This window comes from Diuraphis noxia, unplaced genomic scaffold (genome assembly GCF_037042655.1).
Source record: "Diuraphis noxia isolate RWA-SAM2 unplaced genomic scaffold, SU_Dnox_SAM2 contig0005, whole genome shotgun sequence".
NCBI classification, from domain to species: Eukaryota; Metazoa; Arthropoda; class Insecta; order Hemiptera; family Aphididae; genus Diuraphis; species Diuraphis noxia.
The window spans coordinates 46182844-46327022 of record NW_028301715.1 but is presented as its reverse complement, the minus strand read 5'-3'; the positions used below and the strand labels follow the sequence as shown (position 1 = coordinate 46327022).

General features: G+C 31.4%; 2 protein-coding genes and 1 long non-coding RNA gene across 4 annotated transcripts; 1 reads left to right on the top strand and 2 right to left on the bottom strand.

Annotated features, from left to right (window-relative positions):
- Positions 1-39734: 39734 nt before the first annotated feature.
- Positions 39735-44141, bottom strand: LOC107167592 (uncharacterized). 2 transcript variants are annotated; one of them, XM_089228992.1, is made up of 8 exons: positions 43724-44141; positions 43417-43553; positions 43224-43340; positions 42144-42236; positions 41924-42060; positions 41766-41866; positions 40115-40151; positions 39735-40041 (listed from the first exon to the last, which is right to left on the bottom strand). In XM_089228992.1, exons 1-7 carry the CDS (start codon positions 43984-43986, stop codon positions 40115-40117), a joined length of 885 nt encoding a protein of 294 aa, XP_089085118.1. In that variant the 5' UTR covers positions 43987-44141; the 3' UTR covers positions 39735-40041. The 2 variants fall into 2 exon arrangements, with proteins under 2 accessions (XP_089085118.1, XP_089085117.1); XM_089228991.1 differs by lacking the exons at positions 39735-40041; positions 40115-40151 and adding an exon at positions 40813-41069.
- Positions 44142-58293: 14152 nt separating this feature from the next.
- On the top strand, positions 58294-97023 carry LOC149055413 (uncharacterized). Its single transcript, XR_016192180.1, has 2 exons — positions 58294-58500; positions 96494-97023. It is a non-coding gene; the product is annotated as an uncharacterized LOC149055413 (long non-coding RNA).
- Positions 97024-139724: 42701 nt separating this feature from the next.
- On the bottom strand, positions 139725-141790 carry LOC107166269 (phosphoglycerate mutase 2-like). Its single transcript, XM_015514859.2, has 4 exons — positions 141697-141790; positions 140667-140899; positions 140291-140555; positions 139725-139891 (listed from the first exon to the last, which is right to left on the bottom strand). Exons 1-4 carry the CDS (start codon positions 141773-141775, stop codon positions 139725-139727), a joined length of 744 nt encoding a protein of 247 aa, XP_015370345.1. The 5' UTR covers positions 141776-141790.
- Between the last annotated feature and the right edge of the window lie 2389 nt (positions 141791-144179).

Here is a 144179-nt window from a genome sequence, read left to right as displayed (position 1 = left end):
ATCGAAACATTAATATGAATATTATTATTTGTTTTTTATTTAATTAGATTGTACACTGATACACTGAACCCCATGCACTATGCACAATGCACATAAATAATAGGTATAGCTGATACTTTAAATAATTGAAAAATAAATCTGTTTGTGTCCCGTGTATACATTCTATACCTACCTACATAATTTATTTTTCTTTTCTTTTTTTAATTGTTAACATTTTAATGATATTATATATAATTACCTGCAGCACTCCCAGTGTGTACGAGTATATCGGTCGTATATATGTTATATAAATTCTCGAACACGTAAATATTATGTATAGGTAGTGCGTTTAACTGAATAAAGCGCATAAGATATTATTATTGTTGCCAGTGTTGCCACAGTAGTTTTCAAAGATGTTACTCTTAATTTCGTCCAAGTTATGGGCTTACGTGACTTACGTTCATTATTTAAATACGACGTGCTCCAGCAGAAGGTAATAAGTCAACATATTCGCATACGGTACGACATAATATAATAATAATAATAATATGATTGTATTGTTTATTTAACATATAATAAACTTCAGACATACAAGAATATTGTATGTAATTACAATATTTATGACCGTATGTTATATCATTATTTATTATACATATATAAGCACACGATTTACGTATGCAATAATTATTATGATTGCTATACAGTGGCGTTCTCTGGAATTTGTAATAAGGTGAGAGGGTGGAGATTTTTGTATAATATACGTATTTATTATATTATAATATTTTGAAAACAAACCACAAGGGCTACGTCTCCGTGCCCCTACATTTCACCCACGACTCCAATATGACTGTACATAAATAAAATAAGTCGTCATTAAATTAAATCAAATGTATTTTGTCTACAATCGCAATACCATGTCTATTATTCTTGCCCTATACGTGGCATACTATCAAGAAATTTTCAGTGCAGAAATAGGTCATCATTCAATCGTTTATCTAAATTATATATTTTTACTATATGTATAATAGTTGGCAATGAAGCTTTTTTCATCTGTATAGTTATTGACATAAATTTTTATGTAAAATATTTTTTAATATTTTTCTGTTTATTCATTGTTATTCATTGTTATTACTTCAAAATGCTACCCACAACTAAACGAATAACGATACAATATATTCCATGAAAACGAATTCATAATTCAGTAACATTTTAGATGAATTATTTAAGGTATTGAGTTTAAGAGAATACGAAATGATCAAATAAATAATATACAATAAATATACCAGTATACAATATAGTAGGTATATAATATTATCAAAGTATATTAATATGTTTATATGTATAATTAAAACAAAGTCCACGGATCCATAGAACAATAACAGTCTGCATGCAGGTTATTGATTTCATAGTCCATAAATTACCTCCTGCACAATTTATATTTGTCGGAAGTAAGCCGTGACTGCTTGAAATAATAAATGGTAGATAAATAATATTCAATATGTGATTGAGAAAAATAGAAAAAATTTCCCACTAAAATACGTCCAAGAAACATCACAATACAAATATTAAGCAATTAAGCAATATATACAATCGAAACGTTAAACCTATTCAAGACAACTAAAGTACGCATGTGTACAGTCGAACGAATCACACAGTGACGTTTTATTGTATTATATTATAATCGAATGTGATTTATATAATATTATAATATTTATTTTTATTTTATATTATCAACGTCACGGTATTCGAAATCAATCAGATTTGTGATTTTATTACATAAAAAAAAAAATACTCGAGTAAAACTTTAGATTTCTACTCACGAATGCACCTTCAGAAAATATTACCTATATCATATTATTTTTGTCGTATTTAATGCATACACGAACGAAACGTAATATTTTCTCTCTGTAAAGATTGGTGTAAAAATCAAATAACGATCACTGTGCGGTTTAGAATTTCAGAGAGACCATCGAATATCGAGCACAATACACACGATATTATTATGATAGTTATTTATATATATTATATAGGTACACCATTCCCGTGTACGCATTATTTGTTCGTACAATAAATATGTCGTTAATCTAGAATTTGTCGGATATCACGCTTCTGCAGCAGTGAAAATGCTTCCTCGGAACATTTAAAATGTCATTAAACATATCGTAAACTTTATATCGTATTTAGAGCATACCAGATACACGTGAATAAGAGACTCGTTATCTGATAATAATTTAAAACTTTTCGATTGTTCAACATAACAATATAGTATACTTATATATATGTGTGTGTGTACATAGTACATATTATATGTATATATAGGTAGTTGCCTCTCGTACATATATTATACATTCTTTCTACAAGTTTTTAAACATCAAGCACGTAATACATATTTTATTATTGACTCTCAAAATTATATTTTAAAATAATGTATGTTATGCACTAGTTTGTACGAGTACAATGTTTCTTGGAGGAATTCAAGTTTATTCTCATTTTCGAATTTTCAGTTTAACATTAAAACAACATGTTTGGTATAAACCTAGATATATATTATAAATTATTTATCATTGTTTTCGTTGCATATATGTATTTAATATTTCTGGAATGTTTTTTTCTTTTCCGTTACGATATCAATATACATTATTTACATTATTATGAAATTCTGATATTTTAACGTTGTTTATTTTGATCATAAATAATATTTAAAGTATTCAAACAAATTAGACATTCCTGTCCATATTGAATAATTTAAGTGTTTGTAGAATTATCCAGTAAAACACAAATAATGTTTTAAAATTGTTAAAAACTCAGCATCAACATTTACATCTATATGGTCGGCATAGTAATTACAAATCATATACGTAGTAAAGATATATTTATTATTATAACAGCTACTGTGTACATTTTACAGTTATATTATATGCCACAATGTCACACAATAAAAATATATTGATCATAAGATTTTGGAGCAGATACCTAGCCATATCTATACTTGTTTTGAATTTAATGTTGGAAATTGCGATTTCCTGAAAAAGATTACAATAAAACAGTAATTTGTAGGTAGGCAATGCTATATTATCCTAAATTATTATTTATTGGAATTATGTCCCAAGCACCTTTAGGCTTTAAGCCACAAATAATATTTTATGTGACATAAATAATGACATAACACAAACATAGTTTTACGGGTGTCCCAAATAATATATTGTTTGCGATTAAAGGAACTTAATGTAAAGTGGTTTATACGACCTTTGAACGTGTCCGTGTGACACGTAGAAACATTATATTGTGGAAATACTGTGGAAATATTTCTATTAAAATATTTGATTAGGATTGTCGAGATATTTTTATATCAAAATATTTAAGAAATATTGTTTGGCAGGCAACATGAATACGACAGAAAAATACGAAAGAATCAAACGGGTAAGGAATTACTGTCTTCAGACAACCATGTCGCGAGTGTGTTGAAATATATTTCATTATATCTATATTATGGTGGAAATATACGATTCTACGACAGGCCTACGCGTCTCCCAGCTTCAACGACTATACGGTATCGACACACATATATATATATATATATACATATTATATTACTATTATACCAATCTAAACTCTAAGCGAGAGACCCGTAATATAATACTCACGCAGTTTTAATGACTAAAAGGTATTCAAAATAAATAATAATAATAAATAATTTTTGCACTCGGAACGATTATTGCGCAATAACGATTGCGTTTTGAGGCCTCGCACGTTTTTACGGTACGTCGAGCGAATGATTTGCAAAATCAAAAGTAAAATGTAAAAAATAATAATAAATGCGTATTTAATTGATTGAAATTAGCGCTGTGTACTCACGCATGTATATATATATATATATATACTCACACATGCGCGTAAATTGCGAACACAATCGGTCGGTACAGCTGAATTCGTCATATTATTATACTTTAGTTGATACGTACATATACATATATAACAATATAAGATGTTTTATGGGATGTGGGTCACGTTCGCAGGGCAATAAAAAAATAATTTCCGAACAAAATTTTTCGCGCACGATTGAATCCGCGATATACTTTTTATTTCATTTAATTGTCTCTTATCTCTCTCTCTCTCTCTTCCTCTCACTTGTTCTAGAAGCAATATGTATAGTTGCCCCACCAAAATATAATATATATCGAGAGTGACGAATAAAATGTAAAGAAAATATATACATAATATAAAGTATAGGTATATCTATACAACATTTAAACATCAAGAAACCCCACGACCGTTATATTATTATTATTAATATTTTCAATATCGTAATAGGTGCGGTCCATGATTCGTACTGTGCAGCTTAACCGCGCCAAACAAAAATTTTATACATCATATATGTGATGTAATGATATACAATATGTTATAATTACATTAGGCATAGTAATGGATAGTATAATTATGGATCACAGGTGTAAACAGTATTTATCTCGATAGTTTTTATTTATCTAATACTTTTTCTAGACAAAAATAAACCCATCAGCAATCTAAAAAAATCACCTTTAAACATTACACAAAGTATGAAATTAAATTTGATATATTATGTAGTATATACATATATATTATTATATGACCCAAGACACCATTCGAGCGACGGTCAAGCAGATAAATATAATATTATCTTAAAAAATAGTATATAGTTTATACTTTATACTATGTTATGACGTCGCATACGGTATACATAGGACCTCCTTTAGATACCTTTTGGTTCTCCAAACATTTTCGATTATGGAGATGAAACACGCGCACTATAATATGCATGACCGAGCGAGTGATATGATAATTTTATCATAATATAAAAATGTTTATATATTATTTATAATTAATGTCACAACTATTGAGTGTGCACTCATCATTCAAACGATCTCTTTACTAGTTGTTCCGATGTTTGCATCCGAACCAAATACGCGTCTCATGCGTCCGTCCGGGTCGATTGCTCGCGCTGCATTCGGATAATAAAACTAATAATAGTAATATCGCGATCGAGTAGTGACATAATAACAAACGCATGTCAATAAACGATACGGTCTATATACATATTATACCTAAGAGAAGAGTTGAAGACTTGACGTATATAATGGCCGTAATAATTATTATTGCTGTGCGTATTGTTTTGTCACTCAACCGAAAGGGCACTCTCCGATAACGGAACCCTTGTCACCCGTTCGATTATATTATTCGTATAATATATACTCGTATACTATATATTATATTATATATTACATTACAACATATATGTATAGGGACCGAACCAAAAAGCTGCAGATATTATAATATACGTACATACATATATACGTGTGAATATCAGCAGTTTTTTGTACTTACCAGCAGCGTGAAAAAATTTAATTGAAAACAATAACTAGGCCACAGTTCGATTTATGGTCGTAGAAATAATTGCACAAACGTTCCGTAGAAATAATTGCTGAGCGTGTTCAAATCAAGAGAAATTAAAAAATATACCACTCGTATGCGTTTTTGCATCGCATTCAATTATGTTGTTTCTTTTTAAAATTTTTTTTGTTTACGTACCTATACATTGCTCCATATAAATCCATTTATACATTTTCTAATTATAATTATTTTCATTTTCCGTTTCGTGTCAGTACTACGCGCTCTGCTGTAGCATGCTACTATGTATAGGACTATTAATTTAGTTACTCGAGAGCAGATTTAACTAATTATTGTTCATTAAGACATTATAAAAAAACGTGTAGCTTGAGATACTGAGATTTTTTTCTATAATTTCCAGTAGACGCGTACATCAATCTATTCATGAAATGCGTGTCTCTATGATATTATTATGATATTGAGTGGAGTTTCAAGTTTTCAACTATTGAAGAATTACTCAAATTTATATCATCACTACAAAGTAATACATTATGTACACATTGGTTGGTAGGTACATCGTCCTAACATGTGCGGTCCAATAATCTCTAAAAACTAAAATTATTGATTTAAATTTACGATGGTTTTCAACATACCCGTACGCGTGTAAGTATAGGTACCTACCTATATTTAATTATATATTTCACGAGTAAATTGACTACGCCTTCTTTTTCGATGTATACCTACTCGCGAGTATTGACATCTCAAATGTATACGTACTAATGTAGAATGATAAGACGTTTTTGAATCCACGCATATATTTATATAATATTTATATACGAACAGAACTCACTCTATTAACTCACTTCGTTTTCCATTTACGCCTATCCTTAATAATCTTCTCATCTGCACCGATTACAACTAGTTCACCTCCCTAATGCCATGTCTAAAATAACTTATACTCGTATACGGGGCGTAGACATAAAATTATTTTCGATCGTGATAAAAAAAAAAAAAAAACCAAAATGATAATAATTAATTAGATGATTGCAGGCGGCATGCATTGGTACGAAAACATAACTTTGTACGGACCTTTACATTGAAATATTAATATCATCTTAAAATATCGACTAAAAAAATATTTATATGAGATTTTTTTCGCCAGCCGAGTCGCGTATAACTGTACTATATACGCCTACTATATAATACTCATAATTTTATTATATACGACCTCTGCGAACGTATCTAATTGACGCGATGTACAAATTATGTTATCAGATCGTACAGCCGTTTTAATGATCGCCAATTAGTAACAATATTTCGTTATAATTTCTTATAGATGGCGTATATAACACGTAAGACGTATTACTTAATATTATCTTGGCGGCGAGTTTGATATTTTTAATTAAATCCACAGTGAGTTGAATATCGTCATTAATTTAATCATATTGTAATACGTGAAACATACCGATGAGACGCCGTGGATACAAATCCGATGATTCATCTGCATAACGTACGGCTGCCACCTGATTATTCTTCGACGTCGGCGAGCCCTGATCTTTCCCATAATATTATTACTATCACGTAGAAGTGGGTTTTTTTTTTAACGAACGCGTATCGTCTCGTTAAATATTTATACGATTAGTTTGAATTCTCGTAACAATATTAGTGCTGTTCATTGTATATACAGTACTGCAACTATCTACCTAATACCTATATATCATAGGTATGGGCAAAGGTTCATAGACTATGCGCACACACACACACACACACACACTGAGACACACCGAACATTTTTCACTGGCGGCGTAATAATTATATTCCAAGGCAGGACACCAGGCACACAATATAAATTACACGAATAGATTACACGGGAGACGTTCGGAAGGCTTAATAGGTAAATTAGTTTCAGTTTTGATGGATACATTTATAAATAATACACGTGGCGGTTGAATATTATATGACGTTATGAACGTTTTTGGAAACCGTAAATCAAACGTCGAAACACATTGAATTTAGATTAATTAATATCCACGATGCAGATCATAATATATTGTATTATTATTTCACGGAGTCTACTGCAACGATGTGAACTATATCATTTTTATTATTCTTTCGGTAGTTTAAAAAAATATTTTAACGGATGTAAAATAAAGCATGTGTTCCGTTTTGAAAAATATATTAATATTTACTAACCGCATAGGACGTGAATAACGTAAATAATATAATCATAATAATGATCATATGTTTTGCGCACGTTATATTATTAACATAAAATATATATTACAATAATTGTATGGTCACACATACGTAAACTGTGTAAGACGTATTACATACATAAAATGTTATAATATGACCTTCAATCATGGCAATGTAATCGATCTAAAGATAATAATATTATCTTATGTGATATGTCGTGTAATTTTCGTTTGATATTAAAATCAACGTTCCTATTTATAATTATTAGAATATATTTGCAGGTAACAGATTTTTGCTTTCTGAAAACGTGTAACACAAATAAAATACAAATAATAATATTACGTGATTCACAATGTACGTCGTTTCTTGGGCCAATACTAAAGTTATATTTTTAATCATATAATATACGTTTTTTCGAGTGCACACACACGATAAACCTTTGCATGTGTGTATACCACTTTCATAATAATATTAAAACGTATTCGTCAAGTTCGATTTCGTTACGTATGGACGATTTCGGTCACTGCTATTTTAGTGCGAAATACAATACAGGGTGATTCGTTTATCAAACAACACTCATTATTTATAAAAGTATTGACTTTTTTCAAAATATTGTTTTACATAGTTTCAAGTTGTTAAAAAACCAACGCTTTTATTAAAAAATTATATTTTTAAATATTTTTTATCCTTATCATTTTTTAAGTTTTTTACTTTTTTGAATGGCAACATAGTTTTTTAATTTCATATTCCAAAGCAGAATATTTTTCTAAAAATTTTGATACATAAAAATCGAATTTAGGACTAGTAGTTTATGAGTTATAAGTATTTAATGTTTAGACAAGCGGAGTAGTGGACAAACATTTTGCGGGGTAACCCCGTACCACTCCACTCTGCCAATCTAAACTTTAAATACCTATAACTCATAAACTACTAGCGCTAAATTCAAAATTTTAACGTAATAATTAATTAAAAAAATAGCTTTATTAAATTATGAAATTTGAAGTATAGGTTACCATTTGAAAATCAAAAGTTGATGGTGGTGTATATAATAAATATAAGGGTGAAAAATATAAAAATAATAAACAATTCAAGAAGAGTGTAAATCTACAATTTTGAAAAAAAAATTGAAAAAGTCAATACTTTTTTAAATAATGAGTGTTGTTTGATAAAAGAATTGTATAATTTGAAATATCCATATCAAATATCAATATATTATACTTAAATCGGTATATAATTAGGGGATGCCGGATGCGTTTTAATCGTTTGACAAAAATAGGTTGATAAAATCAGCAACATAAAATATATTACAGTATCAATTAACAATCTTGCAGTTCAATAATGTACCGCAGCAGTACCGGATCTAAGGGGGGGGGGGGGGGCGATCCGGGGCCTATGCCCCGGGCGGCGCTTATCATAGAGGGGCGCAAGTTTCAAATTTTAAACTCATCATTTTTATGATTTGGTGACTTTTAGGGGCGCTAATATTATGTTGTGTCCCGGGTTGCATAATTTGTAGATCCGGTACTGTACCGCAGTGGAATGCTCTGCTGCAAAGGTCGGACGTAATAAGTTATATCCTCATTATAGAAGTTGTTATCTATTAGTTAGGTACTTTAATATTATAGAGTGAATCCGTGACCTGTTATCAAACTTAAAGGAAATATATTATTATATGACTATATAATATTATATGTAGATATTCATTTTTTGTTTACTTATATTTAAAAATTTACCGTATTCAACTATATCAACTGCAAGGGCTATTAGCCAACATTTTGTATAAGTATATTTCATATATAAATTTATTTATATATTTATGATACGTTGTAATATGTTGATGAAGGTTAAGCTTGATAAAATTTTGAAATTAATTCGATGATAATTGAAGCTTGTTTTTCGTTTGTTAGCGAGGGACACTAAGAATTGTTTGTATTGATTCGAATGAGGACAATTTGTTTTATGTGGTTTTTTTTAGAGACATTTAATATTTATGCAATTTAAAATGTTTATACTCGTGTAAAATATTACAACTTAAGATTTGCATTTCACCTACTCAACATAGAAAATCTAGGTACTAGGTTATCACTATGGCATCACCTATAATAAATTTCAGTTCTTGATATCGGATTAAATGTACTATTACTGTCGAAATCGTAGAGAATAATATCAAGCTCTGAATGTTTTTCACACATTTATATTAAATAGGTTGGTTATTAATTATATTAGTAGGTAAGCACTTTAATTAATCACATTTTCAAATTCATATAACTCAATGAAGTTAGAAAACAACACACTTAATATAATACGTGGATACAACGTCAACCTCGTCTTCATATCGTATCATATAAAATATACATCATCTGTTTCGAAGTTTTTAATTTCACGCGTATTGAAAAGTACGGAAACGCATCAAAATATTGCATATACAATGCTATATTATTGCATATTATTATGTACCTACGGTGCATATTATAGTCCAAGTACGTATCGTGTACCTCGAATACACCGAATCGCTGCACGGTGTGGGATAATATAATAGGTATTAAAATGTGTTTAAATACAATGCGCACGATCGGATAACGCGTCGCGGTGCCGTTCGCACATTTAACCATAATTCAGTGCACATTACATACGTACGCGATACCATATGATTACTATTATGCTGCAGCGTTATACAATACGCGTGATGTACCTACACATATTATAATGAGTGAGTATGATCGACGAGATTTAACGATCGACCGACACGCCGCCGCCGCATTCTCGCTGCATAGTAATATATAATAGCATCGCGCGCACGAACGGCATGACCGACGCGATGCAGTCATATAATGTGCACAGGATAATGTGCAATAGATTTTTTTTTAATTTTTAAGACCACAATTAGCTGGACCCATTTTAAATATTATTCAAAAGGCTTTAGGCGATATAAGGTAATTTTGTATTGATAGCGTGATAATTGTTTTTTTTTTACCGACAAGTTTATTCTAAGGTACACAACTTAAAGCTCTTAAAGTACGGTTTAAAATTATTCTCAATTGGAATCTTAAAATTTAAAACATTTATAACGGTTTTAATAAACATTGAGCAACGATCACGTGCAGTTAATGAAACAGAAAATCGAAATTATTGATGAAAAAAAGCTACATCATATAACTCTATTGTGAATTTTGGCAAATTCTTCTGATAGTGCACCCCTATAAAATAAATGGGTGTTTCGAAATAAGGTACGACACAGATTTTAAGAGTCTCTGCAAGCTATCGTTTAGTTTTGGCTGGTCGATAAGTCAGTCTACCAGGACAATATCTTCTTTTATATGCACATCACACATGTTTCTATAACAATAATAATAATATAATATACATGTGATGACTCCCCTCACGCGACGCAGCTATATCATCGTGCCCAGGCCCACGATGCATCCCCCCTCCCCCGTCACTACTTGCAGTCTTTTCAAATTTCGACTCAATATGCACTTGTGTCTATAGGTACAATATTATCTAGCTGCGACGAAAGCTTCGAGTGTCATATATTTTATTTGCCACTTGCATATAGGCGTACACCACGGGCCGCGCTTATATAACAGCATACGAAATGATATTAAAATAATAATAACATAATTATACCTATTAGAAATCATCTAAACGTTATTTCCGGATAGTATATTGTATGTCGTATCAACCGCGCTGATCGCACAAGTTATTGTAAACTTCGGGGTGTGTGTGTGTGTGTGTGCGCGTATCCACATTCACGGGTTGGTCACTAAATTTGCATAAAATTGTAATACGTACGGATTACGCACCGGTATTATCTGACTTCCTCTCGCCTCCGCGCACCATCACTGTTGCTATTACATTATATTATATACTACCTGTGTACCTCTGGCCCCCCTCCGACCCCGAAATCATGTACTCAATAATAATAATCCGATACAGTCGGTGGATCGTGACAACGCGAACTCGAGTTTTAAATATGATATATATCGGGCGGACGACGTGTGCATTACGAAATTGTATTGCCTCGTGCATAATATGCACTATTACATGTAGGTACTTACAATATACGAATATGCCTATTAATATGCAGTCCTGTAATATAGATGGCTGGACAAAATATTACAGTGTTCTCCTCTCCCCTCCCAGCTCTCTAAAACTGTGGTGAGGAGCATAATATCAACAAAACAAGTATGATTCACCTGCAAGCATTACCTATACTGCTACGCCCTCATTTTTTCCTTTAAGACAACGAATTTTTATTCAAATTCTGATGATTAGAATTTTTAAGTACATTTATACGTCATATAAGTAAGTGAATATTCTAAAATACATACTCCAATCTATCTGGGCGTTTAAGGAGTGTCCGTTACATTCTTTTTTCGAATTTAAAAACATCATTTACCCATACTATAAAATGCTAAGCGGATTATTATTTTTAAAATTGATGCGCATAAGAGTACGTAACACAAATCGTTATTCGAACGAGTCGTAGTTTTCGAATATTAACAAACTTTATGCACCTACTTACTATGAATAATAGTCCACACTCCACGATAAAAGGTTTAAAGATGACTTTGAGATTAAAAAATAGTAACTAATATTAATATACTTATTAGCATTTTATAATTGTAAAGATTAACTGAGCATAAAAATAAGAACCAACATTATAGTTAATATTAAAAATATTTTATACTTAACGTAAAACCGTTGTTAAGTATCAATAATTTTTACTAGGTACTAGGTCTTTACTAGTTTAATAACTCACCCATTCGAAATTTTATTTGATGCATGTAAATAAAAATATTTAAAAAATAATCTGGTATAGGTACTTATTTTAAAATTGCATTAGTCAAATCTTAAACGAATTCGCGTTTTAAAGGATAAAAGCCGGTTAAATTTGGTTAGGTTATGTTCGTTAGATCACTCTGTATATTATGTTCAGCACTGCATACTATATATTATTAGCACTTACAGACGCCAAGGTGCTGGACATGTGTTATAACATATATAATAATACATCGTTATTATAAATTATTGTTATAATTATTATTAACGCATCATTTATTTACTTTGGTCAAAATATACGATTCAGTTTTGCGTTTAAAACTCAACGAGTATCATATAGATGTATTTTTTTTATTTTTTTCCAATAAGATGTTATCGTCCGGACGACCGACGGGAACGTCGTCGTCGCGACGGCCGTAAAAGGGACGGAAAATTAGGAACGACGGAACGAGACAATATAGTGTATGCGACTGGCATGGCGGGTATAGATGTTTGATTAGCTCGAAATTTCGTACAGTCATTCTCGGGTAATTCATTTACGTTGGTCGAATACCAATGCGTTTTTACGGTTCAAAACGCTGATTATGGTTTATTGTCTGTGAGATAAAAACGATATGGATAGGCATGCGCATATTATATATAGGTACTTTCGTTTTAAGTAGTATAAATTCGAATCGTTCGGTATACAGAAAACACGATCGCCACCGTCACAAAAACAAACACAATAAATAAATTGTGGAGCGCCAACATTTAGTTACGTGTAATCACAGTTTACCGGACGATTACTGCTGCTGCAGAGGCGAAATACATGACAAACTTTATAGTTGTGTTTTTCAATTAAACTTTCTCTTTGCTAGCTAAATCGTATTCAGCGCGCAATATACTGCTGCACACTATATCACCGATTCATATTACGGTCGCGAATCCTATAACGTCTTACACGATGTACGAATATAATATGGAAATGTTTTAAATCCGTTATTAAATGCGATATTACGTTATATTTTTTCAATATATATTTAGGATGAAACATTATACTTGCATCGCTTTAACTGTAGGTACAACAATATGTGGATGAATGCAATTTAACGTGGCTGGTATATCGAATTCGTTCGTTATATTGTTATTATGAATTTTATTGTGTGCATTTACGCTGGACACTACTGCGAACGGAGGTGCGGCATGACGATTGCCGATTACTTTTCCAACACTTTCATTACCCCCTTCCCCCCACACAACACGATGGTCGGAGAGTATCATTTCAGCGATCCGTCGTTTACGCGTTTCACAACGGTTAATGGGAAAAATACAATTACGCACTGAACGCGTTTCAATGGCCGTTAACATCACATTTCCTTCAGGACCTTGGAATGACTGATGACTGCACCGCTGCGTTCGCACTAGAAGGTCCCGATAAGCATCGACCGACACGCGAAACTGATCTCGTGCACCCTAGATCAAGTATATAGACCACACCCGCAAAGTGAGAATTGCCAATGGAATTTAGATTGTCAAGGGCACGATAAATGTATCGGGCACCGAACCATTCGGTCATTTATGCTATATTAAATCAAGCCGCAATAAAACCTGGAAACCGTAATTGCATGCAGACGTGTTATGAAAAATGAACAATATTATAGTTATAATATTGTTGATTTTCAGTTTTGGTGTACGGTTTTTAGAAGAAAAAAAAAATGAAAATTTTTGTTTTAGACTCTGAAATATTAAAAAACTCGTTTCGGCTAATACTAATTGCAGCCAGTTCCATTATAGCTTATGAATTATTACTCGACAAAAAAAGGAATCATAACAAACCAAAACACATGGAATATTCCTTTAGTACTTTTTAATCGATTTCTGTTTCTAAATTATTTAAACGTGAGTTCTCGTGATATTCCGATTCAGCTAATTTCAATATTTTCAAACAGGGTTAATGACTTAATGCAGGGTCAATGTCGTCCCTTCAGTCTCTAAATTTAATTGATTGCTGGAAAAACGCATAGCTGAAACTAAAGAATATTGAGTTCATTTACCACCGTGTAACTACTATAATTAGAAAATGTATAGAAAAAATATTTGTAAAATTGCCATAAAAAAAGACAATAATATATCTATATTCTATTTTATTATTTGATCGACATTCACAGAGATAAATTATACAAAATAATGTAAGTGTACTCAATAGATTATTTTTATATTATGTTAGAGAACTGTTTAATATAATTTCCGAATGAAATAATTGAAAAATAACTAGTTAGCTGGTATAGGTAGCTTTATATTTTGAATCGAATTATTTACTTTGTGTTTGTGGGTTTTATTTTATAACATATAATTATAATTGGTTACAGTGAGGTGAAAAAAATTTTTTTTAACTTATTCAATCGTCGATAAGTTATTCCCACTCACATTTTTTAATACCTGTATTGGATAACAGATTAATATTAGAAATTTTATATGTATATGCAATAATATATATCTATACATATATATATATATATATATTTTTTTTTTTTTATGTAGAATTATACACATCATATACATTAATATAATTTTTATACATTCTAATGTTATTAGCATAATATATACTTTAATTATTTATAATCAACGTTTAGTTGTATATTAAAACCATAATAATAAGTATAAAATGACATATTATTAAATCATTGAATAAGTATATATATTTTATTATTTATATTATACTCAATAATACCTACCTAGTTATAGTCGATATTAAAATGCGATTCTATTATGCCTTAATCGTTTTGATGGTTATCCTTGTTCTATTAATTTTATACTAATAAGCTAATGCAATAATAATTCTCTATCCTCTTACCAGTATAATTAATTGAAATTTTAAATTCGTATAAAGTATGATTGTACCTACGTTTGTATTACAGAATAATAACTATCTATATATATAATACTTTATTTCAAGAGTTTTCTACACGATAATACGTTCGCGTATTTATTTAACGTTTTGATAAATTGTATTTATACATAATATTAGTATACAAGTAGGTACAATATCATAGTAGTTAAATAAAATATATGTCAAAATTTAGTCGGTACAAGTATGATGGACATGCGGCCAAGTGTTATGTAATATTTTATATATCTTTTAATTAAATCCCATTGGCATTTAAACAATAATTAATATTCTCAAGATGTAGGTACCTATGCAGTTTGAAAACTATATAATATCCGTTTATCTGAACTGGAAAGATTATACAAGGAACGAGATCACGAACAATGTGGACAATTAATCAACAAAGAATATTTTATTATATTATATTCGTTTGGAATCGGTATTGTTATTTTTCAATATCCGTTTCATTAATCATGACGCATCGATCGGATCTTGAAAAAAAAAACACAATGAACCGCAGAATTGAACGGCATTAAGCGGCTTGGCGTAGAAAAAAAAACAAAAACAAAAATAATGATGGTGATAAAAAATAAAAACGGGCTTGTCGATTTTCCGGTTAATTTTGGACGATTGAGCACGGGCGAATAATGACGAAATTGGTGCAGCGGCTGAATATTATTATATTATTTTAATATAATATAATATTATGTTCGTACCGGACGAGTTTCGTTCGGCTGCAACGAAAACGAACGACGACGATCATAGATCACAAGACGTGTGCGCTCGGACTCGACTCGCGAACTCGTGCGAGACAAAATGATAAACGATCGAGAGGTATCGCAGCAGACGCGCGTCCATTGTATTCTTATGGATGAAAATTATATATATTTATAATGCGGATCGGTCGTATACATAATATTATTGTCATTATTATCGAAAAGCCGGCGGATATCGGTCCGACTTGGACTTCGAATAATTCGACGACGACGGTACGAGATCGGGTCGGGGGATTAGAATAATCGTCGAAAATGCAAACAAAAAAAAAAAAACAACGAAACCGATCGCACCCCGACACGTCTTTACATTATTATACATTGTGCGTTGTAATATATTATTATTACAATATAAGACGAGCACGGATGACCACGACCGCTTCGACGGGTCGGCATCGGCGACATAAATATATTTGGCGGATTTTTCAAATACCGCGAGCCATTGTGTGCGTGCGATTTAAACGTATTCGCGTCACCGGTTTTTCGGTTGTTTTATTATTTTTTTTTTTTTGTTTTGATTTCGATTGTAATTTGGTGGAAACAAAAACAACGCCAGCGAAGGAGGAGAGGGTGGGCACGAAACGCGACGCTTTGAGAAGAATATCTGACCCGGGCGGCATCGGCAGTCAGACGGAAGCATAAATCTTTCGGATATCGTAGCACCGTTGTCGTCGTCGACGTCGTATAGTGGCAAACGTTTGACGCAGGTGAGAAACGGCACATTTCTCTCTATTGTTTACCGGTTCGCATAAAATTACACGTCCGCGACTATTATATGTATACACTATACCTCTGCGGACACACGAGAAATACCGCCGCCGCCGCCGCTGTTTCGCGAGCGGCTATTTTCGTTTTCTTTTTTTCCGTCTTGGTTTTTTCTCCCCTCCCCCCCCCACCACCACCACCACCTCCCCTGTCACGATTTCTTACCCCTTTTTTTCATACATTTTACCTTTATAAATAAAACGTCAAGTACCTATATAGGTACACGGCGGAGGCGATTATTGTACCGCGGGCAGGAGGTTCATAAAATATACAGGGCGAGCGGCTTCCGCGGGTTGATGCGGCGGAGTTGCCGCCTCCGACGGTGCACCGGATAAGTTATGTCCGCGCATTATCATCACCCGACCACATAATATTATAATAATAGTACGCGGAATCGAGTGCGAATAACATGTATAGTGTATAAAGTTATATATATAGGGAAGTGCCTATACATTATAATATTATATGCGCGTACAATAGCGGCGATCCGAGACGAAGACGAGCCGCGCACACCAGAAGCGGTCGGTCTGGGGAGCCGTCGTCGTCGTACACGGATAATAATAATAATATATCGTTATAAGCGGTCGGTGAGATAAAGAGAGCGAGCGAGTGAGAGATAAAGTGAGAGGAGAGTTGAACGCTTCGACGATAACTGCATGGAATGATCGAATGATGTGGAAAAAAGATTCGAGAGAATCGTATAAATGCGTCGTTGTCATCGTAGTCGTCGGAGGCGGTGGCGGCGGCGTCGTCGGCGAGACAATCGCGTGATGAAAGCGAATATCCGCGCGGCCGGCAATAAAATATTATTATACGACCGACCGATTAATTAGATTCTTAATGGCTCGCACGCGAGAACGGTTGCCGCCTCGGTACACACGCGGTCGAAGGTCTTCGCATAATAATTTATAATAATAAAAAAAATATTAATATAATATATGTGTATATTGGAACCTATTATATTTATACATATGAGCTTTACCTTATGATAACGGCCCCGTTAACGTGTAAACTGCAATAATAGTTGTCACAGGCCATGAGTCACTGCAGCTTGTATCGGTCGAGAGTTGACTGATGCGTTTTCATATTTTGAGTTAAGGTCGGAATACCGAAACTCCGTAGTGTCTCAATGGATGCAGGGCGTTGCGTGTAGTTACTCAATGTTTTTTTTTTTGTGCTAGGTAAAAAATAATTTTACCTGCTTGGAAAAATAATCCAATATTATATTAGCTTTGTAGCTACTCAAACCTAACGTTAGTGCTGGAAGTTATTACAAGATATCTAGATTTAAAATAAGTGTTGAACCCAGATAATATCGATTATTACGCAAAATAATTGTGTCGAAATGATAAGGCAGGTATGCTGTTCATTTATTAATTTTGCCAAGACGTAATGTATATATTATTATGAATCTCGAATCAATAATATACTAATTCGAAAATAATTATAGGATTTCGAAATTGTATTCAATAGCAACACGAAGTTTACCTTCCAACTTTAAAGTTTATTCAGAAATTTGTATCGTTCAATAATAACATTATATGTATCAATATTATAATATTAGAAATTTGTACCAACTAACTTCTGCATTTAAGCTATACGTTAAATTGGTAAATCACTTTATGAAATTAAAATCAAGCATTAAGTGTTCGCGGTATAACTCAATTAATAATGTTTTTCATAATTTAAATGAAATTCAATTATTTAAATGACGTAAATCAATTTTAAACGCTATTTATAGAATATAAACTTATCTACAAATTTATTGTTTAAATGGGTTTTTATTTGGCAAATAATTTTTACTAGACTATGGAGATTTAGAATTTAATTTAAAACTACGAATTATGGAACTATTTTTGAAGAAAAATCACGTAGGTACTGAGAATCTCGGAAGGTACCTCCTTATCCATAGGTTTTCATAGTGCGATCATTATCCAACAATTTGGTGAAATTCCAAGAATTACAGTTCAAGGAATCCTACATAAAGGTATCTCCCGTTCAACCGTTAATTAAGGAAATGCATCCGGATGCCAGGCTTTGATGTTTCAGCACGGCCGTCACGCAGCTCTTTGCCAAAAGGATTCCGGTACCTACTTCCGATTTACCGGTATTAATACCATCTAAATACCTCGTATAATGAACTAAACGACGCACATTTCGAGACCTAAGAATCCGTTATAATATGCCACTTGCATGTAAACATTGTAAACCTACATATTACATAATATGAAGTATAAAATGTGCATTTATATATAGATCACCACCACCCGCAATAGAATGCAACCGAGTTCGAATTGTATTAATATAGACTATCAAGATAATAACTACCTGAAAATAAATTTTTTTTTTTTTGAGAAGGGAAGGGATTCAATATTTCTCTAATTTAAGTAATAGACACTCAACATTTTTACGTTCAAAAGTTCAAAATTATTAAAAACTCTTTATTCTTGTTTTTACTGCAGCTTTATGAAAATATAAAGTATCTATAATATAAACAATATAAATTCATTGTTAAAATGTTTCTAATTTTAAAACAATTTAGTGAGGGAATTCAGACCCCTCGGCCCCCTCCCAGTTACATCTTCGCGGTATACGATATTATATACGTGTAATATTATTATTTATGGTTTTCCCGATGGTCTCCGGAAGCGCAGACAGGAATTCCTGGACGTTACACATGAACAGCGGCACGTATATATAGTGTCCATTAGGACCGGTGATAATCGTACACGGTGACGGGTGGGAGTTATTTTTAATGGGTTCTTTTTTTCCCCTTTCTGTTTATTTTCGCCAATACATTGGCACCCCTGGCAAGGGTGGCGTAAAATTCACTAGTCGCGTGCCGTCCAACGGATGAATGAAAATCGTCGGATTTGCGACAGAGGGACGTGGTGGTACTCATATTGTCATCATACTATATTACGGGACGCGTTTAATATTATATTCACTTAAAAATCATCTGTCATGATGCACCGAACATAACTTTTCTGAGCTGATCATTTATTTTTTCTTATAAAGCGATATAGTATATATTGTATAGTGTCTGCTGCAGTGTATAAAGCCAACGCGAAGGCTTACATTTTTGAACAAGCAATAACTATTGCCTTCTAAAATGTTGATCTTGGACTGAGATTGTGAAAAGAATTCGTTAACGACATTTTTGTCAAATATTATGTGCCCACCAAGGTATATAATGTTCCAACGATTGCGAAAGTTAAGACAGCTAAAAATCAGCGCCTTTTATTCACACGGATTTAGCTTAAACTAATTCAATACCTATTATTTTGTATGAGAGAATAGCTGAAAAGAACAACGTGTCTGTATCACTGTTTCAGATATAGGTACGTACGAAATTTATTGCCGGACGAGTATGTAAATTTTCAATTACCAATCGATAAAAAATAAAACGATATTTTTTTATCGTACGTGCGGTGTTCAAATTAATAATACTTAAAAAATATATATAGTAAATACTAAATGGCGATATATCTACCTATATCTAAATAATTTGTCTACTATATACACGCAGTGGAAGAAACACGTCTCGTGCAGAAATGCGTGACTCTCGTGTTTTGTTAAAACGCGAAAATGAAATCGAATCTAAAAAATATGACATTATAAATGTAGAACATTATACCGAATTCAAATAAAAAATAAAAATAAAAAATGAAATCTAGTGTGTTACGGAAGCCGTGGCTTGACCTTTTTTCGAAATAATTTCTTTAAACTATTCGTCTGTGTTCGTATATGATAAAGAATAAAGAACACGTTACGACAATTTGCGCTCTAAATGGTTAAAAAAATATAATTTTCTAAACGCATGCGTTTAAATATTACATAAAGATATAAAATAGTACAGGAAATTTCACTCAGCATACTCATCCGCCTTTACCCTTAAATAATAAATTCAATAAAATCTTGACTTTTTTTGTATTTTCAAGTGTGTTGCAGACCATGATTTTTAAAACTTACATTTCTTAAGTAATTCAAGAAGTATCCACTACACTAGTGTCAATGCAATTCTTATTTTTTTTTCTTAATAAAAATTACCACTGTTTTTACTGTAAACTAAAATTAATTTGACGTATCAATACATATATATTATATAATAATTATTATTGTTTGCCATATTATTATTATTGACTGCTATTATGTTAAGTACAAAAATAAGTTTGATAACTCGGAAAATAATGGTTCAAATTTCGAATAAGATAATTAAAAAATCATCTGATTAATAATTTACAATGAAAAATTGTTTTGGTTTTCATTTCATCATTAGAATAGTTTCGCCGCATCTATAACATTCTTTAAAAAATGGTATGAAAGACTTTATGTATTTGAAAATATGGCTGTATTGCTTTATAAGTAATTTAAAAATCTAAAAATCAAAATATGACAAAATACTTTATTAAGGGATACAAAGGGGTGAATATGAGTATTAAATCACCTCATAGTGTATATAAAATAAATATTTATTTTTGTAGAATTTGTAAAATTAAAAATAATGACACGTTTGCGGGTTATATTTTATTCTGTGCATACTAAGTTGTTGTGTATATGTATAGGTTCTAGTAAACATAATAATGGGCTTTAAGTACATCGATCATATTTTTCGTTAGAATACTGTAAAGTACATGTTATTGTTCCTCGAGGAGTTTGAACATGATATTATATAACATAACCTACAATATGATTATAACGTACCTACAATAGTTATTATTTTTCTAAAACAGAATTAATTTCGTTAATAATTAACACCGCCAACCGCCGTCGCCGTGGTATGTGCGTGCACGTGGAACAAGTGGTGGCCTCTCCCAAATATTACTCCTCTCCGATTGCTTTAATCAATAATTTATGTACCGGTGGATATCATAATAGTATTAAATAGTGCGTATTAATAAAAATATTAGTTAAATATTTGGTGTGATTTTTTTTTTTTTTTACTTGACGCAATACAACACTACGCGCAACGTGGGCGAACTAGATCTGGACCGTTCAGAACCAACGTGTTTAGTATTCACCTCGCGACAATCATGTAGGTATTTACAAAATTAGTTCACGTATTAAATTAAAACTCCACCAAAATAATAATAACACCCTTTGATGAGTGATGAAAGCTATATATGTCCAGGATACACCTGGAGGCGACAACGTATATGGATAACTTTGGGAAAAAATATACGTAAAACGTATTATAGACGTATACCTATGTGTATTTACAATATTAACTAATTAAACTAACAAAAATTGTTGAGATTATAATACGTATTACAATATTATGGCGTTTGACGGTCGGTATTTGTGGTACGAGATTATTTCAAGAATAAATAAACTTAATTACATTTTTTATGATATTAGGTATTATAATTATTATTATGTATATTTTCTAGCCTCATAGCTATAGGTAAAAATTTAAAATGAAAAAAAACTATCAAAGTTTTATGAGGCATCAGTTAATGACGGTTAAGCGATATGTATACATTAAAAATTAAAATATGGTCTGGATAATAAAATTGTATATTATCATTCCTTTTTTACTGATGAAAGAATTAAGTTGTAATTTTGGGTATGTGTGAATACATTATAAATAGTTTAACACTTGACGTTGATTTATGTAGAGTATGAAAACCATTAAAAAATGAAACCTAAAAAAAAAACAACTTAAATTGCAATTTGCTAGAATATTTTAATCTATATGGTTAAAGAAAAATATGTTTTTTTTTTTTTAAATTTAAATATAATATCTTTTTAAGTTATTTCATAGTATCGTACGTATTTTTCACATCAGTATAAAGTGTAAAAATATTATATGGTATAATTGTAACACTTAATATAGTGTTATGTCGTGGTTATAACATACAAACTAGTTTAACCAATAAATTCCAATTTAACAATAACAATAATGTTGAAACATTTTCATCGTGCGCGTCGGTTCAAATGTAACTTAAATCCTTATGATTTGTTTGCCAATCATTTCGAATTTCAAAGGTTTCTTTTAATTTTTTTTTTTTTTTTCGTTTAACAAAAAATAATAACCACGTGGCGTAAAGAACGGTTTTTTTTTTGCAATAAATCTTGCAGTTATAATAATATGTACCTACTTATTATTATTAATATTTAAAATACGATTCGGTCATGAGTTCATGATGATGGAGTTACTTAATCCATGGCAAATCCTCATACAGTTTCATAGTAGATACCTACGTTATACGTTATCGAATATTATTTATTGCTGACAGCACGTTTTACGTGTAAATCGTGTTAAATCGAATACGCGAGGTTTTGCAATAAACGATGTAAAATGCGACTCGTAGGTACGCTCAACATGCGCGTAACATCACGTGTGTCCATATCGGTATCGATGCGAGGCCATGGCGAACAGTTCAAATGTGGTTCCACTATCACGGTTAGGTTGAACGTTTAGGATGGTAATAATAATAATTAGGTATTATTGTTACACAAAGTTTAGAAATTATCGTAAACGATCATGATAGTCCCATCGATAGTTTTTAGAAAAACGTAATATTCTTATTGGATGCTTTGAGGTTGGTTGATTACCAGATTGTATGTTTTTTTTTTTTTTTTTTATGTTTCATTATTTAAGTCCTGCAGTGTAAACAATTTATTTATTATTTAAAAAATTGGCTCGGAGACTTGGACCATTGGTTTTATGAATTTTAGCTTGATTAAAATAATCAAAGAATAATTTTACAATATTATAATTTAGAAAAACAAAGTAAATAAAAAAATATATTAACATGAAGATAAATAGGTGCTTACAACGATGAATTGACAATACAATTATTGTAATTTTTTTGTAATATATAGCTCAGTGAGATTGGGAGGGGGGATAGAGTTTCAATTTCCAATATTATTTTATATTTCTGACTTTTTAGTTTTCGTATACTGGTGCCCTTATCTTGAAAACTGTTTTAAAGTTTTTAAAAATCATTGTTTTTTCATATAACTTAAATCCATTACAAAATACTATGTCATATTTAATGAGTAAATGTAACTATTTTTTTACTTATGGAATGACAACTCGAATGTTTAATTTCATATTCCAAAGAAAAAAATCGAATATCGAACGAACTGCTATAAGTTTATTTAAAGTTCTGATGAGTGGAGTAAGGTGCTATACTATAGGGTACACTATAAAATGTCAGAAACTTAAAACGCTTGTAAATAATAAAATACTCTTTAGAAATTTAATTTTGATGTATCAAAATTCTCAGAAAACGTTCTGCCGTTGAAGATTAAATTAAAAATGTATGAAATTACTCAAAAAGTAAAAACCTAAAAACAATAACGATAAAAATGGTGAGAAATTTTTTTTCTTCTCAAAAAAATGTTATTTTGTAATAAATATAATTATTTGGACAGGAATATTTTCAAAAACGTCGATCCTTTTTCATATAATGATGAGTGTTGAAAAAATCAACCGGTATATTATGTAGATATATTCGGTCTAATGCCACAGCACTGTTCACTTTAATAATAAGTAATAATACTGGAAACATAATGGCTTATGAAAATAACTATTAAGGATTCAAGAATTTTTTTGAAATTCAGATTTAGAAAAAAAAAAATAAGAATAGAATCTTTATCCCGTAGGTACCGCATATATTGTTGTTTTCAATGAAACCGTTTTCTCGGAATCCGGTTAATGATATTGAAAAGGTATTCCGAATCAAATTGGTATTCATGAAGTGAGTTTATATATTATTTTATATCAATACACAAGCTGCAGTATACTATATAAACGAAGGCAACGAATAGATTTAGGGTGAGTATATCAAAAGTGATTCACTGATGATGTTTGGGAATTTTATTATGGTCCCACAAAAAGGGGATGTTGCGTAAGAGCTTCCTTAATTCAGCTATTATTATTATTCTCTTGAACGTGAACCAAAAAGCATTATTATAATTCTCTGGGTCATTAGGCAAATAAGCGCTCGTAGAATACGGCAAAACCGTTCGATACCGTCTACTACCACAATGTAGAATTTTCAATCAAGGTCAGTAACATTATTTTAATTGTTATTAATCAAAATATTGAATTGCCACGTCATTTAAACATCATTTATCTAAATTCACGTTATTTAAAATCGTATGCTGTTATCGTATTATAATACATACAATTTTGTTTAAACGTTTTCGACCTAACACCAAAGTAGGTATGTTCAAAAGAATTCAAAACGATTAATTTTCAAATTGAAATAGTTTATTGGGGGTTTTTTTTTTTAAAACATTTTTTCGTTTGTTCACAGTTTCACACATCGGAATTGTTTATATTCCGGATGGACAAAAAATCTGATATTATTCAATCCAATACTATTTGGGTATTTAAATTTCAAATGAATAAACTCCTCGGTCCATAATAATATTATTGTATAGTGTATACTAATATTGCGTTAGTCGACGACGACGACGATTACTGGTGTGTTACGGAAGACAATGAAGATTCTCAAAACAGACATTAACGATATTAGCACTAAAATCAGGACGAAACACAATACGCGCGCGAAACAAACAAGACAAACAAGCAGACATCGTATAATACACTATATATACCTACATTTTATATTATTTATATTATAATAATATAATATGACACTGCGATTTACGAAATGTTATCGCATTTTTGTCTCGCTTGAATTCTCCTGTGCGGGACAATGCTGAAAGTTGGCTATAATACGTTTTTCACTCTTTAAACTGCCTGGTGGTGTCGCGATACAAATGCGATCCGATGAACGAAAAAAAAAATTAATTGATGGTCACCGCTGTGCGTGAGTGCGCGTCGTGTGTAGATACCTGCTGCCTACACGCATTTATTTGCGTACATAACATAATATAAGAAGCGTTTGCGGTACTTGACAACGAAATTCGACAAACGAGTGTGTTTGAAATTCAAAATTTCGCCGCCAGACAGACGGACGGGGCGCGGTGACTCAACCAATTACGTTTTCCAATTACACATCGATTTGAAAACCTTCAGCTCGCCACTAATTTATAGTGTTTATGCCGCGGCGGCGGTGGCGATATTGGACGAGATACTCGAGCTGATGGCAATATAAAATAGTCGGAAATTGAGTTTGCGCAGTGATAAAAACCAATTTTCTCAAAGTCAGCTGACGCGAAACGATTATTATTACATGGGTAGTTAAACGGACTTGTGTATTATTATGATTGTCTTCCGAGAACCGCTCCATCGTCCCGAAAGCGATCTCGGACGGACGATTCGATGGGTATGGGTTGTAAATTGCATAATGTTATTAATAATAACTTATTATTGTATGCGTATGTGTTATGTGTTATTTGCATTGTTCCACCACAGGTATATAGTGAGCGTTTGATGATTATTAACAATGTATGTATAACGTGAAAGACATCTGCAGCAGGCATCACGAGTCGTGTGCATAAACACACTATATTATGATATGTTATAATAATATCGATCTATTTATTTGTTTATTTGATATATTGAATATTTGAATCCATATATCATATTATTATTTGAAATTTCACGACTGTCGGCCGCGTTTCGTCTCGTTTATTCTATCGTACACGTCTATAGGCCAAGGCAGTATAATAATCTTATATTACTCTAGTAAATCATCATCATCGTCATCTATAACATAGATAATATATTTCATTACAAATGTCGTCATAATAGTATGATTTATAATCATATCACGGCGTAGTGTAGGACGTTTTTTCTCAGTGTTTAGAATATTATCTGCGGCTTTAGGTGATTTTATTATAACTGGATCGATATAGAATACAATACGTCATACTACCTTAAACTACTCTATAAGACAAGCAGCGTGAGAATATGGAAAGCGTCGAGACGTAGAGGGCGCTTTTTGTTTACTCGTTTACACACTTTTCATGGTAATGCGGGGTAATGCGGTAAGATCTGTGTATGTGTAGATCTGTAGATAACTGTATTTTTTCGATAAGATGATGGCGTAGTCTACATCACTGCGAGATGTTTTGACACCGCTCGTAAAATGTTGTTGTTCTGCTGCACAGTTCTTGTCTAGTAGGAAGTATAAGCTAGGTCTATGATATAATATTGTGTAAAATTTAAAAACATTTTTTTATATTTTGAAATTACCTGTAAACATGACGTAGGCACCTATTTACATAGGATGTATCGATAGGATTTCACGACGAATTGCTCATCTAGATTGTTATTCAAACTGTCAAAACCTTCAGTACGATATACATCGTGTAAACATAAGACATTTATTGCAATCCGTAGTTGTACCTACATACTTTCTCAACCTTAAATATGGTTCGCGTCATTAAAACTTGAACATTACTACACAACGTTAACGTCTGAATCGAACGAAATACAATCAAACTGTAATCATCCGACGGGCTCCAGACTACCTAGATGTATATACCTAACAATATTACGCCACGAGTGTTACATTCATTCGACCCCCGACTGTGGGTCATTACAGTAGCTCCAAACTTTTCATACCAGGCGCGAGCTACAGATTAATAATCCAGTTACACATACATTATTACGTTACGTACATTCGTAATCGTAATAATACTCGCATTTCGGACTGTTGGTGCACCGCGAAAGATTATACAAACATGTATACTTCGCAATGTCATAAGTCTGCAGGGCGGTCGGGTTTGTATGGAGCACAGTGCGGTAATATATATAGCATCATATTATTATTATATACGAATAATGGTATTATTATAATACGTTTGGTTATTAAATTTCCCAGTGTTTTATGAGCTTTCCGACAATAATAGTGCATCCTCGTTAGGATTTTCGAACCACAATATCGCCACCGTTTTTATCATTATTATTATTATTATTATGAATTTTATGTTGCCACGAGATATATGAGCGGTACACATAATACTGTTATACATGCATAGAATAATATTATAAATTATAATAATACACGTACGTGTACTTTATTTATGATTTTTTACATGTAAATACTAATTTAACGATTAAATGTCACAACTAACTTTTTTTAGATCGTTTTAACCATTACAAATTGTTATCTGTATATATAAGTCATGTAATATCAATTCTTTACATTAGTATAAACATTAAGTAGCTAGTATCTATAACTGAAATATGTGTTTAAGATCAAAAAACTAATGGCCATTTCGTTACGGAAACATAACCAAGGTAACTGAATAGTGATCGTTTTGAAATTTTCTGTTATTTATTTTGTTTACAGTCTCAACAGCAATGCATAGTAGGCTAAATATTTTTGAAGGTATCACAACAAATTTTTGATTTATAGCCGTATGGAATATCTATTATCTATATGACTTAATCTTAAAACTATCGTATTGTTTTCGAAACAATATCACATTTATGATTCTCAGCATAAATTTGCTGTCTCTTAATTTTTGAACACAAGATGTAATTAGTTTTATATAGGGATTTGATTTTGAGTTCAGAATTTATGGCAAACGTACGGTTTTGTATAAGTTTTATATTTTAACGATATTGCATATAAACTTGATTCATTTTAACTCGATTTTGACTGACATACATTTCTCAGTCGAAGTTTCTCTCGTTTTATTACATCAGATTTAATGTTTACCTTGATAAGTTTACCGATATCACTGGGGAATACAATTATTATAAGAGTGCCATTACTTTGATTATAATGTACACTGTACAAGTATATACTGTACATAATATAATATAGGCATTAAGTATAATATATAGGTGATGTTCTATACAATGCGTTCAATGTATTTAAAAAAGTCAATTTCGAGAAAATAATTCTGCTGTATAAAAAAAATTGTTTAGTCAAATCTTTTCCCTATATTGGACTGGACACCATGATATGGGAATCGCCCCATATCGAGGGAGGTGTCTTACTACACAGACGTTAATGCGCCAATGAATTTAGAAGTGTACGTTGTTGATAGGCTATCCCGTAATAATGTAATGCGGGCCCGTAAACAAAAGTTTCGATGTACTTTGATGATAACTTTTCACTACAAGAATTGATCACAATATACTCGCGGAGACGAACATGACGTGTTGGATTCTATACCTACGTCATATTATTATTTTCTAGTAATGAGCACGGCCTGAGCGTGAGCAAATTATGATTAACAGAACCTACTAACATGTAATATTTGCTATAGCTGGTAATAAATATTACCGAATCGGCATTTAAGTTTACTGATGCTCACCGGCTGATCGCAAATACAAATATTTGAAAATGTCTCTGCAGACTTGGCCAAAATATACTATAGACCCTTCACGATGGGCACACGTAATCGGATGAGCCTGCAGTGTACCGCTGCAGTGTTTTGTGTAGAGACATGTTGGTTTAAGTACGTGTGTGTGAGCTTTCCAAATCCTCTCTCTCGGAAATCGCGACATATTATTAGCTCTCACTTGTGACTTTCGGCGTTCGTTCGTGTCGGCATACCTCGCGAAAATCACATGCCTAACATATTATTATAATATCGGATATCGTCTATGAATGCATATATAACAATACGGATATATACATAGGTTCTGCAGGCTACAATCGTACACATCGTGACGGCGACTGTCTTCCTCGCGTATTATATAATGTACCTACCTACAGATATAGGCGTGGCGTCTTCGCGATAAATCAGCGTGCAGCGCGTACAATAATTTAACGCGACACCTTATTTTCGCTCTTCGGCGACGTCGGTGCGCAACGACGATATAGTAATACAACAATAGTAATAATACTGCGTCTGAGGAGTGCAAAAAAAAGAATAAATAGCGCATAACAATAATAATATTATCATATAGAGGTGTAAGGATCGCGAGGGGGGGGGGGGGAGGAGAAGGAAAAGAGAGTCGTGCGAGCTCTGTATAACAGCTTATTGACACATCAACGCGCCAACTCGAACCCGTGTAACCCAAAAGGTTATCTAACGGCTGCTGCTGCGGAGGCCAAGTCTCGGCGATAATGATATATAAACCGCTACCGCCGTTGCGGTATACGGAACGCGGTACGCGGTCGTCGCCCGAGTGCCATTGTGACCGGCTCGAGCGAGTGTGTGTGTGTGTGTGTGCGTGCGTGTAAAACTGCAGCATTATACACCGCCACCATATAATAACTCTTTCGGGCCACGACCGCGAGTTATGCTTTTACCTATATATTATACACATATTATATAGATACCTACATACAATCATAATATATAGATGCGAGTGTGTATATATTGTTTCGTACCGTCGACCGGGTATATATGGTATACATATAAATATATATATGTATGCACAGATATACGCAAATACGCGTGCGAGATAGCTATTACACGCGGGCCGCGGCCTGCACAGAGAAAACAATGCGAGGACGACGACGAGACATTATAGCACACATATAGGTACGCATATATCGTATTTTATGACAAAAACGGAGTCACGTTTTTTTGTATCGTATTTTTTCTTTCTTTCTTTTTCTAATGTAATCGCAGTCGAAACAAGCCAATCGTGGGACTCATCCATGACTTACCGCTCGCCGCCGCCGCCGCAGCCGCCACAACAGTCGCAGACCTGCAAGTCGCAACAGCAGCGGCAGCAACTGCAGCAGCTCACGGTCTGCCACTACAGCGTTGCAGTGAACCATAAAATATGCATGATTTTATTTTCTCTCTCTCTCTCTCTCTCTTTTACGCACAATATTTATTTTTATTTTTAAATGATTTCTTCTTTTATTCTCGTTTTCGACACACACCGCCCCCACCTTGCACCACGCCAGCGGCGGGTGCATTATTCTCGTTTTTTATTTTTCATTTTTTTTTCATTTCGATCTGATAACGATAAAAAAAAAAAAAAAAACGGCAAACAAACACCCGTGGTATAGAAACGACAACGACGTTTACTGTCTCCTCGTTCGATTCGTATATTATACCCGCGGCAGTACAAGAGACGTACCGAGAAGTTACCTACACGCACACACACATATACACATGTATATAAAGTTATACTATAGGTCGCTTGTGGTATACAAAAGTAAATAGTACCACGCTAATATAATATATACATGTGATATGTATAATATGTATTATGTGTGCGTTTAAGGCCGTCTCGTTGGACGTACATGTCCGTGTAGCGGCAGGGAGCGCGCAAGCCCAGTGGTGGTCTTTCAATTAAAATAGAAGAAAAAACCAGATAAATAAAACGCGATCGACCGCGCACGTTGACGGAAACATGTACCGCTTCCGTCTCGGCGACGACTGCTTTTGCCGTTTCTTCGGTATACTGAAACAAAATTTATTTTATTACTATAACATCGCCGTATTTAATATAATATACCTGGTGTCCTATATATTATTATATGTATATAACACGATTGCGTATAGGCAACTGCCACGCGTAGGTCTCGGGAGTTGGCCGCCATGTGTCTATAGGTAATATTATTATTATTATTTGTTATGAACCACACATATTATATGGCGGTGCTGTGAACGAAGATGTGTGCACGCCACACGTCATAGTAATATTATTATTATTATTATAATGTGTCACCGGATACCTACAATGAATAACAATAATATGATATAAAATCGTACGATAATTTTTCGTTTTATTATTGTAATTTCATAATATCATTCTCACGACGACGAATCATGGGTGAAATTTATAATGCACTAATGCAATATACTCTTTAGTCTATAATATATAAACCATGCAGGTTATAACGATATTACATTTTGAAAAACTATTACCAAATTTAGCCAGTGTGTACAAAAATATTATTTAAACAATTTTGAAACGCGCGAATCGTGCCCGTGCCAGTCTCGTCATCTCGGCACTTTGTTATGGGATAATATGTGTAGACATTATTTTAAATTAACAACGAATCTTATTTTTTTTTTTTTTAGAACAGAAATACATTACTATAGGTAGATAGAAACTATATAAACGATTATAAAAATAGCCACGTTCAAAGTGTTAAAAATGGCACATGATATACATATATACACGATGTAGACTTTAAAAAATACTATCACTACCGAAATTCATAAAACACATGTTTTGTGAACTGATTTGTGTTTTTTACGATTTTACGTCGTATAATGAACTTATTCAGTTTCTATTATTTACGTATGAACATCAAATCACTCGTATACAACAGCATGTGATCTATTAGAACAGTTTCAGATATTATATTGTATATATAATATGCGATAAATACATATTGATTTTAATATTATAACGTGTACATACTAAAAAAATTTACTCGTCATCATATGTCATCGCAACCGCTCCGCAAAAAAATAAAAAAATTACGCCACAATAATATGGTCACTATAGTTTTGTGTAATTGTGTGAACAAAACTAGGTTTAGGGACTAGACACTCGCATAAATAAAACTAGTGAACCTAGATTCTAGAACGCTACATATTGCGCTACTTTTTTTTAAATTAGAAAAGTTAATGCGCTCCGGTCAGAAAGGAAAATCTCAACAAAAAAAAAGCTGTTAAATTTGTCCATATATAAAAAACGTAATTTACATTTTTTTTTCAAACGCGTGTGATGTGTCATTTCAGTCGCTTAATATAAATATATTATTTTTATCTAGAATGCACCGGATTTGTTTTATCAGTGTTAAAAGCGCGTAAACGCTTGTAAAAAGTAACGCTCGATGAGCGTATCGAGATTTGTGCAATGCAAATTGAAAATTAATTGCAGTGGTGGTGACGCTGCTTTTGCTATAAACGCTTTGTTGCTATACAGTCGAAAATAACCGGTAGCTTCGGTAGGTACCCTATATCCGCATCGCTAAAAAATAAAAAGTAATGAGCTGCTATTATTATTATTATCTACGCATGATCTTATGTATACATATATATATAATATTTATATGTATAATACGATTTACAATTTGTATATATCAAACATGATAGGTGCCTATTACGGATCAACACGCTACTTGTATATTATATCTACCACCCGAAAATCGGAAATCCGTAATAAAAATGATGTTAAAAAGGATACACCACATGCATCGACGTCATTGCGAGTGCTCTGTACGTAATATATCCTCAGAAGTGCCTATGGTGTACAATCATCACTATACGGACGTGCTGTTTATCTGTCGTTTTTATTTTTTTTCAATTACAATTATTAGAAAAAAATAATAGGTACTAAGAACGAATCGTATTTGGTTATAATTTTAGTCGATAGTGTTAAATAAAAAAAATGAACTAGAAATGGCGAACGCTATATAGCAATAAGTAACACGTTCGAAATATAGCAACATTTGTGATATTTACAATGCAAAATTGCACGGTTTTTGGTATAAACACTATAAACGCTACAATTAAAACAAAGCGGCACCCACTTGTTGTATCGCTTCAAAAAATACAGTGCAGTGTTTCCAACCACTATGAATAATAATAGTATGTTAAATATTGTATAGTTCATCGCGTATTATCGTTTATTAATATTATTATTTTTTTTTTTATTAGGATTTATACTATTTTAATATACTCAATGTGATATAACATTATATAGGACATATTATATGTATTACGATACGTAATAGGTACATCTAACATGGTATCTGCTAAGCGCAACAACACGCCGCGACTTGTTTATCATACTATATTACCGCCCGAAACCAACGCGGCCGGCCATCCGAAATAATAAACGCATAATATTTTAAACGATAACGTAGTACGCCGCCGCCGAAGTTATTAATCGCTCTGTACATTTTTTTCAGTCGTACCCGCGAGAGTAGCATTTTATTGATATAATCACTGTAAAATAATGATAAAAAAAAAACAAAATCCTGCAAAGAAACCGACCGCTGCGTAGGTATTTAGTAGAACGTTAATTAATTAGAAACCTGTTGTGACTGTTACAAATGGCGTTTCTCCCCCTGAACCGAGCCGCCTTATAGTGCATGAATAATGGCTCACGTACGATAAACCTGCTACACACAATGCGTATATATCATACATAATATGCGTTTATAATATATTATTAGATATGTGGGTATAATATGTTGAACCACTGCAGTGTACGATTTAATAATAACATATTGTAATAGTTTTTTTGTGTAGTATAGCTTGGAACCTATATAGGTGCACTGCAAAATCGATGCGAAAAAATTACCCTGCAGTTAGTGGAAATAAGCACAACATCATTTCGGTATACCGACTATATATATGTGTTTTACTTGAAATCATATCTCGCTACTCGATATAATATTATTTCATCTACGAGGAACGTGTACGGAACTACGAACCATAACAAATATTATCATGTCAATAAGACGTGAACAAGACGACGAAACCCATACGGAAAATCGGTAAGAAACAAAATTAAAAGGGTTATCCAGCAATCCAAAAGCATAATATTTATGTTAAAAATTAAACGATCTCTCGCTCCTCGTCATCTATATACGGTCAACTGTCACACGAAGTCGAGAAACGAGTTACTATACCATACAGCGCGGTATACCTGATTATTGGTTAGGTTTTAGACTGTAAAATGACGTGTGGTAATTGATAATTAATATTTAACACTTTGTTGGATTACATTAGAATTTGTGTGCACGTGTAACGATAATTTTGAAATTTTTTTACGTGGATATAGCTACAGGATAATTTTACTTAATCGTACATTATTCGGATAGGTTAGGTTAGGTACGAGTATACCGTTCAGACTTCGTAATCGGAAATAATATTAATTTATCATGCTTTAAAACTTGTGTATATCTGTTTAAAATCTCAAAGAGTATCTATGTTTACTTCGGCCCGTGCACTCAGTATTATACACTGCTGCAGCTATATATATAGAGAGGAAGACATTTTATAATCTCTCGACTCCTCTACCTTATATAGGTATGATGTGTATACAATGAGGTACAGTTGTACACATACGTAGTCATCTTGCATGGATAATAATAATATATGCATAATATAATATTACTGTCACTGGAAAATAATAAGTGAATCGTATTATATAAATATACACACATACACATTACGCAGTAGGTACTATCGTTTAAATAATGCAATTTTATTCAAAAAATCAACATAATAATTGTAAAGACACGATATGTCCACATCGCGATAAGTCTGTGACAAGTGTGCAAACTATATGTATATACAAAATAAAACTAGGTTGATCATTTACATATTATATTATAATCATATTTTCTGTTATAGGAATATTATTCGTTTTATTCCGAAAACACGGAAAGACGAATGGCGCACTACAAAATTGTTATTCGATCATTGATGTTTGAGCGGTATAGGTACCCTGGTACCTATATATATATATATACCTACTTAACATGTATGTTTTATTCATCTTGACATACGCACGTACTCTGCACACTACAGTAAGGTACTCTTTTTTATCATACTCTTATTGCCAGTTCCATATTTCCTCTTAGAATCGAGTTTTTTTCGCGTGTTTTCCGACGCGCTCCGTTGACATTTATTACTAAGAGTTGTGTTTTTTTTAAAATTTTTTCGTCCATTTTTCGAGATTTCCTATAATATCATACAGGTACCTTCGACATAGCTGTGTATCTACTATCTATACACAATAATCTATAGATAATAGGATAAATAATATAAATATATAATAATATAAATAATATGGACTATAATCAATGGATAATAAGATAAAAATAACAAGCCGCAAAAGCACACAGATGCGAGCGTTGGCATAGGTGGCCGTTCTAAAATTAAACAAGTTTAATAAAGGGGTAAAAATAAATTTAAAAGTAAAATAGGCTGCGTACGAGTTGATTCCCGGGGTACCTGTTTACCTGCACCAATACCGTTGAGTTGATTCCCGGGTGATATAATATAATACAAAAAATTATTTTTTGTATTATGTTATATTTATTATTTATTAAAAACAATTTAGTAATTAGGTAAAAAAATACAAAAAAAATTAGTAATTGGGTACAAAAATATAAAAAAGTTTGTAATTTGGTAAAAATTTGTAACACATTGTTTTTATCAATTGCGGTATCTGGTATATTGAGATTATACAACAATAGGGAATAAACTCATACCTACCTCTTAATGACGCTGGAATCAACTAATACATAAAATAGGTCTCGGGAACCAACTCACCTAACGCGGTAAAAAAGGTCCACGAGCCTACAGGTTTTTTTCTTCCCCTTCGTATTTCCTCTCGGTTTATATAACGACCATCAGTGGCGTAAAAACCTGGTGGGCAAACGCTATATGGGCCGCAAACCTATGATATCCTTAGTCAGTCTAACCAAAATTATTACCGTTTTTTTTTTTTTTTTTTTAATGTTAGATTTAACAATAAAACAATAAAATAATAAGTATGAAAATAATATTATTTTAGTATTTGAAATAAATTTCAACTTTAAATAGTGAAGACTGAAGAGTTATCATATTTTGTTTATTTTTAAACATTTAAGAGGCCTCAGAAAATGTTATGCTACGGGCCCTAAAATCCTAGTTACGCCACTGACGACGACTAATGTTTTATAATACTTTATTATACGCGGGGTGCGAACCCGCAACGATTATATAATGTTCTATTTTCACACATCGCGACCGTCACGACAACGACGACATCTTCTGGTTCAGAGTGGTTCTGCTTGGGTATAAAACTGGAATAGTAAACAATATCTCGGCAGAGATAATAATATTATTATTATTATTCGTCTCGTAATACTTTGCAGCAGCAGTGGCCTCGGCGCTGCGCACACATAAAATTAATGTTATAATAATTATAACATCGATGCCGCGTATAATTTATTAGTTTTAATTCAGCATAATATGCAAAATAGGTGAAACGCCGCGCTCGATCCGTTGTTGTATTATCTACATACACACACACACACACACATATATATATTACATTTATTATTATTATATATTGTTCCGTTCGGCCGAATGATGTCTAGCGTATATATAGCAATTAATTCGCGTAAACGTATAATGTATGCGCGCTGTTGCAGCTCTCTTTCGATGTTATACTATATATATGTACTGTACGCAAGTGTATAATGTATACATTGATACACGTATTATACAGATAGGTACGCATTAGCCATATACATTTATAAATATATAGATGTATAATATTGTAGTGCTCACACACGTATGTGTACGGTACATTGAATGCGGTTTCCTCGTTTATTTTATTCTTTTTTGTTATTTGGTTTTTGTTCTAACGCGTGGGCTGGTCCCACGGGAAAACGACGATTCGGACGGAGAAAAAAAATTTTATGTATAAATAAAACGTCGAACGGCATCGATACGAACCGTTTTTGTTTTTTTATTGTCTGGCTATTCGTACAATATGACGTGATTACTACATTTGAATGTAATCGTAATAATGTCGTAAATGTCTACAAAGACGCCCCTTCCCTTCCACTCGATTTTTGGGATGTTGGCCGATCGACTCTAAAACAGAGTACGCGTGCACATCGCACACCGTATACCGTCAAATATTATTAATATTATTATCTATATACAAACGAGTTATCACAATATGAGTATTAAGTCTTATTATAGGTAGGTGTTAGGCAAAATCACGACAAATCTATCCAATAATAGTATGTTAAAACTTCTCTATTATATAATATAATATTATGGTTCAATTTAATTGAATAAACCAATCACAATTCACTGAATAATGTTTTAGCCTTTTGGGGACAAGCTCACTATTTTTCGTCAAATATTTAGTGATTGGCCATGCAACCAGGCAATACCATGTTATTACCTACCTTTATTAAATCAGCTTAGATGACTTGTCTCCTTAGCAGATAGACTGATAGACAATAATGTTATCAGCTTATTATTATTACGAAATTTGATCAATTAACACGATTGTATTTGATAAATGGTAATTATACATAATAATAATTTTTTTTTTTTACAAAATGTAAAGGTTATTGTTGAATTAGCTTGTTGTATAAATAACTATGTGTTTTGTGTCAAACTGCAATATTGGGCACTATATACCCGTCTATGAATAATAAATAAATAAATAATATCCGATAACAAATATAATCGTAAAAAATAATATGATTTTGACGTTTAGGTAAACCGCGTCTCGACGAAACGTAATAATTATTGTTGTCTAAAAAAACATAGGTTTCACATTATTTCATCTTTGCGTTTATTATAATATGAAATACTTTCCATGGAATATTCTGGTTTCGTGGTCAAACTGATATTTATAATATTATATATATTATATCTTTATTTGAAATCCGAATAAAACGTAACCGTGGATCTAGGAAACATATTATCATGTAATCCTATAAGCGTCATCGACGAGCTCGTGTGGTGCCTACATAAAGTACAAAATGTAATAAATAGTGTCTATTAATTTCGCATATTCCATATTATTTATATATATTTTTATACGGCACGCGAAACCAAATATGTATAGGTATGTCTAGTGTCTACGCCTCTACGGTTTTTGTATAAAACGTTATTAAATTTATTTACGATAGTTTAAAAAAATACATATAATTTATTAAATATCATCGTTTAAGATTTACCAAAATTTTGGCACGATTTCAATTTAAAAAAAAAAAATTAATATTGTAATATGTAGTTGGAATTTTATCAACTACGTTAGAATACAGTGAAAAACAAAATTGCTAAAAAATTATATTAAAAGCAACCATCATTCTCAACATTTTTACACGTTTAATAATTTTCTAGGTGTCATTTCGAAAAAAAAAGATGGACGAAACGTGAACACTTTAAGAAGAATTGAATTTATAATTCTTGGTACCTATATTAATTCATACACTCAAATAAAACGCGATGTGGAAGTTACATATTTTTTTAATATTCAAATGAGTTAGTTTGAAATATTGAGAAAATGAAATATTTAGAGTAAAAAAAAAATATATAGTTAATTTCCAAATGAATATTCGAGAAGTTTCAATAATAAATAATTCAAGTTTGGACTTTTAAGTTCCTAAGAAGAACATAAATCATCAAGAAAACGTATTAATTATTATAGTACCTACATATTAGGAAAACTTCTGAACAACGATGTTTACTCAAACCGTAACCTACCTATATGTATATTATAAGCTATTATTAAATCTAAAGGTAAATGTTGTCAATTCAGTGAGGACATGTCTAGGTTTGCATGCTATCGTTCCATCGAAATCTTAAATAATGATGATAATAATTAACATGTAAACGTTAAGACGTCGAGTAGTTAAAATAAATAGTAAAATTACACATTTTTTAATTCGTATTTATATAATCAATACCAGATGAGTATAACGTAGATTGGTTTTAACAAAATGTATAATATTATACGTATTATACAATTAATCGGCGCCAGTTGCAGTCATAGATTTTAATCTATGGCCATTTATAATATGACTATACAACATTTTATTTTAAATAGAATTGACTTGCCGACTACGGTCAACTGACGTGTAGTATGCAGTGGACACAATTCGTCTTGTCACTATTATTTGTTGTAATTCGTTACACGCAGGATTGTAAATTAATCATCAATCTATATATATATATATATATATATATATATATATAATATTATTTTAATAACGATTTATAATTAATTATTAATCTTTGCAAGATGATTGTTTTGTATTGTATTCCGCCCATGTAATTTACTGTAGGTAGGTAGTAATAGATAATTATTTTTAATTCTAATAATTAAATCATTAATTTTATTTTATTTGTACATAAAATATAAAACGATGTGTTAACTTTTTAGATCTTTTTCGGTGTTTAGAAGGGTGAATGAGAGGTTCATGAAATTCCTATTATTTCATAATAATTGTATGTAATAATTTTGATAATTTGGATAACATTTGGTGTCTTTTTCACTCTAATATTAAGCTTTATATTATAAGGTACCCATTTAATATAATATATATATAAATATATATATTATATTAAATATTTTGTTAATTTATATTCGATACCACAAATATTGGTCCTGGACACAAACCCGATCAAATAATTTTTACATCAATATTGTAGTTGATATTAGATTCAATTATGTAATTACAACAAAATTTAACTATTTGTTTGACTTACATAAAATAGCAGTCATAAATATAAATATATATATATATATATTTTTACATATCATATTTAATGTGATTGCAATCACTAAAATTATGAGTACTTGTATTTATCGGTTCTATATGATTTCCGTGGAAAAATCATCGATAAATTGCTCCGTATTCGATTTTTTGGATCTTTCTCATTTATTCAATACAAGAATAGTATTTGCATATTTCCCAGTACAACAATTGTTATCAAATGGTAACGCATGCAGATCAAAATCGTCACAATCGTCTATACGATTAAAAGACGGTTAAATATTGTTAATTATAATTTGAAAATTTTTTTTAAATTTAAAAATACCTACCTAGTTTAGTTGTATTATCTGATTGTCTTGAGTTTTGCTGCAAATTAAAACAAAGATTATTGCAATAAAATTTGTAATAATACAATTTATTTGGGTATAATAAAATAAATTAAAAACCTTTTGTTACTTGTACTCGTTTAGAAAAAAAACGTGTATTAAGCGATGTCATTGCAAAAATAAAAAGTTTGGAATAAAAATGTTCAAATGATAAATTTAGTCGAAAATAAATACTTTTTTTTTATTAGAATTAAGCCTCGGCAACTATGGCCATTGGCAACAATGGGTTTAAATCTAAATTATTTACAAGTTATATAATTTACATCTTAAATACTATTGATAACGTTGGACTTAGTAATAAAGGTTATTAAAATAAATAATATATTATCCTTAGACTTCACATTTTATAACTGAAAGAGAATACATTTTTACTTCTTTATTTGTTATGTAAAAATGCTATGTATTATCTTTATTGGAATACTTTTTTTTCGATCATTTTTAGGTTTTATACTTAGTAGCTTATTATTTTGTTTCGAAATTGGATTATGATTTAAAATAATTTATACATTTCACTCAGATTTGATGATGAATACAAAAATCAAATTCGTAACCAGACAAAGTATAAGCTATACTTGATGTATAATTAAGTAAGTAATGCAATGTTCAATTGACAATATTCAAAAATAATTATACAGTCACATTAATTATGATTAAATACTAAAATAATAATAATAAAGTATATATATAATACAATATATGTATTTCTGCACAGCGAATATAGCGTAAGACGCCTGATTTAAGGTTTGTTCATTTTGCTTATATTTTAAAAATGTGATTTTAAACGATTACTATTTTTAAACGTCTGTCAATTTGCAGGTCAATGTAGTTTCTTGCTTTCTTGTATTCCGTTACAGAAGCCAATGTATGACTTAAACTCAATGGTATATGTTCGACATTCCTGTAGGTGACAGTCTCATTAAACACTAGTAAAGGGTTTGTAAAAATAGAGTCGTGGGGAACTTTTCTATCAAGTTACTCTCGACGTAGTTCATGTCATTGGTTGAAATGACATACGTACAAAAGACTACATTAAATATAAATAATATTTGTTTGTGTGGTATCAGTTTCACCAACTAATTATAAATTTACTTTGGTGTTGTAAATATTAATTTATTTTCACCGAGAAGTATTATACACGAAACTTTAACGGTGTTCTTTATAAAACTTTTATACACAAAACAAATAGGTATTTTCAATAAAGCATCTAAAACTAATATTATTCATATTTTTTGATCTACCTCGTAAATTCAGATTTCTTCATTTTTTTTTTTATATGATTAGTTTACATAACGCCGTCAAAGTAAAGTTAGTATAAGCTGAAGTCAGGATAAAATAATTCAAAATTATTCAAAAAAAAGTCTATTTGAGTGGCCATTAAATTGATTGTGTGTTTGAAATTATAAATATTTCATTAATTTACCGTAGCAAAAAGAGTAGTTATATAGTTATATATTTGCTACCTTGACATTAACACTTGATTATGCAGGGGTGATTGTACATGTTAAAGTACAGTAGATGGTGATTACCATATATTAAAAATATTAATACATCGATAGTAAAAATATAAAAAATGTATTAGGTAATATTTATTTACCCGTTTGTTGACGTTGTGGTTGTGTTCGTTTCTTTGCAACTAGGATCATTTAATAATTTCCCGCCAGCTGGAATAACATGCCAAACCGGAAGCATTTGTGCCTGAGTACAATATAAGTGCACTTAATACTCAATTTTTCTCGATTTCCCTATACGTACCAAGTCGCTGTCGGGTTCAGTGGTTCTACGAATCGCGTGGTGTTTCTGCTCGAATGAATCCAATTTGTTTTTCCATTCGTTTGTGCGTTCCATATAATCCCGATACACCACATCAGTAATCTTGGCCTTATTTTTGTCTGATGAGAGAGGGTTGTGTGTCATATACTACGCGTACTAACAAGACATGTTAGAGACTACTGCCTCCAATATTAAAACTTACCCAAATTAGTTTTTGATAGTATTTTTTCAGAATGTGATAATCTGTCTGTCAATAGTAAATCTTCATCTGTTGTAAGAATTGAATTTTGTATTTCTAAACCATTTAACGTCGTTTATATTAGATAGATTAGGTAAACCTAACGTAGGGCAATAGTTGTAAATTTAAAAATTACGCTATATAGTTAAAATTCATTTTATCCTTAACTATCAAATAATAGATCAAACCCAACTTATATTTTTGTATTAATTTTTATTATTTGTTCAGACATTAACAAGCTAATATTAAAATTCAGATATAATGAACAAATTCTTCTTATAAGTATATTAAGTTATATCCAACTCTAATTAATAGTTATTATTAAACGAAAACCGAATTTTATGTTGGTATACGAAAATTGACTATTCCAAAGAAAATTGCATAACTTAATTATATATTATTGTTTTGTTCAAATATTTGAATTATTGTACTCCTAAAATAATATAGGTACAATTCTCAACAAATTAGTTTGAAATACAACTGCAACTGAAGTTTCGTTCCGTAAATGGAAGTAGGTAGTACCGTGAAATTATTCACTTTGTTCATTTCCATTTAACTAAATGCGTTGAACTGCATTTTCGACAAATATTTCTCTTAAGTCTATTATTAATGTTTTTTAGAAATTCATATTGACTTCACTCTTCCTTTTCTATCAAAAGTTATCCGTTTTAAAACATTTTATATTGAAAATGTGCTCTTCAAGTACAACCAGTTTAGTGGGTGACTTTAAATTTGGAAGCAATGATAAATTGACAATTATTAATAAATGATAAGAGAAAAATATAACTTATTTAATTCAACAAAAATTTTTTAATATTTCATAAAATTTTTCTATTCTCAAAGATGGATCTTAAAAATACACGATATATGCATGACCATTGTGTCAAATAGGGTTCCATAAATGATGATTGATAAATCAAAATGTGAAATATAGGAGAAACCCACATATTTCATTAGTAAATAGACCATTATTATTAAAAATCTTAACGAAAACATTTAAAATAAACAATAATTTTTAGAATATTAAAATACGCATATATTTACCAGTATTTTTTCCAATAACATTTCGTAAACTCAGTAAATTTCCATTTGACTTAATTAAGTGATCGAGGTAAACGCGAATTGCAGTCATGACACCGATTCCGCCCAACATCATGAGTTCTAAAATATAAACATTATTTTAGTTAGTACATCGTGATTTAAATAAATGTCGTGATTTTTAATTTAAGCAACGGACTGACAAAAATTGCTAGTTGAACGTGTATCGACAACCCGCCAAACCAATTGGAGTGGTCGTCCGTCGTCTGTTTCGATACGGTCAAATCCAATAAGGACCCGTTGTCTTCGGCCGGACACGTGTGAGAGGACCACCAACTATAATAATTATCGGAGAAAAAATAAATTATCTGAACTTCGAGTAAGGTCTCTCGAAACAGACCTACGCCACACGCACTCACAAAGTTGAGTCAACTTTGCGTTTGTATTATTAATACATTTATTTTTTTAATGAAATATCATGTATAACATAATAATATAATACTCACTCGCCAGTAATATACGGTGCAATGTCTCTGGTGTACGCCTTGTCGAATATTTTTCGCAAACTAAACAAAAACAACGGATCCTTGCAAGCGTCCAATATATTTCGGAGGAAATTTCTTTTTACATCGCAGATACTCGTTTTGTACCACTGTTGTAGATTGCGAAATCGAATCACATCGTTTCCGCTCATAGATTCTAAGTGCACATTTGTCTTGTCCTCCTCTTGCTGCAACAGCAGCAGACTGTCGCCATTTCGACTTGTCATAGTTAATTGAATAATTTCTGTGTGTTTCGTGCGAGTGGATATCTAAACGTACTTCAGCTTAAGAGCAACAACCATAATTCACTAGAATAAAGTACAGAAAAAAAAAAAATAGAAGGAAATAACAAAAAATAAAATCAACTACGACGAAGCGCATTTCACATAGAAACTGAATGTTTAATTTATATTAGTCTTGAAATTAATTTATATACAAAAATATCAGCGAACGCACGCGCACCGCGTCGTTCAATTACTTTTTGTTTGATGTGATTAATTCTCTTGGGTCTAATAAGCTATTTCAACTTAGTCAAACGGTTCAAGCATAAAAATAGGACTGACAAATTGCTTTCGTTGTGCGCACGAGTATCCCATGCACTTGTGTCTAATAACGTTGATTTGTAACTGTACAAAGCAGTGTGATATACACTAATTGACGTGTGTCCGAATACCAACGTGCGAGGGTGATCTTGAGATATTATTTCGAACAAAAAATATAAATCTTAATAACAGTCACTGATCCGAATACCACGAAATTATATAATGTTTGAAAGTTATTAATAACTCTAATAAATCTTCGTTCAAAAAATTATCACGTATAATGTAATAAGTCTATACCTATCATCCTACGTTCAAAATTGTACAAGTTAAATGTGTTAAAAAAATATTAATGTTATAAAATTTGTTTCACAGCGAAAACAAACAATCCGGAAAAAAGCACTATTTTCTTTAAAAAGTATAATTATGTTTAAATTACCAACAAATACGACGTAAACTCGCGTTTTATAAACACTAAGTTGCAGGTGTGATTTCATAGTTTAGAAACGCTAAGTACCCTACTATACATACTTACTTCAAAAAAAGTACAATGTGCTATCGGGATATGTAATAAGTATGTGTTTGCTTTTGTTCATGCAAATGGCATGTGCTTTTCTGGCACATTACATAATATTACTACATTGTTGTACATCTAACTATATTACCATATAATATGACCGGAAACGTTTTAACTAACGTTTTACTTAAGGTTCAAATCCGTGTAATTTAGGTGAATAGACTGCTGTTTGATGTGTTTTTTTTATTTTACACGTGTATATTATAATATTATAGAAGGCACTCTTTATATATACGCAATACATAATTATTACAAACATTTGTTGTCGTTGCTAAATTATCATAGTGTAATTATTTATACGTTAATTTTATATAATTTTAATCATTTATGTGCATATTATTTTGATGATATTGATATTAAAGTGTTTGCCAAGTTTCTTAAAATAAAATTATATTTTACCAGGACTAAATATTAAGTCATTTTGATGATTAAAAAAAAAAAAGCTTTTATAAGATACCTTCCTAATTACATCGTCATTATTATAAATTTTAAGCCGATTGTAAAAGTGAAATATATGTCTTGAAACAATTTTTAGCGTTCTATTATTTCCCGGAAAAGCAGCGTTATTAATGTGAGCATGATAAGTTTGTCTTGTAATTCTTAGTTTTGATACACAAAAAGAGAAAGAAAATTTATTTTGTTTTTACTTTTGTCTTTACGGATAAAACGAAAAAAAAATACAAACGGAACATAAATAATACAATAACTAACTGCAGCAATAACGTCATGTAACTTGAAATTTGTTGGGCGATAAATTATTTGAGATATTATCAAAATACGTTCGTAATATCCTTTTTAACAACAAACGAATCGAAAAATAAAATAACATATATATATATATATATATTTTTAAGTCCTCATTGGTTTGTTTAAGTTTTTTTTTCTTTTTTCTCTGTGAGCAGTGGTGATCCGATTTCTCAACGAATTATTAATGTACGGAATAACGAAGTCTCTGTGGTCACATTATCATATTATTATGTCTCACTAAGATGCACGTGGATGTCGTCTCAAACAACATGACCTAAACAAACACGACATTAACAATAACAATAACAACAACAACAACAAAGACTATATGTCAAGGATATCCGTCACAGCACCCTCCATCGGTGGGTTGGGCAGAAGGGAAGAAGGGGGTGAAGAACATTAACATTTGGTACGGCATCGACTATTGAAAACACCGCAAAGTCGCCGTGATTCGCGAGTGGGTGGTTAACGGTTTCCTATTAGTTAAACCTTGCAGTAGAGGTAGTGAACACGTCAAGAAACTTATGGCGGTAATCGAATAATGCGGTGGCACTCAAAACGGAACGTTCGGCGACGATTAAGACCTATATAATCCACCGGAATAACGCCGACCCGCACACACCCGCCTCATAGCCCATACGCACGACCCACAGCTGCTGCAGCTTCGCCTTGGGAGTTTCTTCGCGTTCACTTTATTATTAAACGCTGTTCGAGACGAACGCGAAACTTTTCCGGAGTATGTGTCAATTTACGGCGCTGCGCTGTTGGTACCATCACCGCACCCGCCACCCATCACCCACCGCCGCGCCCTTAACGCGTGCTAAACAATAATACATATGTTTTCGTCAGTGACGGGACCCATTAGGCTAATGGAACCTCCTCGTCGTCATCGTCGTCGTCGTAGTCGTCGTCGTGTATACCTTTTTCGTTTAATGTAACTCGGGTGTATTTTTAAACGGTTTACTGTGCAGCGCGGAATGCACCGCCGCCGTGTTAAGTGCAAAGTTTCTGGGAGACTTGACGTCCCCCCCACGTCGTACTACGGGTTAGGTATACCTATATTATTATATCGCTGTAGCCCAGCAGATAGTGACGCGCGCGCGTATTTAGTTTGAAATAGAAACAAATCGTATCAATTCCATCTGCTTTCGACGTCCGATCGTCACACGGTATACCTATACGCATATATATTTAAATATAATGTTCGTCCAACAGAGCGGCGAGCCAAACAAAAAGAACTCCGCCGAGAGTATAATAATTTAAAAATATTTATACCTACTCGATAATTTAAATATTTTGATTGAAATTATCGAATTATTATTCTATTACAGTCGTGTATACGGTAATTTATCGAAAAAACATCGAATGAATAATGCAATGTTAAATTGTTGTCTAACTTGTTTAGAAACTAAATTTTGTTTAAAAAACAAATTATGTTCGAAATATGCAAATCGTACGCAATAGGTACGTACTCAATTTAATTTAAAAACGCATAAACTATATTACCTGCCTATATACTGTATCTAAATAGGCGATCCAAAGAAACAAATGTCGTACGAAATCTTTAAACAACAATAATGCTTACTCTACACATGAACGCAGTGACGGGAGTATAATTTTTTCTACGACACTGTCTCGACAAAATTCGTTTTATCTTCACGTAACCAACATTATGTTACTTTGTGTGCAGTCCAAAAATCATTAATCCAAGGATTACTGTGAAATGAATGTATTATGCACAGGACTGTTGCCAGATATGATTATATATGTATAAAAATATATATATATATTTAGCCGGTACCTACGTTAGATAATAAGAGCGAAATAACTATAATTAATATGAGCTATTATAGTAAATTAGTAATTATTTATGCGCAGTGACAGTTTTCGTAAATAATAATATAATAATAGATATGACATAAGAAGGAATCGTTAAAATGTAAAATATAATAAAATAATATTATTGTGTCCCAATTATTAAATTTCAATCAAATTTGAGATTTCATGTCTCAAACACCGGATCCTGGAACTGGTATTATTTCGAACATTTTATGCTCGCCGATTGTTCGAGAGATATAACCGTTTGGTCCTTTGCCGGACTTTAAATTGGTCGTTCCCTGAAATAGCCCCGCGCATTGACGACTAAAACTGTTCAAACACAAAGGCAACAAGATTAGGTGGGTAACAATAAAATAACCCCATCCCATTTGCGAGATTCCGACGTCGTAAAGGAGCTGAAGGGTCGTCGTTTCCAGGCACGTATAAACATTATTTGGTTATAGTTCCATTATACGTTTGATACACTACAAATTGGTAAATATTATTTTGTTAATTTTCCATAAAGAAAATAAACGATTGGCGTTATCGTTGCAGAACGACGTTTGGCCAACTACAGCTGCGGTCGTCGAGAAACGCTGCAAAAACAGTATTTACGACATAGCTAGGTGTACTTATATGTATACATATATATATATATATATATATATATATATAAGTATATAATATAACAAATAAAGTATCTATAAAACTGAAACACAATAATACTTTACGTAATACGTAGTACGAGTTGTTTGCAGTCTTTAGAGCACACACGAGGATAATGTTCCTATTTTTTTTTTTTTTATCGAAATAGAATTTATCTCGATGTATTTTATATTAAAACGCCGTTATTCAACGAACGACGACTATAATATAAGTTGTAATTATTATTCAATACTATTTGAATAGTAATAGTTAATGTCGAAGAAAAAGCATTATTTATATTTCATAATTTTACAAAATAATTATTTTTTTCAAGGATTAGTCTACTTTTTGTATTATCGTCTTACTCTCCAGACTCATGAAAAATGATGCAATTTTTTTTTTAAATTCTGTTCACCTAATTTTTCATTAGTTGCATGCAATTTAGTGACAAATCGAACGATGACAATATAACGGTATCATAGTATTTTAATAGCTTATTTCAATATTATATTCCTTTACAAAGTTGGTACAGTGATTATGATATGAAACCTGCGGTGATTGGCTGATCTTACCTCGAAGTCGTTCGAAACGAAACAAAAAATACACAAGATCTAAATAACACTAAATAATATACTACAACCATTGAGATGTATACTGTCAGTATAATAATAACAACATCATTGTCTTATTTTCAGCGGATTTCGGAGACGGTCTTGAAAAACCACTTGAGAAATTTTAGAAGGACTTCGTCCTCGTTATCTGAAGCCGGTAGTCGCTATGAGCGCCTATATCACCATCGCATATAGAGTACCTACCCATGTATATACAGAGAGAGTGAGGGAGAGGGGGTACAAAACCCGGTCGCCAACTTACTACAGACCAACGTATAGGTATATAAAATATTGTATACATATATATTATACAACGAGTTTGTTTGCTCATAGGTATATATAGATACGTAGTATATAGTTGCGGATAATGAAACCCCTATATCAATGTCACCGGGGCCCTCATATATATATATATATTATATTGTCCTATATATACCACCGCAATCGCCGCCGCTGCCTCCATCGGTTACCCGACACTCGTACGCACGATATTTACTCTATACGAAATTAAAAACCCCAATGCCAAAACTCGTTGTGTTGCCCCCCCGTTCGAGTACTTTACTTTACGCGACTTATTGTTTCCGCGTGTATAGGCGGATCGACAACAAAAAAAAGACCTATATACTCTTTTGATAAATCGTTTCCAAACCGGAATTCAACGCCCCTTCGGCGGAAGGGTGCACTGCACACATGCACAATGTTCAGGTCGATAATGACGTCAAAAAAATAAAAATATATGTATAATAACACAAGTGGATTGTAAGCCCTAGCGTTAAGCGCCCGAGATTTAATGTTCAAAGACTTAAAATTTTAAACACGAATAATTAACGAGACAAATTGTTAGTAATAAGCAGCGTTTTGTTTAATGAAATGTCGGTCATGTGTAGGTATTATAAGTACGTCGTACGAGTAGTATGCTAGTAGATAATTATTTTCCTCTGAATGGAAAATATAGTATCATAGATATGTTTTTGGGTACAGCGTGCAGTGGAAAAATATCTAGTAGCATACTAAAGTTTGATAGGAATTATTTCTGTTTTTGTTCTTAGTGCTGATTTGCATTTCTATGGTAAATAATAAACAAAAGAGCTACGACGACTGGTTATGAAAAAAGTTATATTTTTTAAGTTGTGGAATAAAATACCTATCCATTTCAATTTAATAAAAAAAAACATACTATGCATTAATAGAGTGTTTGCAGTACACGGCCAACTATGCAATAATAATTTAAGTTCTTAGACATACTAAACATTTTAATTTTCAAGTCATAATCTTATAACACTGGTGCGGATGATTGTTCTTCGAAACAAACGGACGGTCGCATTGAACACAATTCGAATTATCGTAAAATATATAAAAATATTCCGTGAATAATGTGATAAATACGCGTAACGCGTACGTTATTCATCTTTTGTGCGCTCGTGATTTTCCGCAATGATAAATCAATATCAAATTATGCATTCGGGCGAACACCGCGGCGAAGGGTGAAAAATTGTGGTCCGGTGAATTTCGTACGGTTCGAAGGCACGAATCGCGGGGTGTAAGCGATATCATAGCGACAGTCGGCTGTTGTCGCTTTGGGGAGGTGCTAAAAATTGAAAAATTGAAAATAATAATAATAAACGGAAGGGCGTACGTAATGATAATATGATATATATAATATATATATAGAAACCCCGCAGTGGTACAGAACAACGGGGGAAAAAAAACCCCCGAAAATTGTACGCACACGACGAGGGGCTCTGCAAACGTACAACGTCATATATATCTACATACAACATACGTAGGGTGCTGCACGTGCAGCAGCAGACTCTTGCCTACCCGACCCTGCGCGGCCCCCACGGTGTGTTTGGACACCTACGGCGAGCCGAAAATCGAGAGGATTAAAAACGCTCGTCCATTTATCACCCGTTACCCCGAATGACCTTATTGACGGACGATTGCGTATAAAATATTATGTTATATATTATAATGCGCCCGCGATAGGCACGACGACAACAACAACAACAGTACGTCATATACATATATATATTAATATATTTAACCGTACAAAGCACAGTAATGTACACTCACTCGGCCAGACATATCCGTTAGGTGTACCTATACATAATAATAATATATGTGCTTATATCGTATACAATAATATATCATGCGACTATATATGTTATTAAACCCTGTAGCAACAGCTACGATGTAGCACGTCTTCGCACGTTTAGTATAAGATTTGAGAAACCCAAAACTATTTGTGACAGCTGCAGCAGGGATCGTATAGCTGTATAGGTAATATATTATTATTGTCAACGTGACAGTAGTAAGAAATATAATAATATAAAGAACGGTTATTGGAAATAACGAAAATATATATCATAACACCTTCGATGCAGTAACGGTCGTGGTTTGTATGATGTGACAATATAATGTACATATATATACTGATACGACGATGGTGATGTACCCGCGACTACGCTGTTTACAACAAAAGGTTTTTAAGGGTTAAATGAAATCGTATTCCTCGTTGATTATCATAATACATTATTTGTCGAGCAATCTATTCGAGGGTTTCCGTTTTTCATCGCTTTTTCCAAGACTTCCGCTGCAGTACGTATATTATGTATATTATTCTCATGATAATGTAATTTATTATCGCACTCACTCGTTCACCTCGTTTACCTCTTCAGACAGAAAAATAAAAAAACCTCCACCGATGCTTGAGCGTATCTGTGCATGTTCTCCTCCTCCTGCACGGTTCCGCGTTCTTTCCGTATTCCGACTGTAGAGACTTTTTCCGCGAACATTTTGATCTTCCGTATATCCGCTGTCGAAGCGAAAAGGAGAAGCGTAAAACCTCATTTCTATACCCGGGTAATCGAAAACGTAGAAATTGCGTGTGAAAACTATTCGATTCAAGCCCACAATCCCGCAAGAAGAGTTATAACCGTAAAAATAAAAACTGTTTTTCTGTTGGCGATGGCGTAGATCTAAATCCTTCTCCATACTGGAGCAAAACGTAAACGACACAGTGTCTGTACGATGAGAATTAGCCGACGAGCAGTGCAGAAGAAGGTATTGTAAATATTATATATTATATCTGCAAGCCTCTCGAGTAGGTATATTATTATTATTATTATAGTGATTCTGCTGCGGTTACGAGTTTCAGTAAAAAAGAAACTGGAAAATCGGCATTTTCATCGTAGTAAAAAAAACAAACTAAATTTTGTCGTCCACCGCCACCCCGAGATAATCGAGTATAATAATAATAGTAATATGTGGGTTTTTTGATGACTTCGGTCGCCTCGTGTCGGAGTAATAAAAAAATAAATAAATAACCGTTTAGCGTAAATTGAGCAAATTGCTAATAAAATATTATCGTTTTGCGCGCAGGTCGAAGACGATACACATATTATACATACAGTTATAATAACCTATAAGGCCATAATACTGACTATAATACTATAATACAGTATAAATGTACGGTAAAGTAAATAATAAATACAACTATATCACGTAACACCAGTTTTAATAATAACAATAATAAGATTAAACTTAACAACTTCATAATAATATTATAGAAACACAGTGTATACGTGTTACGACTTTACGAGTATAGTATACATATATATATATATATATATATATAGTTATTATTTAACGTATGAAATATCTAAAAGACAAACATTTTCAGCTCTAAAAATATAGTTCGCACAATACATCGGATCGATTATCGATGTATCGGATTTTATTTTTACAGCTTATAAAATGTAGTGACTTTACAATATAGATTAAAATATACAAATAGATATAATAGCATTAGCAAAACTTAGAATATCACACAAAATGTAAACATTCGCTTAAAACTTATTGTATCAATTTTTAACCTATTTACAATTTATTATTTTGTAAAAATTAAGTTAACAATAATATGTATTTTAAAACGCCTATATAATAATAGACGTATTTGTTAGATAAAAGAAAAAAAATTTACAAATTATATTAGAATACCTGTACGAAGTTACACATCTCGTTATAGGTATAAGCTACCTATACTATTGTTGTTTATTATTATCAATACTATTGTTTGTATAGGTACTTTATAGACACAGTTTAGCGTTTAGTTTTATAATTTAATCATTATTATTTACTACAACTTCAGTACACAACTATTGTGTCTATATTGAATGTACATAAATTTATATATATATCCCACTCAACTATTGGATAGTATTACAAGAGATCAAGAAAAATTACCACAACTTCAAATGTCAATATTCAAATGTATATACGAGGTTCACAGATAGAACTGACTTTTGGAATAACTTTTCTTCAAATTTATATTTTTTTATTTTTTCACTAAGTGGCCCTAGCGCCACGTGTATTATTATACATAAAAAGTTATATTTTTATGTCTATTTTTAATACTGAAAATAAAAATTTTAATTCAATACAATCGTTTGGATAAATTCAAAAGAGCCTATTTGTGAATCTGATTGTAAGAACAATTTTTATGGTAAAAACTAAAAATATTTATATAAATTATAAATCAAGTAGCTTATGTTTTAGAATTATTTTAAAATTTAATATTTTTTTGGTTAAATTAATTTGGAACCTAATAACTTTTTTTTAAATATGATTTTTGAGAATTTTCTGACATGATTATATTTCTTAAAGTATTTATTTATCATATAATATTAACAATTTTTGTCTTACGTTAAAATTCGCATACTTTTTTTAGTCAGGTCTTTCCGTTACACACTGTATTCTTAGGTAGCTCGTTTTTCCTGTTTTTACTTCCGTTTTTGTCATTTGTAATTTGCTACGACATCATAATATTAAGTACGTAATTTTCGTACAATTTATTATATACCATATATAGGTGTAGGTAAATAGGTGTACTCACTGCTTATTATTATTCGCAATAAAATACGATTTTGCCATTTTTATCTAATGATACAATTTTTATGCGCCATCGTATCGTTTCATTTATAATATATTGAATGTACGTCGTCCACATAAAGGATTTAAATATTTTCAAAAAACTCATAACCATATAAATGTATGGTCATCACTGTCAAGCGCGTCATGTTCACCTGTGCAATTATACCTAGAACGTGTTACCTGTTTTTTGTAAATTATGTATTTTCGTTATTTTGTACTTTGACTACAACTTCAAACAGTTATCGCATGTATATTTTTTTTAATATAAGTAACAATTTGAATTATCTACTTATATAAATTAATAGTTAAAAATTATTACCAAATTTAACTGGTTGTTCTTAAATCTCCAGAGTAGTAGTGTGTCTATACATAATCAGTTTATACTTATAAATATACAAGTTAAAGGTAAGGTACTACCTTACACTCAATATACTAACTTATAAGGTACACATTGAGCTATGGGCGTTTTGTGTATTAAATAAAAAAATATATATTTATAAGATCTTTACATTGGGAAAATAATACATTATTGTTTTCAATATATTTGAGATAAATTAAAAATAAGCCACTTGAGTAATAATTATTTATGATAAATACAATATCGGATCATCCCATATGGTATATTATTAGATTAATCTTTTAGAAATAATCGTATTTGTAAATCTGTACAGAAAATACTAAATTAAGTAATTTAATAAAAAATAATTACCTTTTTCATTGTTTTTGAACATAATTTCGAAAACTCTACATTTGAATTTTTAAAATATATTACGTACTTATGTTGAGTACTTAGCGTGGCATATTATGTTATATATTGTCTAACTTCAAAAATGTTTTCCTTTACGTCAAACGTTTAATGTTTTTATATCAATTATTATTCTTTGTACCAAGTAAGTAAAAACGAAACGATACGCAATTAATTTTTATTAGACGTAATTCCGTTGTCTGAAGCATATTATATTATACACCAGGGAGAACAAATATTGTACGTAATCATTTCTGCTTCGGTAGTCGTAAATCCGTTTGCTACAAAAACCCATAAGAGAGGCACAATTTCCATTTTAAGTGGAAAAGAAGTGAAAATTTAGAGCAGTATTCTGCTAACGAACACGATATTTATTCGCGTGTAATTAAGTTTAATATTTCTACTAGAAAATAAAACATACATATTACAAAGTATATATTACAAATCTAGGTAGGTGCCTATGCATCATATTGTGTGTGTATGTTGAGGCCATGCGAATTGCACGTATTTAGAATCATAGTAATAATTATAATTATTCGAAATTATATACCTTTCCGGCACGCTGGATTACGAAACGCACGCGGCCTATAATTAAATACAATTTCGACATTTTATCCTTCCCGTCAGTCTCGAAAAAAAAACGAGAAAAAAACGAATCCGAAGGGGGTCGTTTAAAAAATAATAATAATAACGACAACAATACAATGACAAAAAAAAAATAAAAAAATTACCGAAAGTATAATGTAGACACAATACAAGATATTGTCGTGAATATTATGTAATAAATCATAGCGCAATTTTATTACGCCAACGTAACGGCCGGACTTTGTACGAGCGTGACAAAATGACGTATTTCATGCAAAGGACGATGATCATCAAAACCTTGTTTAAATGTTGGCCCATATCAAACTGTCGACCTCTCAGACGAGCAACGAATTTAACACTGTACACACTCTGATACTGCCATTGTGGCCGGATTACTGTGTTAATATAATAATAATAATAATATACGTTTGCGAATATTGTAAAAACTCTCAGATAACTGGATGGGAGGGAGGGATATTTAAGTTGTAAATTATAATAAAACATATTATATTTTATTAAAATAATTTATGGAAAATTCGAACGGAGTAATGTGTACCTACCTATATGTATATATATATATACCTACTATTAAATATTTTTTATATTATGTTATCAGTGATAGTCATAATTTGTTTTTATTGAACATTGTTTTGCACTATATCGGCGTAATATCTAACGATACAATGAGAGCTATTTACATAATTTAATTACCTTACAAAAAAAAATTCATTTTATTAAAATGTTTGAAAATGTATGTTTTTTGATGGGAAACAAAAAATAAAACGTACCTATTGAGCTATAAATGATTTACAATTTCAAAGGGAATATGTACATATAGTTTGTTGTATATAGGTAAACATACGTTACCTACCTGGATTGTGCATAAAAAAAGAAATGTAAACAAACAAAAACTGTTAATTGAATTACGTTGCCATAATTTACCGACGAGATATCCTTTGAAAATCTTTACCTTTAAATTCACCATGGGACAAGGCCACCCTTTCCAAAAACATCTCCGACTAAAGTGCATTTTAACGAAATACTTTTAGACTACCGTCAATGATTAATCACTAGCAAATATAAAGAACCTTTTGTTTAATTTTAATTAACCATTAAGTCAGTTTACAAATGATTGCAGTCATAGATTTATTACGTATTTTTTCCTTGCCGGAAAAATATAGTGCGTTTGCAAAATAATATAAAAAAGAGATAAAGAGAAAAAAAATAAAGAAAGATTAAGAGACAGATAGAAGGGAGGAGATAGAGATAGATAGAGAAAGAGAGAGAGAGAGAGTAAGAGTGAGTGAAATAGAAGTTTTACAAAGGGGCCAATTTTCCCTTGGAATAATGTTATCCGTCAAACGAAAAACTTTTCTTCTTTTTTTTTTTAATGTCAATTGTCATCTTCCAGTTTTCTCTTGTCATAGTGCGTCACCATGCCTAAAACTAATTTCATGAGTCAGAATGAAGAGAATTCAAAGGCCACATGACCGCTATAGCTTGCTGTACCAAAAAGTTTAGTTTCAATTAAAAAATAACTGACATTCGTAAACACAATATTTAGACGTCTTATTCATGCTATTTTTTCACTCTTGTTGGTGTACATACAAATTTGTATAGTTCTCGAAAGTTTTGAACAACTTTTCTGTAGTAAAATCGGACAGTTGAAAATGTTTTTGTGGTTTAATCCTCGAATAATATATTACACGAAACAGCAACTAGAAATACTTTTACCATTTCAATAGTTTTTATACAACTTACGAACAACTGCTGTTGTCAGTGTTTGAATCGGATAATATGGAGATGGAAAAGATGGTGGATGAAAGTATATATTATATAAAGTCACTATGTTTTATTGGTGGTGAATAATTTATGGAGATAGATTTACAAAAATGTCAACAAACAAAATGAAAAAAAAACTTATTATTATCTTATTATGTTGAACATAAAAAAATTTTTCATGAATATTGGTTTAATAATTTTTCAATCACATGCCATTAGGTGTGAGCTGTGCTCACCTGTGATTTATTTACCTAATATAAAATCGAAGGATTTAAGGTTTTTAATAATATAAAAGGTTTTTACAATAGTGTTTATGTACTGAAACTTCAAAAGAGATAAGATAATAATTATTGATGTTTCTAGGTCAAATCAAGTATGTGATCGATGACGCAATTCCACAAATGTATAGATTGTCGTAATGGCACCATAAAAGTATGAAGTATGAACAATATAATAATATATATTATTATAGGGTGGCAATGAACAAAATAAACTATATTTTATAAAGTTATCTAAGCGTTTTGATAGCTTATTTTATGATTAAATTGAAAAATTGAAGGAGCGTCCTGATTCATACTATTGTGTAGGTAGTCTGGAAACATAATAATATATTATATACCACACATTTCGCTATTTTAATATGATGTATAAAAAATTTAAAATTTAAAATTTGAACTGTATGTAATAAAATTTTTATCTGATGGTTATTACAATGAATTATTTAGTGGTTTTTTTTTCCAACCATTAAATAATAATATAATTATTGGTCTGATTTATTCATTTAACAATTCCTCGTTGCTTTGTTTCTTCATTTCTTGTTTGTAGAAAGTATTGAAAAACTTTAAAAAAGTTACTTTTTTTGCATAGATTTCTATTTGAAATAAATTTCGGACTCAAAATCCTTAGCAGTATGGTATTGAACATACCTAAAGAATAAAGAATTTAACGAAGATATTATAATAAACTAAGAAATATACACATACAAGAAGATTAATATTATTAGTAATGTTATTGAAACGTTTTAACAATAAAAAATTAATATGAAACATTTTAGAATTAAATATTTACACTTAAAATTAAATGGTTATAATAATTTACGACAGTTACTATAATATAGTGTTGCGAGACTTGCAACATTTTATTGTTGTAAACAGATTTTGATTTAAGTTTATTGTGTCGATAATAATTCTATCCAATAATAATTCTATATTAAATGATAAACTTCATTATTTAAGAATATTATAATTTAAGTACTAAATTTATTTATTAATGCATAAAAATATATATGTTATTCAATATCGTGTTTTTGCTTTGCAGTATATTATTATGATAGTGTCCAAGCCCCAAGGTGAATCATAATATTATATTTTCAAATAATTTTTTTTTTTAATGCGTACAACCACAAATATTATATCGTATATTATCCGATTTTTGTCACTTGAGAGCGAAACACAATGAGTATTTATTCGTATCACCATCATATCCATTGCCGTACGCGGCCTTGAGACGACTGCCGCCGCGGCAGAGCTCAGTTTTTCTGAATCCTTTTTTTTTTTTTTTGTAAACGTGATTTACTCATAATGGCGAAATCTCAGACTAATTATTGTTATTCGTGAAATCTACGGCGATCGCGTGGACTTTCGATGACCTTGGATCCAGATAACGCGCGTGAACTGCAGTCCAGCTCGCGGGAGATAAAAAACAATTCGCGACGAGGACGACTCACTCAAGGGGCTCCATACCACGTATAGATGACAGAGGTGAATATTATATTATTGTTATTATTATTATTATTATTATTATTATTATTATACATATATCGGCCGGTGCACGACGGAGGTGACAAAAAAATTCGATAAGACTATATCATCTTATTGTATTCGCGGCCTATCTCGTCGCACACACTCGCAATAACTCTAGAAGTACCTACAATACAAACATATGTTAAAATATATATGATATAAGCGTATATATAGATACGTTCACACTTATTCCTGTATAATAATATACTTGAAATAATTGCGTGATGATAAATTCAACCAAGTATTGTTGGTTTGCGGTAGGTGTGGTGGGAGGTTTCGCTGCGTGGCGGGAGGGTGAAATATTCAATACAACTTAACACTCCGGCCAAAGCGGATATGTCTCATCTCCTGGCACGCATATATATATATACATATATATATATATATATTTATACAACTAGGTAGGTAGGTACAACTCTTACGTGGGGCATAATATTATCACAAGCGTACGTGTAAGTATGCACGGGTAAGCGCGTGTGCGTCGCATTCGAGTAGTCAGAGTGTACGTTATAAGTATACCTATAGATATCTGCGGAGATCGCTGTACAGTGCAGGCCTGTGATGGACGTCCAACTATATATAATACTCGGCTATACCTTCCCTCCCCCACACCTCGTATATACATATTATTATTATTATTGTATATATAACGTGTACAGTAGAGGCATTTGTTTTGTCTCCGCAAGTGTGAACGGCTTGTCGGCAACGGCGGCGCGAGGAACGCTCATACGACAATTATATATATATATATATTTATATGTTAGGTTAGGTTAGGTAATATATTATTATTGTGCGACCATCGGTACTTTGATGAAACTCGCTGCTCGGCCGGCTGATTGATGGCCAGTAAATTTGTTCAGTCTGACGTCACTCTAACTATATTTTATGTACGATTAGTAGGTATATAATAATAATAACAATGTACGCTTAGTCATATACCATACTATACGACGGTATAATATAAGCCATAACGATATTTGTATACAGTGAGAGCTTACCCGAACGGATCGTTAGTATAGGTACGTTTTCCGCTGTGAAATATAATAATAATACTCGTATATTTTATTATTATATACGTGCCTATATGTGACCGCGTGTTTGCCTAGACCACGACGTCGCGGGAAACACGAAAAAAACAACGAAACGAATAATGCTCGAAATGCGATTTATCACTCGCCGACCGAATCGTTTTACCGGTTCGCACGACGTATGTTTTTTCGTAGTACGCATAATACACCTCATATTATTATACGGTAAATAATATATATATATATATATATATTGTATATAATTTAATTCTCTCGCCATCGAGTCACGTGGTGTGATATTATGCTTGGACACGTGGATTATGTATATCGAGAGGAGTTCGGTCGAAAATCTCGTGGGACAACGTCGATCACATATATAACAACCATACGATACAGTGAAACAGCCGGGAGCATAATATTATAGTTTTACTGTGGTAATATCATTATTATTCGTTTGCTCTCCACACGTGGGCCACTACGCGAAAATCTAGGTAAACGTGCCAGCCGTATGTCACATACTTTTCATATTCACTCATCGTACCTAAAGAACAGCTGTACATCTGATAGAGAGAGACTGTGCATAAGACGAGGCGTTTTTTATTTTTCAAACTATTACCTGCGGTGATATTATATATATATATATATATATATATATATATATATATATATATATATTATACACTAGCGAATAATAACATCGTATATTATTTAATTCGATATAGTTTGTTTTACACCAAAATATGTAGTCTTACGTATAGAGAGATCTTGTCCGTTTGAATTAGACCCTAGGTCTCTCAAAATATTTTAATAACGTTCAAAGAAATATTACATTTTTTAGATACATATATTGAAAACACTAACTGTTATTTTAAGACACCTCAATTCGTTATTTTTTTAACGACAGCAGCGTTTTTATGGTTTCATATTCCAAATTATTTTTTTTGCAATATTTGTATAAAAATCAATTTTTAAAAAAGTAACTCAGTATATCCATCTGACAATTATGACTCTCATGCGTTAAAGTATGACAATCATAGTTGAGTGGGGCAGATGCACAACAAACTGTTAGTTATTTATTGAAATTAATTTATTCTGCTCGTCAATATTTATTAGTTTTTAAAACTTATGATTAATCAACTACTCATTTCTTAAATTCTTAGAAACGTGTTTCTATTTCGAAATAGGAAATCAAGATTCTGTTATGACTTCAGAAAAAAATGTCAAAAAAATATTTTCAAACGCGTTAATACCGTTCAAGAAAATGAGCGTATACTCATAAAATAATAAATTAACCAGTACTATAGTTAGTGTAGCAAATCGTTGTCAAAATTATTTATTTTTTTCCTCACCACAATGAGAAATATTTCATTAATGTCATATTATTCACTGTCATTGAAACGTGATATTAGGAATATAATATATACTGAATAGTGTACACCGCACTGTAAAGTATTCATCTTTTCGTGATATTTCCTCATCGAAATGAGTAACAACATCGCAGACCGTTTGAAATATTAATTTCGGGACAAATTTATTACAAAATATGCTGTATAATTTGCCCTCGGCGGAGAGTCGTGACAATTACGTTTATTTATTTAATTTATTTTTCTCGCGTTGCGTTTCGACTACTTATGTCGTCAATTAATCCGGTTGGTTTATTTTTGAATTCGTTATAAATTTGTGCGGTACGGACAAAGCGGAATATTCGACGGAATTGTTGTTTTTCATTTTATTGTTATTTAATTTTCAGCGCACCAGAGGAATTTGAATGTTTTAAAAACTGATTCGCCCCATCATGCAATCAAACGGTTTGACGCTTGCTGTAAACGTTTTAATTTAAAACTCTGTTCGTCTCGGAGCTTGCTTGTGTGGTATTGCTATATTTTATCTGAAGGGGAATTTTTCCGTAAAAACTCATAGGTCCGGGGCTGAAATATGTCTGCAATTTTTAAATTATAAGTATCGTTGGGTATGTTTTATAATGAAATTGATATATCTGTAATTCTGCGTTTTAGCGTGTAATATATGATATAAAATCAGAAATTTTTATAAATTTAAAGTATCTAATAAGCTAACTGTTTTCATTTACTTTGTCTTTTTGGATGACAATTGTACAAACTGTTTTTATAGTGTTTGTTTTATACAGATTTTACGTCAAGATTATGAACATTTTAGATTTGTTATCGATCTTGCAATATTTTTTCTATGTAATATTATTTATATTATTTTTCTCAATAAGTTACATTTTCAAAAGATCACGATTTAAATATTTTTCTTTATATAGAAAATTTTACTTTAATTTGCTTTTGATGTGGTAATTTTTTGAATTTCTAATGAATAATGGCTTAAATGAAAGTTAGAACAAGGCCACGGTTTTATGGCAACATGGGCATTAAATTCGCTATTTAGAAATACCCGTTGAGGAGTTCTGTGTATACGAAATACGACAAGGCAATACTCGAAAAAACCCAAAATTAATAATTTTTTTTATAAAATATATATTATTTGGTTTAAACTTAAACTTGAAATACCTTTAAAAAATTTATTCATTATTATTTTTGAGTTTTTCGAGTTTCGTTAAGAATAACTTAATATGATAAACTTTATTACACTAAATATTTTTAAAATTGTATTGTGTTTAAAAAAATAATTGAGGTAAAATAAAGAATATCTGTTAACAGTGCAATAAATCGTATAAATCTCAATAAATATTCATTTTTCAATTAGATAGAAAAAACAAATCGCTTTGGCCAAAAACAGATCATGCCAGTTTTTCTTATTTTCTATCACGATAATTAAAAAAAAAAAAAATGATTTTGACTTTTGACTTTCAAAGCATTAATATTAATCCAAAACCAAGCATATACGCCATTAATTCATCTTTTCTATTAGAATGTAATACAATAATGTCTAGAACAGTTGGATTTAAACTTTTGTGGCAATTTAGAAAAATGTTAGCTTTTTATGAACTCAATATCTTTGTACAAAACAATTAATGTTAATACATATAAGCATATTATAATGAATACCTAATATAATAGTTTTATATGTTATTAATTACTAAAATATTCAGTAGGTACTCTATAATTTTGTATTTAAATAAAATTAATCTGAAATTTCAGTATTGTATAGGTACAAATATTTATCATATGAAATTATAGTGGCAGTTAGGTAGTAAAAATATAAACTGTGAGAGTAAAACTTATTTTCATACACCGTGAACTAATAAAAAAAAATTGTATTTACATTATTATTCTAAAAGCAAAATATAATTCGTTATTCAATTTCAGAGGATGAGAATCTAAAGAATACTAAAGATAATAATTTTTTTTTAAAAAGTCCTCATATATATATATAATGTATTATAAGAAAGACAAATATTACATCACAGATGGAGATGAATATAATATAACTAAGTACACTACAAAAGGAAATACTCAGTTGAGAATTTAAGAATAGAGAAAGATAAGGTTATTGCAGTTAAGATGATATATGGTAACGACTAACGACATAAAATAAAAGTCATTCTCTATCTCTTTCTTGTATATAAACTTATTGACCTAACTTGATAATATGCTAGATTATAATATAGCACTGTAAAAATATATACTTTCATTTTAAATTATTTTCTATTTGTTACACATTGTATTTTCATACTTTTATATTTTATTATTATAAATGTTATATTATGTATCAGTTTTATAGATTTAATCTTACACAAACAGTTTTTTTTTTTAAATTTGGAGTTAGATCATTTTTAAAACCATTGATATTGAATATTGATACCTAATCAAATAAATAGAAATAGAAAAAAAATTTGGCTCGACTGCACAACAATAGTTTTCCACTGTCATCAAACGCCAATATAACAGCCGCCCAATCAATATCCAGTATTACAGATTCAACATCAAACATTTTAAATGAACTCAAAACATTATTAAATCCATTATGCTCTCTAATAATCGTAATTTTAAGCAAACTCACAACCATATTCCCATAACAGTCATTATTTCTAACATTGAATCTCTTACCTATACAAACCTTATAAAAATTACCTACAATCCCTATCGACTATATATTCTATTTGTATAAAATCCGAAAATCATTAGCTAACCGTAATTAAATTGTAACCTAACACTCGTAGTATAATGCGCTATACGCTGAAACATTTTAATTGTAATAAAAAAAAAAAAAAAGTTTTATAAAAGTTATTCAATAAAATATTTTTTATTTATTTTAATAAAATTTCATTTTATAGGATTGAAAATCTTTTACAACTTCGTCGTCCTATACTTTTGATTGAAACTTATATACTTTCTATTACTTATATTTTATATTCGATTTTATTATTTCATGTGTATAATATAGGTGTTGAGAAAACTAATATAATGTACAAAATAAGTTTGAAATCTTAAAGAAAGTATTACAGTTTCTAATATTTTGACATTTTTTATCTCTTAATATTAAAAATGTTGTCATATTTTAATTATTAGGTACTCAATTTAAATTCTAGAGAAGTGATTGGTGCTAGAGTTTGGATTATAAACTTGGTAGCAAAAATGTGATATTATATCTACCTATTTTAACAGTGCAACAATATATAGCAATGCGGTAAGCAGCCACCGATTCTATTATGATAGTAGTTCCATATAAAATTTGTTCTAGCCATACTTGGTGGCCCTTTTGCATTTATGCGTGTTATAAACTACGACAAGCCCGACATAAACATCGTTTCTAGTGGGGGGGAGGGGGGTCGACCGAATCTGGCCGGGATGCGACGACGATAATAATATAAGCGCGTGCTCGTACCCATTCCGCACTCATACCCACTCGTACGCGAGTAGTATTAGGTGGACGGCGGTATTGTGTGTCCTCCAGAGATTACCGTCGTCGATACGACTTTGCGTACGCCGACGAAGTTAATATCATAATGTGTAATTGTACACACGTGGAAATAAACTGCGTTTGAGTCTCCGTGTGTCGGTGCGCGTGTGGTCTCCGCTTGTACGTCTCAGCCAATACTTGTCAAACCGTCACCGACGTATATATGTATATAGGTACTCTCGATGACCTCTTCTTCGGCAAAACGTCGGCAAACTAAAATAACAAAGATTGTGTATGCGTATATACCTATATACTTACACGTCGAGCTGATACAATAATATATTATGCGTTTATTATTGTTTTTTTTTTTTTGCGTTAATAGGACAATATTCTGTGCTGCTGCGAGTTATATATTATGTTATTATTACAACCACCAATAAGTTATTATACTCTTATTTAACCTACGATCTGTGCGTGCGCGACCATTTCAAGTTGAAAATCCACCATCTCCATTGTTGTCATTTTTCCCATAAAGATAATAATGTGTTGTATTATACCTGTTATATAATTATTATGATTATTTTTTTTAATTAATATGTTAATGTGCCGGATACAAAATATCGTTTTGTTTCTGACCAATTTTTCGTAAGGTTTTCGGGCTAATAAAACATATTTTGTCCAGAATTCGTATCGAATGTATACTATTTAATTATTACTGATAAAATAAAGTATATTACGTAACTTGTTTTAGAATCATTTGCTCAAAGAGTAGATATGTACATATACTTCATAAATTATGAGTTATAATAATGATAATATATAGATACCAGAAAATGTTCAGAGAATGTAAACGTCATGTGGTAGAACAAAATATGGAATGTGTTCAATTCATAATAATTACTTTAGTTAAAATTATGTTTTAAAATTTGAATTTATTTATTGATTTTTTTTTTATTAAGTAAAAAAATAACTTATAACTCAGCACGCTCGAGGTATTTTTCGAAATACGTTAAAAACCAAAAAAAAAAAAACAATTTTTATTTTACGATTCATGCATTTTTTTCCGAAGTGAAAAGTATCAAACCTAATAATTTCATTTGAATTTTGATATGCAGTCGACGACTGCATGAGTTATTGTAATATTACCTATATGAACCGACGTACGGGTAATATTATAGCCTGTGCCATAGCGATTACCGCGGCATATAAAATATTATGTTTTTATTATTATACGTATCAACCTCATAAAACTTACGAGTTCGACGTTTCGGGACGCTAAGGTATTATGGAAATAGTAATCCACAGAAACGGTTTTCAAATATTATCTTTCGTAGACGACCACCGGCAACAGCCGCACATACACATACACACATCATTCGCTTTTGTCGATAAAATATTAAACGTAGGTAGTAATATAAAGTACCTGCGCCGACGACGAGCGTATATTGCTTCCATTTCTTTTTTTTTCAATTTAAATATTCAAAGATAATGTTTTATTAAGAAATGTGTTTTTCTAAAATGTACATTATTATTTATATTCAATTTGCGTAAAGTATCGGGATAATATTGTTCGCCTCATATTTTCATATTTTTTTTTTCAGACTATGCAAATACACATTTTTATCCCATAGATACCACACATAGTAATTTTGCACGACTATATTATTTTCCGGTATATTGAATGATATAGTGTCGAATGCACAAAAATGTATTTATTTTCCGTGCACATCAACGATTTAACTATTGCATAGGTACAGGTTTTTCTGGTCAGTTTCAAAATATTGTAACTGAAATTCTTTAACGAGCTAATGAACCCAAAAATGCATTATAAATTGTCTATTAATTATGACACTGTGTCATCGTAGGACGTACATTTAATATTTGAATAATTTTAAAGTAAATTAAGTACGAGTTATTGTTATTATTACCATCTTGAAAACTCACAACTTTGTAATAATGTTCAGTGAATGTTTTTTTTTTTTTTTTAACATGAATTTATGATAATTTTTAAGAAACAACAAAACATTTTTAGTGAAACATTGTCATATACTATATTGATTACCTATATATGCGTCTTAAATTATTATTATTATTATTATTATTATTATTATTAGTGCATTATTTTAGAGAGCGCCTGTATATGATGTAATTGGTTAAAACTATTCAAACTTTATTGTATAAGTTTTGTCTGCATTTTGTGACGTTATTATTTACATTTAGAGATTCCTTCATTAAAATTGAAGTAAACCACTAGAATTTCATCAAAATCTAGTAATTTTGACTAAAATTACTGTTAAATACAATAAATAGTTTAGCATGCATTGATTACTTGAAAATTACTTCTTGGAAGTTGGAAATCACATTCAAAGTCTGACATTTAAAACATTTTTGCCACGGTAAGCTCTAAACAATATAATATTGTATTCAACTATTAATGCTGTTAAGCAAGACCGTTCCACTGACAAATATCGTTGAAATTATAATATTTAAAAATCACATTCATATTTGAATCACACTAATGATTATATACATATAAATCATAATCGACCAGTGGATAGAGAACTCGGCCAAAATCTTCACATGATTGCCCAACAAGAGCCATATATAGATAACAGATTTATGTAAAAAAAATTATATTGTGCAACACGAAATCAAAATGTAATCAGTAATGTTTTCAACAGTTATGTTATAACTATACACACTTCACAAAACGAAATATGAGTGCCTAAGTACCTACAAATCCCATTCTTCCCTAAAACGAAAATTCCTTATATTATTTTTATAATGTTATTGCAGCAGCCGTTCTCTTTTGATGAGGTAACGCGTACAAGTACATGGAAAAAATGAATAATCACAATATAAGCATGAGTATTATACGCAATACGTTCCCATAACAACCCTTAATGATTTAGCGTTACAATAGTCGAGATAAGTCGTAATATTATTACCTCCACACTGCATATGATTAACGTGTTCTCACTTCCATATAGAACGGCACAGAGGTAGGTATATATCATCTTATTGTGGAATATTGCTATTATTATTAAAATAGAAATACGCGTTTTACTGCAAAGAGTCGAATTTATCCAAGAAAATCTCGTGAATACTAATCAAATGGGATACGTATCGTTGTCCACAGAGTGCAGACTAAATTTAAAAATAGATGTATGAAACCGCTTATGTATATAATGTTATGGACGGATAACAATAATGTCGGTTTTTAAATTTTTTTTTCTTTCTACTGATATAATATATTTTAAGATTCTTATTACATAAAGTGGTGATGACTGACGAGACGCATAATAATATATTGTATTGTTATTATCACTTTAATCACTTCATAGGTAGGTTTAAGGAAAGTAGTCCGTATATAGCTATAAGCTATACCATCTATGCGAAGAAATCGATTTACCGAAAAGCGAAAAAAACGTGAAATATTACACCAACTTCTTGCATTCAGCCTCAGATTAATAATTATACATTATTCACTATATAATGTGCAGCATTACTCGAAGGCTGTAGATATTACTATATATATATATAGGTAGGTAGCAGTGATTTCCACGGTACTCGGATGCCCCTGAAGTGTTGCCATAGTATCTAATTAGTATATACTATCAATAATATTATTATCCACATCGAGTAATTTTTCGTCCGAGTGCTTTCGTCCTACAACTAGCGTACAATACTAACTGCAGGGCGTGCGATAATATATTAATAAATAATAATATTACTACTCAATATTTTGGAGGACCGTGAGAGAATTTTTTCGTCGCGACTGTCGTCTTCGCACGAGCGCGTGCGCACGCGCATTGAGTAAAATGAATTTAATAATAATAATATGTTATATAGAACTCGGTATAAATCAAAACTGATTAATTTCCAAACGCGTGGCGCGTTCGACGATTGGACAAATTAAATTCAAACGTCGTCTAGATAAATAATATTATTATATGTATAAGACCCCTGCCGAGCCCTGCAGCAAAGGGGTAGGGCGCCGTCTATCAAGACTGTCATATACTCTGTACGGGGAAAGAATAACGTAACGAGACACGATTAGATTATATATACGGATGAGGGTCCTCGATTAATTCAATTAGACGATACATAATATATAATATTTTATATTATTATTATCATTCGACGATAAAACACTGCAACAGAGTGTCCGATAAACGTTTGACGGAGAGTGTGTCGTGTGTGCCACCATCTCTCGCACAATTCACACACACACACACACACACACACACACACACACACACACACACACACACACACACACACACACACACATACAAACACACACACACATATATATATACCATCAGATAGATCCATGTCTGCAATCATATGTGGTGCGTGCGTGTGTGTGTGTGAGTGTGTTTGTCGTGTGAGTGTGCCTAGTCGTTTTTGGATTTTGGTCCATGGTCGTCGTCGGACGGGGAGATCATCGTATATAAAATTGCGTGTGTGATGGAAAAAAACCGATTGTCCCAAAGGGGCCACTATCGCTATCACGGCGGCGGCGTACGCGTACTACGCGTTGTTTTCGTATCGGGGGAAAACAATACGATATAATAGTACAATACCAGCCAAAAAAAAAAAATGAGTCATTTTGCGGAAATCGCGCGAAAGCGGTCTCGCCGGGGTCGTTTCCGCGGAAATGCTTGTATATACGCGGCCTTCGCTGTTAAATCTACCAATGATGGGGGAGAGCTGCTCAAAAATATGGAAAAATACAAAGAAAATAAACGCTCGCTGTTTTTAACACGCTGCGACGTTATCATGGCGTGTACGCTCTCGAGAAAAAACGCCGTATAATATTATAATATTACGCCGTGTGCATATTATTATTATAACCTATATATAAATATATATATATATATATATATATACGTGCAATTGGTCCGCGGGGAATTCGTCGATGTGTCTCTATAATAATAATAATAATAATAACACGCGAATCGCGTTGCTATTTTTGACGTTCGGCGTGTGCGATCTTGGAACACCCACGATTGCCTTCGGGACATAATAACATAATATTTTTGTTTCTGCAGATCCTGCGTGTCGTGCGCCGGAGGGATTGAGGGGGTCGTCAGCAGAACGGCGTGTATAATCGATCGAAAAATTATACGAAATTGTTCTTCTATATAGAATAAAAAAACAGACGAGACACCTAAAAAAATCTTATTGGTTTTACGTAGGGAATGATAATAATACAAACGTCACGCTTGTCGTAGTAATAATTATTATCGGACATTATTAGGTATATGATACGGTCGAGACGAGCCAGGGATGATGGTATCACCATTTTCACCGGTTAGGTACCACGCCATCGTTTCTACTATAGGTATAGACCATAGACCGTATGATCTGTTTTATGATGTAGGATTATATAGAGGTATAAGGGGAGGCTATATATCAAATATAGTTAAAAGTAATTTACTAGGTAAGCTTTTTTAATTAACTGGGTTAATTATATTATCGTACATGTTCATAACTTACATGGCTTTGTTTTCAATTAATTAAAATAAAATATAACTGGTACGAATTGAGTTAATCATGTTATACAAATTGCAAATCAATAACTTAATTGGGGTATAAATTCAAAGTTGATTAAATATTTTTTATTATTCAATAAAGCTGTATAGAGTGTGGTTTTAAATAAAAGTGAGCAAATACATATTTATTGATTTAATATAGTTTGATAAACACAAAATTATAATTGGCTTAGCTATTACGGTATTATATAGTATTGGATTAATGTTTGTTAAATAATTTAATAATTTAATCGTTTAAAATACAATTTAAAAGTTACTCAATCACTATAGCGAGTGATTATAAAAATAACTTACTTTTTAACTGAGTCAAGTCAGTTTTTTTCTCCAGACTTTAAACTCTCGGAGTTAAATTTATTAGTCGATAACTATAGACAATACAAATTATAACTTGACGTTATGGAGGTTGGTGACTCAACTAACCTAAATCGAGTTAATTTTTGAATTGACACATTGCCACCATTATTGATGATTTGATTTGCATGCTTTACATCTCGTCCAGTTGTTCCGAACTTAAGATAATATACTATACATTATGTCATGCATCACCAAGGGATGTAATTCAGTTTAGATGCATGCATTTTTTTCTTCACATTTTTTAGGACGAATGTTATATTATCTGCAGCTTTAGTTGCTATAGAAATATTTTGTTGTTAATATAACGCTAATTTTTGGGATGAAGTAGCGTTCAAACTACATATCAAAATCTGTAGCAATCTAGCTATTTTCAACGAAGAAATCATCGTGTGCCGTGTCGATCTTGAATTAACACGCTACTATAACAAAACTGCACTAACTACACCCAATCAAAACAGTGCGGTACTCAGCAAAAGTCCGTAAAAATCGGTAGTAACCTGCAGTGGAATATAATACAGCCTCATACTCATACCACACCCCTGGTCATCGAAACGCTAACAGTCGTTATACCGCGGTCATGTGATGGTGTGGATCACATACGCATATACATATATATATATATATATATATATACATGCCTACATATTGCGTGCATTTGCTCACACAAAACGTAATAATAATAATATAATAACAACGATAATAATAATTTAGTGGTAACGTAGTCGCGTAACGACCACGCGCTGGGTGGGCGGGCGATCTGGCGAGTGGGACAGATGCGTCGCATACGCGTACACATAATTTCATTATCGCGGCGATAATAATAATATTATAATATATTATATACGCCAAATAATAGCGAGTGATTTCGCTGCTGCTGTTGCCGGACCCCGCCACAGCATCCGCGTCGACATCTGCCGTCCTCTTGCAGCAGATATTATACCACACACACATTGTGCGGTGTCACCGCCACCGATCGATAAATCACGAACGTTTTTATATAAATATTATGAGCACTGAGCACACAAAAACACACGACGACGCGCGACGACGACGACGACTACCCCGAGAACCGTATAACATTGTCACTATTATCATTTATTGTACATTATATATAGATATTGACACGTATATATTATTATAACGATATAACGTAGCCATAGTGCCGTTGTGTGTTTGTGCCGTATAATACGACGGACACACGTCGACCACCGCGAATCGTCTGGCGGCCCACACACACACGAGGCGGACGATTTAACGAGGCGTAGTACGAGGTAAGGGGTGGTGTGAAAAAAATAACCTCCCCCCCTGAATATCATCATAATACTATAGTGTAGCACTCCTTTCGCCCGACTGCGGTTTTACCGCAAAAACGTCACAAAGGGATAGGGTGGTGGTGGTGTGAGACAGCGCGTGGTGAGAAAATATGCCGACGACCATTATTGTATCGCGTAGTATAGCGCGACGTGAAAATTTTCGAGGTTCGAACTGCGAAGAGGTGCGTAATGTCATCGTAGCATATACGTAATAACATATATATATATATATATATATAGTGATTGTCAAAACTTAATTATTGACGATTATTGTCGTGGCAGTGGATTTTTAATAATACAATATTGTGTATCACGCGCAGAAACGATGGGGTGATGTATGTATGCAGATGACACCCGCATTGAGCACACAGACACGATGACGACCTCGAGAGCCGAAGCATTATCACTATGTTATATTGTTAATATTTTTTATTATTATTGTATATAAATATTGACACGTTATTCTAATATACGTGTTATTGCCCTCGTGTGTTTGTGCGCGTATATCATAACGGACGCACGCCGACCGTCACGAATCGTCTGGCACACACACACACACACACGCGGCGAGACAAGCGATTTAACGCGTCTGAGCAGAGGTAACGCTGATGTGGACCGCTCCTCCCAACGTTCCCGAATATCATTATATCATAATACAGCCCTTTTCTCATTCGTCTGCGGTCGGTTTTAACGCAGAAAACCCCCCGAAAAGAGAGTGGTGGTGGAGCGAGGGGTGATGGTTAGAGAGAGAGAGACCGCGGCCGGTGAAAAGAATATTTTGAACATTGTGCCGCGGTGCATTGAGCGTGAAAAGTTTGGAGATTCAAAACGTGCGACGGGTATATACATATATATAGCGATTGTCAAAACTTAATTTACGGCGTGGGCATAATAATTCGATATAATACGCTCAGAAACGGTTTGTATATATATATACACATTGCACACAGGTATACTGCAGACTGCTGTGCAGCATCAGATGTCCGAAAACCTCTATTGTATGTGCGTGTGTGTGTCACCTTATTTACTTATTATTATTATTTTCGGGGGGTTTTTTTTTTGTCTTAACGGTACACTAAGTCTTAACAATCGCGCGGAGACATACACATAGGCATATGATATATATTTTCGTATTCCGCCGAGCGCGCCCGCGTTGCAGCGTTCTTTTGTCAATCGAACACACACAATACATATTATGATATGCGATCCGCAACGGATTATCCGGTGGTATTATTACGGTCTGCGGACGTTGCGACATCGTTGCGCGTGTGATCTTCGCTGCGAGTGAATGCGGACCGGGTCAAAGTCGGGTCAGTCTAGCGGAAGAGAGTGTGTAACTGAACGGCGGCGGCGGCGGCAGCGTTCGAAATGAGTGTCACTGCAGCGGAGTCGCGATCATTCGGTCCGTGAAAAGGGTCGTCGTCGTGTCCCGCGCACATATATATTATTATTATTATTATTTTCCTTTCAGTTTCGAAGTTTTTTTTTATATTAATTTTTTACTAATTTTTTTGTCACATTTGCAGACAATCGACGTAATCCTACCTGAATGTTGATCGACAAAAGTAGAACAACCTTTTACAACAGCTTAGTTCCTACCTAATATATTATACATATTGTAAAGAAGCGTCTCCAAAATTTATTTTCCGAAAAGATTGATAAATATTTTTATAGCTATATATTCTTATATCAGTTATCATAATACCGAATGCCGAATGCTTAAAATGGTATTTGTCATGTTATATCCCGATAAAACTCGGGACGAATATTCCTCCATTCAAACTTAATACGAACTTTTTGTTTTCCAGACGATATTGTCAAATTTACTAGTAAATTTATTCGTTTTTCGAAGTTCAAAAACTTTCTGTCAGTAGCACGAATCAACGAGTCGTTTCATCTTAGACGATTTCCAGATTGAATTTTCACCGAAAGTGTGCAAAAATTTCGTTTCTTTTATCCTATAGACATTTAGCGGTTGAAGCGGTTGATGTTCAAATGCTTTTATAATTCGTAAAAATTGTCACGTTAATTTTAAAACTGTTTTGTGATTAAAAAAATGCATAAACCTATTTAAATTTTTTTACCTATAAGGCTTGAACATTTAACACAAAGTGTAACAAAATAATACATATAAGTGCATACCTTGAAACAGTTTTTTGTTTAGACCATTTTCAAGCTATTTAATAAACCACGTTTCATTACACCATTCTACGGTATGTGGCCGTTGGTATTTACTTACAAGCCAAATAAAACTATAAACAGAAAAATATTTAACACTAAATACCAATAAGCCAATATAAATATATAATATCATAATATTATGTTAAATTTTGCTCAGAAGTGAACCACCAGCAGCCTTCACATTATTTTAAAATTGATTTGTCGTTTATTTCGCAAACAATATAATTTATCGTTGAATTCGAGTTTGTAAGACGATATGTACATACCTACATCTCAGAGACACATTGGTGAGATGCACTCTGCTACGCAGCTGCAGGAGTGACTGCTTCGGATTACCTATTATATAGTTTTAAGTTTTACATTGAGTCAACTTCTCGAGTTTTGTGCGTGTTGTACACATCTCAAAATAGAGTTTGGTTAACCAGAAATGTAGAAACGTGTGGACAGAAATAAACCCCACACGGTTTTTCGTTTCCTCAGCTAGAGGGTATAAGCGAAGCGTGTCGACGACTCCCTGGTCGTACGCGGTCCTTGATAGGTTTCTCCGAATCCAATACCATGTCCTGTGAGAGAGAGGTGTATATCCTCACACACAAACATATATATAATTTATAAACACACGCAAACGAAAACCGGACACCGGATCTATTTCCGTTGTGGAGACACGCGGAGAACGTTTTTCCCGTTTCCGGTTGTTTCGTTCGCCGTTGAAATACGTTCACATAAAACGTAAATTAAGGCCTATGTACTCGGTGGCTTGGAGTGGTCGGACATTGCGTTGGGCTAATGAAGAAACATCCGCCGGAGATGGTCGTCTGCAGGTCCACGTGGGTCGACTGGTGGATTATTTACAAACGCGTTTAAAACGAATATAATTATTATGATTACCTACCGTTTTCGTTGTCCGTTATAACACACGGTGTAATTTATTCCGGGGCACCTTAGTTGCGTCCCGTTCAAATGGTGTACATGAATTGCGTCCCACTATATTGGTTAGGTAGAAGAATTTTTGTTTCGTTTTCTGGGGTTCTCCGAGGTATATTAATTATAAGGGATGAGTCTGGTCTCTGATATGATATTTCGATAATTATAATATAAATTACAGTAATGAATAAATATAAACATAATTTTTTGCTAAAATTTTAATTAACAACATTATTGTTATTATTTAAATGTTATATTATGGACTATATTGATTAGATCTAAATGATTTAAAATTTATTTACTTTTTTATTAAATTTCATAAACAATTTTTTAGTTGACTTGTGATCATATTTATAATTGTTATTTAGTTTTTTTAGTTTTTTAAGAACCCATGATTAAAATACACGAATTCCATCCTGTATTTTTTGGGACGCAATTCGTGTATACTTTTTTTACCGGACGCAACTAAAGTGACTCCATTTATTCTCGGATTGCAATTAGTAGATACTCACACCTTATAAATCCGGGCACCTTGCAACGCGAGATTTCGCACAAAATGTAAGCCACAGGTATACGAAACCAAGCAGACATTTGCAGTGACCGTGAGAACACCATTCACAAACAATTAATGAAAATTGTAGAGTCAGCATACAGGACAATATTATAATGCATACTTATTCAATTTAAAAACACTACCACGGCTTAAACTTTATATGCGTATAAAAAATTATTTATATATATAAAAAATCATTTATTACTAATCGAAATGATGTTTTTTTTGTCTGACGTAATTAATAAAAACAAACGAACAAGCATTTTATTGATATTTTATGATACCGAAAAGTCACAATTCACGATAATTATTGGTAATAATCATCAGTCGTCATATTATTTATTGCACACGATTACGTTTTTATTTTTAAAATTCTTTAAGCATTACGTTTTCCTAAAAAAACGTAGAAGTTATACATACGTATAAATAAAATATCTTCGAGGTGGCAAGACTGAAGGTCATTTACCACTATTAAGGTAAATATTAATGCTTTTTCGGGGTATAATGTACGTAGGTACGTACACCGATTTTATGATAGAATGAGGTCGTATATAAAGTTTTTATTTGATAGTTAACTGAAATTTAGAGGTTTTTGTGGCTTATTTTATAGATTTGTTTATCTTTTATTATGCAGTTAATGGGTTTTCATAGTCATTCGGTTGGTAACCTACCTATAACGATTGCCAAAAATAATTTTAAGTTTATTACTTTAAAGCGTCTTCAGTATATTGGTTATCTTGTTAATGATACCAAACTCACCTGTGTAACCTTATGAAATATTTCATTTTATAATCAAATATATTTCTTAATCGACTTTATCATGTCAACTATGTAATATAGTAAATATTCGTTAAGTTCAGGCAAACTATAATATTATTTACTCCTCATGACTCAGTCACATATATTTATAGTTTATATTTGAAAAGTAAAATACGAAATATCGAAATTGTCATAAGTCATTGTTTGGATATACAATGCAGTGGCGTAGCCAGGGGGAGGGCTGATGGGGCTGCAGCCCCCCCTCGAAATATTGAAAAAATTTAAAAGTTATTTTAATGGTACTTCTTAAATTGTATTTTTAAATTATAAAAAGAAGATTCATTGCTATTTTTATTTTTTTATTCTACATGTTAAACTTATGGAAAACCTATATGTATGTAAACCATTCTGTGTAAAAATTTATCAGCCCCATCTGAAGAAAAGTCCTGGCTACACCATTTATACAGTGTAATTGATAAATTGAATACATTGAATCATATTTGTTGACCTATTTTATTTGAATATCAATTTATCACTCTAAGGTAATCACTAATCAATAAGATTATACAATAATTTGTTTGTGTCGTAATTTATCGTATAATACTATAATGTATCATTTGCATTTATTAAATTGAAATATGCAAATGGATCATATGAATATATGTGATATAAATGACTTCAAAGAATTTCAATTTCAATTCATGTAATATATTACACTAATAACATTGGTTCTTAAATGACCCCTAGCTAATTATTGTTCAATAGTTACGGACATTATAAATATATATATAAACAATTAGTTATACCTATACACTTTCATCCAATATACTGTAATACATTTAAATTATAACTATAAACTAACTATATACAATATTTGTTGAAAGTTATAATTTTTATCTGCTATGCGTTCTTTTTTTTTTAACTATTTCAAATGTTTTTAAATAAATTCAGAGCACGTGTCAAATATATTTTAATTCGTACAATATATATATATATATTTAAAGAGATAATACTAATAACCCCAAGATAGTCTATGCGATGATCATTAACATATGACATATTGTTGTACTTGAGTAATATAAGATAACATTTATTTATATTGAAATTATTTCATTCGAATTGTAAAAATCGCAAAATTACTGCGAAATCACTAACAGTACCTACATTATATTAGTAAGTTTGAAATAATAATTGTTTACATCCACGTCTACGAGCTCCGTTAAGAGTAAATAAAACAAAAAAGCAATTTTGATTGATCATAAATCATAATAATTAATACTTAAAATAAAATTCAATTTAAATTGTTCGAATTATTTTTAACTGTATATTATACCTATACGATTTTTGCTATGATTTTAAGCGCCCAAAACCAAGTGGATAATAAAACTATTTTCACACGAGCATAAGTTATTATTAATTAATTTAGTTGAACTGATTTATTATTATTATTATTTTAAAAAAGGGGGATATGGCCAAAACTTTTTTCCAGTTCAGCTGTTTTAGATTAATAGCCGTTTATAAACACCATCGACCAAAAGGGGTCGAATATTATAATAATAAGGGACCTATTCTTATAATGTAGTTCACACTATATCGCGGTCGACGAGCTTATACGGAGCGTTGCATTTCAATGTCGTCTAGTTCGTTGTGCACTATATTTATAGTTTTGTTAATAAATAATAAAAAAAAAAAAACTGCTGCCACACTCGTTAACAATATATACGATAATGTGACATTATATTATTATATTAAGACCTCACGGATGACGTATACTTATAGTCGTGATCGATGGGCAAAAAAAATAACGAGTCCCATCCCGTTATTACCGCAGCAGACGAATTATAATCGAACAATAATAGGCACACAGTAAACCGTCGCGTGGTATTGTACGTAATGAACACGTGCGAAAAAAAAACCAAAAGTGAATATTTATGTGTACATCACACACGTCCAAAGGGATTACGTGCGCGTATATTAAAATATATAATACGACCATCATATATAATATTTAGCTCGTAATTCATAAGGTCCGGATTAAACCGGGTCTTCGCGATGTCCTGCGTGCGTATATGAAAAAAATTAGGCGGAGGTTCATGGAGCAACTCTCCCTACACAACCGTATAAAACATTGCAATAATAGAAACGATAATGCGTAACAGTGGCGTCGCACAACGCGTTTTACACGCCTAGGTAGGCCAAAATATCAAATCATTATATTTACGCGGAACAATATGTATTTATATTATATAGGGTAAAGGAAGGTATGTTCATGATAAATTAATCAAATGGTCAATTACAAATTCAATTTCGGTAATTATACTTAATTTTTTAATTGTTTGATGTACAAAGAGTAAAGTTACCAAAATATATTCAGTTTTTGAATTTTAAGTCATTGAGAAAAGTTATCTAATTCGGTGATATGGTATTTAATTTCGTGATAATGGTTAGGTAATAAATAATAACCTAACTTAACCTATCCTAACCATTAAGCATGTTTTATAGTTTTAAATTCAATGAAAATAATTCACTTAACTTTAACACAAGTCCGAAAATCAAAGATTTGGACAAGTACGTTAAAACGAATGAGCTAAAAGCATGTAAAATAATGATAAAGAATGTAAAAACTAATAGGAAACAATTGATGTACCACACGCGCCCAACGACTCTACGTCAACCAACAGTAGTACCTAAGGTACCATTTGACGGTATTTCGATGTTTTTCGGCTAATATGTATGTCCGTTACAAACGATGAATGAAATATCACGAAATTATATGTATCACTAATATACCTTTCTTTACCTAGACGTAATCGGAGCTGGATTATTGAGACGTTTCGCGTAGATTTTCATTTATTTAGCTACCCGCTTGTGCCTAAGTACTCCGAATACTACGATGTACGAAACAATATTATATTGCAGAAGTCATATCAAATGGCAGACCGTGAATGAATTTTATCTGGCGTCGAGACAAAATTATTATTTTTTTTTTTCATTACAATATTTATATGCTGATTCAGACAGGGTTTCATTGGTTTTAATTAAATCGTTTGATTTCGTCTCTATACCGTTTTTGATTGAATATGCATGTCATATTTCGCGTAGAGCCCTGAAAAGTTCTCGAATTCCTAACGTGGTCCTCCGATTGATTGGACTTTTGTTTCTATCATATAATTATATAGGTACAGAGCGCAGCAATCTTCCTGCAGCGTGCACCGCGTATTATTGTTACGCGCGCATTGTTGCTGATCACCTCTTGCACAATGATTATTATATTATGCATTATAATTTTGAACGCGCGCTAGCAGTTTTACTCCGCACGTCCGCGTCTCTTCGTGTGTATAGAAATAATCATAATGGAATAATATTATAATAGACTCTGTCATATTATAATATTATTGTAATGAGGGTAGGTACGCGTCATTGTGTCAATGTGGCACTACTATACCTAAATATATGCATAACCGTAGTTCTGCGGTCGTGGTAGTCATCACGTCCGTTTGGGGGAAAAAAAAAAAATGCAAAAAAACTGTTAAAATATTATATTTATTGTATTATCCGCTTCATCCGTCACCGGTCTTCAAATATTATCGTCTCGTCGTGAACTTCCGCGGCGTAAAAGTGACAAACATAATATCATTATCTATGTATTATAAATTATAATCGTATGTACTTTTTCATTTCGTCAGATTGGATCTATACAGTGGCGTATATAAGGGGACTCTACAGACCCCCTGAAATTACATTCGTGACTGTTAAATATATAGTAGCCTTTATAGGGGCTAGATCATATTTTTTTAGTTACTAAATATTATAGCCCACCCAGAAAATTATTTCTATGTACACCACCGGATCTATAAGTGCGACGATTCTGCGAAGTAAATGGCAGGTATTATAACGTCATTTTGTATTTATGTTGTATAACATAATATAAATGGGTGATTGATTGAGAAATGGTAGGATGAACCAGGTTTTTGACAAAATATGATGGAAACGACGACGTACGCATTGAAGATCGAATGTGTGGTTCATGTCTACTAACGGTTTTTAATTCGATTACGTTCCTACAAGATGTCACGAGTTTAAAGAAACTTATAGAACGATAGGTTTTGAAACGATTAAGATAGTTAAGTTAAAAAAAAAGAAAAAGCTATATTTACAATCTATACATAAAGCACAATTAGTAAATTGGATAATAATATGGCAAGTTATGCTTAAAAAAAAATAACATTTGACTATTGAAATACTACAATACAATTTGAAGTTGAGTGAATTTATTTGCAGCACTTGATTTCTTACTGCGTAGACTGTAGAACAACTTCTAGGTGACCGGTTTGTACAAAAAATTAGGTTGCTGCAACGATTTGATTTGATATTAACTTGGTATCAAGTTCTCATGATTTACCTACTTAAATATAATTCACCTAACCTAATTAATGTTTTTTTTAATTTACAAAATTAGCGCTTAAAATATTGTTATAAATTACGAGTATTTTAATGCGTTTGTGTATCGGCATTTACCTATCGATATTTATTTGATTTACTATTAATAATTAGTATAATAGGTACTTACCTAATAACATATTTTTATTTTACGAATGATATTAAAAATAAAATAAATTACAGCTGTAATATTATGTATATAGCACTTATTCATAATTCAAGTTTGTAAATTAATGGTAATGTATAGTCGTAAAATGTTGATGGTAGGTAGGTATATTGACTATCAATAGTGAAAATTTATAATTATCGTTACGTACACCGGAGATCATCATTCGACGTCCGAGAAAAACAGAATGAATACAATATTCAATAAAAAATTAAATAAATAATTAAAAATATATTTTTTCATGACTATATGATTGAAATTGTTTAACTATTTATTAGTTTTATAATATGATTATAAGCCCATTATAATATTATAAAACAACACGCAGACTGATAATATTATCGTATCGTATTATTATTAAAAAGTACGTTGGTTGGAAAACGGCTTACACGCGATTTTGTTTACAATACCGTTCTGGGCGTATAATTATATTAGTCGGGTGCATAATTTTAGCAAAATAATACACATACTATATAACGGAAATACCCAAGTCCTGGAAAAAAAATTAACGTTACGCACGATCATGGTATATTATATTATTATATTTATACTTAACTATAATAGTATACCTACCCAACTCATACAAATAGTGCAATACCCATCGTCTGTGTTCCGACAACATAATATTTTATAAAAACACACGATGTGATCATTGAATAATATAATAATACAATATAGTATATATAGGACGTATATTATTGTTATTACTACTACTATATATATGTATATGGGGTCAAGCCGAGCTATTATTTCGGACGTTTCCGAATCGCCGTGGCGTCGGTGTATAAATTCGCACACAGAGACTATACTGCAGCGGTTGCGGAGGTGTCCGATTTAATACAAAGGCATCGCGTGAAATGCAATTTGTTATTCCCGTCAACATACGCACACACACACGTTTTCGTGCGCTGTATTTGTATGCAAGTGAGTGCGACGGAGAGGGTTGCGGTGGCCGTTTTCCAGATAATGGAGAAAAGAACAATGCAACAAAGGGACAGCGTCTTTCCATTAGCGCGCCCCCTCTCTCATCCCTCTCACGGTGCGGGTCGACGACGCGTTGCGGTCTACGCACTACACACAAACTGCAGTACATACGCGTCCCCTTTGCTGTTCCACGCACGCTACATACATATGTATGTATATATATATATGTGTGGGTGTGTGGGTGTGTGTGTGTATACATGTATGTACAACAGTAGATTTTATTAGAGAGAAACGAGCGGGAGGAGAGCAGAGAGAGTGAGTCCCGCGTGTATAGTGCTGGGCACAACACCGTCGTTGATGTCTCTCAAAATTTGATGAGCGAATAATATAATAATATATATATATATATATAGTGAGGCCGCGGAACTATAGTGCGGCAATATCACTGTGGTGGAATATAATATATATACAATAGTGGTAGGCGACGGTGCGCGGATGTAAGTTTTAATGTGGGTGTGTCGTGACTCGAAGGGTGACGAAAACAACGCCGGACACGTTAATCAGCGTGTGTTTTCATTAAGGGACTGTAATTTAGCACGCGACGACTTAACTATATACCGAAGCCACCGATGATGGCCGAGCTGAGCGCGATTTTTTTTTATTTTACGAGCACAAGTCGCGTCGTCGCATTATACGCAATATGTCCTCGTACATATTATGTATGTGTACACATCACGCTCGTGTACTTACGTACAAGGGTCGTTCTGCTGCAAAACCATCTCGCCCGCGTAATAAACACGAGTTTCACCAGGGTAGTCGTGTGTGGGTATATAGTCGTGCTGTGTGGGCGGATGCCGGGGTAGTCGCGGGTGGAAGCAGGTAGCGCGGTCGTATAATAAACCGGCTGTTATACACCACTATAGTCACTTCGCGCAGCTCGTGTTTATCAAATTTATCGCGTACCCCCCCCCCTCCCGGTCCATCTGGCTCTGCTGACTGTGGTGGTGTTCAGCGAAAGGCTTTTAGAGACGCCCGGAAATACGATAAGCCGCCGTCACCACTACACTGTGTGCGTGTTTGCGCGTGTCTCCACGTGTCTCCTCGTATTAGACCAAATGCGTTTCAACTGCAGATTATGCAAAAACTATTATTGCAACCCCCCACCCCCTCCCATTATCGCAGTCCACAAACACACACACACCTCCCTACTAGTAACCCTGAAATACACACATGCAACGCCTCCATGTCACCCCTCAGAAGTCCACCACGTGGTACCGTACGCCCTTAAGCCGGAACGTGACTATCGGTGGCTCAGAGTATCGCAACTAATATTGATAATAATGTCATAATAATTAATAACACATATTATAATGACATAACACACAATATATACCTCCGAGACTATACAATATTCACCCGAAACGTGCGTCTGTCAAAACAGTTTAACACTATCACGAGAAATCCAAACGATTTCCTAGCTCATGATGTGTGTTTAGATTGTGATTTTGTAATCAATCGAGTTTTTCGATGCATTCAGAAATCAAAAAACAACTACAATATAATATTAGACTTTCTGCAGGCAATCGATTTCTTAATATTGCTATACTCTGAAAAACCCATACATACTTTGACCATATTAATATATAATTATTTATTTTAATATGGTATAGGTAACAGTAGGTAACACATGGAAATGATATAGGCAGTAATATGTGATGAGTGCTTTTTCGCATCGAATATTTAATTTTCTCACAATTACATTCTGATAGGAAACAGAATATATTATTTTCATAATGATTTTTTGTCAGAAGTAAAAAAAAAACATACTCTTGATATTGGCTAAAATTCTTTTACCATTATTTATTTATTTTTTTGCAATCTTGATCACAAATATAATATAATTTGAAATAATAAATATGATGTTATCTCCGTCTAGCTGCAACAGCATACAATACAAGTGATTTAGGTACTAACCCCATTACACACATAAGACAATTAAGTCAAGCAAAACTCAGTTTAATTTATGTTGTTAAATTGATTAATATCATTCATCAATCTTACAAGTTGGTTCCTAATACATTTTTTAGTTGGTTTTTTAATACACTTAAACTTTTAAGCAAGTTAAAAGTAGAATTAACATTTTAAAAGTGTTCATATAATTCGATGTGTATCATTAAAACATCAGCGCCTAAATACAGATAATCTAACTTGAATTTACTTCTAAGTTTTATATAATAAGTCAATTAACTATAAAATTATACCCAACAGCATAAAATTGGTTCAGCTGATCGCAAATTTACAAATTTTCGGCATATTGTGCAGTAATATAAACGGTTCAATTGGTTTGAGATATTTAAACTAAGCTGAATTATTGGATACTTCCTTTCCAATGTATTCAATAATACAATATACATTAATTTTTTTATATCAACTAGATTTTACTCAAATTTTGTTCGTTTTAAGTGGATGCAATGCCCGCATGTGTCGTTTCCGTCTTGCATATTAGATTTAGAGGGTGCACTCTGGTAACTAGAATACTTCTGAATAATATCATATATTATATTATGCGTCAAATGTGTGATTGGATTATAAATTGTGAATTCTAAATTTTAAAACACTTTAGATTTCTTAATCAATAACACAGCCTCAGAAATGCCCTCTATTCCACAATATTCGTATATTATCAACTATAACTATAAATTATATTTAATTACTATAATAATAACAATAACATTATGTCCTATTTTATTTTTACACACAGTACATTATAATATTGTACTAATTTATTACCTATGAAGAAATAATTGAAACTAAAATAAATCAGTATGTTAACATTTTAATTTGGTTTCTCCTTTAATAAAATGTAAGATTAATATCGCTGATTAGTTTTAACAATTTTATGATACAAAATCTATAGTATTATAATACGTGATTGCATTTATTTACATAAAGATCAAACTCCAAGTGAAAGTATAGCGAGTAAGCGCCTACGGTTTACGGATAATATTTTATTGAAGTTTAATAAGTAATTGGTTTATGTTTTCACTAGTTTTTATTTTGTAGGTATACATTATGTATAAAATATAGTGATATTTTTAAGTACATTTTAGTTACATTTTTTTTTTTTTTTATATAATAACTTAACATAAAAATGTATATTTTTCTCTAAGCTTTAACGATCAACCTTGCAATAATAATTTAATTGTAAGTGCAAATTATAATGCATTTGAATGCATTTAAATTTTATCCTTTTAAATAAAAAATTTAAATGAATTTCACTAATGTTGTTTAAAATGCGTATTGTTAGTCTTTATGAAATTGAATGCACGTTTGCTTTTTATGGTCATTGTATTAAAATTTACTTTTATCACTCATAATATACGATTATAATCATTTGTTGAGTAAATACATATATTACTTTATTTACATTATGCACTCTGTAAAAATCATTATTATATAATATAATTCTTAATTTACATGTATATTTACAATACCTTTTATATACTGTATTTATAAACCTATTGCACCATTTAAATAAAAAATTTAAAAAATGTACGTGTGTAAAACGGAAAATGTTGCATGAATAATAAAACGTACGTACCTATATTGTATGCATTACACACGCACGCAAGTATATTATTATTATTAAATTAAATTTATATTTTCCTTAGCGAATTACTGTCTCAAGTCTGCAACTTTTTTTTATTTTCCTAATTCATTTTTCTTCTATACAGCTTTGGTTTTTGAATCATTTTAATAACATGGTAATTAAAAAATAATAATGTTAAAATTGAATATACCAAAAGATATTAAAATGAATAAAGCATGATATTTACTTGAAATAAACTTGAAATGGGATATCAGAAATGCAGAACGTTTTGTTTTTACCTTGTTCCAATATGTATATAAACGTCTTGGGAACGCAGTATAATTATTGTTTATGTCAACCTGAAATAATAAAAATAAACGAGACGAAGATCTTACTGCTTTAAAACAACAACATTTTAAATTCGAGTTATTGTATTCAATGTACGAAGAACAATCGTTTGAAAATGTACCACCCACCGAATCTGTTGCCAAAACCACGGGTTTTATGTATAATTAAATGTCCCAGCTAACGAAGACAGAACGATTTTCGGTACTCCGAAGCATAATGTTCTCAAGGGTCGTCTCCAGTTTGGCTTCCATTTCCTTGAAGGGGACGAAAATTACTTGGAACACTTATATAGTCGAAATGTCTTCAAAAACATATTTTCGAGCGATCGCGACTGCAGATCCGTTATCAATAAAATGCTATCTATATATACTTGTTCTGTATATAGCCATTAATGTCATCAAGTCCACTGCAAAGGCTGAACTCGCTAATGCACTGTTTTTGGTTTCTCTTATTTGATTTTATTTACATATATTTTTACCAAAGTCATCCGAAAGAGACACAGAACGCGAATTTCAGTTCTTTTGCACTCGTGAAAGCAAATAGATTCTAGTTTTTTTTTTCGTTTCCATTTCATCAGATTTTCCACAACGTAATGGCGGTGGCCTTTCAAGTCGAACGTAAAACCCGTAGGGAAAAATATATCGCTCAGCCTACGTTTCTCTACAAATACGGTGCGAATTGAAATGTAAATGGAGTTATAGTCGCTTTTCCAAACACTCGGATCTTATTTCTCGAGTAATGCAATTGGTATGACACACAAACTATACGATTTCCTACATCGACTTAAAATAGTATCGGTTTGAGAATTATTGGATAAAGTCATAACAAAAGTAAAATATGTTATCATATATTTTATTTTCGTTCATATAAAATACCATTATGTTTTCAGTTGTGTAATGACTCGCAACCTATTATTCCCACCCGCAGCATCATTAATATCATTTATTTTTACTGTACCTACCTTGATGTTTGCAGAACAGCGAATGCATAATATTATCATAGACATCATTCAGAATCTACGCCTTTTTTTTTTTTTTTTTTGGCATCATCACTCGGGACTTGTTAATTGTTTTCCACTTTACGCGGATTTTTATGGTTACCCCGTTTAACAAACATTAAAACGTAACGCCATTAGCTTATATATTAGACACGAGCTGTATGCAGTTACGCCCAAGACATATTTTCCAGGTGATACCCATCCGCCAAAAGTTATAAAATGATTTTTTTTTTAATATTCTTTTCCTTTTATTTCCTGCAATATGCAGCGACCGCACCACCAACCCTATAAAAAAAGTGCGCAAACGTATATTGCACCCAACGAAGTGAAAAAATTGTAAATTGCGTCCGGTATTTTTCAGGTATAAATTTCTGTGTAGTAAATTGCAGCCAGTATTTTTCAGGTACATATTACTGTGTCCCAATAGAAATATTATTTATATGATAGTTATTTATTGTTACCCAGATTATCTAGAGAACACCCGATGAGGCGGCTATCACTGTCCTCCAAAAATTTATTTATTTTTTTGGTTTGCTTGGTTAGTTAATAGAAATAGAAATTTTTTTTTTAAATATTATAGTTTTATATGTTTTTTGTTAGGTTAAAAATGTTAGTAATAAAAAATACAGTTATAAGTTATCTGTATAGTAATGAGAAATCATCTTCACATATTCAGCTCTCATTTTCATTGTGTTGTTGAATAATTTTTTCATTTTTGCAATAATTTTTTTCGATTTGGTGTTTGAAATTTATAAGGTTCATTTATAATATTAATTTTTACATAAATTTCAGATTAAATTCTAATATTTTATCCATACAATTATAAATATGAAGATGAGGTGTCTAAAAGCTTTTATTACAGGCATTATAGTAGTTGTCCGTGTTAATGTTGCGGAAGATATGATGACCTGCAAATATTCGGAAGAAAATCAGTAAATAAAATATACGTGTTTAAAATATAGCAAAGAAATTGCCTAAGGCGATCTCATCTTCATGTCATCGTAGACATTAAATCATAGCTAAAATAATCTCAAATATTTTACTATGGGCACAATTTACTATACCCATATTAGACCTCGAAAAATCCCGTGACCAATTTACTATAGTATTTTTACTTCCTGCTTAATGTGGGCGCAATTTAGAAGCGCCCAAAAAAATTTTATTAGTTAATATATATATAAATAATATATACTATAACATTTATTTATTAGTTAATATATATATAAATAATATATAGTATATACTATAACAAATAAATCCATTGATTTGAGAATTAAAAAGATTACTAGACAGAGTAAAAAATATATTCATGGCTTGCAACACCTGTTTGTGTAGTTTTACAATTTAACGGACACTAAAACGTATTGCCAAACAGTATACACTTTTTTTATTTATCAAACACGAGCTGCCTACATATTGTTCGATAGTTGAAAAAGAAAAATAATAACTGCACGTCTGCACATACCATTATTATTACGATAACATAATATTATATCATCTAAATTCTGAGGAGATTATACATAATAAATGCTCTGAGAAAACGCTGTTGGTATGACATAAGAGATATAATTATGTGCCAAAGTAAAAAAAAAATAAATATAATTGATGTATGATGGTCGTGGTATAATCTGAGTCTTGTTTTATACCGTCTTTTTCGTTGAAATCATCCTCCGATCGTCCCCGTCTTTGCCAACAGATGACTACTCGTGGTCGACGACAGGTGTAACGTTCCTACACACGACCCCGGTGGTCGTGATCGCCCTCTGAAACCGACGGCTTGTCATCGTGAAAGTCCTATATTTATCGTGTGTTTTACAAGGACACACTATACTGGAGTGTAATAATATGCGGCCATATGCCATCCTCTGGGTGTAATCTTTGTCGGCTGCACGTGCGGTTTCCTGTATCTCCTCAAAAATATTAAAATATAATATAACCACTAAACAATTATTTTATCGTTCACGGTGTCAACAGTGAGGTTTTCGTGACAATATGTTAGTCTAAAAATGTCTTCAGACATGATTTGATTTTAAAATTAAATAAAAACTCATGAAAAGGAAAACAATTAAAAATATTTTCTGAATTTTTTTTTTATTGAATATAAAGTCTGAATTTTAACTGGGAAAAAAAATTAACAAGTATTCGCAGAAGCAGGATAAAACGAGAATTTCAGAGAATTCACAAAAAAAAAACATACAAGGCGTGGATGGAATCACATCTGCAGTTCACATTTTCGACGTATTATTATAATAATATATTGCAAGAACACCACTGCAACGAATGCGGTTAAGTCCGTTAGCTGTATGCTCAATGCTCTAGGTACTACCGGGTAACCGACACGAACGCGTAACAACGTTCAACCACATAATAAAATGGTATATAAGTATATATAATATAAAAACGACAACGACGGTCGGGCCAAGTCATCTATACGCGACAGATATTCCGTGAGCTCGATTTCTGCACGTCAGGTAAAGTAAGTAAATCAACGTATATTATATTATAGTGCAGTGTGGATACCAGCTGTATATAATATGCTGCAAGTACAATATTATTATGAAAAAAAAGTAATACATTATTTTATATACATTATCGGACGGCGGCGGGAGTAGGCACCTACCTGGCTACCTATACATACATACATAATATATATATATTATTATATATTATAAATAATATTACACATTATTATACAATATAAGTACACGCAAACACACACACACACACATGCACACATCGGAGGTTTTGACGGGAGGTCAAACACTCGTGCGGAGTATAGGTACCGAAGCGCGTGCACGCCGATTTCCGCGGCGTCTGTTCACGGACATGCGATCCTTATATTATATTATTATTATTATTATTATTATTACTATTATGACACACGACGTCTCGTCGTCGACGTTTTACCCCAAGATTTATCGTAATTTATCGTCTGCCGTTTATTATTATTTTTTTTTTTTTCATCGATTCCGTTTTGCGTGCACATACTATGTACGACCGGTCTAATTTTTTTTTTTATTCACTTTATATATAATATTGTTTTTGTCATTTTTCCGTCTTGTCATTGCTCGGCCGTATACGCCGTCGCTTTTTATTTTTACCCCGTCCGTTTCACGATTTTCACCTGCAGCCCGGGACGACGACTTCACCAGGTACTGCAGCAAAACGTATATGTCTGCACGCGATATTATATTATTATTCACAGACACTGCGCCCGTTTCTATAGGTTGCAAAAGGTTTTTTCCTTCTCATTATTATATTATACTTTTATATTTCGTTATTATTATTTATTTTATTATTATTATTATTATTATTATTTTTTTTTAATGGGACGATGCCAATTGAAAGAAAAAAATGAAACTGGTAAGTTTTGCTATAACACGCGTGCGAAAAAAGAAAGAGAGTTGCGATAGGGAGAGAAGAATGAAACGGGGAAAATGATTATAATTAATCTCGCAGGACACGATGGCGTGCAAAACATACGACTGCAAAACTTTGGTTCGTGCAATCCTCCAAACAATCGAACCATAATGAAAGGGATAAGAATCTGATGTTGTGAAAATAAGAGCAAATATATTATGCATGCTGCTTTAGTAGTTATATATTTATTATAAATGTATAACAATAATTATATGGTGAATATATTGAATGGGTAGGTAATAATTATGCGTTTGCGTTTATATTAATAAATTATGATATTGTATAATTATAATTGATAATATCATATCATATTAATATATTCAATTATAAACAATTAAAACACCCGGGCGAAAACTTAAAATAATATGAAATATTCTCCGTCATTGACATATTCCATTGTATTATCCTGCTAATACCTCCCGAGCCATCACCTCCACTCAATGTATTTGACACGCAGTAGCAAGTATATAACGACTGTTACAACAATTATAGGTATATTATAATGCCACATAGCCACAACAATTACAATCATCACAATAGGCAGCATATTATTATTATACCCAACTAAATTTCGACACAAACGGTATGGCAATAATAATAATTTTAATAGTAATAATAATTAATAACGATTTGCGATTCTATTTAATCTTTTTATTATGTATATATATATATATATTTTTTTTTTATTTAATAGAGCCGCAACAACTAAGGTTATTGGCATATTGTACAATATTAAATTAGGTGCTAAATAACATTATGAATATTAAGTACAATGTAGATTATTTATAAAGGTACAACGTTAAAATATATAAGTACAGCATAGGTAGTGAGAGAATGATAAAGTGAAAAAAAATACATATTATGACGCCGATATCATGGCTACGTGGAGAGGGATTGGGTTTTTGGCGGGACGGCGCGGTGTGACTAGGAATATACTAATATTGTATATATTTATATAGGTATAATATGCATTTTATCGGTGAAACAATTAGTACCTATTTAAATACCTCCGAAATCTTATAAGGTATATAATATTATAATATAAGCTAAGCCAAACACCACGCGCCATCACGATTAATCGTATCCAATTTATTATTTATAGTGTAATATTATAAAAATGCAAAAACTCGTCAGTATTCACGCATTACGGATTCTCAGCCATATACCTATAACCTACGTCCTCCATACATTGCATATTATTATTTATTTTATATTATTTTAATACATTATAGAATATTTCAGTAGACAGTGCGCACCAATCGTGATGGTTTTTTTTTTTTATTATTAATAGAAAACTTAATAATAATATATTACTATTATTATTTTGAATAGTCAAACGAGCAGTGAAGCGTAATTGGTTTTTAAACCGGAAGATTATTCTAAAAACCATAATAATAATACGACGTGTGGGTACAATTGAAGATATATTTATTTAATTTAAAATAATGTAAGCTGCTGCAACTAGTGTTGTACGCGCAGTTGCGTATTAAGGATATGTGATGGAATATTTTTTTTTCACATAATCCATCGAAAGCGAGGACAACCTACGCCAGGTTCAAATAACTTCTTAAATCCGCACGTGTATGTTAATTTTACCGAAAAGCATGCACATTGTGATAATATTATGTCTCACGTAATTCGGAATATTATTCGATGTCTATTTTAATATCATTATTGCATATTATGCAAATCTGATTTGGTTATAATTTGTTTTCGTATCAGTCTAACAGAATAATATTTATCATATTCAGTTTTTTTTTTTTTTTTATTCGTTTATCAACTATATAATATGCTTTGTTGAAAAAAAAGTTTCTCTTAGCGTTGAAAAAAAAACAAAAAAGCTCGTTACGAAATATATAATATATATATAATCATCAGAGTAATGTTCTGGAAAATTAAAGTTTATTATTTAAATTCTGAACATTAAAACCTAAAATAATGACTGCATTACAATTAAAGTATTATAATGGATATTCCTAAATATTTCAATATCTCGCAAAACTCGTTTGTACAGTTTATCCGGAGAATATAATATTTTTTTCACAATCTGTTTTTAAATGATTTATATGTGACGACAATTTTTTGCACGCATATAATTGTGATTTGTTAGTTATAGTAAACAAACATTCGACGATTAATGTTTATTAATATTCACTGATCTGCCGTATCTCTACACAGTGAAAGCATTAAGCTCACACCCAAGTACACCATAAAACATAAAATGTAATATGGAATAACCAGATAAATAATGTTAACAATATACAATTGTCACCTTTAAATATTTATTACTTCAGCATTTTTATATTATAATGTAACCATTAACCTCGATAAATTATTCAAATTTACAAAAAAAAAAATGATTTTATTGGAGTCTTGGCAACTGGTTTAGAAAACCTCATAAATTCGCTTTTGATCATTTTCCAAAATAAAAGACACTTGTTTTAAAAGTTCTATTTTATAATATATTTATTATACACGAAAACATAATTACTTAACACGCAAAATGTTGAAGTTATGGGTTCCTGACATGAAAGACGTATACGCTCATAAATAAAATTAGACTATCAGAACGTTTAAAGTATCAACAATAAATATCTCAAAACTTATGAGCATTTTGAAGACGAACCATGCATTTAGACGATGGGTTAACGTACTAAACATTAAAATAAATACATATATTACATCGATTTGTTGGTGTTTTTTTTTTATTATTTGAAGGTAAACACAATGTCTAATTAACTTTTATATGTATTGTGTGTATTAATAAAATATAATAACCATGAATAATTGTAAATTGTAATATGGTTTTCCAGACATAAATAATATTTTTAACTGAACGTTTACGATAAAATAAACTATTATTGCGAGATCATTAAAATAATAAATTCAATTGTTCGTTATTCAATTCCAATTTCCAATTAAGGAAAAAACATTAAAACCATATATTTGTACTGTTTTCCTATATAACGCACGCAACGATGCTGTAAAATGTGGCACACCTTTTTCTGTATTAGGAATTTAACAGTATAAAATTTATAAGTAATATAAACTACACGTAATAAAACAGATAAAAATCTAAGGATGTAACGGTTGTTGGATTTTGAAGTACGAGGAAATTTTCCGTTTCAGGTTGAACAGTTTTGACGGCGGCGTATATAATATTTTATAAAATATTTCCGAATTTTAACGATTAAGAATTAGACAATAATTTATTATATTAATATGTTATAATGATATTATTCTCGTTATTATGCATTAGTCATTAGGAAATAATCTTTCATGTAAAGGCTTTGAAATAAAAAATAAGTTTAAAAAAAATTACATAGCCTGGAAATAACGTTTAATATTTAGAATGTCAACAAACTCTATGAAAGACACCTTGAAATATGCGCACAAAAAACGGGTTGTTGCATATTTTTCCACGTCATTATTGTATATATAATATTGGTTGTCCTTAGGTAGGTAAATAATTCCGTAAGCCGCGCATTTATAAAATTTATTTCTTTTTGATTTTCTACAGGCAAGGAAAATTAAAAGAATTATTACAATTCTTTTCGGAATTGATGGGTACCCAGTGATTTTATGTCGACAATCGAGTTACTACTAGTATAATTTTTTCTCGTTTGCGGTTTAACATTATTCCTACTTCGTTAGGGGCACCTGCAGCTAATAAACGACGTAGGTACCTACTACTAACCTACCTACTTATCATGGTAAATCACAAAAGCACCGATAGGTAGGCAGTTATAATATGATATTTCCATTCCGCAGTGAATAAACCATGCGATGTGTAGTTTTAGATGAACCGTGTTTTCATTTCGATACATTATTCATTAAACAAGTTGATACTTATTATAATGCCGCATAATAGATGGCCGGCGCTTAATCAAATATATTATGGTTACAAATGACTAGTTGAATTAATGGGCACTGGACCTCGCGGTAAACGATCGAAGGGAAGGAAGAGAAACGGATAAAGACCAAGTCGAAAAGCACGTTAGCATAAAAATATACCATGTCGGCGGTGTTCTTGAAACAAGCCGAGAAGCTTGATCTATAATGAGATTTTTATTACATCGAAAAAGAGTATACCTATACGTATATAATGTGTTCCATCAGCAATAGTGTTCGTCTCCCCGCGCCCGTCATGCCCTTCGCCGCTGCTCCTCCGCGACACGTCGGTGTAAGTAAGCGCAGTAAGCGCAATTTAATGTTATAATGGTGTATAATACCTATTCTCACGATTTATTCAAATTTAATCCTTAAGCTACGATTCCAAATCCGTGGATCGAGTGGACATAAACATAATATAATATAGGTACACGTCATATACCCATATAAAACTGGTAAGCACTATTTTTTATGTTGTATCCGTTAATTAGTTTAACGTGTAAATATAATGTTTTTGTCTTCAAACAAACGTTTAATTAATGCTATTACTCAACTCTATTATTATTATTATTATTATTATTATATAGCGCTTATTCAAAGAACCACGAACTACTGGTATTAAATAAAAGATATACTGTATACGGGTTTTTGAAAAATAAGTTCAGCCGTGTGGATGATTTTTACTGCAACGGTGGCTTATGTATTACAATTTATTATTAACGTAGGTAGGTATATATTCATATTTTTTGAGGCGAAATGTGAATAGTTAAAACATTATACATTATTCGGCGCGCAATGTCTTAGCTCAACGGGCCGAGTGAAACATTCGTATTATGAAAAATAGTACCTGTGTATTATCAGAGTTTGCGTATTTTTACTAACATTTGTCGACGATTTTTCATGTTTCATCCATTTACGTATTGGTATCAATTATTTGTTTATTGATTATCATCAATAACCCAGAATTACCTTGTTTGTTGTTTTTAAGTGTGAAACGACATAACGCATATAAATGCTTACATTTATACATCACTATAAACAGTATACTCGACTACGGACTACGGACTAACACAATTTGTGTTATAATATTGTCTGTACAAGATATATTATTTCCGGTCAAAATAATATCATAAGATAAGCCAGTCGAGAAATATACTGACTCCTAGACATTTACTTTGAACACGCGATATTATCTATAGTAGAATTATTGTTATAATTTTATTAGATCATTAAAATGTAAAATTTTACAAAATTATTTTTAAATATCATAATATAATAGATAAGCAAATTCTATGAGCAAATAATATGCCTAACGATATTTTAATTATTTTTCTAATTTATATTTTTTTTAAATCCCCTTTATGAATGTCTTAACAAACTATTTTTTGTATTGTTATAGATATATTTATTTATTTATTTAGTTTTATAAATACTGTAATTGGTTGTTATTTGATTCTATCACATTAGTTGGATTCAATATTTTATAATTAAATCATTATTATATTTATAGCCATAGAATCTCAATAAAATGAGAAAACAATTTTATTAAAATACTGTACTTGAGTAAATCGTACAACGTATTATATAATATAATGTTATGTTGTAGCTAGTTTGATATTATTCTTACAGTAGACACAAATAATGTGTTTTCGATCTATTTTTATACGCAACTCATAAAGTGTAATTTTTTGGTCCGCATGCAATAATAAACAGATAATAATATATGCATCTGTGGTTAACCAATTTGTTTTTTTGTCCAGCACTATGTCCGCGGCTCACCCCGTATATCATTATACGTATTGTGCTAATACCTTTGTCCGGATATTCGTTTATTTTGTTAATGGGCAATTTTAACGATGACTTCGGTTGAAGAAAATGCGTTATTCAAAATGCCATCCATTCACATTTAAAACGGATTTATAAAATAATGATTACGACAAGGCAATGGGAACGATTGACACCGGTCGGTAGCGGTACAACTCCTCTGCGTACATTTCGTTTCCCATTATCATCAATTTGCATACACGCGATGTCATATAATGCCGACGTTACGTCCTATATATGTATATATTATTACCCTTACAGGATTCACGTAATTTATTTACTGTTTAGTTTGTGCGCGCGCGCGTGTGTGTGTGTGTTTAAGACTTTAAGTGCGTGCATGTCGTGTATAATAACATTATATGTATCTACCTAATATATAACGTACTATTACGTATATATATGGGTGCATAGATAGGTATATCGAATAATAGGTGTATCACTATTGTGTTATAAAATACGATAGCTATGCGTTTAACTGTATGAAATAGCATTTCTTATTTCTAACCACTTATAGTATAAAAAAATACAGTTTAAATAGTTGTAATAATAATATAAACGATAGAAATTTGCGGATTTTATGCGGTTCTATAAACCTACGCACCTATATGTGCTATTTTATCTTCCATATATAGAGATTTGAAAATATTACCAGTCAGCCGAATATCGTATAAATATTCTTTCACGAAAAATAAAATGTTATATCAGAAATAAATACATTATTTTGACATATCAAAATGGTCTTCACACTCGGTATTATGGACTTATTTTAACAACTATGACTCTAAAAAACACCATTATCCTAGTTTTTTTCCCGTAAGCCTAATATAGTGTTATTTTTGTTGTTATTGATTTTAGATCAGGAAAAAAATCTTGGGTCAATTACACCGTGGCAACGGAGCAGTCGGATGCAAATGCACATGTCAGCTGCTCGGTTTATCTAAGAGGCGCGAACGGCCATTTATCAAACAGAAACAAGGGTACGAGGATGATATCCATTTTCACCTCTCTCACCTATGCCGCATAAATCAACTTCCGACTTCTTATCACATTTCCATTCATTGGACTTTGTAGCAGTGATAAAATAATATATCATCTATAGTATGAGTGAGGACTTAGAGCTCCACCTCCACGGGTCAGGTGTCCCAAACAAGAAATATATACCGTTGGTGATTAGTCTTCACTGCGGGCATAAAAACGATGGGGTGATTTATATGTTTTATTTACGGGAAACCGTTTATTCCACCCCTCTGATCTTGTATGATTTATCCTCGCAAAGTTGCTCATGGTATCAAAATTAATGGTTACTAAAATCAATGTTTTGAAAATTATTGAGAATAAAAAAGAGAAAACCTATACCTCCTATTTGATAGGTACTGTTGTGTGAATTGTTGTTTTTTTTTTTTTTTAATATTCATGAAACTTGAAAACGTATAGTTTTGAAGAAATAGACAAAAAAAAAGTTATAATTATTTTATGTGTGAGATTTATTACGTGTTTTCATTAATTAGTAACAAAAATGAAAGTAATTTCGAAAAACCAGTATATTATAATTATACTTTAGGTACCAACAGTATAATATTATTTTAAATGTCTATAAAAATAAAAATGCTATTAGAAGTGACGTGTAATAAATTTAGTTATCTGTTAAAAAAAATTCGAAGGGTTATTTTGAAAAATATCTTTTGTAAATCGAATAGACATTATAGCTATCGGCAAAAAAGAATATTTATAGTTTTAATATTGTTACTTATCGATGTTGCATTAAACACGTATAATCTAACTCTCAGGATAAAATTAATTTTAATTATTTTGGAATTTGTACCATATGTATCTATTATATGTCAAAATAAAAACTCATAACATAATGTCTCACAATTTACATTTATCGTAATATATACAATAATTAACACGAGGTTTAATAATAAACTATTATACCCCTAGCAAGAAAAACTAGTTGTACCCAAGTCAAAATTATAATATTTTAGTACTTGCTTCGATTGAAATAATATAAAAATATATATAATCTTTTGCCATAAGACAACAGTTATAATATATTAATGTCTTTTAATTTTTAAATTTAATGCGGTTTAACTCGAATAAGAATTTTATGTTATCACTTGTAAGGTATATTATAATATTATGGTTGGAATATTATGAGATATAAATTTTAAAAAGTTTCACATTCAAATGCATTAATTTAACACTCCTCAGATAGTTGTAGGTGTAACCTACTTAATAAAGTTTGATTTTTATATCAAAAAAAAAAAAAATAATAATAATAAAAAAAAAATAACAAAAATACCGTACAACAAATGTAAAGAAACCGATCTTATCGATACACTGCAATGAAAGTTTTGCAGTAGTTTTGGTTTGTTTCTTTTACTAAGGTAACATTTATTGTACACGCGAATAAAATAAATAAAACATTATTAAACGAGGTTATGTAATAAATTAGGTGGGCGAGTCGGAAAGTTAAATTTAAACTTTCATTAATAAATGTTACCCGGGTTTAGGTATTCCGAATTGAAAACTTCTTTTCCAGCTACTTGAACAGTTTCAATAATTTATGTAAATCAAAGATCGGCCAATATTGTATTAAATGTTTATAAATTTATGATAATATTGTTCGATAAAAAAAATTATTAAAACAAATTCAATTAAGTTTGAGCAACACTATACATTACAGAATTATTAAATTACAATACAAAATAAATACGGAAACTACATTATATTATTTTAAAAGTAGAGGGAAATGAGTCATGTGGTTTGTATGAAAAAAAATATAATTACATCTATAATAATCTTGTTAAATCAGTCATAATTGATTATTAAAACATTCTATCGAGTTAAATGTGAATGTTGTTATAAAACCTCCAAATTATTTTTAATCTTTTGAAATTGATGCAAACTTAGCAGTTAAAAGTTATAATATACTAAGTTACACTAAAAAAAAAAAAAATGAACCAACAAAAACGAGTAACTTAAATAATTGAACAAATGGCCCGATGGTTGCTTTTGAAACAAATGGCTTTTAGTACAATGGTTCCAAAATAATTTATGCCACAACCTAATTTGAATCTGAGTTCAACGTCCACGATCAATTACACTAGCTAGAGCTTCTGTTGTGGAGTTGTAATTATATAATAGTTAAAAATATTTTATTGTTATTTTTATTTCTTATACCAACAACTAGTATTAGGCACAACTTATGTGCAGTGCACTTATAATCGTTAAGCTAATTTTATCGTATACTGCACAGTTGTAAGAACGATAACGATTCGAAAGTTTCGTTTGTTTTTTTTTATTTATTCTTAAAATTCAAGAAACTCAAAACAATAAAAATGCCATGAAATATGCTATTAAAAAATATATTGCCACCGTTTTACAAAAATTTTTTTTTATTAAATCCGAATATATAACTTGCGTTATGATATTGCGGCACTAGGGAACATAAATAATTGTAATAACTCTCTCTGTATACTCTATTATGTATATTAAATTAGAATATGCATCTAAAATAATATATAAATAATGAACATTTATTTAAAATAATATTTTATTATATACATAATATACAATAAAGTATAAACAAAAATGGATTCTACATTAGATTACATGATATATACTTCGTATGCATATAACAAATTTTAAAAATATGACTTAAATAACTGGAATAACTCAAAGAAAACATAAATCATGTGGAATGAACGATTTTCCCATTATGTCATGTGGTCGACTCTAGCGTTAGGTACCTAAAATAACTAACACAGAGAGTAATTAAAGAGTGCGAAATAAATTCGTTGTCAATGCGAATAATTGATAATCGGTGCCAATAATAACGTTGCAGCAGATGGCAGGTTTGAATACGTACTCGTGCATGTGTGTGTGTGTATTTAGTTTAAAGAGACAACTCAATCTGTACCACGATCGCATAATAATAATCATTACATTGAAATGTGTCTAAACGTACAATGCGATTCCATTAGGTTTTGAATAATTCCGTCGGTTAATTTGGCCTGTACGGTGCATATATAATTATCAAGAGGTGTATAATATTATAATAATATATCCGTGTCCGTCTGCAGCCGTATTTGAATTGTCGCCAACACGAGGGCGAGATAAAGAAAAAAAAACACCAAATATCTTTGAAAAAAAAAAAAAAAATATATATATATAACGAACAAACTTCTATGGTACCTACCTATACCAAATATACATGTTATTATTGTATACGTGTGTATATTATTATTTATAATTTTGACTTCGAAGACAAATTTCACGTCTTCTGTTGGCGCTTAATCACCGATAATTTGCACAATTTTATTTTAATAACATATTATTTTAATGTGTGCGTCACGCGTGTTTATAATACGTAATATTCGACCGACCAGATCGCGGTCGCGTGTCGCTGCTGATGATGCATTGAAGTGTTCTCCGACGCCGTTTTCAACAAAATTCACGACCTATGCTGCGGGTATGGTGTTCGGCAGTCTCTTCAACTTATTATAGCTGTAATATCATTATAAATTATAATAAAACTTTACGCTTTTGTATTTTACACATTCTGCGATCATTTTGTGCTGTTTTACGGTACGCGAAAAATTTTTAATTTAAAAAAAATGTTTGAAACTTATAATATAATATCCGTGTGCTATAACTGCAGCATTTACTGCAGCGTGATCACGAGATATATGCAATACGTCCTTTTGTCACTTTTAACTTTGCGTGTATGTATGTCTGTGTGTGCGTGATTTAGATTAAAGTGTACACTATTTAATAAATAGTTACCTATTTTTTTTATCGGTGGTAAGACATTCATCCTCTCTTCGTTCGAACACTTAGCGCAGTCGTTTACCCAGGTTGGATATTCGTATTTTCGTGACCGTTTTATTTGTTATAATCTGTTTATTACTCAAGATAGATGACGACTATATTATATACGGCGGATATATACATTTCAGTATAATATATAATAAAGTAAAAGAATTTTTAAAATATTACGATCGAGTGATTTACGTCTTTACGATGAGGCACGATTAAAAAAATGTATAGTGCTACCGAGGAATTGATCGTCATATTTTATTCGATTGACGATCTGTTAGATGATAGCAAACAATATTTTAGGATCATAAACATTATGAAATATGGATAAAATAATGCGATGGCGCATTGTCATCCTGACGAATAATAGCTGTTTGAAACATGGTGTAATAATAATTGTATAATATGGTCTCTGCTCTACTGCTATAGACCGTGGTATATACACGGTTCATCTGCAAGACGCTAGGCGTTTGTGATCTAATAATAATTATGTTTAGCAGTATGTTCCGATACAAATAATACCTTTTACGTTCGTCAATAACATTATGCGTCTGCAATCTATACTTTTATTAAAATTATACTGATGCGACATTTTTTTTATCGTATTGTAGTTAAACATTTTTTTTTAATAAGACACGCGTCGTAAACTATTCTATATAGTAATTTATAACAAATGAACAAAAAAAAAATAAAAATAAATACCATTTGGTAATTAATTATTGGTGTAACCACATACCAGTGACAGGTGCAGTAGATGGCCGACTTGGTCAATTCAATCGTAGTCTGCTTATTCGGTGTATAACGAATCTAATACATGAATTGATTTGCTACTCGGTGGAAATTAATAAGCATAAACATAAATAAATAAATAAATAAATAATAAATACACATTCCGCGATAACTCTGGGTGTCATGCACTGGACAACGAGCGACGGTCCTCAAAGGCCACTGGCGTTTTATACACACAAATGCACAAACATCACCGAAGAGAATTGGTTTCATGATCTGTTATTATTATTATTATTATTATTATTTTATCCGAACCTTGGTATCGGTCAGTCGATTAATAACATTATTACAACATAAAGGTATTCACTAAATAAGCGGACGTGACGATTGTCGCTTTATATAATAATAAATTCGTGTCAGCTGTCGCTTGTGAAGCGATTTCTCGACAAGGTAATATTGTTGTTATGACAATATTTGGATACCTAATCTATATAAAATGTTGTGGTGATGTTCCTCGTTCTAGTCTTTTCGCTTCTCGTGGGTATCTGTGCTCATTTTGCGCAGCGGTATACAGTAAGATGGAATTTTGGTGCGACATCGGAAGAGAGGCAAACAAATGCAGATTGCTATTTAAATTAATGTTGCATTGACGGACATTGTACGATATTAATTATTGGAACGTATTGCGGTCTAATTATTTTATTTATCAATTCACCTACAATTTATTTATACATAATATATTATAAATTATAATTCAATACATTTTATCTATATGATGATCTTGAAATCTGTAGATGTTTTATGATCCCCGCCTACGTCAATATACGTATGACATAAATATATATTCGGTTTTAATATATAATATATAAAATAAAGTGCCATTTTTACGTTCGGAATAATGTTAAAAACTATAATATTGGTTCGATTTGCATGTGATTTTTTTTTTTTGATCGCATTGATAATTGTTCAACGGTGGCACGGTTGTTTATAGCATAATTTTGCAATTTAGCTAGAGTGGCTCACACATGAGAATACGTCTGTCTTTTGCTCACAAAAATCAAATAGTATTTGTTTGTGTATTAATGGCTATAGGATTTACATCATTGAGTAGTTTGTTGTACAATAATATTAGATGATCAAATGTTAGTAATGTTGCATATAAAATATATTATACCAATATTAAGTACAAACATTTGGTATAGATTATCCTGTGGCTCTTTTTTTTTTTAATACAAAAAATAATATTTAATTTATAATTGATTATCGTTCAAATGTATTAAACAACAGCTAGCAAAAACCAATCTCCATATTATGTTTATATACTTAAAAACCACTCCGTCGATTTTAATAAAATTTTCAAATTGTTTATAAATATATTATCTGCAGGAAAGTGCAGGAGTAGTTTAAACCATCATGTATGAAAATATAATATTATCATGCGCTATATCCAATCAAGCACAGATGGGTTGCCCATCGGCATCGAATTAGTTCATAAAGTTATAGGTACGGCGATGCAGTTTTTTCTATGAACTGAAATCACTGTTCTGTAATTTGTATATTATTATTATTATTTATTTTATGATTTTTTCATTTTTTCCTATGTGTGAGTGTATTCAATACGTATATGATGATAATATTATTTGAAACGCCGAGTGAGCACATAAACCTAAATTATAACGTAGTGATACCTGTACAATAAATTTGTAATCAAGTTCGTTAATAATTAACCGTTGTCGTCGTCGTCGGTACTACACTATAGACGTGTTATGTATGGGTTCGCCACGTCGCGCGTCGCGAGATTGCAAACGGATTTATAGACTCACATAATCTAGCAGCGGCGGAAACATATATCCTACGCAGATGACGAGAAATTGGTGAGAGGAAGGAAAAAAGGGCAGACCGTGCCGAGAGGAAGTAGTCGATTGATTTATAAGAATATTATAATATGGTGACCGTAAATTTCGATCTCCCCGCGCCCGTCGTCGTATTATATTATTATCTTGGCTCTCGAACGTCGCAGCGTTTTCGACTGGTTCGACAAATGTTTTAATTATTCTTCTTACGAGTAGTATAAAAATATAAAGTGTCGTCGGGCACATATATTATTATTATTATTATCGGTTTACCGAAAAACTGTCGACAACGGGGGACTACGGACGTCCGACTTTACACGGGGGCGCGTCGTCGGTGATCGATTTATGTGCGTTGTTGTTATTATTATTATACGGTGGCGGCCTCGTGTGTTATACATATATATGGGTTTTCGAAAACCAATGTGTACAATGAAACGTCAGTCACACGGGCGCAATATTTGGATCGTTGAAAAGTTGAGTGCCCCCCCCCCCCCCCCCCGGCGTGCCAACCACGCACGTGCGGAAATGCTTCAAGTCATCGGTATAATTTTATTATATATATATATATATTATTTTATTTTTATTTGTACATTATTTGTTATTTTACCGTTACCGGTACTGTGTGCGTGTGCAGGACCAAGCCTTCTTCTTTGACCGGGTATGCGTATAGGTATAGTGCGATATATATGATATTACGTATGATATACCGCGCGCGCGCCGCAGAGACCCAAGACCACCGCGATAGACGACCGGATCGAACTCATATAGATCATAAATTACGGCGCAGGAATAATATGTCCACTCCGTGCCCCGAGCTCGAATACGTTTTGTATAATATGGGTAGGTACCTACTTAAATAGTGCACTTGTATTATCATATTATGGATATAATATAGGTAGTGAATAAAATGTATAAGACGGCGGCGGCAGTGGACTTCATTTATCATATACACACACACACACACATATATATGCACAACGCAGGAATAAAAACACAATGGCCGACTGTAAGGTAGTCGTGACAAAGTATAATATTATTTTAATAACATAATATAACGGATACCAATAATAATACACTTGTACGGAAACGAATATTATTGTAAACCTCGCCGAAATAATGTCTACAACATTAATTGTTTCGGATCTCACATATGAATTATTGTGACTTAAAAAATATGTGACATCTATTCGCACAATTCTATCGGTAAATAAGTTATTGTTAAAAATGCTATCCTCGTCCTATTCTCGCATATTATATTAATCATAATAATTATATATCTTCGTAAAATTTGTAATTGCGTTGGCAGTCGATTATACACGTAGCTAGTAGCTACACAAGTCAAATGTTGGAAGTCATTTTGTATCTCATAGGAAAAATAAGAAAATGAGAAATATATTGTTTTTCTCATGTCCTAAAGATTTATTGTTTATACGATAAATTTCAATAAATTCTCTTCAGAACAAATCATAAAAGACAGCAACAGAAAATCTACCATCTTATTTTTTTACGGAGTAGATTTTAAAGGCATGCTAAACAATTTTTGGACTATTTCCCAAAATAAAATGTAGTATGAGTCACGCAGTGCATAAAGATGATGTACTGACTAGTAATGTCGTAAACTAATAAATTGTATTATATAATAAATTACTTTAACAGAAGCAACTGAAAAGAAAATTGTTTTATTGTATGAAAACCGTACCTATATGTAAAACTGAATATAAACTTTTAAAAGTTTTAAAAGTTCAAAAACCCCAATAAATTATATTTATAATTTAAAATCGTTTGCTCATAGAAGTGATTTGTATATTATACCTTGTTACTTTGATGTCAGAGGATGTGAATTGTAAGTTCCTAATTATATTTGCTAGTTGTAATTATAAAAAGAAAGAATATATCTAAATATTAAATTCGAAAGAATACTAATTTAAGATTATGTAGTCGTATAAAACACAGTGAAATTAAATATGCACGTTGTATACAAGGTACAAACACAAGAAAATAAATAAGATAAAAAGCTTAAATTATGATAGATTTAATGCTAATTTAGTACTATGGTAGTATAATATATTAGAAATTAAATAACCTAAGAATGGTATTGGTGAGAAAACTAACCTTACCACATGAAAAAACTGATGAAATATAGAGATCAAATAATCATGCAGGTAACTACAAGAATAATCAAGAAAAAAATATTTATTTACGGTTTTTAAGAAATGTAAGATTTAATTGAATTAAAAACTTGATATTGTGTAAAAACTATAATTGTTCATATAATTATTTTGTATTACACAGTATTTGTTAAAGATACTAAGAATTATTTAATTGTTTTCGAATATTATTATGTTCACAGAAAACAGCCAAGAGATGACATTTTTTTTACACAATATATAAATGAATTATCAGTTCCTCCCAAAACTAATATTATGAAACTTTTAAAGCACTTTATACAGCCATGTCCTAACGAGTATTGTTTAGAAGGTAAAAAAAAAATAAAATGTTAACATACCACCATTGCTGTACAAGCTCACTCAGACCCACTCAGAATTTGAATAACATGAGACTTCCACGGTAAAAATATGTATTTTTAATCTTTCGTTAAAGCTTTAGTGCTTTTCGATAACATTTTGCCATATGGACTATGAATAGATTAGTTGGATAAATTTCCCAAAAGTCGTTACTTTTATACTCTACAGTATACTTGGTGTTTTATAAGCCGATTGACTTCACATCTAAAATTAAATATAACATTTTTTTTATAGTTATTTTCACTTAGTCGCTGACGTGCATAAGAGACTGCTTAAACGTTCCTTACGTCTTACGTGTACACCTCGTGTTGCTTTGTTAATGTTCAGATGTCATAAAAGCATGTTCGTTAAGTATAAATTGATGTGATGCTTAAGACAAAAGCAAAAAAAAATTGTTGTGACGTGTTCTAAATGTACCGGACGCTGTCATTTTGTTTGTAAAACATAAGTCATTTAGTAATATCAACATTAGCGAAAATGTCATTATGTTTTTTTTTTTGAAATAATATTATACTAATGATAGTTCACTCGTAAGGATCAAAGTAAAAAATAAAAAACGACAAAGAATTTTTGTTTTTTTTTTTCGATTATGTCGGTAAACACCATGTTTTATGTAAGACAATGTTGTGTAATCATATTATTACATTATCAAGGACGCCATTTGTAATTTTAAAGATAGTTTTAGAAGTATATACTATTATAATAGAGAAAAACATTATATTTGTCGAAATCTTAGATTTAGAATTATTTTATTATTTTTGTCCTAAAATAATTTATAATTAATCATTATACTTTTTATATTTTTATTCTAAAAAAAGTGGTAGTAAAACATTAGACCTAAAGTCAGGTTAGGGTTAAAATGAATTGATTCGTCAATTGTATTAATAGTTATCAAATGAAATAAATACAAACAAAAACGTATAATTTACACAAACTAATTTTATAAAAATTGCTATTTTTCAAATGCATAATAGATTATTTTGTGCGTTCTCAATTGAATTTCAGTGGCTTAGTCTTTTTGTTAATCAGTGCTAAAGCGAGGTCAAGAGACGATATTCAAGATATTTCTTGAAATTTACCAATATGTTGATTTTTAACGATTATTTTAAATTAATTGAAAGTTCAGTTTTTTCGTCGAACGATGATGCGTTTATATGCGCGACGCATGCACCAACGAAAATATAATAACATAATCAACACATTAATATTATTTAATCATCACGAACTTCGTCGGCACGGTGCGCTCTAAACTTTTATACTCAACGGGGTAGTAAAATAATAATAATAGATTACTTAGCGCTTTCTGTTAATGTTGTTTAATCCAGTCGGATTTCGTTTAAATAAGCACCGACGCCGTTTCGAAACCGACCGGAACAAATGGGTTGATATAGGCGCAAGACCGCAACGACGACCGCGGGTAATACACCTAATCTCATTTACCAAAAACACATACCTCAATAAGTCGAATAACCACTGCGGTTATTGTAGTGATGCATGTGTATTAGATGTGTTTGTGTGTAACCACGAACATACGCGTTCCCACACAAACACACAAAAAATACGTGGACAAGAACGCAATGCGAAAACGGAAACCAATCGAATGGGTAACCGGTCCGCCGTGGTGTGGTCACCGGTCACCACCACTCCTATTACACAGCAGGCTAACTAGGATTAAAATAAAAATAAAAATAACAACACGTAATAAGAGGTTTAAAATCACAATATAACATTATGAAAATAATATTATTTTTATACACGCACACAGCACTTATTTATGGCCCCTATTAAACAGTCCACCGCGCATAATATTATTATTTACTTTGACTGATGCGCGTTGAATTTTATTACCATTTTCACGTGCCAACCGTTCGGCGGGTCTACTGTCGAGAGTTTGGCGCGTACTACAATATAAATCGACGGTTACAGTATAACGCTATTATTCGTAATGTATGCGTTATTATTTTTTATTTTTATTTTTATTCACACGTTATACCATACATTATATTATTATCTATTTATCGGTGCTCTTTGGTCCTTATAGGAAAAAAAAAATATCATCATATTATATCGTATACAAGCGTATCTCTGTATAGAGTTCGTGGGTCTCTCCACGGTACTCGTATTTCGTCGGTCGTTTATCATCGCGAAATATAATGATATTATTATACAATACATTTTATTTTTTATTTTTTTGCCAATCACTCCTCCGGTCGCTAGACGATACACGACGATCGTCGTTACAGGTGCAAAATTCAATTTTCAATTTCCGAAAATATAAAAACGTGTCCGTGTCTCGTGTGCGGGGTGATGTACTTAGACAAGTAGGTAATTACTCGTATTGCAGACACGCGACGATGATGATTATCCACGCGAATTACGCGGATGAAACTGAATCCAGGTGCTCGTTTCGTCTCGGCTGAGGGTTTTTGGGCCACGAAATTAATCGCGGACCGTAAGTTTCCCGAAAACCCGCGGCATACTGCGCATCACGTTGTCAGTGTTTAACAGTAAAAAATAGAATAAGTTTGTAGGGAGCTGCAATGGGCAAAAATATATAACCCGAGCCGAATCGATATTTTCTAGACCTAACACATAAATATTATACATGTTTCGGCAGTGAAATCAAGTCAACCGTACAAAAAAGTTTAATAATATTTTTCTCCGTTTCTTTTTACTTCTTTTTTTTTTTTAATTATTTAGTATTTCTTCAAATGCCCTTGCGTTTTCCGGAACATTATTTACTACTTCTGGCAAACTTCTAGAGAGCAGACAAAAATCTAATATAAATATAATATATATATACACATAATATATACGTATATGAAGTGGAGAAATAAAAAATTCAAACAGATGCTGTGTTATCCTTGTGTAATCCTTCTTCGCTCCAGATGCAAGAGAAGGCTCTTTTTTTATTTCAACTGTATTTGGACGACGAACGGGGAAACAGAAAAATCGAGCGTTGCGCTCAAAGATGTATAAAATAATGCCGCTCAGCTGATGTCCTCGACAAAATAATAATATATTATCATCATTTTCTCGTCCCCCGTCGTCGTAAAGAGTAATCCGTACAACTCGAAATATTTTAATAACCGTAAATCGTGTTGTTTGTAAAAATATTACTACAATAATTATTACGATTATAATAATATTACGAACAGCGGTCATAAATACGCGTGTACATAATATTATCATACAAACTTAATGCAATTGGATCCGATTCCGTTCGCAATAATGGTGGAGAAAAAAAATAACAGTAAAGCAGCAACGCGACCAAGTCCCATAACATAAATGTTTATTTAAAGATTATTCGTACCATTATATGACGTGGCTTATCTCGAGTAGTTATTATAAAATTTGAGTACACAACCTTACTACCCGGTGCGGTGTACACATTGATGACTTTAATATTATTATTCATACATTATTATTATTATTATTATTATTATTAACATTTATTATTATGGCCATCGTCATAAAACGACCGAGATTTCCTTGCGACCAATTTTCGCTCCACGGTAGTCAGCCGGTGAAAAATTGTAAATTCCCGAGACGGTCTGAAACAAAAAACACGTAGGTATATTATTATAATATTATTGTTATTAGAGTAAAACGCTGTGCAAATAATGTCCGAAGCTTAGTAATAATCGTGTACACGGTCTGTTTAAAAAGAAATAAATTATGATGCTCTCCTGGAAATCCACGAGTTGGATTTGCATATTGTTTTAGTTGGCTTGTATATTTTATTGGCTACAAGCAATCCAGTATTTTAAGTAATTTATCGACCTATTATAATGTAGATTATTATTATGCAAATACAATTCGGGACACACATTGTTGCCGTATGGTAAGTCGTAAATTCGTTGTACACGGGTATACAATAACGGAAAAACAAGAAACACTGCAAAACTGTATTAAATAATAATATCATGCACTAATGAAATCGCAATTAATGACGGCTGCTGCATGCGACGTCGTTCCCTTTTTAGAACGATGAACGATTTACCTGCCAATAAAAATAATTAGGCGCTTTGACCTTATTGTTTCCGTAACGTTTCAATGAGAGAATGATATAATAATGCATTTTAAAAGTGGCTATTTTTAACGTATAGTTGACAATAATTATTATTGATAATATTATATTATACCGCCGTCCGGTCTGTCTTGCTGACATTCGTCGCTGAAAGCTATATTATTATCAACCACCGAGTGTGTCTCGAATTAACTTTATTGGAGGTAAGGTATGCATTTGTAATAAAAATATTTATTACACCGCAGTGGTATTTTTAAACTTCCACTATATGTATAAATGCATTTTTTAAATATATATGTATATATTCATGTTAGAAAATATTTTAATGCCATATAATATAGTGCCTACAAAATGTCGCTAGACAGTAAAGTATGCCGAGATTCATTGCTGTGTTCGCCTAAACGGCTAAACGTATATGAATATTATATACGTAGTATACACAACGCCTGTGTTGGATACTATTCTTTAACTGTAAATTATAATAACAATAATAATATGTAGCTCCGCATATTATGAGTATGATGCGTATTTAAGATTTTATTTATATTCAGTCATTTAACATATCGCTATAATTATTATTCACGTAACTAAAAAGGTTACTATTTTTATTTTTATTTTTTAACCAAAAACTATTAGAAATAATAAAGAACAATCACAACATTGCGATATAATTCATTATTGACAAAAAATATTTCACTTGATTAAATATCTAAACTAATTATTATGAAAGTCGTAGTTTTAGCAGTAGATATCGCTTAAACATCAGCCGTTTAATTTGCTAACAGAAGGAAATATTTAAATTTTTTATCTATTTAATATGGTGGTTCAGATGATTATAATTTAAATATAGGTAATTTGATTGACAAATTATACAAGTTGTGCATAAAATATCAAAGTTGAAAATCTAAAACTACCTATTCAGAATTGAACGTCAGAATTAAATACTCGTCACACTATACTCATCTAAATAATTTTGGGTTTGTTCATAAACCATACAACTCTTGAATGTTATCAATATTGGAAAAATAACATATTTAAGTGTTAAACAACACTTACGGTAACACGGACAATAGTTATTATTTACACTATGCAAATATTTTTATTTAAAATTATATACATGACATTATTAATATTCAAAAATATAGTTACAATTAGTGTTAGGTATAATAAAATACTGTAATGTTGAACAATAAATATTTTAATATGCTTAAGTTTATAAACTTATAAATTCTAATACTTGTATGCATTCCTGCACATTGGCAACAACACATTTTTAACTATAAAATAACCTTTTACACATAAAATGTTGCTCTAAATAGGTATAATATTATGTATTATTATATACACATAGCGATCACGTCTGGATCTCCGCGTTGAAAATTAAGCAACGATTTGGGCTTGGGAAACAAAAAATCGATAAATTCCGCTCCGGTGGCATAGTTTCCAATATATCATATCACATTATATGTGTGGTGCGCACTTTGGTGGAGAACACATAAAATATGAACATTTTGTGAAGCGTGTAGCGTAACGCCAATGGGCGTAACAATATCGAAAAAAAAGTACCTACGTACAATATAATTTACATTTCATAAAAATAAGAAGAATAAAAAAGTGAGACCGACATCGCATGAACCGAACCGAACGCCATCACTGCGTGGCCCTATCCACCAGACCAATAGAATGAGTTCAGCTATCGAATGTGTGAGTGCGTATTTATATATAATATGGTATATATTAGGTATATGTCGGGTTAACTTAAATATATATATTATTGTGGGCCCGAGCCTGAGTGTGTGTGTGCGTGTGTATGTGTACCTAGAGAGGAGCTGACCATTGAACCGTGTAAATTGTTTGTGTTCCATGCCAAGGGACAACAACTGTATATGCGCGTGGTGTATATATGGTATGTGTTATACATAGTAGTCTCCTATGTGTGTATGTAGAAGTAGCATATATATAGAATGTGTATATATATTTACCTCGAGAGGACTCGCACTGATAGAACAATGGTCACTTTTTTTTCATTATTTACTTTTTTATATATTTTTATTTTATTTTTATTTCTTCTATTGTTCTTAACCTGTCGAACACGAACCAACCGCCCGGCGAACGACTGCCTTTTCATTCATATATACACGTACCTCTACATGTTGCAGTGACTGTGTTTATACATAATAGTATAATATAGTCTACAGCTCTCGTCATTCCTCGAGAATCGTGAAATCGTTCGTTTATTGCAAGCTCAATATATATTATATATATATATGACCGAACTCGGGGTGCTTGGCGCTGAGGCGGGTCGAGGGCAGTTTGTGGTTGGACATTTTCCAAAATTAATAGTGGCGTAAAAAAATAAAAATGCAAACGAATAATCCGGTCGAATCGATTAAAATATACGTATAAACGTGCTGTCCATTGCAGATATAAATACCGATTTATAAATCGCGATAACACATTATATTTTTTACATCACGCTGGTCCAATTAAAAGTTTTAACAACGATACCATTGTTGTTTCAAGTTTTTGTTTCTGCTTTTATATATTTATATATTATTATTATTATTATATTTTATTTTTTTAGTATGAAACACGATATTTTAAAGCTTAAAAAAGATAATAGGTATACATTATACATACAACTACTTTAGGTTGATGTTAGATTAGAATATTCTTCATTGTCCTTCGATTGTAAATTTTTTTGTACAATAGTGGTACAGATTACACCATTTTGATAGAGTTACGATTCGTGATTATTATAATTTTATTATTATAAATAGGTATATATACGTTTGATTTTAGAATTAATCTTAAGTCATTTCCGAAGAAAATATACAATTTATTTGATAATATTTCACCTTTTGTGAAACGTAAATAAATAAATCTATATTTGTATTAAAGTATTAAAATTAGTCGTGTTTTCATTTTTTTCTGTTACTCCTTAATGCATATTTTCGAGTAAATTGGTTTGTAAATACATTTACTGTTTGGTTTATTTAACACATTGATATTTAGCTTTTTATTCATATGATTATGTGTTCATTCGTCACAATAACGACATAATTAAACATCGATACAAAAATACGATAATTGTATTATAGGTACTATAGGTATAGTCTTTAATCAATTAATTGTAATTTATAATAGCGGATAAATCGGTAAAATATATTTTATTTAAATATCAATGATTATTCAAATTAGATTTTAATAAAATATTCCGTTCATTATTAAAAAAAAATTTTTTTTTGAAATATCTGTTTTTACTCTGTTCACTGTTCAGTAATTGTACAGACTAATAAATTACATTTATAAGAATTAAGCAACAATAATAATATAATATTTTGTAGGTTATATTATTTTTTTTAAATAAATAATATGTTTTTGAGCTGGAATTCTGGATACAAGATTTTTTTGTTTCTGACCGATTTTTTCTTAAGGTTTTTGTTGTCATGGTTACTTATTAACAAAATTATATTTATGATTAATAGATTTTCCTTGTAGAGGAAAAATTTCAATTAGCGTGGTATGGTATTTTTGTTTGAATGTTTTCTCTCGATAAAAACAATTATTAGTTATTTAGTAGATATACGAATAGGAGGCGCACATGCGAAACTGCTGCGTGTACATCATGTTTGGATATATGTATATGTATATATATATATATATATATATATATATATATTATATTTCTATACGAAATACGAATTACCTAATATGTATACTATAATATATATATTTATATTGTATTATTGCCGGTAAAATAATACCATCGAGTCGGACTCAGCGTATATATATAGATACCCACGCGCGACTTATATAATATATTATAAACATCGACCACGATGTTGGGTCGTGTTCCTCTGCTCGCGTTCATATTGTACAGCAATAATTATTAAAATAATAATAATATGTTTTGTGCCTGACAATAATTTAGTGCGATATACGGCGACATCGTCGCGGCGATAGACATTTTCGCCTCAGGACCAATGTCGGTTGTATTATAAATGTATAACAACAAACGGACGTCGCGATCGAAACAACAAGAAAACGAAAAAAATCGCCAAATAAATGGCCAGTTTGTACAGACGAAAAAAAACATTGTCGTCTGTCACGCACACAAAATAACTTATATAGTACAATAATATCGGTCCTCCGAGGAGACTCACGCCACGTCGACCGGTTCGCGATGTCTAAGGTAATAATATTATTATTTTAATACACACGCTACGCTTTGTTCGTGCACACGGGGTGATTCTCTCGCAGCAGTAGACACCGTTCGTCGTCATCGTTCATTGAAGTGACGAACAATAACATGTTATTGTAGATATAATAAGACGTAAGTAACTCGTTTCCTAAATTTACACTTTTCGTCGAGTTCGGGATGATTATATTATCACATCGAAAAATCGTCTGCTTCGGATTACAAAATCAAAAGATAATGTCCTAATATCGAGTACCTGTGTAGGTCACCGTTGGTAATAATGCATAATAAGATTATGGGACGACAAATTATACTGCTTCAGCGCGAGGGTGGAAATGACGTCATATTGTAAGACAACGGAACGTTATTGCAAGTTGCTCAAGTAAATTTTCCCCGAAACCTTGTTGAGACAAGCATTCTGTATAATTTAAAAATGTAGAACCTACCTATGTCATGCGTGCTCGTGTCGAGGCGCCTTGTTTCGACTCATGTCGCGCGCCCACGTCCGACAACGACGATGACCGCGCGCGGAGACGCTACGGGGGCTCCTCGCGAACAATTTGATATTTACTATGTAGCCGATTTAACTTTTGTATTTTTTTTATTATTATTATTATTATTATATCTTGGCCCAATATTGTAAACATGACGGCGAACGAGGCGGACGGGACGAAAATACAACAACAGCCGTCGCGTGCAGTTTTTTGCTGTGCACTCCGACACTAATAGGTTTCCTGACGAATCGCCCGTGTCCGAGTCTTACACAAAAAATATCTGAATAACCGTATTTTTACAAAAACGCATGCAAAACATTCTAGAAACATTTTTTTATGGAATCAATGTTAGACATAAGGTAAGTCAGACACAACGTTGCCGGGTGGGTTAGCATGAGGCTTAACAAAGACGACTGCTCAAATGACGATAGACGACGTGTGGAAAACCAAGACGACATCATCATTATCATAATTTTGGTCTAATTAATAATCATAATTAATTTATAGTATATTATATTGAAATTTTAGATTAGTAGTAAAAAATATATCTGAAATGTCGATAACGATAGACATATATATATAGATCGTTTAACAATGACGTTCGAAACGCGCTGTGACTATATCACTAAACAATATCGCTAATATTGAAGTTAGGGCTTAAAATATATTGCTGTGTGGTACCGCGAGTGGCGCTCAGAGAATACACGAATAAAAATTTTCAATGATAATTGTTTTCAAGGCTGTTGATGTTAACAGTTATGAAACTTTTCATTATCTACTGAGAATTAGTATTTTACTATATCTATATTATGGTAAATACATGCCATAAGCTGTTATAGTAAATGCAATAATTTACAATTATCAAATGCTTAAATAATATACTTAGGGGCCAGGTTATTTGATTCACGCTAAATCCTAATGGATTTTAAAAATGTTGTTAGTTAGATGTTAGGTGAATTATATATTATTTACAATTTATTATTATAAATTATAATATAGATATAGACTAACTATGTAAATCAAAATAATTAAGCACTTGTCATGTTAAACACAATAACAATAATTAATAGGACAATATAAGACAAATAATAACCTTTATTACTAAGTCTAACCTTATTAATAGAATTTAATATGTAACTTATTGTAAATAATTTAGAGTTAAACCTATTGTTGCCAATGGCCTTAGTTGCCGAGGCTTAATTCAAATAAAAAAAAATAATAAATAATTAATAGGGCATATAAAATATACAGAAGAAATTAAATATTTAATAGAGCGAAATATAAAGACTAATGTTTTTGAAAAGTTCCATGGAAATATGATTATTTCAACAGGTCAGTGTCAGTGAAAGCCTTTTACATATTTAGCTATGATGTAAACGGTTGACCATATTAGAAATTTGAAATAATTTTTGAAATCGTATAAACCTCCAAACGAGCGTGACGTTCAGAATAATATGATTTTACAATTTATAACAACCACATTGGCTTTGCGAATATCGACTCATTGTTTATTTTATACCAACATTTGATCAATAATAGAAAAAATAATTATTTCATATTTTGTCCTGACAAATGTTATTGAAATGTATTGACGGACACGGTGGTTTTTCAAGATCTTTATTGATTAACTAAACGTACTTATCACATATTAAAGGTAAGTTAACGGTTGTAATATATTTTATAACATACAGTTTTATATTTATAGTTCATTTGTGAATGAGCACTTTTCTAAGTACTTTTTTATTGGTAAACTTAAGTTAATAAATTAAGTTGTTATTTACGATCCTATGAATAAAACATTTATTCAGACAATAATTTATACATAGGGCTAGCATTATAATATGTATATAAGTGTCCATAATCTTGAATTAAGTGCATCTTGTTATACCTACTCCAATCTATGATATTTTTATTAGACAGATATATGCATTCAATTACTTCGATACATCTTATGTAAATAACGACGCCATTAAAAGTTCATAAAATACACGTTTCCAAAGTTTTAATTTGCTGATCGTTATGGCAATTAATTTTTTATGTTGATTTTCTCGTGATTTGTTATTTTATTTTTTAATCAAAGGCGTTTTTGTGCATGACTATAATATTATAGTTTATAAAGCTTGATATTTATTTATTTATTTTTTTTTATTTCAATTTTAATAAACCCGATATCTCAGTTTTTTTAAAATTATAATACACATTATTTGAATTTTATCATAATAATTAAAAAATGTTATGAATATGATATATGTAATATGTAAATATGATGATGGGTGTACCTATACATAATGTGGTTTTTGTTTTATTTCTGTTAAAAAAAAAAAAAAAAAAAAAACTTAAACTGCTGTCTGGTCCAAGTAGGAGAAAGTCTAGTTTCTATATTTAGTTTTGTTTTTTTTTTGTCCTGTGTGGACGCGCCATTACTTCTTAAAATTAGTTTTGAAAAAAATATTTAAAATACGTAAAAATCAACACCGTTTCTATTATCATTTAGTAATTAAATCAATCAAACAAAAATAAAAAATAATCGGTATCTATACTTGCCGATAATAAATTAAATTAAATCATTAAATCGGCATATCATCATTTTGTTTAATATAATATACATCTATTATAAGAACATTCGAACTCGTAAAACATTAATTGCATACTCGTTTAACTCGTCTAACGTGTATATTGCAATAATATGCTAATAATAATATATTCTTCTCGGTCTCTGGAATCGTCGGGCGCACAAATCGATATCCGGCGTAAAATTATCGATATATGGTTTATCTTCTATGTTTTTCAATCACCCGAGTATAGGTGGTGCGTATAGACATTTGCGAAAAAAAAAATGCTTATAATTATTAATTATTACTATTGTCGGATGACGGTGTTCGTCGTCATCGTCGTCGTCGGCGTTCAAGCTCAAGTCCCTTACTCCGCTGGATTTAGTGTTTTCTTTTCGCCGTCATCGTGAACAGTGACGTTATTGTTTTCGAATAACAACTATAATAATACCACGGGGCCGTCTGTGGACCGCGAAAGCTGACTCTCGAAACATGGCAGCTCGCACTAAGTGATAAGTCGACATAATCCTATTCGCGATGAGGTGCTTCCGAGGGGGCAGAGGGCGTCAAACACACACTCGTCGTACTCGTGCCTACACTACATATGATGATTTAATATATGCGGCGTATTGTTATGTTGTGGTCCTTTTCAGCAGCTCTCGGTTCTGCCTCCACCGTAGACTTTCGACTGTCGTATATATACCTACGCGACGTGTCTCGCGATTTTCCCCGGAAAATCGTAGTCGGCGCGCTTCTACGTCACTCACGCGGAATTAACATAAACACCGAGTCTATATTATAATTTGAATTATCTCAATGGGCTGCTTTTCTCTTCATCGCTGTCTCGCAACCGCACGTCTTCTGCACGGCTTCACATCACGGGAATATATATATATATAATGTCATATATAGTCTTTATTGTCGCAGCCGTTTGAGTATCCTCTGATGGGGAACTGTTCTTCTCCTCCGCTCTTATGGGCGTTTGCGTTTTCAAGCATAAGTCAAACAAGTCGAAAAACAAAAGTTCGCCCACACCGTCTATATACATACTACTGCAAACAAGCAAACCATTCGTACCTATATGATGCGAATGGCCGAATGATCAAAATAGCGGCGTTTTCTTCGCCTCTGCTGTAGTCTCTCGTCGTCGCACTCTTGATTCGACAAAGACTGTATATAGTCGTAGTGGAGATGTTTGTGGTATGTTTTGTATAATGTTTGTTAACATTTAACACCGTTCTTTATAGCATATACGTATTAATGCAATAGTCGTAGCGTATATTCTACGCGAACGACACAATCGCCTTGAAACGGGACATCATTATCGTTAGATAGAATGTTATATGATATTATGTACGAGCAGGAGCTTATTAGACCTGGCAAGACGCGCATCGTCAAGTGATTGCTTTGGAACGAACGACAAGATGGGTGGGTAATCAACGGCGTAATAATCTGTCGCCAACCGAATCTTATCATTACCAAAACAATATAAAGGACACGGACACCGTGGTGGATAGACGAACGATGTCGATAAAATTTCGTATAGTTCAAACTTGTATTCCAGGAAATTCTAATTTTTCTGAGTGCATATGAACTCCCCCAAGCAATACGCAAACATAGTCAGTGTGGAAAAACGAAAAAAAAATTGTATGGTATAATATCATATGTATATATAATATATATATTTAACATTGGAAATCGCTCTGAGTTTCAGAGCGTCAGATTACTGTGAAACGTTTGTCCCGTCATATAAGAGATAATTTATAGGTTTTGTACTCTTGTCTGTATCGATTTATAATATCCTAAAGACATAATAATATTACAGTTCTTGATAGAAAATACAAACGACACCGACAACAACCGATTCGACGATTGCGATTTCTCTTCGTGATCCAATTACACCACACCCATCCACATTCGATGCCCAATGATGCCTTCTTTATAAGTTTGTTTTTTATAAACTGTATAATAAAATAATGCAAGGACTCTTTTATTTTAAAATCTTTTTATTAACATCATTTTCTGTTACAAGTTTCACTATAATACCGGGCGTGATTTTAAATATTGTGAAATTGTAAACCGTGCAAAGAATTGGTACATGTTTTTAAAATTTAATTCAACCTACCCGTTTTCTGATTAAGATTATTCGTTTTTTCGTTGAATAATATTTTTGTTGACATCGGTGTCAATGAAATAAAACTAAAAATAACAACTACGATTTACGACGTGCCATGACGTCACGCCAAAATCGGTATCTTCGACCGAAATGGCTTTGCATATAATAATATAATTATATTATATTCTTCCGAAGTCCGACCACGACTGTCTGGCGATTTCAAACTTTAGTATGCATTCTAGCTGTCTTATGCCACTCGTATAGTCGTAGGGACAAAACAATAACGGTTCGTTCGTCTTTACGGTCAATCGTAGAATAATTATTATTAAACGTCGCGGGAGCGGTCAAATGGAAAAAATAATTTGCTCGTCTATGTGTCCCATATAATATTATGATGATGCCGCGTAACAATAATATTATACAGGTCTGTTGCATTATTTAAGCCGAGCGTAATCCCGTATCGATGTACTTAATACATCTATCGCGTATGAAATATTATATATATTATTATTCCATACGACCCTATCAATTAGACGACGATAATATTGTAGCGCACGGAGAACGTAATCCGATTGAGACTATTAAGTTAGTATAATATAATATCTAATAGCACACACGCGCGACTTATCGACCGAGCGATTATGACGTAACTACAACTCTATCGTCAGTTGAACGGGTGCTACAGCCTACACAGGCTAGCTACCTATTTAATATATGACGTATATTATTGTCGAATGATATTATAGGATAACGCGATGTCCTCGTTTCAGCAGGTACACGTCGTCCATCACTGCGACTATTGCTGCAGCTGCAACAGTCTCGTAGGATCGTCGTATATGTGTCAAGCGAATGCAATTATTCAAGTAGATACTGCAGTGCTTGGTCTGCATTTTTTTAGACCAATAAGCGATTTTGTTTGTTCTTTTTCTCCAAGTCATATAATAAAGTATCAAATGTTATAGTGAATTTAAATAATTTCTAGAACAAAAGTTTTTGTTATAATTTTTTTTTTATATATATAGAATATAATAATATATAGTCAATATTATATTAGTATAGTAATAATAGTTTTATAACTAAGCTATTATATACATATATATTACAATGTATGATAATATTGACAATGTTTACAAAATGTCTGCAGGTCAGTCACGGTGATCGTATAGAACTATAGAATTTATAACTTGTGTGAAACACAAAAACTGCCTAGTTGAGTGATTTTTACTGCTACAAATTACATCAATATAATATCAAAAATAATATCTTTAAGCCAGAAACGAGAAAATGATTTAGTTCTTTTTTGGACAAGATGAACGAGAACGTGAAGTTATTCCATTTCCATGTATAAAGTAACTTTCCAAGCACTGCATATTATATCATCCATTAAGTATTATATAATATTATACACGTTATTCTGGTTATTCAACTTTACACCGATCGTTACTTCCTTTTGTGCAGGTCGTCGCCTGCACGATACATCTGCATCTTTGATTTTGACATGATGTTGGACTTGGTGACGAACTATTATTCACCCAGATATATCACATATGTTTATTATAAATATATACACCATCATTGATACTTACATATTATCATAATAGATAATTATGTATTATATATCGTTATTAAATTAGTATCGTAGAAATGACGGTTTTAAAAACGAAAAAACTCACCGTCTGATTGTCAAAAAAAAAAAAAAAATGTGGAATAAAGGTTCCTAATTTTCATAAATCGCATTGCAGAAAAAAAAACAAAAACGAAATAATTATTTAACATACATTTAAAGCGTATCTATAATTTACGGAAAATAAAGGCGTTCCCGAATGGCACTTTAGATGGTCTCGAATTTGATTAAAATTGTTTTTGTAAAAGCGGTAACGATAGATGTACCTACTACGAATTTACAATTTATATTCCAACCTATGTTATATATTTATATAGCTATAATCACATTGTGCTTTAAATGTGTCGCGTATTATACCGTCATACGGTTTTGGGTCAGCGATCCTGGACAATGTCCAAATAATTATGTTTACAATAACGAGATAAATAATAAATGTTTTCCGGGATACGTAGAAGAGAGCGGGTAATCAAAGAGCGGGTTTAAAAAAAAAAAACAGAATTCCAAATTAAAAACCATACATTAACTTTCAACCCTTTTGAAATACGTCTCTATATACGGGAAAATAATTATTTACGCTGTTTTCAACATAAAAAAAAATCGCTTTAATTGAAAAAAACGAATTTAATCGCATTTAATTCTATAACTGATATGCACCTGGTACGTCATCGCGTTCCCCGTAATATGTGTTACACTATATTTTAAATTTAGCACTCCCAAGACCTATGTGCTTTTTCACACACCCCCTCCCCCCGTGCATTTAACGTTCTTCTCTATCCACTCAAACCCCTCAAAAAATAAAAATTATAACATGATATAATATACGTCATAGTAAAATATTTTAAAATGTGCAATAAACTTTTTTTTAAATTAACTTTTTGGATAATATTGTGTTCCGTTCCTAAACGAGTTATTCCCCTTTGTTTCTCTGGTCACATTTGAATTCTACTATTTTGTGTAAAATACTCGCATGAATAATGATAAATTTTCAAATAGTGATAAACTGAATTATTTTCTCAAAAGTACTTGTCATTAAAAAATATTTTGATGTTTTGGTGAATATGTTTGCCATTCGTAATTACATGAAATTTCATATTACCATATGTTGTTGTCGAAATATTTGGAACTTTTTAAAATTTATATTCTGAAAGAAAATATTGTGAATTTATAAATACAAAAATCAAATTTTTATTCAGTATTTTAATTATGGGTGTTTGATTGGAATTTAGAATTTAGTTGAGGGGAGGGGATGGAGTATCATAATAATTGTACCTCGTAAAATTTTGATCAGCTCATTCAAACTTATAAAGTTGTTATAACAGACACAACTTACTGACAGTTCTTAAAGTGATATTTGTAAAAACAAAAATATCAGAAAAATAATCATTGAAATTGAACTCAATGCCTCAAATATACAAAAAAATTTAAATTTTCTGTAAAATAGTGGATTTTTTTTCTTAACGCCGGAATTACTATTATACGTTTAATATAAAAAAAACATGAATTATTCTACGTAAACCCAATTTTTGATAGAATCAGTTTTTAATTTATTAGATATATATAACTGAAAAATAAAAGACAAATAATTGTGAATATTTGATTTTTCATCAAAGATATGTAGGTTATTAGCATTTTTATATAACATGATATAATTGAAAAAATATTTTGACTCTTTAATAATAATGTAGTTTTACATCACAGTTAAATTTCTAGTTATTATCTATTTATGATAATTATTTATTTACTGTGTTACAGATAATATGGATATGCACTGAGGGCTTTACAAAACTTTTTTTAATTTAAATTTTTTTGGTTATGCAACAAAACAATACAGTAGCTATTAGCAGGGGCGTCCTCAAGGGGGGGGGCGAATGGGGCAGTCGCTCCCTCCATGACCTCTATTTTCTTTCTTAAAATTAATTAAAAGGTAAAAAACCTAGTAATTGGTGTATTTTCATATAAATATATAGGTGATGTATGAAGTTCATCCCCCCCCCTATGAAAGGGTCTAGGGACGCCACTGGCTATTAGTGGTTCTGACACGTGACCACTTATAACTTTGTAAATGCATTTAAGTGTCTTTTAATTGATAAATGTATTTTCCTTAAAAACTAACTAACTAATTAAAATGCAGGTGCAAAAACAATGTTTTTTTTTTAAATTTATATTGTAGAAACAGAACATTTCTGGTTTTAATGTTTAGTAGTTTTGAAATCACCTACCTACTAACTAATGAATGCAATCAAGAATATTCTGTATCGTTATCCAATTATAGAATATTTCGTATAATATAGTACACATTCGGTTCATAGTTTAATTTGTAAATATAAGTTTATATTATTAAGAATGTATGTTATACGTGGTAAGTTTATATGTGTGCACTGTGAATATGAATTAGCTATATTGTGTTTGCAAAGTTTTGACGTAATTAATATATTTTGTCATGGAGTACATATTATATACCTAGTAATATAATTAATTAAAATTAGAACATATTTTAAACACAAAGTACAAAGTCCCTCGAACAGCACAAAACAGGTTTTCATCTAACTCATTTGTACTTCTGTAGTACAAAATTTGTACAGATTTTCGTCGTACATTATATCTGTTATTGTTATTTACGTATGACAAATCATTCGTAAAAAACACTCACGTGTTTTAGGACTATCTTAACTTCATAAAATAATATAAATAAAGTTACATATCATCAAGATCGTACGTGACGGCCGAATTCTTTTAGGCGTCGACACTAAACATGACACTACTTTTGATACGGTACATCGGTACCGATCCGTAAAACAGAACTCAAAAAGTACGCTACAATAATATTACTCTTATGTGAATGTAGGGCACTGGGAACTACACGATGTGTTAGTTTTTAATTATTATAAAAATCTATTGGCCCCGTCCAGAAAGGAAAATCTCAAAACAAAACTCTTATTCAATCGATCCGTGTGTACAAAAACACAGATCACTTTTTTTTTTTTAAACACGAGTCACGCGTGTGTGCATAATGTCACATCAGCGTGACGTTGCATTCTTTTTTAATTTAGAATAAATAGTTATCATATTTTATATTTTTATTAATTAAAAAGTGGCAAAGCTCATTAAAAGTAACGTCGAACGACGATAAGCAGCTGTATATTTGCGCTATGAAACGGAAATATATGTTGTAGCGACACGCTTAATGCTATGATGCCGAAAATAAGCGGTAGGTTGAAAAATAATATTTTTTATTCGTCTGCAGTTATTATTGTTATTACTTTTATTATTTTTATATCGTTGTAGTTAGTATTGCAAACCGAGTGGATTTTGCGTCTCCAACTATACTCATATGCCTACAAATGTAAAATGTGTGCATATTAGGTATATAGTAATACGATTTACAATTTTATTAATCGCAATACTTAATATAACATTGTTGATATCTGCTCAGCATAAACACTCTACAAATTTATAATAAATACATTAAGTAAAAGGCTTTAACTACATAGGTATACTATTCGTCGAATACATATTAATACGATGAAAGGTTTATTTGTAAACATAAATATGGTTGGATTCATGCGTTTTTGTTTCTGACCGATTTTTCGGGAGGTTTTCATTGCCATAATGGTTACTTAGAAATCTATAAACACTACAAAAAACATATTACATAATACAGATTTTTCTTGTGGATGAAAATCATCGAGTACCGCGCTAAGGTTTTTATTTATGTATGCACTATTCGCTAACCTAATGTATGTCTTGTTAGTTCGAAAAATCAATACAGAAAGTGTGTACGCATTCTCAATTTTGTATGAAAAATTTAGTATTATTAATGCATTGTCTGTTGGACATTTCGTATTATTATGATATTTATTTACAACGTTTGATGGGAGACTAGTTCAAAGGAAAAGGAAATAATTACCACTTTTAAATGTTATGTCTATATTACCTACAGTACTGCACGTGACGAATTTGGCAGACGGTGACATAATACATATAGACTACGATTAGCTCTAATAAAATATTAAAAGATAATATTAAGATAATAAAAACGTTGTCAATGTGGTCGGCCCGGAGTATCAGTCGACGCATTCCGATAATGTAAACAATAAAATATATACCTAACCAATAATAGGTTATTGTTGTCGTTATGGTCTTGAACGGACTGCACGATGACGCACGGCGATTACACAAAAAAAATAAAGAACATACATTCAAATATAATATAATAATAATTAAAATCACTACACGTTAAAATACAATCACAGATATGGTGCACGTTATCAGCAGTGGTGGTCAAATACGAGTCGGGAGATAGTTTCCCTATGTCCTTTTTTCAATGTTTTATATTATCTGATAATCGTAAATTATATTTTTAATAATTAGATAGTGCATGTTAAAAATTCAACTATACCCCCTACCATCGTATGGCAAAATAATTTTCACCGGAGCGGTCCGTCCGAATAATATAATATTGTAAAACAATAATAATATTATTCATAACACCGTGGAATCTTGCACGCGGTACCTATATCATCATAGGTGGTACATATAATATGTATTACCTTTTTACCGGTGGAAACGCGACCGGAGAGGAAACGGAACGATATTGTTTTTACGTTTCTGATGGGCGCATCACACTGCGACGACTATATAATACAGGGCTAGCGACTACGCATTAGTCGTAACAAGGCGATGTTATTAGTGATACGCGTTTACCTAATATGAGAACACAAATCACAATAATCACATGGACTGTTGTTCTTTTTAGTTTTCGAATATAACTTTCTTACCGTCGTACGCACATCGATATATTAAGCTATTTCCGCTTGTGTACCTATGCACTGTTAAATGTGATCTATATAATACTTCACGCGGGGCCTCGTCCGCCGACCGTCAAAGTCTCCCACCCCCACCGCGCAAGTCACCACCACCAAGAAGTCTCGTATCTTCCTGTGTCCGTAAGTGCAGAATCACACGTGGATAGTATTATAATAAAGGTATTATAAACACTATATGTATCTATAATATATTATTATCCGCCGTACACGCGGAAATCAGACCGCAGACCGCCTCCGCGCCGCCGTCGGTGCGTTACTTGTTGATTTCCACGTACGTTTACACACATGCACACACACACACACACAATGATTGTATATCATAATATTGTTATTAAGCTCGCACAACGACTACATCGTCGTCGTGGACCGCAAAGCCATTTTGGGACACAACGATTTCACACCTCGGAGAGCAACCGATTACGCTCCTCGTTTATCTACACACAAACACAATAATATAATGTAATATTATTATTATTATTATTATTATCATCTATAATACATATTTATCCACACTATAGTGCATGTGTGTGTGTGAAATGTGAATATTACGTGATCCGGTCGACGGCTATATCATTATTATTATTGTATGACGGTCTCGTTTATCCGGATCGGTTATAATATGTACCCATCTACTAAAAAAAAGTGCTCCCATATTATAATAATGTATACTGTTTATATTATATTATGGAAGGTACCTGTATATAATAACGATACCTACACCGGACGTGAAAATTTTCAAGGGAAGGAAATCATCGATATAAGTATAACTAAAATATAACAATATGATATTATGTGATATTGTTCGTTCATTCCGACCGCGGTTGAATTTTGTCGATGGATTTCCCACCACGACCGCAGTGGTCTCGCGTTATTTAAACCGACTTTAAAGATTTTAAGATGGATGTTTGAAAATATTTTTGGACACATACCGCGGCGATTGTCCACCGATTAAATTGTAATCGTCTTTGAATCCGACACTACAATAGGCTGACCGACAATTATTTTGACATGTAGGTATAGTACCTATATTTACCTATCAGTTCAATCAGCTTTAATTCTGGTTTTGTTGATTTTATTAGGTAGGTAAGTGATTGAGTATGCATTACATAAACATAAACAACAATTATTATCAAGTCCAAAGATAGTGGTAGAGCGGTAACGCCAACATTTGTTGTTTGGTAAATTCTTTACTATATTTAATCAATAACAAGTAGTATATGTTTAAGTAATATTAAGTAAGTACATTTTTGGTGTAATATTTATGAATTTTTGTAGTTTGTCTTGATTAATTAATCTTAAATCGTTATCTCTCTGCACTCGTATTTAGACAACATATTACATTATATATACCTAATACATATAAGTACTATCGGTGTGTAATGGACAAACCGTTTTCTTTAGTTAACTTTGATATGATTTTAAAATTTAATTATCTAAGTGCATTTTAACGAAAACTGCCTTTACATCTTGTCCGGTCCTAGTAAATTCACAAACATTCCTTATGTTGAATGTTTTATATTACTAATATATATATGTATAACATATTTGTTTTAAGATGAGCTTTTACAATATTAAATCGCGAAAAACACGGGTCAAAGATAAAATAAATCTGTATAATATATACAGTGCATAGAAATAAGTAATATTCTATAAAATTGTTAAATAATAATAATATGATGCTGCGTGTGTTCAAAAGTTAATAATAATTGATTAAATGTATAAAATATAATGTTGTATAATTGGTGTAAGGAGGTGTAAAATATGATATTTTTTGTTGCAATCTTTTAAAGTTTGTAACTTTTAATTCGTAGGTATGATCACTAATACTTATACTTGATAGCTTTTGCTATGTTTTTTTTTTGTTTTTATATATTGTCAAGTAAGTAAAATAGTAAAATAAAATAATAATAGAACATGACATAATATTATTATAAATTATGTAATTCGATAATTCTTAACTCATTGACCAATCTATGAGTACCAAATGTTATTTGGTGTATTAAAAAAAAGCTCGATAAAATGTTAATTAACATCGATAAAATAAATCACTAGAAATTTAAAATAATTGTTTGAGAAAAAGGTATTAACAATCGCTGTACCACTTCACGAATATACTGCGATATATCAGTATATCAAATATACATTGATTGTTCTATACCTAATTCTATCTGCTGTAACATCCGCTGAACGTAAGTGATGACAACATGTAAATTGTTTCAAGGTTTAAAATTAAAATTAATATTGCATTTACGGCATATTGAATTTTAATTGCAACTAACTAGTTCATGTTAACTATGATAAATAATATTGATACCTATATAATATATATTATACTATATACCTATATATATATATTATACTATATACCTATATTCTTAGCATAGGATAGTAAAATATATCTATATAGTATGTATACATTATATATATATAAGCGCATTATTCCTTAATAGTTTGGCTATATATTTTATTTTTTCTCCGGTAAGCATAACATTTAATCATAAAACGTGCTATGGATACTTTAGCAATAAAGAAAAAATATATTATTATAATTAATACCATCAAAATAAAAAGCTATACCTGCTACATGATAATATATAGGCACTGTAGTGAGTTTCTACACTTATATAAAATGCGCATACTAGTAAACTAGTGCCAACTAATGAACCATAAACCATATTTTACATAATCTTTTTTCCCTCTTTTATGAGTAAACATATATAGGCACGACGAGCATTATTTAAATACAACAGACATAAATTACGTTTTAATAAATTTAGTTGCAAAAATTAATATAATACAAAAATTAGTTTTCAGAAATTACTTTAAATCAAATTTTTTTTTCATCTAAGTTGATTATTAATACAGCTAGTGTTGTATTTGTGCATAATACATTAGTTTAAAATAATCTTCACCGATAAAGAAGAATACAATTTTTCTCGTAATTTTTTATGGTGCTAAAACAAAAAATATGTTTGTTTTATTATTTTTTCGAACATTTTAATGTTATCTTGTTCATCTTTAAATTTTTAATATTTCACTCGAAACCTTTTAAAATATATTTTTTAACAAAGAAGAATTTTTTAAATATATCGTTGTTGATGCGTTTTTTAATATTCAAGCATTAATTATTTTTTTTAAATGTTGAATTCGAATTAGTATATAATATATTCATCTCATAAAAATTGTTCGTACAATATTTATAAGTGAAACTTTTGATTTTTTTATTAGTTTGTGCCCATTAATATTAAATAAGTTACTTTTTTTTTTTAATAATTATTATTCCTGCAATGGTCAATTATAATATTATTTACATTCTTTTTTTTTATTATGATTATTTAATAAATATGCCTCAACTATACCGGGGTTATTGGTGTTTCAAAATACATATTATAGTTTACTTAATTTTAACTAAATAATAAATTTTAAATAGGTGAAAAATTGATACAATAAGTTTTAAGAGAAGTATTTTTACATTTTGTGTGATATTCTAAGTTTTGCTAATGCTATTATATTTTATGCAGAAGGTTGGTGCCTTTGAGAAATTCTAAAAGTGATGATGTTCTCTTTTCGTTTGGTGCAAGTATTTCACACAGATTTTTGGGGAGCATCAATTTGTGTCTGGCGTCTTTTGTGAGGAGGTATTCAGTTAAAAGATTTTATACTGTGATCGCGGTGTTACATGAGGTGCATATCCGTCGTTCCTTTTTGTTCATTAAATGCTCATGAGTGTTCAATGTGTGGCCAATTCGTAGTCTGTCGATGATGATTTGATGTCTGCGAGGGAGTGACATATCGTGCATCCAAGAGAGGGTGGAGGATTTAATTTCTCCTAATTTGTTATTTTGTATTAATCTCCATTCTCGAAGACATGTTTGATTGAGGTTAGCGTTTATTTGATGTTTTGGGTCGAAATGGGTTGTAATATTCCAGAATTCGGTTTGTTCTTTGGTCGCTCTAAGGCTATTTTGTCTGAGATTTCATTACCTGTTATACTGTTGTGTACAAGTACCTATATGTATCTGATGCTTTTGGTTACGAATAGAGTGTTCAGTATTTGATTGCAAATAGGGTTGTCTTTTTTTGGATTTACTAAGTTTTTGAGAGCACTGAGAGAGTCAGTGTATATGATTGTACATTGGCTATCTAAGGTGGCGGCTAATTCTGTGGTTTTTAAAAGAGCTAGATATTCTGCTGTGTAAATGGAGTTGTAAGCTGGGATCTGAAGTGCTGTTTGAGAGTTTGGCAGAATTAATGCGATTGCAGTTCCTTCTTAAATATATAGACAATTTTCTTGCTCGTAAATTTTAATGTTTATCAATATTATACTACCTCATTGCTTGTTGAAAAAATATTGAACAATATTATGCGAATATTTAAAAAAAAAAAAAAAAAAAACAGTAGATATTTATATTATAAAAAATTTAGGATATCGCTGTATAAGTAGGTATAAGTTAAACCATATTCTCCTCGACTTTATGATAAAACGCGATCTTATAATTCCGGAGTCAAAATAAAGGATGAAAATACCGTACGGTCTTATATATATTTTTTTTCATGCTGGAATCTTATCCCCGCGGGTCTTATAAATTATGTCGAAAAGAAAACATCGTTTCTCAATTTTATCACCCGTACTGCACATGTGAGGAGAATACGGCGCGTCGACAACGACGACGACAGCGTTTAAGACGTTTTGTTAATGTGGCTAAAATAGACAGTTCCGACGGGGAACGCAATAAATCGGTCCTACATACGTGTCTGTCGTGCTTGTGCAGCCGTAGTGCTTTGTAATAATATATATTCTTTATTTGAAACCGAAACGCGTAGCACAGTGAACGAGAACCATTATCTGTGCAGCTAACCCGTCAATCCATCAACAAGAAAAGAAAAAAAAACCAACTAACGAAAAATCCAACACAGTATCATACGCTTAACGCTTAACGCGTAAGTCGCGCGCGTTAAAATTTTAATGTCGCTATATTACAATAATCAATGCATTAATACGAATATACGATTACAATATTATATAATAGTTGCTGATAATAATAATACTAATATTTTTATGATTTAGACGAATATTAGGTATACGCGAGTCGTACCGATCTCTCTTCGGCTTTAGACTTTGTGACGATAATAAAATAAAATTATGATCGTGCAAAAACCACATCGTTGGCATTTCCGACGATTCGTGGTATGCTCGTATTATGTACCTTCATCGTATTTATTATAATATAGCTACATGGTCTCAAATAATAATAATAATAAATATTCAAGGCAATATTGAAATTTGTATACCAATCTTGGTTGTGTGGAATGTTATGGAAACAATAACTTTGCACGATGGTAACCGGACAAATAATCCATTGTGAAGGATGGAATCATAGGTTTTAAAATTTAGTGATTAAAATATACTATTATATAATACTATTGTAGTTCAATTATTAGGGATATAAATTTAACATGCATTCAAAATGCCAATTTCTAGGTAACACATAGTCATCCAAGCATTTGGACCCTAATAAAAAAAATGCGCATGGAGATCGCCGCCGACTAAACAAAAATTTCACAAAGAGAGTTGGGAACGTTTGATCCGCAGCGGAAAAAACTAAAATATGTCAAGATTCAAGATAAACTTAAGCCACTTTGTCTTGAGTATACTAACGACCAAAAAGAATAGGATATTTTTCTAATTGCAATACCAAATATTATACGACAGTTTATTACCTACATCTATTGATTTTATCATATTTGTATAACTATTTATTTAATTATTATTGAACTGACTACGAACTGAGTTTGTACACAACATATTATACTTTTATTATACTATATATGCGATAGGTATTATTTTAAATAACAAAAAAAAAAAAAATGTAATTATTTGGATATTTTGACATAGATATTTTGTCGGCCAAATGTAAACTCCTACACGAATAACCTTTTTACCTGAATCATCATTAAATGTAAACTCCTACACTAATAACCTTTTAAAATTTTTACCTGAAAATCAAATATATTGTAATCTCCTACATAGACATTTTTATTTTAAACATATGTGATTATTACTATTGTTTTATTATATTTTTCAAACAATTTTTGTTTTAGGATTAAATAATTATGACTATATAGTCTTATTATTTTTTTCAAACATATTTTGTTTTAGGATTAAATGATTATGACTATTATTTTGTTAACACTTTTATTATATTTTAAACATTTTGTTTTAAACGTAAATGATAATGATTATTGTTTTATTAACATTTTTATTATATTTTTCAAACCATTTTTATTTTATGTGTTAAAATATTAAAAATATTAACACTGATATTTTTGTAGGAGTTAACACTATCTTTTATAGGAGATTACACTACATTTTTGTAGGAGTTTACCATTCCCCAATATCGTTTGTAATCTATATACTGCAACAGTGGTAAAGACATGGGCGCAATATTATAACAGTTATAATAATAGTTACTATAACGAATGTTATGCTATATTCTTATAGCTATAATATTGAAATCACATGATCGTCGTCGCCTACCTTCTACACTAAAACAATATCGTGTACTGTATGCAAATCTGAAGCAACCTCTTCAAACCGATATTTTAACCGTAGATCATTCGCGTAAGACTTTTGGATCACGCGCTCTACTGTATATGTTTCAATGCGTAATTTAATAGCAGATACAGGTTTAACGGGTTGGCAAAAAAAGGGGAAAAATGAAAAAAAAATGTTCATATGTTTAAAAGGTCGAATTATATCATGGGTATGTCTTGTATGTCCAAATAAATTTTCCGTAAAATATTAACTCTCATACATTATAAGCTGCACGTAATATTTCCGCCTGCAGCGTATGAATCAGATATTACTTGATATATATATATTTTTTTTAACCCATATACAATAATATTTTAAAAATGCGTTGCTGTGTAATACACTATTATTTCTTCTGTTTTATTTATAAAAGACAAAATGGGAGGCTTTTAAAAATAATTTTTGCGACGAGCATAATACTATAGACATAAACGACGTCCCAAGAGGAATTTATTTATCTATGGTTGGGTAATCATTCACCAAAAAAAAAAAAAACTTAAAGCGGTATACTGTATAGGTGATATACTATAATATTTGTATGCTTAACTAATAATAAAAAATATAATTTATATTGTTTTTATGATACATTATATACCTACTCGAAAGTGAGAGTAAATAACTAATTGTAGGTCACAATTACTACAAAAATTAGTAATTGTAGTTGGCTAACATAAATTCATTACTGCTGTAGTAGGTATAATTAAGGGTCACATAATTTAATGCCGTGTAATTATATATCTTGTGTGATAAATTATTATAATAATATTAGACTTAAATATTGTGTTTTTTTCTCTTATACTCGACACGTTTGCAAATGATATATTTATATAATGACGCAATGGTGTCATAAAAAAAACTAAATGTTTTTTCTGTTTATGCCGTTTATGGATATCTACATCACTATGGCATATTTTTGAAGTATATGAGTATAATACTAGAATGCATTGTTGCGATCGAGGCATTTATTTTCAAGACCGGATTCTCAAAATAAACTTAATTTTGTACAATTGTATACATATAAAAATAAAACCGCTATTCCTTTTTCGTGGAAATAATTTTCTAGTTTAGGTATATTATTGAGTTTCCATAAGTACGTATTACTGTACGGCATTTTTTCCAAAAAATGATCTAAACCTTAATTTTTTTAATTGTGTAAACTATACAGCTCTAGTCTGACATCGAGTGGTTTTGGATAAATTCAATATTCTTTCGGCTAATTTAAATTGTTTTCTGACCGTGACGTAGCCAACATAATATAATATTAATACTTACTTTAACCTAGTTAACAGTAATAATAATATGTTGTTGATCGACTATTTTCAATTTAGTTTAGATCACGATATACTATATAGGTATTGATGGTAACCTACGTGATGGTCGCGTGGCTAGTGCTAAATACCTTATTGGAATTTGATTGAAAATACTGGATGGTAGATAATCATATTTCGCCACAACGCTTTCACTCGATTTCTATAAATACAGCTCGAAAATTGATACATGTAGATATTTTATATGAGGTCTCTATGGGAAATATAAAATCACTGTTACTTCGCATACGCCATAACATTACACAAAGTCGTACATGATGTTGTTCAAACCGACTACATATTTAAAAAAAAAATAATATTATGTTTAAATCGATAATTTTCATTTTGTCAACGAAGATTGAAATCCCGATGCGCAATGATTACAAATGTCGTATTGTGTCTCGAAAAGAAACGACAGACGTGATAAATACTAATATACTCTTTGGCATTTTGAAAATGTTCTTTACTAATATATAGTATGTAATTTGTATGAGTATATAAAACGATTTTAAAAATTAGTTCAATTTTGTTTTTCCTGTTATTGATCAAAAATAATCGGTTAAGCTTTGGTGATGTGGATTCAACCGCACCTAAGGTTAAAAAATATTAGGTAACTCATAGGCTCGACGTCACCGTTCGCGTTGGTTCTAAAATAATATATATAGTGACAAAAATATACTGTACGAAAAAATAAAGGTATACATCCCCATTACATTCATGATCACTCGTTCGTTTGTTTTATTTTCAGGATCCGGTTAATACGATCATTTCCACCAAAATTATGGCTGGACATAACTATATATTTTTTTTATTTGAATTATATTTTTGTTTTCGCGCGCGTCTTGTATCATATTATGGCATAGTGTGTGACCCACTTCGGCACGCCGCCTGACACAACATTTGTTTCATGATGCACTCATCTTTTATTTATTAGTTTTCAGTGCTCCGTATATTATTTCCAGTGGAAATATAAATCATATTAGAATGGAGGCCAAACGGAACGGCAGGATTACGAGACGTAAACGCTGACGCAATTTCATGCGAAACGATTCGAGAAATCGTGACAGTTCCTATACTGTTGTCTGTAGAGGGGTGTTTGGGCAGGGGTGGAGAAAAAAACCAAAAGTGCGAAGAAAAAAATTCGTATAATTCCACCACGGCGTTATATGCGCATTTTTTCCAGTTTTTGCAACGTTTATAATAACGTCTACGGTTTTGTCAAATTTCATTCATTTAAATCGCAAATGAAAAAGAAAAGACGGCAGGTACAACTATATATATATATATATTATATATTATGCGCTTCAAATTATGAAAATGAAATTTGAACATTAATAAGTTTAAAAATTTATAAAAAAATATGCAATATTAATTTTATTCGGTTTTCGATACCGGTGTCTATTTTGAATATGCTCGGTTTCGATTTTAATCTCGAAAAGAATTATAAAATAACATCTTGTGGTGTTACCTACACTCAAAAGCAAATATGACGTTTTAATTAATAGCTATAATGAGGACCGGACAAGGTGAATTAATTATTATTTAATCGATACCCACTGATAATATTATAGCGTATCGTTCTAATTACAGAAATAACATTCGAATACATTGCAATATCAGAAAACAGGTAGCCAATTGAAATTTGTGGCCTTAACTCGCCTAGGGAAAGGTGACCTCAATTAATAACTTAAAAAATTCACTACATTTTGTCATTTTTTTTTTTTTTTTCAATGTACCTATATTGAATGGTTGTAAACGCTTTTATCGAATACACGTATAATTTATTCAATATTCACATTTTTCATAACAACTGCTTTAATTACCAGTACTATTACTTAATAACTTAATACTAGTTATTACTCCATATTTATTTTTGGATTACTGCAGACGGTGAAATCTTTATCAATTATTAATTTTTGTTTTTTCTCGTATTTAATATATTATTTAAAAAAGTAAAAAAAAAAATTAATAATTAACTGAAACTTTCAAATGGTAAATGTTTTAAACAGAGATTTATAAACCAACATTTTCTAAATGATGGTAGCCGTGTTTAACTAAGATCCATTTACTAAGCAAATCATTAAGTATGTTCATTATATTAGCAGAGTTTTTTTTTTAAATTTTAGTTAGTTGCATAATTAACAAATTTAACTGAGCACTTGTGTTTCCATTTTTTATAACTGTCGTTAGAAAGTAAATGGAGATAAAATATTTAAGTAATTAAAAAATCTTATAAAGAATTTGAAGTTTGCTACAAAAGATATCACCCATGTGATTTATACGACCGTATTTTATTATTACTATATATTCAATATCGTATTGCAATTTTAAAGTTGTTTAAAAACTTAGGGTATCAGATGATATCAATAAAAGAAAATGATATTGATTGGCTTTTAAAAGCCAATTTTTTTTATAATGCGATACTATCGTGAATTATTTAAAAGTTTTCAATCTTGATACTCGGTAGCGAAGATTTTATGAATAAAAAGAAATGCAACAATAACGGACGAAAAAGACACATCGAATGATCGACAAATCATTGACGTTTCTTCGATACAGCCATGGAAGTATTTATCTACTCAGTTAAAGTTCCTGCAAAAGTGTCATTTTTAAGGAGTTGTGTTTAGGCAATTTTTGCACTCCTTAAGGCCATGGTCGATTTTGCGCTAGTAGTAGGTACATGATCATTACTCATTAGTCATTAGTGTGTTTAATAATTTCTATACTACCAACCCGCATCATGCACTTTATGAGCCCAATTTATTAACTAATTAGATAAAATTTACAAAATCAATAACTCATATTATATGGACATGAAATAACTATAAGCTCGACAAAAATTGAAATACTTCCAAAGTTTCGAATAAAAAAATGTAAAGGTGGATTTGAAAGCATAAACAAGATACTTTGTATCGGTCAGAGTACTTTTTAATTTTAGCAAATACTAGAGGGGAATAAATATTTAAAATTGTATCAGTTTCACATTTTATGTATTAAATATATGCTGCAAAAATGTAAACTAAACTTCTATGATAAATTAAAAATCTTCATGTTTTTTGAATTCGAATCATTAGAAGTATTTTAATTTTTGTTGATCACTAAAGTCGTTTTGAATCAAAATTGTCGATGATAAATTTATAGGATGGACAGGGGCCTACATAAGGCATAATTTGTGCAACATACTCAACTTGATATGCTTAACCATACACCAAAAATTAGTAAGTGTACTATACTTTCAAAAAATTCAGTATGAATAGTGTACTTGTAGAAATCAATGTGAATTTATTATCAAAATGACTTCACAAGTTTCAATTCCAAATAATATGTTGCCTAATATATAATTTTCTTATATTGTGGTTGATACTGTGATTATCATTTAATTTTTATCAAAAAATAGAAACACGGAATGACAGAACTATAATATTATACAGGAAAGGATATTATTTTCAATGTTAAATATTCTCAAAATTTTTTTGGAACCTATATTGATACATTGATAGTTTATGATTGCTAACCTAACCAGATGCATTATATTACATAATATACCATATTATAATATATTATAATTTATATAATTGTGAGTTTCTGCTTGAGGCTATGGTGGAAAAGTGTATCAGTCATAAACAATTATTAGGAATGATCCAATCGATTGTAATAAGGCGTTAAAAGCAGGTAGTTGTACTCTATGTAGTCTATACAGCATACATTACAAAAAAAAAACAGAAACTAAAACCCAATAATTTTTTGTCAGTATCTATATGAAGTTAATGTAGTAAATTAGGTAGTAGGTAAGTGCCTGGGAAATCGATTTCGCGGTTAATTGGCCACATCAAGCACCAAACTACAACAATACCAGATAAATAATAAATGTCTAGTAGATGATTAATCTAAAGCGATCGGAATCGCGTTCGTGTCGGTAAAAAGTTATTTGACGGAAATGGTTTGCACGCAACTGGTCGGAGAAAAATTAATGCGAAGGGCACCCGTGCGTGAGTATATTATAAACTATAAGCGCACTGCAATTGTATTATTATTATAATAATATTATGTGTATCTATTATCTATATAATATATAATAAAATGAAAATCTAAACGCATTAATCAACTCGACAGCGGCGTCGTCGTTGACGTCATCGCGCTGTTTCGCATAATATTATATTTAATATTATTAAATATTATACCACTATAGCCATATAATAATAGTAATAATAGATGTGATGTCAAACAGTGTGTATAATATACAGAGTGATTCATTCAAAGAGTAAGATATTCATTATTTCAGAATATTTTAATGTTTTTGAACATATTTCGTTTAAATAATTTTAAATTTTTTACTCTTTTAGACTAAAACATATATACATATTTAAGTTTCATATTCTGGGCTAGAATTTTTAATTCATAAATTTTCAAATATTCGTATTGTTCGTAATGTTCGTATAAATTCCACATTGCCGGAAAAATGAACCAGAATTTTGCATACACGTAAAAAGTATTATCGCATTAGTTTTCGTTCCTATATCAGATCTTGATGATGCGCTAGATATTTTATCAGAAAGTTTGCCCGAGGAACTTACAGATTTATTAGATTGGTCCGAAGACTTTTATATTGACCGGAAAAATCGTAGTCGTGAAGGTCGACGGCCTGCGCGATTTTCTCCGGCAATGTGGAATTTATACGAACGCGTATTAACAAATAAAGACCGCACAAATAACCATGCTGAAGCGGCGAATAGAAGATTAAATCAGTTAATGGCAAACAAACCTACAATTTGGGCTTTCATAAACACATTACGTAAAATACAAGCAGGTACGGATACACAGTACGAGCATTTGGTAACGGGTAATAGTCCACGGAAAAAGTTAAAAAAGTTTCGAGACACAGACAATCGTATTTATAAACTAGTTGATAGATACGATAAAAATGACATTCCAACATTTATCAGGGGGATATCAAATAATATAGCGTTGAAATAAAATGTTGAATATAATTGTATAAACATTAATTAACATTAATTAATGTACCTACATAATTTTTTAATCTATATTATTTTATATCTAAATATTTGACTATATAAGTTATATTATATTATTTTAATAATTATCATTATAATATGTATTTTGTCATTATCGCCGAAACAGCAGCGCCGAAAATATCTATCGCCGAAATGGCAGCGCCGAAAAGTCCCATTCCCCTGTACTCTGCATGTAAATTTAAGTTAGTATCAGTATTTTTTTTACTAAATACATTTTGTTTACAAAATAGCAATTGGAATTATATAGAATTATATCGATTTAATTTGATGCTAATAAGATACGAAAATAATGACAACAATATCAAACAAACTTGTAGAAAAAGAAGATTAGCAGTCTTCAGTACCTAGTCGAACGTCCATCAAGTTGGCACCGGCACTTTCTCCAAACAACTCAAAATTGGTATCAAAATTTTGCTACATTTTGCTACGCTATTTTTAGAATTTGCTACTATTTGGTTTTTTCGAAAATCCGGAAACAAACATGCTGGTGCTATCTTGACGTAGCACCGGCACTTTCTCCAAACAAATCAAAAATTGGTATCCACATTTTGCTACGAATTTGCTACATTTTGCTACGCTGTTTTTGGAATTTGCTACCTCCTGGTTTTCCCGGAATCCCGGAAAACAGAAAATTTCCCAGCACCGGCACTTTCTCCAAACAACTCAAAACGGGTATCAAAATTTTGCTACGAATTTGCTACATTTTGCTACGCTGTTTTTGGAATTTGCTACCTCCTGGTTTTCCCGGAATCCCGAAAAACAGAAAATTTCCCAGCACCGGCACTTTGACCAAATACCATGATATAATAGGTATTAACATTTTTTATTTTCATAGATTATTGTTCCATTCATGTGCTATAATGCGTTTCACAACTAATGAGATATATAAAATTCAGAACTTTCTTCTGCGTTAATACCTATTATATCATGGTATTTGGTCAAAGTGCCGGTGCTGGGAAATTTTCTGTTTTCCGGGATTCCGGGAAAACCAGGAGGTAGCAAATTCCAAAAACAGCGTAGCAAAATGTAGCAAATTCGTAGCAAAATTTTGATACCAGTTTTGAGTTGTTTGGAGAAAGTGCCGGTGCTGGGAAATTTTCTGTTTTCCGGGATTCCGGGAAAACCAGGAGGTAGCAAATTCCAAAAACAGCGTAGCAAAATGTAGCAAATTCGTAGCAAAATGTGGATACCAATTTTTGATTTGTTTGGAGAAAGTGCCGGTGCTACGTCAAGATAGCACCGGCATGTTTGTTTCCGGATTTTCGAAAAAACCAAATAGTAGCAAATTTTAAAAATAGCGTAGCAAAATGTAGCAAATTCGTAGCAAAATTTTGAGTTGTTTGGAGAAAGTGCCGGTGCCAACTTGACGGACGTCCTAGTTGATCATTTTGCTTTTCCCTGAGAAGCTACGGAGTCCATCGCCTTTTTGACGGTTTCTTCGTCACCTAAAAACTTCATGGAAACCAGGGGTTTCAAATTCTCGTCGAGCGTATATTCAAATGGTATGCCCGTCGGTAAGTTCAACCCCATAATCCCTTCGTCTGAGATATCTGTAAAACAATATAACAAATTGCTTTATTACTTATTGGTGGGACTGGAATTGTAATAGCCTAAAAAAATATTAAGAAGAATTTAATATTAAATAGTATTAATTTTATTCGTGTCAAAGCACTTTTAGATAATAATATATTAATATAAGGATTGGCAAGTTAGTGATATTTTTTAACTCAGTTATGTTAAATTTAAATCTAGAGAAAGTTAACATTTAAAAGTTATTTTTAGAGTCATTTCAAGTTTTTTTGTGATTATATAATTACCTACCCTGTTAGATGTTTTGTTTACTTGCTAATATATATTCAATATTTAATCTACAGTGCACAAATTCCCCAATTTATTAGATAACTATAACTAGTCGAAGAGATTGGTAAAAATGATATAACTTCACTCACTGTCTAAATGTTTTATTATACCCCTTAGGCTATTCCCATGAGCTGCTATTATAATTCGACAACCTTTTTTGATCTGAGGGACGATAACGCTATCCCAATACGGCAGTGTCCTTTCAATTGTCATTTTTAACGATTCGTGAGTTGGGAACTCACACTCGGAGGGACCGTCTGTGTAACTGGAGCTATTTTTTATATGATCGTAGTAAGGGTGATCAACCTCCATTGGTGGAGGTGGGATATCGAAACTTCGCCTCCACAATTTGACCTGTAAGGAACAAACATATTATGATAATTTACGTTATTCCTAGCATAGTCCAGAAGAAAAAAAAATATTCATAATATAACTATAATAAAATTATTGCTGTGCGTTGTATACCTTGTCTTCGCCATACTTCTTCGCGGTCTCAGACTTGTTGAGGCCGGTCAGACCCCCATAATGCCGCTCGTTAAGTCGCCAATTTGAGTGCACTGGGATGTTTGTCTGTTCTACTTGATTTAAAATGGTACTCAGAGTGTCCTTGGCCCTCTTCAAGACAGAAGTGTGGGCGATATCAAACTGGTAACAAAGTTCTTTTAGCGTTTTCCCAGCCGATACAGCTTCTTCTGCGCCTGAAATATCCAATAAAATATCACAAAAATATTATTATACGACTACAGTGGTCGATATCGACAGTACTTAAGTTATGTAAACGTTGAATTTGACTAAACATCCAACTGATTCAAAGCTATTATTGGTATTAACTATACGTACCCCAAACGTGTAGTAGCAATTTTAAGTACATATACCTATCGTCCGTGTGTAATCATCTACTGTGCATATTGCATTATTACCTATATTTATATTAGTACCAACATAGAACACAGCTAGGCGCCTAATCAATAGTTATTACGAGTATGTAACGACAAATTTTTGAACGTCAGTTATCTAGTAGCGGCTAGCATCTATACTATACGATCAATTAAAATAAACGTATTGTATGTATATAATATGATAACTAAACAACACTTTCATAGCCCGTTAATCGTTTTTAAATCTTACAAAAGGACATAATCGGCCATACCTATTGGTCGAACAATCTCATTAAAGTCCTTCCTTACGTTCGAATTAGGTATCTATATAGCTCTGTAGTAGGTACCTATGTAGTACGTAGTATTATAGATACAAAGTTAAATATTAATACATAACTTAAAAGTTGTAATAATATAGTTATAGCCCTTAGCCAAAGTCCAACCTTGATTATGTTATGTTATAAGTATTTTATCTGAACTTCAAATTTGTTAAAAAAAATGTTTTTCATTTTAATCTGATTCGAAGAGAACGACGAACGCCTTATTTAATATTCAAAAAATAGAAAAATTACCTTAAATGTTTCAATAATTGTATCAATACAAATCATGTTATTTACCTTTTAAACTTAGCTTGGCATCATACCAACCACAAAACAAATTTTTTCTATTCCAATCGCTTTCTCCATGCCGTACCATTATAAGCTTATAACATTCGGACGCAGACTTCTAAAATAACAATTTAAGGATATCAATTTGTATAAGACATAAAAATACAAATATTATACTATTTGTTTGACTCTAATAGTTTACTTTAGGAATGTCGCAATAATTTCTGTGAGGCATTTTCTTGGATGTTGTATACCATAGTTTCGATTGTCTGATTGTTTTAAATAATTGGTTTGCGAACGATAAAGACATTGTGAATAGGAAAACTGCGTGTATATTATTAAAAACTTGACAAATTCAATTTTTACTAAATATTCATAAAAATTCAACAAGATTAAGAGATTAACTGTTAATCTCTACTATTAATTGTTGACAACCTGTTTCTATGGCACTAAATTACGAATATACACGGAAAAAACCAAACATGCAGCTGATTTAACAATTATAAAAATATAAAATATAAAAATAAAAACGGTGTTAAATAATTCGCAATTTTTCTCGAAACTAAAAAAATATTAAAAATCAGAAAATAATGAAATTCAAATTTTGAAACGTCAATATTTTCAAAAAAATAAATTCAACAAAATGGCCATCTTTAATTTTTTTTCTTTTAAATAATTAAATAAAAAAATATATTTTTAAACTTTTTTACCAAAACATTAAAATAAATTAAAATATGAAATAATTGTAGTTCTTATCCCCGTGAGTCTTATTACAAAACCAGAATTTCGATATCACCATTATTTCGGGAGATATCACAATGGGTAAATCCTCACGGGACACCCTGTACATATATTTATAAACTTTTTAAACATATTGTTTTTTAACGTCTTGAAATTATACAAAACAAATATTTACAAAAACTTTAATTATTTTTGAAATAGGGATGAGCATTCTGAGTTCAACGAATCACCCGGTATTTACCAATGTTATTCAATATATTATTATTTATAACATCCTGCAGGGCGGGGTGCGTTTTGGAAAATTGTTTGTACGTACCGCGGAAACATCAACGCTGACCAATGCACGATATCCGGTTTAAAAAACATAGAATAAAAAATCGTATTTTATACGAAAAGGCAAGCCACCGAGGGTGTCGTCGTCGATGTGGGTCGTATGTGCAGTTCCGTAATAATATGCGATGTACATTATACAGCACAGTTCAGCACGCAAGTGGGCGGCATCGCAGTATAGCACTATATACGCGCACACGACTTGAGCGTTAAGTACAGTTTTTTATTTATTTATTCATTTATTTTTTTTTTTAAATATTTATTATCACTTATCACTCGGCGGCGGCAGTTTAAAAAACGCTTCGCGCCCCCCTTAGCCGACGATAACCCGCTATCAATCATTTTTTACCAACGGGGCCCCGTTGTCAAACGTGAGTTTTTTTTTACATTTTTTACATTTTTCACATCAAACGTCACCACCGCTGCCGCCACCATCGCCGCCGGTTTTTCAACGTCAATTAACACGCACACGCACGCATGCAGACGAGTGGACAACGATCCCGCATAACAATATACATATAATATTATCGGCCGACCTCCCCCGCAGCGGTGGCACTGCACTATTATATTATTGTTATTATATACCTTCCCGGCGTTTATTAAAATTTATAGACTTATCGCTGGACGGACGCGACCCGCACCCTGTGACGACACACTGCCGTGACCGGTGATTGATCGACGGTGGTAAAAATATTAATTCAACACCCGATCGGCGCTAAATGCCGTATACAAAAGCCGTGTGGGCTTGATGGTCTTGCTGGTGATAAAAATAACAACAACAACAGTAATAATATAATAACGATATGACGTCACGCGCCGTTGAGGCGTATGCTTAATGGGTTACGATTATTCGGACTCGACTATGACGAACCCACCCTAAAACTTCGAGGCGTCTACCCGACAGTCGTGATGGTTACGCAGTATTTGAAAAGTATTATTTCAGTAGTTTAATATTGTGTACCATCATAAGTGGAGCACGCGGTATAATGGATTCGAGAAAACGTCTACGTATATGTACACATAATATATTATAGAGATTTCCGAAAATATATGCGGCATACAAGTTCCTACACGTGATCTGCGGAAGATATTTCAACTTTCAAGGTTACACGCAGTTAGAATTATAATATAAATATGTAGGTACTACAATATTGTGTTACCCTAGCACCCTGGACTTGGATCGCATCATTTCGGGCTACAGATGTGGTTACGAATTTTTTTTTGTGTGGATGAAAATTTTTAAATAATAAAATATAACATGTACCCAATCATTTTCAAGTCAAAAGTCTTAGCGGAGTGCCATCAAACCTGAATTTCAAACAATTCTCAAGTCAGTTGCACAGTTGTCTATCAAAGGACGTGTCTACATTATATCCACGATGATGATTTTAAAACAACACCTCGACAAATGAAATAATAAC

Bases quoted from the DNA above. Each gene is read 5' to 3' on its own strand.
- LOC107167592 (XM_089228991.1), bottom strand. From the start codon at position 43,986: ATGACAAGTCGAAATGGCGACAGTCTGCTGCTGTTGCAGCAAGAGGAG. The intron at 43,554-43,723 runs GTGAGTATTATA...TAATTATTATAG, and splicing joins GCACCGTATATTACTGGCGA to TTGGTGGTCCTCTCACACGT. The intron at 42,237-43,223 runs GTAAATATATGC...TAAATGGTTTAG, and splicing joins TGTTATTGGAAAAAATACTG to AAATACAAAATTCAATTCTT.
- LOC107166269 (XM_015514859.2), bottom strand. From the start codon at position 141,775: ATGGTACGGCATGGAGAAAGCGATTGGAATAGAAAAAATTTGTTTTGT. The intron at 140,900-141,696 runs GTAAATAACATG...TGGATATTTCAG, and splicing joins TGCCAAGCTAAGTTTAAAAG to GCGCAGAAGAAGCTGTATCG. The intron at 139,892-140,290 runs GTGAGTGAAGTT...ATTGTTTTACAG, and splicing joins TATAATAAAACATTTAGACA to ATATCTCAGACGAAGGGATT.